Source organism: Moschus berezovskii, chromosome X, assembly GCF_049115385.1.
Source record: "Moschus berezovskii isolate FMDL1 chromosome X, NW_MosBer_1.0, whole genome shotgun sequence".
NCBI lineage: Eukaryota > Metazoa > Chordata > Mammalia > Artiodactyla > Moschidae > Moschus > Moschus berezovskii.
In genome coordinates, this window is record NC_142488.1 from 12,726,262 (window position 1) to 12,845,315 (window position 119,054).

The following is a 119,054-nucleotide window of genomic DNA, read 5'->3' on the forward strand; positions in this document are numbered from 1 at the left end:
GAAGCTGAGTGATGAGTAACTCAAAGGGATGGTTAGAACTTGGGCTTAAACATTTTATGAAAGAACAGTCCATTTGTAGAGAAGGACCAAGAAAGTGAAGTTGCTCAGTCGTGTCCGACTCTTTGCGACCCCATGGACATAGTCTGCCAGGCTCTTCTGTTGTCCATGGGATTTTCCAGGCAAGAGTACTGGAGTGGGTTGTCATTTCCTTCTCCAGGGGATCTTCCTGGCCCAAGGATCGAACCCCTGTCTCCCGCATTGTAGGCAGACGCTTTACCGTCTGAGCCATGAGAGCAGAGACAACAACTTTCAGTGAAATTCCAACTAATACCAAGGAAAATGGCTGTAGACTTTTAGGGGCAGCAGGCTGTGGGAAGGTCATTTAGCTGGGGAACTGATGAATGATATGGGTCGTCTAGTATGGTTTGTGTAGACTCCTCTCTGTGCCATGCTGCCTCTAATGATCGGGTGGTTATCCCCTGGTAGGGAATTTACAAGGGGAATTTTGGTTCTGCTTTCAGGCAGTTGGGGGAGGGCAGAGAGCTCAGCTGTGTTTCCTCTTTTTCGTGTGCTTTCAGTTCCAATGATCTTTCTACCCTTGTATTTTGAGGGTGGCACACTCCAAACCCCTTTAGGTCTGAAGTTCCGATGCTGCTTTTGTAAAAACTGGCGTTAAACTCTCAGAGGAAGTTCATTACCTCGGTCTTTGAATCTCCCAATGTTTGTCTCCTCAATGAAAAGGGAATCACTTCCGTGAGGCTTTTGTAAACAGTGTCAAACCAACCTGTATAATGTTGAAATACAACAGTCCTTCTGTGTGATTACAGCTGATTTTTTTTAGAAGTTCATCAGTTCAGTCGCTCAGTCATGTCCAACTCTTTGCGACCCCATGAATCACAGCACGCCAGGTCTCCCTGTCTATCACCAACTCCCGGAGTTCACTCAAACTCATGTCCATCGAGTCGGTGATGCCATCCAGCCATCTCATTCTCTGTTGTCCCCGTCTCCTTCCACCCCCAATCCCTCCCAGCATCAGAGTCTTTTCCAGTGAGTCAACTCTTCGCATGAGGTGGCCAAAGTATTGGAGTTTCAGCTTTAGCATCAGTCCTTCCAATGAACACTCAGGATTAATCTCCTTTAGAATGGACTGGTTGGATCTCCTTGAAGTCCAAGGGACTCTCAAGGGTCTACTCCAACACCACAGTTCAAAAGCATCAATTCTTCGGTGCTCAGCTTTCTTCACAGTCCAACTCTCACATCCATACATGACCACAGGAAAAACCATAGCCTTGACTAGACGGACCTTTGTTGGCAAAGTAATGTCTCTGCTTTTTAATATGCTATCTAGGTTGGTCATAACTTTCCTTCCAAGGAGTAAGCGTCTTTTAATTTCATGGCTGCAATCAGCATCCGCAGTGATTTTGGAGCCCAAAAAATTAAAGTCTGATACTGTTTCCACTGTTTCCCCATCTATTTCCCATGAAGTGATGGGACCAGATGCCATGATCTTTGTTTTCTGAATGTTGAGCTTCAAGCCAACCTTTTCACTCTCCTCTTTCACTTTCATCAAGAGGCTTTTTAGTTCCTCTTCACTTTCTTCCATAAGGGTGGTGTCATCTGCATATTTGAGGTTATTGATATTTCTCCCAGCAATCTTGATTCCAGCTTGTGCTTCTTCCAGCCCAGCGTTCCTCATGATGTACTCTGCATATAAGTTAAATAAGCAGGGTGACAATATACAGCCTTGATGCACTCCTTTTCCTATTTGGAACCAGTCTGTTGTTCCATGTCCAGTTCTAACTGTTGCTTCCTGACCTGCATACAGGTTTCTGGTATTCCCATCTCTTTCAGAATTTTCCACAGTTTATTGTGATCCACTCAGTCAAAGGCTTTGGCATAGTCAATGAAGCAGAAATAGATGTTTTTCTGGAACTCTCTTGCTTTCTCCATGATCCAGCGGATGTTGGCAATTTGATCTCTGGTGCCTCTGCCTTTTCTAAAACCTGCCTGAACATCTGGAAGTTCATGGTTCATGTATTGCTGAAGCCTGGCTTGGAGAGTTTTGAGCATGACTTTACTAGCGTGGTGGGCTTCCCTGGTGGCTTAGAGGTTAACGCCTCTGCCTGCAATGCGGGAGACCTGGGTTCAATCCCTGGGTCGGGAAGATCCCTTGGAGAAGGAAATGGCAACCCACTCCAGTATTCTTGCCTGGAGAATCCCATGGACGGAGGAGCCTGGTGGGCCACAGTCCACAGGTTCGCAAAGAGTCGGACACGACTGAGTGACTTCACTTCACTTACTAGCGTGTGAGATGAGTGCAATTGGGTGGTAGTTTGAGCATTCTTTGGCATTTCCTTTCTTTGGGATTGGAATGAAGACTGACCTTTTCCAGTCTTGTGGCCACTGCTGAGTTTTCCAAATTTGCTGGCATATTGAGTGCAGCATTTTCACAGCATCATCTTTCAGGATTTGAAATAGCTCAACTGGAATTCTATCACCTCCACTAGCTTTGTTCATAGTAATGCTTTCTAAGGCCTACTTGACTTCACATTCCAAGATGTCTGGCTCTAGGTGAGTGATCACGCCATCGTGGTTATCTAGAAGTTCATAGAATTTTACTTTTTATTGTTTTCACTATAGTGTGTAAGTTACCTCCAAACCTACATATTTTCACCAGTTCTTCTCTCTTTATTCTCCTAAGTCCCTTTGGCAGAGCTCTGCAGTCTTCATGGACTATACAGTTTACCTGCCTCATGACAGAATTCCCCCAAATGTTCAGAACACACAAAGCAAATATATTTGTGTATTCAAATGGCTTTAAAGAAAGCAGCTTGAGGCCCTCTGGGAGGAATTCTGTTTTGATATCTTTCTCCTGGAGGATTCCCAGCACTGCCTATTGTGATGTAACAGTCTTTTAAAGAAGAACTCTGCACAGCCAACTATAACTTCAAGTTTCACCAAGTGTGGTTTCATGTGACTTGCTTGGAGTGGTCTTAAAACCTATTCAGTGGTTAGAAAAGAGCACAGCACATGAAACCTGTGTGTGATTAGTTCATGTCAGGGTTTGTCCTTTGGTTTGGGGCTCTTGGGGTGAGTTTTAGGGGGTAGGATTTTGTTTGTTTTTTATTTTCGTGTTTTTTATTTGTACCAGAATTTTGCAAACTGAATGTGCAGATGAATAGAAGCACTTGAAATGGAAATTCCTTTATTCTCCAAGATCTAACAATCTGAGTTGTATTCCTCATTTTGCATCAACTTTGTCAGTGAGTTGCAACTATAGATAGAAATAGATAGTAATCTGTTTTCTTTTTTTTTTCTTAGTCAGTGAGAGAGCATTACATTTTCTAAGTTTATGGCCTTCCCTGGTGACTCAGACGGTAAAGAATCTGCCTGCAACACAGGAGACCCAGGTTTGATCCCTGGGTAGGGAAGATCCCCTGGAGAAGGGAATGGCAACCCACTCCAGTATTCTTGCCTGGAGAATCCCACAGATAGAGGGATAGAGGAGCCTGGAGGGCTACAGTCCATGGGGTCACAAAGAGTTTGACACAATGGAGCAACTGACCTATGTATATGTATGCATGTCTTCTTCATTTTGTATCAACTTTGTCAGTGACTTTTGCAACTATAGATAAGAAAATCCGTTCCGTTCCGTCGCTCAGTTGTGTCCGACTCTATGCGACCCTGTGGACTGTAGCCTACCAGGCTCCTCCATCCATGGGATTCTCCAGGCAAGAATACTGGAGTGGGTTATAGGAAAATAGTAATCTGTTTTTGTTTTCTTTTAGTCAATGAGAGAGCATTACATTTTCCAAGTATAGATAAGAATTCTTTTACATCCTATGCTTATCTCCTGAAAAGAAAGGGGTTTTCTTTTCAAGCACTCATGGCGTAAAGGAGCTCTCATTTCCATTATAATCATTTTTACAAGGATAGCAAGTCCAAAGGGCCCAGGATGGGAGGGTGTCTGACACAGACAAGACACAGGCAGAGTCTGTCAGAGCTGAGGCACAGTAGAAAGAAGGGGATGAAGGATCCAGGAGCCGTCAGGCTCATGAGGGCCCTGGTGAGTCATGATGAGGACTTTGGAATTTTTGTCAAGCTTGATGGGAAGCCATGGTAGCTGAGGGTGGGGAGTGATGCAATTGGAATGACCTCAGGCAGCATCTCTCTGGCTGCTGTGTGAAGGCAGATGAGGAGGGAAGCAAGGACAGAGGCAGGGGCACCAGTGTCATTTAACTGGTTTCTAGCAAGAGTGCACAGAGACTGCGCTCCTCGCATCCTTACAGTTGATGGAGTCCTCGGTGATGGCATTGAGGACATACTGGCACTTTGGCATACTGAATATTTTAAGCTGAAGGAATCAGAAATGGCAGGTGCAGGAAGGTCTCTGCCCTTCCCCCGAGGCAGGTCATAAGACCCTCAGGCTAGAGCTGCCCCTCACCCCCATACCCGAGGAGAGGAGCATTCCTTTCTCTGCAGATGGAGTGATGCTGGAGGGAATCTGAAGGAACTGTCCTTGCTGGGTCACCCCCAGTTGAAACTTGCCACGACTTTCCACCCTTCATCAGACCTTGTATAGAAACACTCAGGGGTAACCGTTTCTTTGAGTCTTCATTTCCTCCCAGATTGGATAAAATTTATATTACAGAAATGTATGTGCTTTCTTTTTTTTTTCCTTTAATTTTTATTGGAGTATAGTCAATTTACAATATTGTGTTAGTTTCAGGTGTACAGCAAAGTGGATCGATTATACATACACATATATCTACTCTTTTTTAGATTCTTTTCCCATTATAGGTCGTTACAAATGAGTAGAGTTCCCTGCAGTACACAGTAGGTCCTTGTTGGTTATCTATTTCATATACTGTGGTGTGTGTATGTCCATTCCAACGTCCCAAATGGGAGAAGGCAATGGCAAGCCACTCCAGTACTCTTGCCTAGAAAATCCCATGGATGGAGAAGGCTGCTAGGCTGCAGTCCGTGGGGTTGCTAAGGGTTGGACACGACTGAGCGACTTCACTTTCACTTTTCACTTTCACACATTGGAGAAGGAAATGGCAACCCACTCCAGTGTTCTTGCCTGGAGAGTCCCAGGGACGGGGGAGCCTGGTGGGCTTCCGTCAATGGGGTCACACAGAGTCGGACACGACTGAAGCGACTTAGCAGCAGCCACATCCCCTAACCACCTGGTAACCATAAGTTTGTTTTCTCCATCTGTAACTCAGTTTCTGTCTTGTAGATAAATTAATTTGTACCTTTTTAAAAGGTATTACCTTTTTAAAAAGGTATTCCACATAAAAGCAATATCATATATTTTTCTTTCCCTGTCTGACTCACTTCACTTAGTCTGACACTCTCTAGGTCCATCCATGTTGCTGCAAATGGTATTATTTCATTCTTTTTATGACTAATACTCCTTTGTATATGTGTAGCACATATACATTCTCTGCTGATGGGTATTTAAGTTGTTTCCATGTCTCGGCTATTGTAAATAGTGCTATGAGTATAGTGATTCATGTATCTTTTCAAATTATGGTTTTCTCTGGATATATGCCCAGGATTGCTGGATCATATGCTAGCTCTGTTTTTTAGTTTTTTAAGGAACCTCCACACTGTTTTCCATAGTGGCTGTCTGTACCAGTTTATATTCCCAGTAACAGTGTAGGAGGGTTCCATTTTCTCCACATTCTCTCCAGCATTTATTGTTTGTACATTTTTTTAATGGCGACCATTGATACCTCATTGTAGTTCGGATTTGCATTTCTGTAATAATTAGTGATATTGAGCATCTTTTCACGTGCCTCTTGGCCATCTGTATGTCTTGTTTGGAGAAATGTCTATGTAGATCTTCCGCCCATTTTTTGATTGAGTTGTTTTTCTTATTTTTGATATTGAGTTACATGAACTGTTTATATATTTTGGAGATTAAGCCCTTGTTGGTTGCTTCATTTGCAAATATTTTCTCCCATTCTGAGAGTTGTCTTTTCGTTTTATTTATGGTTTCCTTTGCTGTGCAAAACTTTTAAGTTTAATTACATCCCATGTGTTTATTTTTTTTAATTTTCGTTACTCTAGAAGATGGATCAAAAACAATCTTCCTGCTATTTATGGCAAAGTGTGTTCTGCCTATGTTTTCCTCTAATAAGAGTTTTTATAGTATCCAGCCTTACATTTAGGTCTTTAATCCATTTTGAATTTATTTTTGTGTATGGTGTTAGGGGGTGTTCTATTTTCATTCGTTTACATGTGTCTGTCCAGTTTTCCCAACCATGTGTACTTTCTTTTTATTAATCTCTCTTTTGTTTCAGAGCTCCAGCCAAGAACTAGATGGTTAGGAGAAAAAACGATTTTTTCCTTTCCTACATTGGCAGTTTTGGAAATGGATGTTTCATAAAATACCACAACCTTGAATTCCCAACCCATGACCTATAATAAAAAAAAATAACAAACAGCACAGAAATTCGGCACAAGTATAGCTTGGCTCCTGCTTGCCCTGGTTACGGGGAATACCCACACAGGACATAAATATCAGTGTTATACTTGACTGTAGTAGGGTGTCTTCATGGGATTTCACACATCGCTCTCCTTTTGTCCATGCTGCTTTTTTTTTTAAATTAAAAATTGGATACAATTGCAGCTCTGTCTCTTTGCTGAGCACTTCCTGTGATGAGACGTTCCTTTCATTCCAGATTACCATTTCTAAACACCAGTCAGGAAGCCTGCAGTCAGCAGAGCTCCACTGCCTTTAAAAGGACTGGGCCTTCATCTTTTAGGTCAGATTTGCTTTGTTATTTATAACTTCCCAGAAAATGGTAAATATTTTCCTAAAATATTTTTTCATCCTCAGAGTTATTTACTGTAAATACCTTGATTGTAAAAGGTGCCTTCTTGCTTTCAGAAGAACCCACAATCTGACAACTTCATATAGTCCCATTTCCATTATTGAAAACTTCCTATTGTCCCACTGATGAAAAACGTCATATAGTCCCATTTACAGTATGATAACTTCACATAGTCTAATTTACATTATTGTTTAAAATTAGGTTTCCAGAGATTTTACTAAGCTTACTAGAAATGCTATAAAGTGATGATTGCACATTGCTTTATACTCTGCCAGGTGTTGGGAGCGAAGAGATGAGCTAGACGCCATCCTAGGCCTCAGGATCAACACCGTGCAGGTGGTGAGGCCACAGTCATTTTCTATTTCAAGAACTGTAAGAGAGGCACAGGTGCAGGGGACCCAGCGAGTCAGGGAAGGCTTTAGGAGGCTGTGACCCCTAGGGTGAATCCTGAGAGGAAGTAAGCCAGGCAGAGGAAGCAAGGATGATGTTCTATTACTGGCCCTGCTAGATCCTGACACCTTATATATAGCAACTCATTTAAGCCTCACAACTAGCCAGCCAGCAACTTAGAGATGGGAAAACTGAGGCTGAGAGACGTTAAATTACTTGCCCAGGGTACACAGAGACAAAGCCAGGACTATTCATAAAAAACAGGTGGGTTTTTTTAAATTTTATTTTTGCATATCAGTTTGCTTCCAAAAACATCCAGGCATGCAAGGTACAGCTGTTTTTCAATTGTGGTTTGTTTTCCCAATGACAGGAGTGTGTAGTTTGCAGCCATCACCTCAGCTGCGAGTCCCTCTGTGGAGTGATCACCCAGGAATGCTTGGCAGTGGTTGCTGGTGTTCCTGACACAGGGGAACCTTCTTGAACCATCTTGTGACACCCAGGTGCCTTAATCTGATTTTCTGAAAAGTAAGTGATTTGTAAAATATTTAAACTTTTCAAAATGAATTTTTATTGAAGTATCATTGCTTTATAATGTTGTGTTAGTTTCTGCTGTACAGCAGAGTCAATCAGTTATACGTGTACATATTTGGCATCACTGACTCAATGGATATGAGTTTGAGCAAGCTCCGGGTGATGGTGAAGGACAGGGAAGCCTCGAATGCTGCAGTCCATGGGGTCACAAAGAGTTGGACACAACTGAGCAACTGAGCAACCCTCTTTTTTTGGGTTTCCTTCCCATTTAGGTCACCACAGAGCTGTGAGTAGAGTTCCCTGTGCTAAATAGTAGGTTCTCATTAGTTATGTATAAAATACTTACATTTTAGTAATAACATACAAAAACATGTAGTTTTAGGTGGCTCAGACAATGGAGAATCTGCCAGCAACGTGGGAGATCTGGGTTTGATCCCTCGGTTGGGAAGATCCCCTGGAGAAGGGAATGACAACTCACTCCAGTATTCTTGCCTGGAAAATCCCAGGGACAGAGGAGCATAGTGGGCTACAGTCCATGGGGTTGCAAACAGTTGTACATGAAGAGTCGGACACGACTGAGCGACTGAACTGAACTGAACTTAGTGACTAACACTTTAAAGGGACATGTCTTTTATGAGTTTGAAGACTATATAAATGCAGTTGCAAATACCATTTCCTATAAAATATAGTGGCCTTTACATTTTCATACTCTTTCTTTATGACCTAGGGAAACTATTAATATATGACACAGATAATCAGTTATGACAAGAGAGGCAAGCTATTTTACATCCTTTGTTAAATTATTACAGATGTGCATGCTAGACATTGAAAATAAATAGAATTAAAATACATTTGTCTTACATAGTCTTGCTTTCTTTTAAAATGCAAACAAGGTACAAATAGCAGTAGGTTCTAAGTAGTCATTAATCTTTTTCATATGATGACGTGCATTTAAAAAAAAATCTAAAACAGCCATGGAAAAGTTATACCTCTAATTAATAAGCAAATAAAAACAGGGTCTGTTTCATATTTTTGAAACTTCATATTTTTTGGAATATATTCAGTATATAAACAGAGAGAGCTCCCAGCAGTTGCTTTTAAATAATCAAAATAGGATCATAATTGGCTACTTTAACCTTTGTGGGTGGAAACAAAAACTTCAGACATTTCTAAGGGTTCCTGGGATGGTGTGAGTCAGCCTAAGTGACATTCACCTAAGTCCAACAGGAAAGAGCTCCTAGTGGATCATGTGTTGGCATCTCTGAGTCCACCAGGCCATGTGACCTGGTCTTTAGTGTCTTCTTAGACTGAGGACTTCCATCTCTGCAGAGTGTTTTCATGCAGCAGATGGACTTTTAACCTCCCCCGTGCCAAGCTTTGTGAAATCTCACAAATGACTGAGCAGAAAGTTTCCAAACATCATAGTGGATTTTGATATCATTTTTACACGAGCCAGTGACTCAAGGACTTGGGGGTTTCTTTGGAGGGGTGACGAATATGTTCAAAAATTGATTGTGGTGATGGTTTCCCAACTCCGCCAATATGCTGAACACCATTGGTTCCAAATAGGAAAAGGTGTACGTCAAGGTTGTATATTGTCACCCTGCTTATTTAACTTATATGCAGAGTACATCATGAGGAACGCTGGGCTGGAAGAAGCACAAGCTGGAATCAAGATTGCTGGGAGAAATATCAATAATCTCAGATATGCAGATGACACCACCCTTATGGCAGAAAGTGGAGAGGAACTCAAAAGCCTCTTGATGAAAGTGAAAGAGGAGAGTGAAAAGGTTGGCTTGAAGCTCAACATTCAGAAAACAAAGATCATGGCATCTGGTCCCATCACTTCATGGGAAATAGATGGGGAAACAGTGGAAACAGTGTCGGACTTTATTTTTGGGGGCTCCAAAATCACTGCAGATGCTGATTGCAGCCATGAAATTAAAAGACGCTTACTCCTTGGAAGGAAAGTTATGACCAACCTAGATAGCATATTAAAAAGCAGAGGCATTACTTTGCCAACCAAGGTCTGTCTAGTCAAGGCTATGGTTTTTCCAGTGGTCATGTATGGATGTGAGAGTTGGACTGTGAAGAAAGCTGAGCACCGAAGAATTGATGCTTTTGAACTGTGGTGCTGGAGAAGACTCTTGAGAGTCCCTTGGACTGCAAGGAGATCCAACCAGTCCATTCTAAAGGAGATCAATCCTGGGTGTTCATTGGAAGGACTGATGCTGAAGCTGAAACTCCAATACTTTGGCCACCTCATGCGAAGAGTTGACTCACTGGAAAAGACTCTGATGCTGGGAAGGATTGGGGGCGGGAGGAGACGGGGACGACAGAGAATGAGATGGCTGGATGGCATCACCGACTCGATGGACATGAGTTTGAGTGAACTCCGGGAGTTGGTGATGGACAGGGAGACCTGGCGTGCTGTGATTCATGGGGTCGCAAAGAGTTGGACACGACTGAGCGACTGAACTGAACTGATTGGATTGTACCCTTTATTTCATTTATGTTTGTTTTTTGGTCATGCCATGTGGCTTGTATGATCTTAGTTCCCTGACCAGTGATTGAACCTCCATCCCTTGAGTTGGAAGCGCAGAGTCTTAACCACTGGACCACTAGGGATGTCCCGTGAATTATCCCCTTTGAATGGGAGAATTCTATGGTCTGTGAATTATACCTCAATAAAAGTATTATTTTAAAAAGTCAAATGAGGGTGGAGTGAGGAAGGAAAGCAAAGACAGAATCTCTTTCGGATATTTATCTCAGTGAGTCATTCTGAACCTTTAGGATCCCAATTACACATATGGAGAAATACTGGCAGTCTTCCTCAAAGGGGCCTTCTGGGAGACATCCCACCAGCTCACTGACAGATAACAAGGAACCTCCCAGCAGGCAACCTTGGCCTGTCTGCAGGCCGAGTGCTGGGCCCTGGCCTCTGTATTTCTGCATAGACGGCCCCTCCCTCTTTCAGCCACATAACAAACAGGGCTAAAGCTTCCCTCCCCGATCACTGCCCCTTCCGTTTCTTCCCCATTTCTCAAGCCACACATTTGAGCTACGCCATCGATGACATCAAGCCCCTGGAACACAGAAAATCAGACAGAATCAACCCAGAGTGGGCTGACATTGATGTCTGTGGTTAGATCTGCACTTAGAAAAGAAGCTGCAGATAAAGTTCACCTCACACTCCTGCTCCTCACAGCGTGGCCCCAGGGGTAGGCAGTGCCAGCATCACCTGGGATCCAGTTCAGAAATGGGGGCCCCATCCGGGGCCTAATGAATCCAAATCTGTCTTTCTACAAAACTCTGACTGATTCCTATCTATGTTACCTCTTGTGAAATGCTGACTCGTCGTCCACAGGAACTGGGCCTATGAACTCTGCCTTCCTACATATACTTTTGGATGAAATGCCTGAGTTCCTAACCAGCACTGTGCTCTCCCCACCTATCTTGGTTACCAGCCGCCTGCACCCTCCATGTTGCTAAACTGAAGGGATAAGTCTCAGCCCGGAACCCTAACAGCAGCAGTTGACACACTAGCTTCCATCTTGAGGACACCTTTTCCAGGTGGCTTGCAGTAGGCTGTGCTTTCTTTGGCTTTCCCTCTTACTGGCCACCCTGTTTCAATATTATTTGCTGCTTCCTTGTTATTTTCCCAACTTATTAATTTTGGAAGGTTTAGAATTCAGTCCTTGGACACCTTGGATATCTGCACATATTCCTTTGTTGATTTATCTAGTTCCATGGCTTTCTGTACCATTTATGCTGATGACTTCCCTTCCTTATCTTCAGGCTTGCATCTCTCGTCTGCATTCCAGACCCAGAAGTCTAACAGCCTACTTGAAAAGTCTACTTGGATGTCTAATAAGCATCTCACCCTTAACATGTTTAAAATCAAGACTCTCTCAAGTTGTCTACTTAATGGCAACTCCGCACTTGCATGCTGCTGCTGCTAAGTCACTTCAGTCGTGTGCGACTCTGTGCGACCCCATAGACAGCAGCCCACCAGGCTCCTCTGTCCCTGAGATTCTCCAGGCAAGAATACTGGAGTGGGTTGCCATTTCCTTCCCCAATGCATGGATGCATGCTAAGTCACTTCAGTCATGTCCGACTCTGTCCAACCCCATGGACAGCAGCCCACCAGGCTCCTCTGTCCACGGAATTATCTAGGCAAGAATACTGGAATGGGTTGCCATTTCCTTCTCCACCCACTTTCACATCACTTGAGCTAAAAAACCTTGAATACATGATTGATACCTCTATTTCTCTCACATCAAACTTCCACGTAATCAACAAATCCCATTGGCTCTATTCCAAATATATATCCAGAAGCCCGACTTAAAAATGGGCAAAAGATTTGAACAGACACTTCACCAAAGAAGATGAAATTAGATACAGGGATGGCCAATGAGCATATGAAATGACGCCCCAAATCCTTAGTCTTTCAGTTCAGTTCAGTTCAGTCACTCAGTCGTGTCCAACTCTTTGCGACCCCATGAATCACAGCACGCCAGGCCTCCCTGTCCATCACCAACTCCCGGAGTTCACTCAAACTCATGTCCATCGAGTTGGTGATGCAATCCAGCTATCTCATTCTCTGTTGTCCCCTTCTCCTCCTGCCCCCAATCCCTCCCAGCATCAGAGTCTTTTCCAATGAGTCAACTCTTCGCATAGTCTTTAGGGAAATGCAAATCAAAACACGCACGAGATACCACTTCATACCCACTAGGGTGGCTATAATCAAAAACTTGGAAAATAACAAGTGTTGGAGAAAACATGGAGAAATTGGAACCCTCGTACAGTGCTGGTAGGAATGTAAAATGGTGCAGTCACTTTGGAAAATAGTTCGGTCATTTGTTAACAAGTTACGCAGCTACTTCCCTTATGGTCCAGTGGCTGAGACTCTGCGCTCCCAATGCAGGGGGCTTGAATTATATCCCTGGTCAGGGAACTAGATCCCACATGCCGCAACTAAGAGTTTGCATGCCACAGCAAAGACCTGGCACAGCCAAATAAATAAAAATAAATATTGAACAAAAGAAGTTACATAAAAAATCCCAACACTTCCTCCCCTTGGTACATATCCAAAAGAAATGAAAACAGACATACACACAAAGACTTGTATGTCATGTTCATAGCAGTATAATTCATAATAGTCAAAAAAGTAGAAGCATTCCAAATGTCCATCAGTTGGTGAATGGATAAACAAAATAAGGTCTTTTCAGTCAAAGAAATTCTGTTCAGTAACATACAGGACTAAAGTAGTGATATGTGCATTAGCAATGCTTCCCTGGTAGCTCAGTCGGTAAAGAATCTGCCTCATTGCAGGAGACCTGGGTTCCATCCCTGGGTTGGGAAGATCCCCTGGAGAAGGAAATGGCTACCCACTCCAGTATTCTTGCCTGGAGAATCCTATGGACAGAGGAGCCTGGAGGGCTACAGTGCATGGGGTTGCAAGAGTCGAACACGACTTAGCAACTAAACCACCACCACCACTGTGGAAACATTAGCTAAGTGAAAGAAGCCAGTCACAAAAGATCACATTTCCTTTGGGTCCCTTTATAGGAAATGTCCAGAATAGGCAAACCCAGAGACAGAAAGTAGATGAGCCTAGGGTTGGGAGTAGGACTGGAAAGTGACTGCCTTTGTGCACGAGGGATCCAACCAGGGTAATGGAGCCGCTCTGCAATTGGATTGTGATGGCTATACAAAGTCTAACAGTCATTCAACTGTATGCTTAAAATAGTGACTTTTATTGTATGTAAATTGTACTTCAGTAAAGCTGGTAAAAGTATCCAGACTCTGACTGCATCATGGTCTCTGCCACCATCCTGTATCTCAGCCAGCATCATCCCCCACCTGGGTGACCACAACACCTTGCTAAGTGGTTGCCTGACTTCCATTCTTGTCCCTTGGGTGTATTTCCAACACAATAGCCAGAGGGCTTCTAGGAGATATGCACATCAAATCATGTCACCCCTCTATTCAAAACTCTCTGTAAATTTCTGTCTCTGTGAGAAGAGCGAAGTTTTTACAGTGGTCTTTCTTTAAAGCTTTACCTGTCTGGCCCCTCTACTACTTTTCCTCGACTTTCTCCTGCCTTTCCCAACTCACTACCACTTCCCTTCTCCCTATGTCCTACACTCAGTCATGCTGGCCTCATGCTAGTCTTTGACTGTGCCAGGCACATGCCTACCCCAGGACCTTTGCATGGGCTGTTGCTTCTGCCTGGAATGCTTTTGCTACAGATTCCTAACAACTTAACTTACCTTTTTCAAGCCATACCTCAAATGTCATCTTGGGCAGTGAAGCTTTTATGGCTGTTTATTACATTTCCTAGCACCCTGTGGGTTTTTTTTTTTTTATGGAGCTTATTTGCTACTTAAATTCAATGCCTTACTTATATAGTTTATTGTCTGCTTCCTCCCTCCCCCAACTAAATTGTGAACTCCATGGCATCAGGGATGTTTGCCTTTTTGGTTCACAGCCCCTAGGACAGTTCCTGGCCCATAGAAAACCTTCAGTAAATATTTGTGGAAGTTCTGTACTTAAGAAAACCAGAAGAGCCAGGAATGTGACCTATTGATACATACATACATCTATATGAAGGATTAAAAGCAAGTTTAGAAGAATTTACAACAGTTAATTAAACAGTTTCAGAGTGGAGAGAATGGAGAACTGGAAAAGAGAGAACATACATTTTTTTTTCCGTAATATTTTTAAGCTTTTCTTCCCCATGTAGTGTCTTTGAGTGGGCATCAGATACACCTTCAAATATTATGCCACATGCTCAAACTAGTGTACAGACAGTTGTCCAGTTGTCTTATAACTTTACCTTTCTTTTGCATTTTGCATTTTCTATTTTCATGTTCAATAGCATTGTCACCAGAAATAAATAAGGAAAAGGAAATCAAAATTAAAATTCTACTTGTTCACTGTTTTACTTGTCAGAAGACCCTACAAATATTTGATAAGGAATAGAATTAAAAGAGCTGCTTGGTGATTTTCTTGTTGTTTTGACCTAATTATTTATGCATTACAGACTGTACTTGACTATAGATCAGTAATTCTAAAAGTGGGTCTTTTATATACCCTATTTGCAACTTAAGAGTTTTTTTAAGCTTTTGTGCATTTGTTTTTTGTTCCAATTCAGTGGTTTTTAGTGTATTTACAAAGTTGTATACCCATCACCATTACCCAATTTCAGAACATTTTCATCCCCAAAGAGAAACCCCGTTAGCAGTCCCTCCTCATTCCCCCGTCCCCCCAGCCCCTGGCAACTATTCATCTATCTTCTGTCTCCATGAACTTGCCTGTGCTGGGCATTTCCTATAAATGGAATCATGCAATATGTGGTCTATTGTGTCTGGCTTCTTTCACATGAGTGGTTTTTTGAAAACTCAAGAAGTAAGCCATCTTTTACTAAGCAAAAGAACTCTACTGACCTTTATTTAAAGTGCAGCTTTAACTGAATTTACGTAAATAATTTAATATTTACATCTGTCACAATTACACTTCTTCAAACTTTTGTGTCAGCAATTATTTTTGGTTAACCACATGCCAAATTTGACATTTTGAAAGCAAAAAAACCCCTTTTATTTGTAAGATAAAGGTCATAAATTCTGTTTTCTTTAAGAAAAAGGAAATTTGGATATTTCCCCCTAGTTTCTTAATTTAGTTGGCAAAGATGAGTTTAATCAAATGTCATCACTACAACAGTTGTAAGGACTAAAGTTAGAAATTCTTAGCAACATATTCAATCAATCTTCTGTTCTCTGCATGTCTCTGTCTAAAACACACATACCCTGTGGTGTAAAATTATTGTGCATTTGAATTGTATGGCTTGTTGTAAAGTAGTGCCTTCCTCATATACTTTTATCATATCTCTAGGCTGGAGGATTTCACACTTAGCTAATTGTTCTCATCCTATCTCTATTTTATCATTGCCTTATATTATTTGTGGACTTGTTTTTCCCCCTTGAATTGTCCACCAAGTTCCCTGTGCACATCTTAGTTGCATTTATCTCTCTCAAAGCCCTGAGGCTAACTCTGCTTAATGAGACTTTGTAAAATAGGTTTTCACTTAGAGTGGAATTTCAGTATGAGTTCCTATGTGTTTGTATTCTTCATATTCTATCTCTTACTTTAGAAGCCCGCATCCAACTTTAATAAACTAGATCAAATGTTACTGTTGTTCAGGTTTCAAAGCCAACCTCCAGAAAAAGAACTTCTTCAAAATAAATTTATTTCATTGCTGTTATGCACTGTAAAACTTATCAAATTAATAAAACAAAGCTCTGAGTGGTAAGAGCTCTGTTAGATTGTGTTACTGTTCAAATATTTGGTGACCCTCCCAGTGAACCAGTTGTAGAACACCACACCATTCAGATCAGATTTGCCATGAGATGTTCAGTGCCCCTCCCTTTAGAAGGAATGTGCGTCCCAGTGGGTGATGCACATGGGTGGAAACGGTGAATGTCACTTCTGGGTGGGAGCTCTAAGAGCTAGCAGGGATATTAGTTTGATCTTTTTTCTTTCAACCACTGAGACCTGCAATATATCAGACAGAGGCTGCTCCGCTAGCTCAGGTTCATCAGTTTGGGTCCAGCAGGATGACATGGGGCAGAGCCCCAGCTGACCCATAATGGGTGTGAAGGTGAGGAATACATCTTCGTTTTTGTAAGCCACGGAGATTTGGGGAGGGGTCATCTTTTTCTACCACTGCCGTGGCTAAGCCTAAGCAAGGCTGATCCAAAAATATCAAGAGAGGTATAATTCCATTTAGCTGCATTTATATGATGAATCAAAGTAAGTTGGCACTAGATAATCTATAAGATACAGTCTAACTCTGTACCATTCAGAGTTCCTAGTTGAAAATAAAGACATAAACTTAGAAAAGGAATTTCTTAAGGAGATACTGAATAGCTCTTAGAGGCAAGGATGGAGCATGGAGTTTGGACACTGGGTCCTTCCCAAGTGGCGCAGTGGTAAAGAATCCTCCTGCCAATGCAGGAGACACAGGAGATGCAAGTTTGATCCCTAGGTCAGGAAGATCCCCTGGAGGAAGAAATGGCTACCCACTCCAGTACTCTTGCCTGGAGAATCCCATGGACAGAGGAGCCTGGTGGGCAACAGTCCATAGGGTTGCACACACATGCACAAGTAAAACAGGAATCCAGATTGTGAATGACTTAATTAAGATGCTGTCTTTGTGAGGTACTAGATCCTGCCACTGGTATCATCACTACTGGCATTATCTGTGGTCACTGGATACCGGGGGCCATGACTTCCATTCCAGAATGAACTCTGAACTGCTCCAGCATCTCTGTGTTGCTTGCCCGAGACTCAGACCTTCAAAGAGAGTATGTGATTGGCCAGAGTATCACATTGGTGGCTAGGATTTCAACATATGCATTTTGAGGGGATACAAACTTTCAGTCTACAGTAAGACAACTTGTTAAACTCTTTGGTAAATTTTCTATAGTCTCCTTTGGATTTTGTCAGCATATCATCTGTGTTTAATACTGTTTTGTTTCTCCCTTTGCAGTCTTTATACTTGTTCTTTCTTTTACTACTGTGAGCTAGGACCTCCAGTGCAATATTAAAGAGACATACTTACCTTTTTCCTGCTTTAAAGCGCGAACTTACAGATTTTAACTATTAAGAATGAATGATATTCAGTATAGGTTTTCAACAGATATTCTTTGTGAGGTTAAGAAACTTGCCTTTTATTCCTGGTTTGCTGAGATTATCACAAATGGCTGTTAATTGAATGTACTGTTTTCTTCATCTATTGAATTGATTGTTTTTTCCTTCTTTTAAACTGTTAATGTTAAACCACCCTTGCATTCCTGTTCAGTTCAGTTCAGTCGCTCAGTCGTGTCCGACTCTTTGTGGCCCCATGGACTGCAGCACGCCAGGCTTCCCTGAGCATACATTCCTGAGATACATTTAAATTGTCATGACATACTCAATTTTATTGTTACTGCTGCTGTTTTAACTTTATTTATTATTTTTTGCTGTGCTGGGTCTTCGTTGCTGCACTCGGGCTTTCTCAAGTTGTGGTGAGCAGAGGCTATTCTCTAGTAGCGGTGCGAGGGCTTCTCATTGCGGTGGCTTCCCATGTTGCGGAGCACAGGCTCTAGGGCTTGCTGGTTTCAGTAGTTGTGGCGTGTGAGCTTAGTTGCTCCATGTGGCATGTGTGATCTTCCTGGACCAGGGATCGAACCAGCATCCCCTGCATTGCAGGGCACACTCTTAACCACTGGACCACTATGGAAGCCCCTGTTGTTTTGGTTTCTCTTGATTATGAGTCACTCTTTGCTGCTTCCTGGCATGGCGAGTTTTTTGTTGTTGTTGTGTGCTGGGCATTGTGCATAAATGAAAAATAAATGCTTTAGTTAATATCTTCCACTCCTGGGAGTTCCCTCTGTCCTCCAACAGGCAGATAGGCTGAGGGATTTATCACTTTAATGCAGTCAGGGATTGAGTTTTGGCTGAGTCTAACTACAGCTATGGCCAACCTGAACCAGCTTGGGTTCATGTGGATGACCTGAGAGGATATGCCTATGTGGATGACAATGACATGAGAGGAAAGAAATTGCTTATGTGAGCATGATAGTGGTCTCAGCTCTTACACCAAAAAGGTCAAGAAAGCTGCTGATGTGCATCGGGTACTCAGACATATGGCAGTTGGGAGGTAGGAGGACCACACTTTCCTGTTACTGTCCTGAGTTCTAGGAGCAGCTCAAAGTTTTAGATGTGTCCATGGATTTGGAAGGACTTCTATCTGAAGGAATGAGTTGCTAGGATAACTGGATTTTTGTCTGGCTCTTACCAGTGTAGCCTAAGGCAGAGATTACATTTGACGTCACAGCAAGTATTCCTAAAGGTTGCCTAATATTGCTTCAGCAAAAAATTTCCACCTATTGTTGTTGTTCAGTCACTGAGCCATGTCCGACTCTTTGCAACCTATTTTCACCTATTTCTACCTATTGCTCAAAAGCATATTATAATGTGGGATTCAAAATTTCAGTAAAAATTACCCAAAATTCTACTCTCGTAACAATTCAACTGTTTTGATTTTCCTACTTCCTTTCCACTCTTCTTCTTCTTTTTTTAAATACTGATATGTACAAAGACCCACACAAACACACACAAATGTATTTTTACATACCATGGTATGCCTTGGATTTTCCTTCTGCTGCCCTTAAAGGTGAAGTTCAGTTTGTGACTCACATTCATCAGAAAATCAGCAAAGGGATCAAATTCCCCACCTCATTCCTGAAGGTTAATGCCTGCTTCATTCTGCCCTCTGTAATTACCTGGGTTATGCTGTGTTTACAGTGTGGTAAAGAAAGAGCAGCCCTATTCAACACCTACTTGTTATTTTTAAGATAGCACATTAGATCTAGTTATGACTACAGAAACAAGTATAATTTCAGCTTTTCCACCAATTCTGAAGATGTTGTAATAGTTTGCGTCTTTATTTATAATTTTATTGGCTGCAGCAGTGTGCTAGGTTCTTGGTGAACTGCCGTCCCCTCAACTTGCACCAGCCCTGCCCACTGCCATCTTTGGGGCTCAGTTTGAATCACCTCCTCACTCACACCTTCTCTGGTCCCATCACCCTGTATTCCCACCAGCTGCACCTCATTTATTTCCTTCAAGGCCCTTCATCCAATTTATAACTGTACATCCATGTACTTACTTACTGAATGTCTCCTCCACTCTTCTGAGCTCTGTTAGGAAATAGACTGAATCTATTTCATTCAGCAAGGTAAGGTCATATGATATAATATAAACACAGATGGAGGATAGAAGCAAAAATGTGGGGGAGTATCTGGGGACACCCCTGAATTCCTCCAGTGTCTTTCTACCCTCTAGTCTCATTACTTGAGGGGCCACATTTCTGATTATTTTTGTTGTTGAGTCACTAAGTTGTGTCCAACACTTTTGTGACCCCATGGACTGTAGCCCGCCAGGCTCCTCTTCCCATGGGATTTCCCAGGTAAGAATCCTGAAGTGGGTTGTCATTTCTTTCTCCAGGGGATCTTCCCCACCCAGGGATCGAACCTGGGTCTCTTGCATCTCCTGTATTGGCAGGCAGATTCTTTACCACTGAGCCACCAGGGTCTGATTATTCAGATTTGTCTTTTAATGGTCAAACTGCCTACCATTGAGTTCTGTGTTTTTCCTTATATGTGAAAAGTATAATCAATTAAATTTTTTTGGCTCCTCCATGAGGCATGTGGGATCTTCATTCCCTGACCAGGGATCCAGCCCACACACCCCTTGCAGTGGCAGCACAGGGTCTTAACCACTGGACCTCCAGGGAAGTCCACAATCAATTTAATTATGTCAATATTTCTTATTGATTATAATATATGTATTTATTGATTACAATAAATATTATAATATTTACTTGTAGCTTTTCATCAGAGATACCAGAGGTGATCTCTTTCAGACTCTAGCTTTAAATGGAGTATTAACTCCCAGCACTCATAGTAATAAGTAGGTGTTACTTAAGGAAAGGCATGATTAATGCCCAGCAACCTTGACCTCTTTTTCTGCCTTGAGTGATGCAGTAGATGTTTACAGAATATAAAGGCAAAAACCCTAATTAGATGAAGGGAGCCAAACTAGGTCAGTTCTTCAATGTTTTTCATTAATAAACAAGTTCATGAAGCAAGAGCAATAGAGACCATATTTATCTAACTTGTGTCAGCTTGCCAAATATATACATCCACAGGAAAAATCCCCAAACTTGCCCTTCAGGGAAGAATCTTTCCACTCAGCCTACTCTCGCATTGTCATATCTACTAGGTAAAGAAGTGGATGGTGGAAGAGAACAGAATATACAAGTATGTTTAAGTGTCAGTTGGCTAGCATCCAAGTAAGAGTTATTTCAGAAAAAGTACCTTTCCATATTCTTTCTTTGGGGCTTCCCTCATAGATCAGTTGGTAAAGAATCTGCCTGCAATACAGGAGACCAGTTTGATTCCTGGGTCAGGAAGATCCCCTGGAGAAGGAAATGGCAAGCCACTCCAGTACTCTTGCTTAGGGAATCCCATGGACAGAGGAGCCTGGCAGGCTACAGTCCATGGTGTCGCAAGAGTTGGACGCAATTTAGTGACTAAACCACCACCACCATGTTCTTTCTTCAGGTGCTGACTATGGCTAAAATCAGATATGTTTATATGGCTCACTCACGTTTTGAAACAGCCTAAGAATCACTTGTAGGACCTTCTTAGGACCCTTTCTTGAAAATTCTTAGATTTCTCAAGGTTTTCTTTAACTCAAGATACAATAATTTCATAAGTGCACCTGTTAATAGCTGGTTGGTATTAGCGATTACAACGATAAACCCTTACTGCATCACTCCTTGTCTGTGATTATGACATAGATCTAGAATTTTTCAGATAGCATTTCTTCAGTGACCCGTGGATTCCTTGTTGCAATTTAGTCCATTGGATCTAACACTACCTATTTTGGTGTTCGTTTGAATAAGTTCTTACATGTTTTGTTGTGTAGTTTTAATTATGTGTTTTAAAATAAGATAATGAATCTCTTCATCCTCCCTATTATAGTAGATTTGTATCTTATAAACCTTTACTTATATTTGCTTGGGGAAATACCCTGCTTGGATATGATTTTTTTCTATGAAAGAAAAATTCATTTAAGCTTAAACTAGAATTCAGTCATATGCCTCACTTTCACAAGGATTCTAAAATTGCCTATTATGCTTGTGACAAACTCTCTCAAATGGAACCGTTCTAGTACTGAATAATTACATTAGATTCATTACCCAAAAATGACTTCCTAAAGAGCCAGAGGTTAATGATTGTGGGCCCAGGAAACAATAAAGGTGAGATCCTTTTCTTAGAAAATAAACAAACTAAATCTGCCCTACAAAATATATTTATAGAGGGACTAAAAATCCCTCTCTGGTCTCCAGTATCGACCTGCACTTAACTCCGTATTTCAAGTGAGGAATTAAGAGTTTCAATACTGCCTTTTCCCATTGATTCTTTATACCTTTTCCACTATTGCTTTATATTTAGAGAGGCGAGAGGCAGTAAAAACTTTAACAAGAGCAAGGAAATTAAAAAAAATTAATAAAAAAATCCTGTTATTTCACAATATCACAGCTGTTTTCATTTTTCAATCTATTCACTTGTCTATTTGCATATTCATTTCGCCGCGTTGTCACAGCATCGTGTGACAGTGCTTTTGCGGTCTCTTTATTCCCACTTTACGTCAGCTTTTAAAGGTAACTAGTATCCGTGTTGTCTTTTCCCGGGAACGCAACCAGAAGACTAGAGAAAAAGCGCACCCAAAGAAAACCCATGATTCAGCTAGAGGGGATCGGCAAGGAGTGGGTGGGGGCAGAGCGGAGGCGACCTCGAGGCCCCGCGCCCCAGGCCCCCAATCAGACCCCGCCCGGACTTCCCAGGGCTCCTGCCGACCAGGCCCCGCCCCACCTTCCCAGGGCTCCCGCCACCCCGGGCCCCGCCCCGCCGGCTAGGTCCCGCCCTCTTTCCCCAGGCCCCGCCCCGGCCCGTCGCCATGTTGTTCCCTCAGTGCAGGACAGGGGCAACCGCAGACTGACCCGCGCCGTGCCGCTGACGTCTCCTGCCCGCTGGCTCCTCGACCCTCTTCACTTTTTTTTCCCCTGCCCCCAGACGGACCGGTCCGGAGCTCCCGAACTTATTCCGTGTGGCCGTGAGGTGAGCGGGGCGCCGACTCCCCTCGGGGCCGGGCGGGGGTTGGGGCCGGCTGCGCGGGCGTCAGGGTCTGAGCGGAGCCCGCCGACGGCGAGTGCGGCCTGGCCTTCGGGCACTGGGGCGGGGGGCGCGCGCGGCCAGTGCGGTTCACTTTTCCGCCTCCCAACCAGCCCCGGGAGAAGGGACGACTTGTAGCCCCTTGCCTCCTACTGTGTCTGACGCAGATGGAAAGACGGGGTCCCACACCTACACACCCGGGGAGAGAGATACGCGCCCCAAGACAGACACCCAGAAGTCCTGGAGACACACTCGGGGAAAGAGAAACATTAGCAGCTGGGGACACACATACCCAAACACCCAGGGAGAGGGACACAGCCACACAAACCCCTGGGGCGGGGGGGAGAGGGCATATGCTACCCACAGGGAAACACACAAACACGGAGAAATCCCCCCAGGCACCCCAAAGCAGCCCACTCTGACGTGACTCACAGGAAGAAAGCACAGGCGCGCACGATTTGATTTTCTGACCTGCTTCCCAGATGAACGTTTGCTGAGGTGTTAGTACCACTCTGGAGACGAGGGGGGAAACTAATCCTAGGGGCTGGAGGCGGTTTGGGCCGTTGTCGGATGCAGACTCTGGCCAAGGTTTCCGAATCGTGTTCATTTCGCTCTTCCAACTTCGTTTTTTAAAGAGACAAGATGAAAATTTTAAGTGCCGATTTAATTACTTTAAGTCGAAGAGTATCAGTTGGGTTTTGGGTTGTTGTTTTTTTTTTAAATGATGATACATCCCGTGACCGGGGTTCTTTTGAGGAATGACTTTGGGTAGTTTCCAAATCGTCACGTGAACGCGCTCTTTATGTAGGATTTCGGTGGCCTCATAAAAATAGATTTTGGTTGCTTTTTTAGAAATTAATTAAAAATTCTTTTTCGTGCTTGTCTTTCTCTGCCATCATAATTGTAGTGGAAAATCCCTAAATTGCCTGTAATCTCAGAAACTTTTCAGTGGAACAAAACTCCAGACATGAAGGAAGCTCAGTACTCTTCTGCCACGGACCTTTAAGGAGACTGATTTTCGTTTCTCTTTTAGAACCTTGGGTTGAAGTTACCTTCACTGCATGTCTCAAACTCTGCATCTGATGTGGCCGTCTGGTGTCTTCAGTTTTTTTGTGTGGATGTTGTATTAATAGTAAATTCCTCTAGTTTATACTAAAAGGCTGCTGGCTTGCTGACTTATTTACTTTGGAGAGTTTTGTGAGTTGGAGAGATTTTTGGTTTGTCATTTGTAAGGTTAGAATAGACCGAAGAAAACTAAGTGGAATACTTTTGGCCTTGATTCCCAGCCGAGTTCTTGGAGACTAAGGAAATACTTCAGTGCTGTTCACTCTTGTCTGAGCTCTCCTCTTTCCATTTCTTTCTTCCTCAGCCACTTCCATCTAGACTGTGGTTCTCTGCAGGACTGAAGATAAGAGCCAGGATTCCGAGTAGGCCCCTGTGAATTTAGAGTGCTAGTGGGGGGTGGCACTTGACAACCTCGGCAGCCTTTTTGGTTCACACGTGTGAGAGAGTGCTGCAGGCATCTATTGAGTACAGACCAGGGGTGCTGCTCAACATCCTACAATGCACAGGACAGCTCCCCACAGAGAGTTGCCCAGCCCAGAATGTTGCTTGTACTGGGATTGAGAAATCCCGCTTGACGTCAGTCCATGTAACTCCAGAGCTCACGGTCAGTGCTTCTGTAAGTCCTTCAAATGTGCTGTTGGTTCCTGTTTAGGAAACCTCCTGGACTTGGGAACTTGAAGAGATTTCCCTTGACTAAGAGACATATTCATTCATTTGAAAGAATAAGAGTGACCAAAAAATTTCTGATAACAGAAATCTCCCCCCCTCCCCCTTTCTGTTTCGTCGGCAAAAGTGTTGAAAAGAACTCGAGGGGCATTTAGGGCCTTTGAAGCTGACTTGGGAAATTTGGTTTCGGTATTATTCCAATTGTCAGCAAACATTTTCTGAGTAGCTCTTCGGTTGCTGATAAAAAGGTGCTAGTGATCTCAAGGGCGGTAGGGAGCCCCCCTTCCCCGAAGCATGCAGTCTGATCACAGTCACGAGATCGGGTTCTCACTTTGTCCTCCCACAAAGTTCATTACCCAGCCTACTCAAGGTCATGGGCCAGGTGTTGTTAAACAAAACATTTGCAAACCAGCATGTAGGTACCTGTTTCATGGAATTTACTGTGACTTAGGTGAAGTGGGGAAAGGTTGATGTGTTTTTCTTTTTGTTTTCAGTTTTATTGGAGGAGGTCATGGCAACTCACTCTAGTATTCTTGCCTGGAGAATTCCATGGACAGAGGAGCCTGGCAGGCTACAGTCCATGGGGTCGCAGAGAGTCAGACATGACTGAGCAACTACCACATAGTTGGTTTACAATGTTGTGTTAGTTTCCAGTGTGTAGCATAGGGACTCAGTTATACATATTCATTCTTTTAAAGATTCATTTCCCATATGGGTTATTACAGAATATTGAGTAGAATCCTCTGTGCTACTCAGTTGGACCTTATTGATTATCTGTTTTATATATAGTAGTGTGTGTATGTTAATCCCAAGCTCTGGTTGATGTCGTTTTGATAGCTTTGTAAGTTGAACACTTGTGAATATTTACAAGAAACAAATCGAGAAGAAGCCATTCTAGTTGAGTATAAAATTCTTCCTTAAATTAGCTTCAGTGGACAATAGTTCTGCATGGATTTTATCAATGAATTCAAGAAATAAGCAATAAAAATTGTTAATTGATTTTTGCATTTTTTTCCTGACATTTTCCAACCTGGTTTCATCATGCCTAAAATTAGCCCCTTCAGTCCATGTACTGCTTCATTCTGGTGGCAGATTTAACTCCTAGGTGAACTTTGTGAGTGAGAAGAGTCCCAAAGGCTTGGCCCTGGAAGTTCCCTGGTGGCATAGTGATTAGGACTTGGGGCTTTCAATGCCATGGCCTGGGTTCAGTTGCTGGTTGGGGAAACTGAGATCCTGAAAGCTCTGCAGCGCGGCCAGGGGGAAAAAAAAAAGATTGGCTCTGTTTAGGAATTACTGTGAGAGTGTTATTCATTCGGTCAACATGGCATCTTTTGTGAGGAGCTTTGCTTTTTGTCTCGTGCTGATGGACACTGAGTGTGTTCATTGCCAATGAATACATTTCTCTGCCTTGTATCAGGAGTTGTCTGCCATGGGGTAGAGCGGGTGCTGAATTATACACCTAAAAATGATTGCTATCCAGTGCGGTCTACCAGAGGGATGTGCGCTCTGTTACTGCTGGAGGGGTTTTGTCCTGGGGAGTAGCAGGAGAAATTGGTGCAGGAGGAGCACCCCTGGCCTCTGGGGAGCCTTGCTCTGTGTGCACTTGGTTTGCTGCTCTGGCCAAGCTAGGTCACCACATTTCTTTCTTTGTAAAATTGAGCTGGTTGCACTTTGTAATGCCTGTGTGGATCTATGACGACAAGACATCAAATTATTGGCTTCCAAGTACAGATATACCTTGGAGATATTTTGGATTTGGTTTCAGACCAAAGGTTTTGGTTTTCCACCGTTTATGAAAGTTACAAGACATTTATACCATACCTGTGTGTTACGCCTAAAAAACCCAACATACACACTTTAATTAAAAAATACTTTGTGGCTGAAAATTGTTAGCCATCATCTGAGCCTTCGGTGAATTGTAATCTTTTTTCACTGCTGATATCACAGATCACTGTAACAAATATAATAATAATGAACAAGTTTAAAATAATGCAAGAATTATGAAAACGTAACGCAGAGACAAGCAGTGAGCAAGTAACTGTTGGAAAATGGTGCTCATAAACTTGCTTCATGCAGAATTTGCCAGAAACCTTCAGTTTGTAAAAAGCCCCTAATAACTGTGAAGCGCAGTAAAAGGAGGGCTGCCTGGAGTTCTGCCTCAGGCAAGCTGGTGAAGCAACAGAAGGAAATAAGCCAAATGGAAAAGTGTGTGTGTGTCTGTGTGTGTGAGAAACAGGTCTCACTTGAAAGGTAGCTCGGTAATAAATTTGTTAATCAAAACCAAGGAAAAGAAAATAGAGCCTGTGACTAAGTAGATCATCAACAGAACATGTATTAAGAATTTTTTGAGGGGAGTGGTGAACTCACCAAGGGCCCCAGGGCGTTTGGAGAGCTGTGATGCAGATGAAAGGTCACGGTTCCCATGGGAGGAGAGCTGGGGGACCCAGGTGTGTAGGTGGAGGGGGCCCAGCTGCCCTGGTTTGGGGAGGGGAGGCTGGAGCTTGCCAGGAAGCCTGGGGGTGCCTCTGCTCTGGAGAGAACTTTCCCAGCATGACTCTTGGCATTGCACATGTTGTGAAGTTGAGCTCCGGGTGTTTGCACATCCTGGGTTCATCCATTACCTTCTGTTAATTTTTGACCATGCGAGGTGCAGAGTAGGGCATGCTGGTGCTTATCACGAACATAGAGAGGATGATGAGCGGTGAGCGAATGTAGGTGAGGTCGCAGCTAGATCAGAGTGGGCTGGGGAGAGCCAGCCCCGTGTCTGGGAAGAAATACAGAACGGAGCGAGGCAGGCCGTGGAGGTTCACCACACCGGCTGCCCTCAACCTGCTCGTTTCAGTGCAAGAACTCAGAACACAGGCCCCACTTGTGTCCACGGCCTGATGCCTTCCCAGTGTCTGCTGTTGTTAGAGGGGGATGGAGAAACAGTGTGGAACAGCTGGCTACATTCATCCCGTGGCCACATTCATTATCCAGGAGTGAAGGAGAGCAGAGCACGGCAGCCAATGAACTGACTGCTGGGTCAGTGTGGGCTGAACCGTTTTCATCCCAGGTTCTTGTGAACTGGGTTAGGTTTTGGGGGAACAGAGGCTAAGGTCGTTTCCAGAAAGCTCGCTCTTGTGAGAGGGGCTGTATTTGTCAGTGTTGGAGAAGTCAGAAAAGCACCTTACAGATTTCTCTTTCTGGCACTTACTCTGTAGAAGCATATCACAGATAACAGAGGGTTTGACTGATTTAACAGGTTCGCAGATATCAGAACTCCCTGGAGTGCGGCATGTGGCTAGGCGACCGCTCTCGTGGGCACAGTCTCGCGCTGGGGTGTGTAATCAGAGCAGTGACCAGGTGGACACACCTAAACATACATCTGCAGTTTCGTTGGAAGTCAGAACAGAAGAGCTGCTGAAAGGCCACACGTTGGTGAATACAAAGCATTTCTAGAATGAGTTCCAGTACTCTTCAGTAAAATTTCAGAATGTTTGGGAACAAACAGCTGCTACCCTCACACCCTGTTCCGCATTAATATTTGTGCAGCACCTGATTTTTATCATACTAGCCCCAGGGAACCCCGCCTCCCAAAGATACGATGTCATAGAAAGGAATGTGGTGTGATCTACCATGAACTCATGAACTCCCTTTTGAGCGCGTGGGTTGTGAAGCATTCTGCGGACCGCCAGCACCTCTGTGATGCCCTCTGAAATGTCATATAACCTGCCCTGCCCAGTTCCCTGCACACGCTGTTGCTTGCTGTCCCCTCCCTCATCATCTGGAGAGTTCCATCCCCTACTCCTTCTGCGAACAGTTTATTAGGAAGTAGGTCTGCTGGTTGGGAGGGGCCCCTGGGTGCTGAGCGGGTGTCATGGGGTCTCCTCTTGTGCTTTCTACCCAGCCAGCCTGTCTCCCATCTGTGCTGAGAAGCGCCCCATGCCCTTGGGGGCCCATTTCTCCTTGACAGCTGTTTCTCCCGAGGTAGGTTTCCTGGCTCTTCAGTTTGTCACTGCTGGCCCATTTACTTTCCATCTTCCTGGTTTTGTTGCTGTCTCTCACCTACAGTTGTTCTCTTGTCCTTTTTGGCTTTGTATATTTTTTTGACTTTTCTTTTGATGGGAGTGAAGGTCACACATGTTTGACCTGCCCTGTTCAATTATACCAGGGGGAAGGTATTCAATCTTTATGAACTTGGTTTATTGATCTATAAAGCACAGGTGATAGCGTCTGAGTTGCAGGTGACTTCAAGGTGCTCTGCGCCAGGTACCTAGTAGACACTCAGGGAACAGCGGCGGCTGATGTTATTGTAGTCATAGCATTTGTTATTTGAGCAAGCAAGACAGTGGCAGTAGGTAGGGAGTGAACTGGACACATTTCTTGTGTGGGTGAAGTGGGTAAGACAGAAGAAAGAGATTTTGAAAATGGGGAAAATAGGTTGGTTTTTAGATCTGTTGAATTTGAACTTCCATCTGAATACATCAGATGACTGTATTATAAAAGGGGTTGGAATTCTTATCTGGCGCCCAAGGGGCAGAAGGGTGGAGATGGACTTTGGGAATCACTAGGTGTTATATCCCAGGAAGATATGGTTTGGGAAGAGGTAAAGGCATCATTGACACAACAGACATGAGTGAGCAAACTCTGGGAGAGAGGGAAGGACAGGGAAGCCTGGCAGGCTGCGGTCCTTGGGTCGCAGAGTTGGACGTGACTTAGTGACTGAACGACAGCAAGGGCATCAACCTGGTGCTATATATGCTCTAAGAGCGTGCTGGAAAAGGGAGCCATTTGGGTTGCAGAAAGCTAATGGGTGAGGGCCAGAGAGGCAGGGTAGCTTTATGGACGATGAAGTAGGAAGCAGTTTCAAGGTCATTGCCAGGCCGTTAGCCCTAACGGAGACAGTACTGGTGACTGAGTCCTGGCTAAGACTTGAAGGTCCCACTGATGCCTCTAGTTAGAGGTGTGGTATTTGCAAGACCCTTTCTCATTGGGCCTCCATTGTCTTACGTGTTTAAAAACAAAATGCCCTCAGAAGGGTGCTCCTCTGAGATTTGATGTCAGGTAATACATTCAGACAAATTGTTCCATCTTAGAATTCACTATCTACTGGGTGGGCCTCTGGTGAAGACACTGGTTAACCATGAGGGTGTGTTTGTAGAAGTGTACACAGGGAAGTCCTCAGAGGGGCACTTTTTTCTTCAATCGCTTTCAGGCTGCGTGCGCCTTAGGGGTTTTAGATGAGAACTGAGGAGAAGCCCTTAGATTGGCCTTTGGGAAGTCTCCCATGACTTCTGCTGACGCTCGGGAGGATAAAGCGGTTGAGAAGCTCCATTCAGTGAGCAGGTGCAAAGTTGATCAGGCACAGAGCGAAATGTGTCATGATGGCGGAGTAAGTCTGGGCTCGGGAAGGTTTTTGTAAGCCAAGTCAGCTTCGGTACCTTGGTGGGGACAAACTGCAGTATCAGCGATGGAGACATGTGATGAAGTGAACTTGCCATAAGGCTCCCTGCAGCGCTCTGACGTTTCTTCTCATTTTGACCTGGTGACGGTTTCCCAGCAGAATGGGAGTCTCTAATCTAGTTCAGTCCTATATGCCGGATATACAGCTGTTCTCTTGAAATAGACCTTCTTGGGAAATTCCACCCCTCTTACTTAATTTCTCTAACAGCCAAGAAGTTCTACCTTGCTGTGGCCTCATGCCTTGTGGGCAGTGTTGCTATACTGACTCTTCCCTGAGCTTACATAGAAGTTTCTCCAGCCCTCACCCCTTTCTGCTTCAAATTAAAGATAGCAAGCAGGTTGCTTATCTAACTTGAAGAGATGAGTCAGAACCAGGGTTCCCTGAAGTTACAGCAGATCATCACAGATCATGTTCAGTTTGTGTTTTGTTGCTCTTAATATATTTTTCTAACATGCACATTCACATTCATTTCTTTCACAACGCAGTCTTCTTCCTGAAATACCCTGCTCTACTTCCTAGTGTAGTATTCCTATTTTGTGACTTTTATTCATTTCTTTGCATTTTAATTATGTCCCCCAAAGTGCAGCCTTATCCTATCCCCACTCTTTTCTGTCAAGCATTTCAAGTGCCTTTTTCAGGTGTCTTCATTACAGGTAAATTTATGCTTTTCCTTTTGAGGACTTCATTAAATAAAAGGAAGAACAAAATGTTTTCCTCACAGGATTAACAGTTTCCTGTGAATAAGTCTCTTGATTGAACTGTCACAGTTCATGGTCCAAGTATAATATTAATGAAGTCTTATGGGTAAGGGAGAGAACCTCGAAACAGTAATGGCAAGTAAAGGTAAAAGTCTTGAGGGTCTTATGAACTACACAAATTAATCACACGAAATATACAAATGTTGCAGACGCGTATTGATCGTTTCTTTTTTAAAAAATATTTTTAATTGATCATTTCTTGAGGTGTATACTCCATTAAGAATCTGATGAAACCTTTTTGACTCTTTCCAGAGGAAGGCTCAAGCACAGTTCTATCCATTCACTCACCCTTGTCTCACCTATGATTCTGGAAGGTGCATTTTCCCCCTGAAGCTCTTGCATGGACTCTCAGTTAAGCACACTCCATATCTGTACTTTCCAATGCAGTTCTCATGTAGCAACTTAAATGCAACCAAATTGAAATGAGATTAACACTTCAATTCCTCAGTTGGACCAGCCACATTTCAAGTGCTCAGTAGCCGCATGTGGTTTGTGACTACTATATTGGATGTAAGAACATTTCCTTCATCACAGAAAGTTGTGTTGGAGCACACTGCTCTCTACTTTCAGGATAATTTAAGAAAATTGAGTTCCTTAACCAAATCTATTTTTTTCTCCTCTCTTCTCCTTACCCACTCACTCCACCACTGTTAATGATTAATTAGTATATCTAACTACAAAGGTGCCTTGTGTTAAGCAAAACTGAGAGTTTATATTTCTTAACAGTTCAGTTAGATGCCTATCTTCATAAAAGAGCACTCACAGAACGACTTCTTTAAGTAGGATGAGCTGCTTTGACTTCGTGATATAGCATGGTTTGACTTGTAGTTTTTTCCTTCTCTAGCTATCTCTGAGGCTCTGAGGCAATGCTCAGTGGTCACCTAGATAACGTGTTTTCATCTGGCAAGTTGTGCCTCCCAAGTTGGTCTGTGCCTGTGCTATTTGCTTAATTCGTTTTGTTATGCTCCAGTTCTTGCTGTAGAGATAGTGCCCATTATTATACTTAATGACTTCCTTAACAGGCCTTGTTCAGCAAGACAACCAGGAAGACTGGAAATAAAAGAGTGGAGCTAAGAGGCTGTTAAGCAAGACACACCTGTATTAAGAGATAAGGAAATAAATACAGCTTAGGTGAAAATAGAAACGATGGAGGGATTAACCATGCTTTTGTGGCCTTGGTTAGTTTCTTTGAGCCTCAGTTTCTCAATCTGTGATATGAAATAAAGTGGCGTGCCTCGAACTGGGACATTTAAGAGTGAGTGCAAAAGAAACATGTGATTTTGAAAAGAAGAAGAAGAAAAAGATCTGTTCCTAAATTTAAATCAGGAGTGATAAATTCAGTTTAAATTTTTGGAAATGAGAGTTAGTCAAGGGGTTTCAGATGTGAAAACCTGAAAATTTGAGGAAGCCATTTATAAACCTAGCATCCCTTCGGCAGCTTGTTAATAGGAATGTGGGTCTTTGGCGTTTCCTGTTGCATCCCAGAGTACTTATTTTAAAGTGGTTTCCTCATTTGAGTTTCAAGTAAGAATTTTTTTTTGTCCTTTCCCACGTATTTTAATAGACCTCAGAAACAGAATGGGGGAAGAACTGATTGAATAGAGAAACAAAAACTGTAAGTACGGAAAGTACAAATAGAAAAAGAAGAATAGAATAGCAGGAATGAAGGAGGTAGTTTACTCATTGTTCTCAATTTAGCATTCACTTGGTACCTCAGCATGTGGAAAGCTTTGTACTAGATGTTGCAAACCCAAAAAAGGACCAGTGAACAGGTGGCATTAGGTGTTGTGTGTCCCTACCAGGGAGTTGACAGTGTACTTAGGAAACTATCAGTGAATGAGAGCTGTAATAGAAGTGGAATGATTATGAAAATGAAGAGAAAGATTAGGTTGTGAGGGACGTGGCAAAAGTGGGCCTTTAGATAACTAGGACTTTCATAGCTGTCCAGATGTGGGGAGGGAACTCCTAGTGCAAGATAAGGGCCTGAGCAAAGGCTGGACAGTAAATGCCTGATAGGTTTGGGGGTGGTGACCTGTAGGGTTATAATTGGATATGTGAGGTTGGAGAGCTCTTTGAATGCCGTGCTCAAAATCCTATATAATAGAAGTAATAAAGAAATGGGTTTTGTTATGTGTAAGAATGGAGGCAGTTAGGTCCATGACCAATAAAAAGGGTCTATCTTTAATCCATGCAAACGTTTCTGTTTGATATATATATTCTCCATGCTTGGATCTGACTCCCCCTTGGTTTATTGTAATAATCAGCTTTGGAAGCCAGCATGGAGATAGAGACCAGAGAAAAGGCTCCTAATGATACACTATCTGTAAACAATTGATAGTGCAGGATAAAAGTGCACGATTGAAAAGTTGGAAAATAGTGTTATAAAAAGGAAAGGGCTGGCATTCAATGCTTTCTTTTTATCTTTAGTTTTGAGGTATCTGTTGAAAACATAGTTCATTTTCTTTCCTGCCAGTAACCTACTTAACCAGCTTCCCGTCCAGATTAGTGTGCACCATATTTAACATTTAACTGCTGCCAGCACATGATCTTGTCATCTTAATGGAGTATTTATTGTGTGTGTAACTGGCTTATTGAAATGGATACTGCCGAAGGGACAAGGAGATCATTTGTGGCACGTATAAATCTAATTTTAGGGTCTTATTGCTAATTCTCAGGCCGAGAGAGTGTGTGTGTGTCAATAAAAATATGTCTAGATTATTTAGTTATAATTCACATACAATAAAGCTCACCTTTTTAATGTGTACAGTTCAGTTGTGTTTAGTATAGACACTAAATCATGCAATCATCACCACTAATTCTGGAGTATTTTTGTCATTACCTTCTCCGCACACATACACACAAAAAAGAAACCTGTACCCATTAGCAGTCACTCCCCATTCCCTGGAACACAAATTTACTTTCTGTCTCTGTGGATTTGTCTATTTTGAACATTTCATATAAATGGTATAATATATGGCCTTTTGTGTGTGGCTTCCTTAAATTATCATCCATGTAGTTGCATGTATCAGAACTTCATTCTTTTCTGTGACTGATTGATCTTCCATTGTATGGAGAGGCCACATTTTTATTAGTTATTCATCAGTTGATGCACATTGTGCTGTTTCCATGTGTTGGCTATTCTGATTAATACTATGCTGTTCATGTACAAGTTTTTGTGTGGATGTGTTTTTATTTCTTTTGAGTACATACCTAGGAGAGTACTGCAGTCCATGGGGTCAAAAGAGTCGGACACGACGGCAACTGAACTGAACTGATGGTAACTCTGTGTTTACCTTTCCGGGGAACCGCAGGTTGTTTTCCTTATCATTGCACCATTTTGCCTTCCCAACAGCAGTGTATGACAGGTCTAGTTTTCTCACATCTTCAGCAACACTTGTTATGGTTTGCCTTTTGGGTGTGAAGTGGTATCTCATTATAGTTTTCCTTTGCATTTCATTAGTGGCTTTTTGCCCATTTTTAAGTTGCTTTTTAAATTATTATTTTAAATTATTATTTTCAGAGTTCCTGGATGCAGGTCCTTTTCTGGTATATGATTTGCAAATATTTTCCCCCATCCTGTGGACTGTCTTTTCACTTTCTTGATAGTCCCCTTGAAGCACAAAAGCTTTAGATTGTGATGAAGTTCATTTGACCTATTTTGTCTTGTGTTGCTTGTGTTTTGGGTTTCATGTTGAGTTATTTTTAATATAATCTGAGTTATGGAAAAATTTAGGAAGCCGTTGTCCTTAAGGTCTGGTGGATAGCAGTATTTGAAGAAAATTTAAAAGAAAATTATTTCTATTTCAATTACAGCAGTCAAGCTAGGCTTTAATGAAAATGAAGTTTTAAAAAATGCTTCTGAGTTTGCCAACCCCTGCCCAAATTGCAGATTCAAGAGCAAAATAAGTGTTGTTGCTTTAAAAGAATACTTTTGATATTTGAAAAAGCAGTATGAGTGTGAAATCAAGTCAGGACTTTAAAGATTTGGTGTTGATTGTTCGAGATTTTCTTGCAGACTTTCATGTTAACCTGTGAACTTTTTACGTGGTGTCATCACGGTGTACACATTCTTTGGGTTTATTACTTAAAGCATTTCTACAGACCCGTGTCTCCAGTCTTCTCAAGGGCTGCAGAGCATCCCCAATTATGCATTTAGGTCATTTCCATTTGCCCCACTGGGAACATTTTTGCAAATTTTTTCCCCCTTGCTTTTTTTTGAGGGCGAGTAGTTTTAGAATGGTATGGGGATGTATTTTTGGTGTAGAGTCTAGAAAATGGACGGCTCAGGGGAAAATCTGGGCATTTTTATCATGGTATAAGACATTTCCCTTAACTGAATCTTTTTCGAGATCTTGCCTCTTTACAAACGTGAAGTTGCCCTGGGAGGCATGCAGGAGCGTGGGGGCAGGGTTTCTGGGGAGCTGAGGTCTAGCCGCCTGGGCAAGGGTGAGCAGGAGGAGGGGTTTGGGGTGAGTAGCTTACTGCAGTCTCTAGTAGGAGGCCAGCCACCCCAGAGCCTGCTGACACCGTCGGTAGTTGGAGAGGGATGGTGAGTGAGCCATCGCCGCTCTGCCCCAGGCCTCCCTTCCGCCCTCCCCACAGCCTGCTCTTGTGATCGCAGAAAGCTACTTTTCTGGACCCCGCATCTGCTCAGGAATGCAGGTAGGCTCACTCCGAGGGCGCTGGCAGAAATCCTTTGGTGGCCTGCCCCTGAAGTCCCGTGGCCGCACAGCTTGTTCCTCGCTCCACCCTCCCATGGTCCCCCCCACCGCCGGCTCTAGGTGCTCTGCCCACCCTGGGCTCTCTCTGGCCACGTGGGTGCCTTCGCACCTCGGTCCCGCTTCCTGGTTCCAGTCATACCCCACCCCAGTTCCTTCCTCCTCCAGCTGGAGCTGTGCAGTGGTCAGAGCCACCTGTCCGGGTCAGAGGCCCCTGGGGTGGACACTTGCACCCCTTTCCTAGCTGTGTGACTACCAGCAAGGAATGTCACCTCTCTGAATCAGAGTCCTCATCCCTAGGGCAGCTGGTGGTGAGTGGATGCAGAGATGCAAAGTCAGTGGCCTGAAGGGCTCTCATTGTGAGGGTGGTGGTGGTTTTGTCCTTAACTCCCAAATGTCAAGATTTTGAAGGGTATCATGTTTTTCATTGATTGAATTTATAAGTTGAAGGCTGATTCATGTAAGTCCTGCAGAAATGCCCTTTGTTTTTAAAAAAGGGAGGGAGAGGAGTTTGGAACTGTAGGTTTAGACGGAAAGAGGTTAGTGCTTTAGCACAGCCTAGTTGGCCCAGGAAACCTCCACACTGAATTTGGTTTGTGGGACTAGGCTCCTTTGGCTTCCTAATGGTGGCCTGCATTGCCCTCTCATTTGTTCTGCATGTGACTCTTCCAGAAATTTGGCTGAAGAAATGGCCATAAAAGAAATCTGTCTGGTTTCCATGAAACTATCAGTAAAGGCTTCTTCATGTGTTTGTTCCGCAGAAGCTGTCTGCACTCCTGTCATGAGCCTGGCACAGTGGTGAGCCGCTTTCCCTGGTGTCCGTGTCTCAGTGAATCTTTCCTCAGCCCTCTGGTAGGTCCTGCTGTTGCCAGAGTCCCCAGACTGCAGGGTGTCTAAGAGCTTGGCCACAGGTATGGGCTCTTGGCCTTTGGCACAGGGAGCCAGTTCTCCTTTCTACCAGTGGCTTCTGTTAACTCACAAAGTTTCTCCTCTGCTCTGGCTACCCAGAAAGAAGCTTCAGGATATTCTTTGCGGCCTTAGCCCAAATTTTCCTGTGTCACATTGGGTGCCTCTCCCTTGAGTGGTCCTTCTTTTATCCTTGTTAGTATTGTTCAGTTGCTCAGCCGACTTTGCGACCCTGTGGGCTGGAGCACGCAGGTTTCCCTGTCCTTCACTGTCTCCCGGAGATTGCTCAAACTCATGTCCATTGATGATGCCTTGATTTTATTCTCTGGAATATGATTATTCTAAATCACTCAAAATTTGGGCAGAATTTGAACAATGAATGAACTGTTTTACATTTCATCTTAACCAGATTTTATATTTGTCTGAATGGGATACTTAGAAAAGTAGGGTGGATGGGGACATGTGAAAAACTTCTTAAAAAAAAAACAATAGTTAAAGTGTAGTATTTGATGCTAGGGCTACTTTTAGGCTGAGAAAGGTCATGGACAGCTTGCAGGTGCAGTTTTCCTTTTTATTTTTTAATTGAAGGATAATTGCTTTGCAGAATTATGTTGTTTTTCTGTCAAACCTCAACATGAAACAGTCATAAACTAAGAATCTAGCTACTAATATAAGTCACACATTTCTTTTACTTTTAATTCTTGTGTTTACTCTTAAAATTATGAAAACAGATTGAATGTATATTGCTAAGGTGAGCTTTCAAAATTTTTCTTTACAGAAAATGATGATGTTTGAACTGAACAATTAAGGTAAGATTTATGGCCTGTGTGTTATGCTTTTCTTATTTAGATTTCTTTATAGTGTTTAGCTGATTGCTAAAGTCATATTTTAGCTTGGATGAAGATTATTGCCTTTGGGCAATCCTAAACTGAAGTATGAAAGTGAAAGTGAAGTTGCTCAGTCGTGTCTGACTCTTTGCGACCCAATGGTCTGTAGCCTACCAGGCTCCTCAGTCCATGGGATTTTCCAGGCAAGAATACTTGAGTGGAATGCCATTTCCTTCTCCAGGGGATCTTCCCGACCCAGGGATTGAACCCGGGTCTCCCGCATTGCAGGCAGACGCTTTACCCTCTGAGCCACCAGGGAAGCCCCAAACTGAAGTATAAAAGGCTTCATATTACATTTTAAGGTAAGTCTTAAAAAGAACATAGCAGGATACTTTATTCATTCAGCTTATACTAAAAAGGCTTCAAAGGATTTTTCTGTTTTTAGAGAAGAAAAAGGGAAAAATTTTAATGTTCATAAGCTAATTATGTTAATGATAGATTGCATCAAGCTAACTTTTGTTAGATGTCATCGGGAAATAAGATAGTTTGTATAATGATCTTTATCATATGTGTGTCTGTATTCAGTGCTGCAGCTAGACTGAGAGAGTTGTGTATGTCTATATTAGTTTGAGCAAATGCCAACATACTCCCAAATAGGATATCTGGGAGGCCCCAAATTATATATGGGAAGTGTAAAAAATGTACCTATTTCCTGGTGTGTGAGTCTGCTGCTGCTACTGCTAAGTCACTTCAATCGTGTCCGACTCTGTGCGACCCCATAAACGGCAGCCCACCAGGCTCCCCCGTCCTTGAGATTCTCCAGGCAAGAACACTGGAGTGGGTTGCCATTTCCTTCTCCAATGCAAGAAAGTGAGTAAAAGTGAAGTCGCTCAGTCATGTCCGACTCTTAGCGACCCCATGGACTGCAGCCTACCAGGCTCCTCCATCCGTGGGATTTTCCAGGCATGTGAGTCTAGCATACCCCAAATCCCACATTATTATGCAAGAAGAAAAGAACTATCAAAGTATCTTGATAAAAGTTATGATTACAAATCTCAAGGAATTTCTAAGACTTCATTCGGTAGATATGTAACCTCTCATTTGGGTGGAGGTCGTTAGATTGCACAGTCTGATTTATAATGTGATGTAAAGACACTAACAAGTTGATGCTGTGCAGTGGAAGTTTGTGTCTAGCAAGACAGTTGAAGACTTTAACTAGAGTCCTGGGGTAAATGATAGACTAGAATTGAGCACGTCTTTTACACCCTTACAACACAACACGAAACGTCCGTGTTTATGTATCTTGAAAACCCTGGGAAAGGAACAGTCCTCGAATGAGGGCTCCTGGGGGAAGTTTACAGTGATAGGGTTGACAGCGTTCTGAGGGCCAACAGTTAACTTAGGTTCAGTGGGTGGGGTCGCCAGCAGGGGGAGCAGCATGGGCCAGGGTCAAGGTGAGTATGTGGGCTGAGCCCCTGGATCTGAATTTCACTTCCACTTGACAGTGCATTTCTGAATGGCTGATGCCGAGAATGGGGAACAGGACCAGGTATCTTGCCTTAGAAGTTGGACTTAGACCTGAGTCTGGAAGACCACTAAAGAATGTTAAGGAGGGGGCATTAGCAGATGCTTCTCCATTAGCTCAGCGGTAAAGAATCTGTCTGGAACCCGCCTGAAATGCAGGAGTGGAAGGAGACGCGGGTTTGATCTCTGGGCTGGAAAGATCCCCTGGAGGAGGAAATGGCAACCCATGCCTGGAGAATCCCATGGACAGAGGAGCCTGGTGGGATATGGTCCTTGGGGTTGCAAACAGTTGAACAGGACTGAGTGACTAGTACTTTCACATTCCCTATGTAAGAATAGTTGGTGTGCATTTTTGGTTTTGCTACTCTCTTTTTCTGGGTTGAAGTCATGTAAGCAAGATTCCAAAGAATTCAACAAAGGAACCGATTTAGTGCACTGTTACTGTGTCAGGAAATGAAGGGGTTTGAGATAGTTTCAGTTTCCTTTCTGACAGTAATTTAGCCTGGGCAGTGGGCAGAGCCATGTGCTAAGGTTGGAAAGTCTCCAGGTAGTATGCTCCCTGATTGCCTTGCCAATATAAACTGTATAGTAGTAATTAATGTAGTAAGTAATTTCAGAGAGCCAACAAGAGGGGCAAGTTGCCACATGTTTGTAAGAATAGTGTGGCATGTAGTAGGAGATGAATTCTTGCTGGTTATGGGAAGTGTTCAATTATGTTATACTTGGTCATGCTTATGTATGCCAGGAGATTGCCAGATAATGTTTGTTTACTGCAGTGCTTTATTTTTTCTTTTGGGTGACGTGGCTCAGCATGTGGAATCTTATTAGATCCCCAACCAGGGATCAAACCTGGGCCCCTTGCAGTGAAAACATGGAGTCTTAACCACTGGACCGCCAGGGAGGTCCCTTTTGCAGTGAATCATCCTAGTCAATATAACAATTATTGTTCATGCCTTTACTCCCTTCCCATTGAGGGATTCACATTATCTACTTTCATGTGAAAGTTAATTGCCATTTTTGCTGTAGGGCTGTGCTATCCAGTACAGCTGTTTGCTCTTTAAATGTGACTATTCAAATTAGTTAAGACTATATAAAATTTAAAATTCATTTTCTTTCTCCCACCAGGCACAAGTTCAGTGCCCAATAGCCACGTGTGGCTAGTGGCTGTCATATCAGAGAGTCCACATGGAGGATGTCTCCTTTGTTGCAGAAAGTACTATTAGATGGTACTACTATAAAGATTGCTTTTACAAATTTTAATATCTTAAAAGCCATTTTGTACTGAAATATTTACAGACTAAATGCTGTAATTTGATTCAGAATAATTTGGGAGAAGGGAAAACAGGACACTATGGAGGAAACAGGATTTGCTATAAGTTGATAATTGGCAAAACTAGGTTTAGGGTCTGTGCAGGATCATTATATTATTCTCATTATTCCGAAATTGTGTATGTTTTGACATTTTCCATAATAAAAGAGTTAAAATAGAAGCCTTAAATAGGAACAGCACTCCCACCAGGCTGTAAATGGGTGTCTAAATCTCCATATGCCACCCCACCCGACCCTTACCCTCCTCACTTCCCCAGGCTGGTGCAAAGGGCAGTCTAGTCCTTCCCCAGGGATTCCCCTTAAAGCATGAGCACCATACCACGTTTGGTTTAAGGTTCATTGCACTCCCCCTCGAAATACAAGTAACAAACAGCCCAGGCTCGCATTTGTTCAGGAGTGTTGGAGCTGCCCAAATGAATTTTGTGGGTAGAATGTGCTAGGTTACTATATTATGATAAAAATTCCATTGGTGCTGACATTAATGTTAGCCAGTGCAAAAAAGTGTCCCCAGTGAAGAGAACAGAGTCCTTTACTCAAGTGGTTGGCTTTGGTCTGTTCACAGCCAGATCAGTGAACTCTGTCTCTTGTTCCCTGCTTGCCAGCTCCTATGGTGATAGTGTTGGGAGAGAGACAGAGGGGATTTTCTAGAAGCCCCCTGGCCTGAGAGGACAGCCATCAGTGACCACGGTCACCATGCCACCAGAGGACGGTTTGCAGTTGCTCTAGAAATGTGCCCACTTCGGTCTCCTGCTGCCTCTCTAACAAATGGTGGCAGGGCTTGTTGTGAGCTGAGAGAACGGTTTGGGGGTTAGACTTGGCTTTGAGTGCCAGCCTCAGTCAAGGGTGACCAGAGGAAGGGGAAGAACGAGCCCTCAGCAGTGGTCGTCGGGAGTGACGCAGATGGTGCCTGGCGCGGGGTGCAGAGCTCAGTAGGTGACATCTCTTGCTGTCACGTATTCCCTGTGTTTTCTTTCCCTTAGCACTGATGTTCAGAGAGGCACGTGAAACTAGGTACAGGTTTAAAGGAATGTAATGGTACTCTTCTGTTTTACAGGGTTCCACAGTCAGAGATCTTGAGATTAATAATGGCAGGAAAATCATCACTTTTCAAAGTCATTCTGCTTGGAGATGGTGGTGTTGGGAAGAGTTCTCTAATGAACAGATACGTGACTAATAAGTTTGATGCCCAGCTCTTCCATACAATAGGTGTGGAGTTTTTAAATAAAGATTTGGAGGTGGATGGACACTTTGTCACCATGCAGATCTGGGACACAGCCGGTCAAGAACGCTTCAGAAGCCTGAGGACGCCGTTCTACAGAGGTTCTGACTGTTGCCTGCTTACCTTTAGTGTCGATGATTCTCAGAGCTTCCAGAACTTGAGTAACTGGAAGAAAGAATTCATATATTACGCAGATGTGAAAGAGCCCGAAAGCTTTCCTTTTGTGATTCTGGGCAACAAGGTTGACATCAGCGAGCGGCAGGTGTCTGCAGAAGAAGCCCAAGCCTGGTGCCGGGACAACGGCGACTATCCCTATTTTGAAACGAGCGCGAAAGATGCCACGAATGTCGCAGCAGCCTTTGAGGAAGCAGTTCGAAGAGTGCTCGCTACCGAGGATAGGTCGGATCCCTTGATTCAGACAGACACAGTCCGTCTGCACCGAAAGCCCAAGCCCAGCTCGTCTTGCTGTGGAAGTTAGAGAGGTAGCCAGTGCAACCTAACCAGCTCACCTACATGCGCAGATCGGCACTGGGCAGAGAAGAGGATAAGCATGTGCAGCGATGCATCACATACTCAAAAATTCAACTAACCGTATTGCTGCCTCGTTGGTGGGAGAAGCGACACATCCCCTCACGGGAGAATCCATTTACTCAGTAATGGCACCTTACACGTACCCATTGTAACGGTTGTCTAATAATGTTTAATTTAAATATGTTACAGAGCTAATAAATGAAATGACCAAGACTTTATAATTAAAACACTTGAGTATTCTAGAAGTTACTGTCTTTTCCCTGGGAATATGGAGAACTACTTTTTCTATGTGTATATTTTTATGTAATTAGCATTCTGTTCCTGGTTCAGGGAAAGCATGTCCTAAAGCAATAATGTTAGATATTAAAGATTAAAATTGAATGCATTTGCACTGTGATTATTTGATTTGATTACTACTTCTTTCTCCTTATGTTCATTTTTTCACTCTGCATATCAGAATTGATCTCACTAGTAATCACTTGTCATTTGTGTGCCACACGTGAGCCACACCCCCTTCAACACAGAAGCCAGCTTTTATCACTTTTGGAGGAAATCCTACTTCTGGCTGGTACTTTGTGTGAGGGTAAACGAAGACCTCTTTATTTGGGCATGTATTTATCCAGTGTCACTGAACTGTGTGGTGATTTGGTCGCAAGGAGACCTTTTGTCAACTCTGCTTCAATGACCAGACTTATTGATAAAGCAAATCATGGTCTTTTGTGGGTGCTGCGCCCTTCATTCTGATCCTGCCCTTCAGAGGCTGCACCCTTCATGCTGAACCAGCCCTGCAGAGGCTGTGCCCTTCATGCTGATCCTGTCCTGCAGAGGCACACTGATGCCTGGACTGCATGTGAGTGAGGACAGCAACCAGGGCTGTAGAGCAGTGGGTGATCAAGGGACATGCTTTTTGGGGGGTGGTCCTGTGGCAGGGGAGTATGTTTTGGAACAGCTAGCTTGAGATACTTCTCTCCCTGGCCCCATAGCTTGGGAACCACTGACAAAGAATATCATTACAGTAAGCTAAGATTTTGAAAGTCTTTAACTTCCTAACATAGCAGACAGTTTGGCTGTAAGCAAAACATTTTCACATTTTAAATTTGGGGAGATTAAATCTCTTTATGTTCTCAGGTTGATGGAGAGCTCTAGTTTTTATTATTTATAATCAATTCTGCTTCTCCAAACTAATCCTCCACTCAAAAAATAGGCATCCACTGTTAAGAAATTAGTGTATATTATATATTGCCTTTCTTTTTTCCTCTAGGAGACTTGCTCTGTTATTTTAAACCAAGCGTGCCCATTGCTCTGTGACGTGCCCTTTTCGCTTCATCTGTCTGGATGTGTTTCCATTATAGTAGACCCACCTCATTTCTTTGCTGCGTGGATGTCTCACAGTCAAGCCGTTCTTAACTGCTAGCTAGCTGCCAGTAGGATATTAACATTTCCTATACCTTGGGCACCAACGGATATTAGGAGTACATTTTTTGTTGTTTATTATTTGAATAGATGATAGAGTCACATGGTTGAAAAGTAGAAGGCATAAGGAACCAGTGTCTCCATTTCCTGCCTGTGCAGTCAAGCATGTATCAGTCTCTTGGCTATCAATGTAGATTTTTAGTGCATAAGGAAAGCATATTGTGTTTGCCAGGGCTGCCATAACATGTGGACTGGGTGGTTTAAACAATGGGGATTTCTTTTCTTACAGTTCTGGAGGCTAGAAGTCCACAATCAAGGTGTTGACAGGTTTAGTTTTTCCAGAGTCCTCGCATCATGGCTTGTAGAGGACCTTTCCTCTGCATACAACTCTTTCCCTACCTCCCCAACCCCATCTCTGTGTCCAGATTTCTTCCTCTTAGAATACTACTAGTGAGATTGGATTTCCCTGTATTATACAGTAGGACCTTGTTTATTTTACATATAAGGAGCTTATTTTAACTTGAATTACCTTTTAAAAGGCCCCGTCTCCAAATATAGTCATATTCTGAGGGACTGGGGGCTAGGCTTGTTGAATATGAATTTTGGGAGGGGCACAGTTCAGCCCCTTACACACAACGTGTGTGTAGGTATTTACAAAATATATAATTTTGATACTTGTATAGATTTAACTAATAGCTTAGTGATTTTCCCAAACTTTGAAGCATCTTTTCAGTAACCTTTTTCCAGTTGAAGATTAGTTGGCATTTCAGAGGTCTAGAGCTGGGCAGCAAAAAGTTTTGCTCAAAGGACCATATTTTCATGTGTCTAAAGACAGGCTTATGGAAGGGGGAGTAATCTAGCTTCACAGTGTGACTCAAAAGACCTGGTGAACAGAGGCTCCCTGAGCAAAGCCAGTAACTGAAATAGGACAAGAAGGGGAGGAACGAGACCTAACTGAGGAGCTCTGGCCGCCACAGCAACAACTCATGATGGAAGAGCTCTTCATGCTGCAGCAAAAGGTAGCTGAAAAGCTGATTCTTTTAAGAAAAGTAAAAGGCACTCGGATTGGTGTTGCACAAAGATGAGAAACGGAGAAAGTGATGTTGAGGAGCAAAGCAGCCGACTGCAGTGGCAGGATGGGTGCAAGCAGTTGCAGAGCCCCAAGGGAGCAGGCAGGAGGAGCGAACTGGGGCATGCTGTCCCTGTCTGGACCAGGGACCCCAGGGTTACAGGTCTGATGGGAGCTTTTGTGCTGTCTTTGGATATAAAGCCTTTGAGACAGGGCAAGGTTAAGGAAAAGGCAAACTACTAAACTTGGGAGGACGGACAGATGTACATTTGACAGTTGATGTAGCAGTTACAGTGTGCTGCATGGAAGATGGCAAAGTGCATATTTGTTCGTGAATACTTAACTGTTTTTGTCTCCTTCTTCCCTCTTGGGAAAAACTCCCCCCCCCCCACAGTTGAAGTTAAAATATCGAAGATGGTCCACATGTTAAAACCTGGCGTGTCATGTTTCTGTGAAACCTTGTATAAGCTTTCACAGTGCCAGCAGCTTGGGGTGGTGGGGCAGGGAAGCAGTAGGTAGGAAGAAGGCTCGATGTAGTCCGTGGATTCTGAGAAATTACCACCGCGGACTGTCAACCAGGAAGTGCTGTCCTGACCATAGAGGGAATGGATGTGGGTGTAGCAGGGCGGAGGAGAGACCCATGGTCCCTACTTAACGTGGAGAACGTGGGCACCACTGAAGCATCTTACGTAGTGAAAGAGGAGTGAAGCGGGCTTGTGCATTTTATTTGGATCACTGGGAGTGCTAGTGTAGATGTCAGGCTTAACGCTGACTTGTGTGTGCTCGGTGGGCGTGAAGCCCAGGGTGCTACTGATATCCCCCAATTCGTCTTTTGTTCCAGAACTTTTAAGTGACAGCACTTAGCTCTTTCTTGCAAGCTCACTAGCCTTTTTTTTGCTTTCTTCTGTTTTCCTAATGACCAGTCCCTGATATTCCCCTTACAAGAGTCGGTTCCATCCTTTCAGCTGTCCTATTTCAGCAGGATTTCCCAGCACAGCCCATCTCTGAGATCCTGCCCACTCCTATGCCCATCACTGGAACTGCCTTCACGCTCTGACAGAGGCAGGCATATGTGAAATCCGATCCTTAGCCACAGAGATCTGCTCCCACAGGGCCTGTGTTCTCATTCCCATCTCACTGTCAAGAGTGCTGACAAGGCTGTTTGCAGGGAACTGTTGTCCTGTGGATGAGCAGGGATGGGAACCATCTCCACTCTACAACTTCCTGTTGAAACACCACACGGCTCAGCTCCTGACTGGGACATTGCCTCCCCTCTGCCTTATATGCTCCTGGAGGGTTCAGTTCAGTTCAGTCGCTCAGTTGTGTCCGACTCTTTGCGACCCCATGAATGGCAGCACACCAGGCCTCCCTGTCCATCACTAACTCCTGGAGTTTACCCAAACTCATGTCCATCGAGTCAGTGATGCCATCCAGCCATCTCATCCTCCGTCGTCCCCTTCTCCTCCTGCCCTCAATCCCTCCCAGCATCAGGGTCTTTTTCAATGAGTCAACTCTTCGCATGGGTGGCCAAAGTATTGGAGTTTCAGTTTTAGCATCAGTCCTTCCAATGAACACCCAGGACTGATCTTTAGGATGGACTGATTGGATCTCCTTGCAGTCCAGCGGACTCTCAAGAGCACCACAGTTCAAAAGCATCAATTCTTCGGCGCTCAGCTTTCTTCACAGTCCAACTCTCACATCCGTACATGACCACTGGAAAAACCATAGCCTTAACTAGACGGACCTTTGTTGGCAAAGTAATGTCTCTGCTTCTTAACATGCTATCTAGGTTGGTCATAACTTTCCTTCCAAGGAGTAAGCGTCTTTTAATTTCATGACTGCAATCACCATCTTCAGTGATTTCGGAGCCCAAAAAAATAAAGTCTGACACTGTTTCCACTGTTTCCCCATCTATTTATTGTGAAGTGATGGGACCAGATGCCATGATCTTAGTTTTCTGAGTGTTGAGCTTTAAGCCAACTTTTTCACTCTCCTCTTTCACTTTCATCAAGAGGCTTTTGAGTTCCTCTTCACTTTCTGCCATAAGGGTGGTGTCATCTGCATATCTGAGGTTATTGATATTTCTCCCGGCAATCTGGATTCCCGCTTGTGCTTCTTCTAGCCCAGCGTTTCTCATGATGTACTCTGCATATAAGTTAAATAAGCAGGGTGACAATATATCGGCTTGACGTACTCCTTTTCCTATTTGGAACCAGTCTGCTGTTCCGTGTCCAGTTCTAACTGTTGCTTCCTCATCTGCATACAGGTTTCTCAAGAGACAGGTGGTTTGGTATTCCCATCTCTGTCAGAATTTTCCACAGTTTCTTGTGATCCACACAGTCAAAGGCTTTGGCATAGTCAATAAAGCAGAAATAGATGTTTTTCTGGAACTCTCTTGCTTTCTCCGTGATCCAGCGGATGTTGGCAATTTGGTCTCTGGTTCCTCTGCCTTTTCTAAAACCAGCTTGAACATCTGGAAGTTCACAGTTCACATATTACTAAAGTCTGGGTAGAGCAAACTATATAAGTACATGTGTGGGTCTCTCCAGTGAGCATGGCTGAGTTACTCCTGGATTTCTGAGTATCTTTTTCTGCTCCCAAAGTTCTGGCACCCAGTTTGAGGAGATCTGAATTCTGTAAAATGAGTTACAATGTATGTTTACAGACTTTCATTAGCGAAGATAGGACTAAAATGGTTGAGGTGGTGGGGAGAGCAGCACCTAAGAAATCAACATTGGGAATTCCCTGGCCATTGAATGGTTAGGGCTTGGTGCTTTCGACTGTTGAGGGTCCGGGTTCAATCCCTGGTCAGGAAACTAAGATATCACAAGCTGTACAGCGCAGCTAAAAAACAAAAATCGATACTAAGCTTCCATAGTCTTGGACAAACATCTTTATTTAGGAAATCAAATAAATAGGGTAAAAAACTGTGGTAGCAGCTTCGCACAAAGATACGAGACCAAACTGAGAATTCCTTGCTCAGGTCATTCAGAATGGAACAAAATTCTCAAGTGCTCACAGCACAGAAAATACCTGGTTTTCAATGAACATTTACTTGCTTTTCAATGGACATTTACTGGTTTACAATTAAGATCCCAGAGTGTTATAGTAAAAAAAGAGACCACGCCCACCCGCTCGGGTATACAGGTATACAGCCTGAAAAGCCTAGAGTACAAGTGCTAATGTGATACAAGCTGTTCTTTGTTTACAATCCTAAAACTGCCTTACAACTTTCTACTAGTACATCTATCAACAGGTTCACTTAATCTTTAGTTTATTGTCTGAGGGAAAGGAAACAAGAACATAACCTGTCACTGTAGTCCTGGCCTCCCACTATACAAACCTGGCCTCAGGAGTCTCGAATTACGGTAGAATCAGTTTCTAGTCTCTGATAGGGGCAGGCCTGTGGCATTTGGCACTGCAACACGGTCTGCTCTGGCTTCTTGGGCAGAGCTATGTATACTGCCTATGTATTTTCATAATATCTCTGGATCTATAGATGAGCCCATGTATGTGCTATCAACTTCATTCCCTACTGCAGAAGCTTTTAGTTTTAAATCTGCCTACCAAATCTTGACAATGATATTTGGTTCTGGAGTGCTTCATCAAGATCAACTATCTGAAGGAGGAAAGTCAAAAGCTTATTCTCAATTTTTTAAAGATATTTCAAGATTACCAATAAAAAGCTCTTTATAAATAACAGTGTTCACAAGCAAATAGCAATCTGTTCATAGCTGTAAGAAACTGAATGTACTATTTTTAAATATAGAAGCAATTTCATTAGGTTTAGATACACAGACTACCAGTGAAACTTTACCATGTTATTTAATCGTTACTTACAATGTACACATTCCTGAATATATCCCATTGTAGTGACATTGTGTACTTCTGAATTTTTTTGCATTCAGCTTAAAAGGTGTTTCTTCCCAAGAAACTGAACTTTTCTGTCAAATGCGCTGGATCGAATAGGAGAATTGGGTTCATAAAATGGATTCATCGCAAACTAGGAGAGAAGAATATACTCAGGTGAGCTTGTCAAAGTAAAAAAGGCTGATAAATTATAGGTCTCTAAAAGGAAGATATTTTAAAGTTTTAAATTAAGTCATCAGAGACATTCAAAACAAAAGTCTAAAGACCACATTTTTAAGTTTCAGTGAAGATGTTCCATTCTCAAATGTTAATGTCCCATTAAGGAAATTTCTGTCTTCGTGTTTCAGGGTAGTACCTGTGGCAAAACCCACAGTGACACATATCTGAGCACTACCTATGTAAGCAAAACCAACTCCTGGGATCCACCCTGCGTGTGAAATACAATTACACTCACGTTCAACTATCAAGATGGTGATTCATGTGGAAGGCCTCTGGCTATATAAAACACACTAAAAATCTGCCATATGCTCTGACTGAAGGAAAAAGTTATACCACACTACTTTTAAAAGTGCGGTAACTTTTAACAATCAGATTTTTAATACTCTGCTTTAACACAAGATAGTGATCAGTTTCTCAGATGATATAATGAGTAAACCATAATATATGTGAGGGAAAATTAGTACCGGATGGAATCACAAGTGAGGGAAGGAGTTACCAACTTTTATACCTTAATTGGTTGGTGGTGTCCATCTTTATAAGAGGGCTAAATATTCTCTGCTACTTCTGACTAGGAATATTGATTGTTAACTATGTGATATGCAAAAAATCTTGTGCAAATAAAGAACACTTAAATTATTAATATACTGTTAGCACTGCAGTTTAACCACTCACATCTTACTACTATTTCAGTTTTCCTAATAAGTATCAAGAAATGCAAGTGGCCCCTTTCTCCTTGAGTGACTTTGATAATACATGAATCACTTCCTACTGGTTTATGATCTACATTTATTGCACTGTTAACTTGTTAATTAGTAGATGGGAAACAGTCTGGAATAAAATCATAAAGCAACTTCCCTTATATAGACTGCTTCTGTGTCTCTAGTTAGGGTTCCCTCATAAAATCAACTATGTGCACCAAAAGGGAAAGAATGAAACTGATCTAAAAATGACTACGCGTTGTCCTGCATGTGTGTTAAGCTGCTGATAGAGACCTGCCTGGTGAAGGAGCTGCGAGGAACAGTCCTGCTAGGGGGAAGCTAGGCAAGGAAGAGAACTGGGCATCTAAGGGGGCTCCCTCTACAGGCCAGTGTCCTGCCATAGTTGACATGGCTTTTATAATCAGATTTTACAAGGTACAGAACATACCATACCTTTATGTATAAATCATAGACATCAGTAAAGAAGTTCTTGATTCCGTCTTCTTGCCTGACATCATGCAGCATAATAAATCTCATATGTGAAATAATTAAGGTATAATCTTTAGAAATGAAAACTGAGAAGTTGATCAGTTGATACAATATTCTTTGAGTCACATGCAGTGTATTGTGCGATGGAATAGATAAACCCATAAACTGGGTTCAGAGTTTTATCTTGAAGAGAACATAGTCTTTTTAAGTTAGAAAGTAACTACAAAATAAAATCACCCTTGATATGGTTCAGATAAACCTTAATTTTTTTTAAGTCTATTTATTTTATACACTGTAAATGGGAGAATTGTATGATGCATGAATTGTATCTCAATCAGATAAACCTTAATTTTATGAGATTGGGCTTTAAAATTATCTGTTAAACAAAAGATGTTTTCCCCCCTAAAAAAAAAAAATAAAGCACTATCAATGGCCATTTTTTACCTAACACTTTGCAGTCCACAGACTCAGAACCTGGATCTCATGTTAGTCTTGTTTGTCACCCCAACCCTTCATTAGAGCTCTTTATTAAACAGTTAAGGATATGACCTGCAGTGACGAATGCCGAGACAAACCATTCATTGAATTTGTCCACCGTCTTCAAGTACATATTGTTCGACAGCCACATGTTCTCATCTACGAGGTCGAGGGCAGCATGAGCTATGAACTGGTTCAGATGGCGGTGATCGTCCTAGGTGACAGTGAGTGACACCAGATTAACAGGGAAGTCTAGACACAGCTTGGTCATGGGGGGCGGGGGGAAGCTTTCTGCTATAAGAGGTCTTCAGTGTTTTCACACTGTTTTCTAATCTGGTATCTAAAACTCAAATAGAAACAGCCAATTACTTATGAAATGTGTTCAAGAAATTATAAAGATTTTAAAAATTTGGCAAGAAAGAAGTTATCAGATTGCATGAGTATTTAAGCATGGGGGAAAAAAAGGATACTTCCTTTCAAAAAAGAAGAGTAGATCCTGCTTTCAATTTTTATCCCCTTCCTCTCCCCTCCGCTCAGATCCTGCTTTCAAGAAATACACATCTTTTGAGGAGGAAGACAGGAAAATACAAGGTAGGCCAGGGAGGTGGCGAGGAAAGCTGCGGGCACCAGCCTCGGGTGGGGGCGGGGCCGGGGCTTGGTGCGCAGGGGAGACAGCCTGGCACTGGCTACCCTGAGGTGCAGGGAGATCCCAGGGCTGCCAACCCGGCTCGGCGCCAACTGTGTGCAGTCACCTGTGCTGACAGAACAAGGTGATCCTGTCAAGCCGGAGACGTCCTTCTCATGGGCTTAAAAGGCCTAACTGAAGAAGGCGGGGCTGTCCCCCCGAATGTGGAGAGGGAATTCACAACCTGGAATGCAGCCTCATGCACATGAGATGGTTACTTTCAAAGTGCCTTTTTCAAAGAACCCCTCAGTTCAGTAGCTCAGTCGTGTCCGACTCTCCACGACCCCATGAATCACAGCACGCCAGGCCTCCCTGTCCATCACCAACTCCCAGAGTTCACTCAAACTCATGTCCACAGAGTCGGTGATGCCATCCAGCCATCTCATTCTCTGTCATCCCCTTCTCCCACCCCCAACCTTTCCCAGCATCAGAGTCTTTTCCAGTGAGTCAACTCGTCGCATGAGGTGGCCAAAGTATTGGAGTTTCAGCTTTAGCATCAGTCCTTCCAATGAACACCCAGGACTGATCTCCTTTAGAATAGACTGGTTAGATCTCCTTGCAGTCCAAGGGACTCTCAAGAGTCTTCTCCAACACCACAGTTCAAAAGCATCAATTCTTCAGCGATCAGCTTTCTTCACAGTCCAACTCTCACATCTATACATACACAGGACTGGAAAAGGTCAGTCTTCATTCCAATCCCAAAGAAAGGCAATGCCAAAGAATGCTCAAACTACTGCACAATTGCACTCATCTCACAAAGAACCCCTAGGTTCCCCCAATTCCTGTGCTGCAGTCCTAACCCTCAGAATGTGGCCGTGTTTGGAAAGAGGGTTGTTATAGATGTCATCAGTTACCATGAGGTCATGCTAGCAGCAAGTGGGTCCCTAATCCAGTGACTGACGTATTTATAAAAGGGGGGAAATCTGGAGACAGGCTCGCATGCAGGGAGAAAGCCACGGGAGACTGCAGTTCTGCCACAAGGCACGAACTGCCAGCAGCTGGGAGAAAGGCCTGGAAAAGGCCTTCCCTAGCACCTTTGGATGGGGCTGGCCCTGCTGACAGCTTGATCTCAGACTTCTGGGCTTGCCAACCATGAGACAATCTGGATCTGCTCTTCTCAGGCAGCCAGTGTCTGGTACTATGACTGCAGCCTTGGAAAATGAAAGGAGCTTCCTGGCTGAGGAGGCTGTGCCTGGACTGGAGGAAGGTGGTCAGGTGCCCTGGAATCCCTCACATAAGTAAAGCACGTTTATACTTCAGTCCCGGCATGTGGACAAAACTTAATTTATTTCTCAGAGAAATGGATGTGTTTTGTGTCTGGCTTATGGCAGTCTTTCCCTTTGCACCTATGAGCAAACTTGATAGATAAGAAGAAAACTGTAGGAGTGGTTTACAAAGGTGAGTGGTAGCAGGTGAAAGAACTAAGATCAAGTAACGCGACAGTTTATAGGCACTGCTTTGCTTACCACAAGGCCAGTGGAATGAGAGAAAAACTGTAAGTAGCTGCATACCACACAAAGCAACTACTGCTGCAGCGATGCCTCCCATCCAGGTTTCAAACAGCAATGTGCTCCTGGGAATGTGGGCAAATGATGGAGCAACAACACCTGCTCACATAATACCTTGGATTTCTATCATATTTCAGTGGCAAGGTCTGAACAGTTGAAAAGCGTCCTACATTGGACATTACACATCATGACTAATTTCAAACATCAGTTCCTGTCTTAAAGGACATTAAAGCCTATTTTTGGAGGCTGGGAGAAACAAAGCACAATGGTCAGCAATTTACTTGGAATATGGCTTTGTACAGGGAGATGGAGGGACCAGCTCTCCTCATCCCAAGACCCTACAGCTCTGTCTACTCCTGAGTGGCACCATGTTCTTGAAGCAAGCTGGTTTTTTTGGAACCACTCTTGACAACAAGAAAGTTGGGTGCTGTCGCCAGGGAGGAGAGCATGAGGGCCCCACGTGGCCAGTGGATGCTGTGGGAAGTCGATGACAACAGCCACCATCCCGGGGTTGGCAGGAGGACATGGGAGTCGATGTCTCTCTCAACCCTTTAGCCTGTCTGTCCTGCTGAGAAAGGTGATTCGAGGGCACAGAAGGTGCTTTCTTGGCATTTCAGGGCTGGAGCACCTGCCCCTGCAGACCCAGTATGATCACCGCCTTTGGCGGGTGATCTAGGGACTGACAACCAGGTAGAGGAGACCCAGGGCATCCTGTGAGCCTGTGCCAAGTGTGTGCTGAACTAGAGCACGAACACACAACGCAGAGGACGCTCCCGGCTGGCTCCTCTCAACCTGCAGGACTGTAGAGTGAGCCACTTGTAGTTGTGCTGGGTCTGCAGTGACCCCATCTGTCCAGAACCCTTCTAGTTCCACAGTCACATCACACCAGTATCATTACAGCAACACAACAAGTGCTGCGGGCTTCTTTAAGGTTTCATACGCACTTTGGATTCTGCTTTTCCAGCTGGCAAAAACTCCATTTCAAAAACTGGATTATCATGGTGACCAACGATGACAAAGTAGAAGCTTCCAGACATCGTCTTCAATATAGCTCCTAATTAAATGAAAATAATGTGTATTTTTAGTACTCAATACCGAAGCCCAGGAAGTGAAGAACTCCATTTTTAACTTAAATTGTAGAGGAGGTGGCTCCTAAAGTGGCATGCTTTCCATGCCAAGATTGATAGATACCAAGTAATAGATACCACGCCAAGATGATACCAGAGTGCTGCAAATCTCGCGGACAGTAAGGCATGTCAGAACCCAGGGCTCATCAAGCCTCACCGGAACTTCCATGCAATGAAATCTGAAGACAAAGGCAGGGATGATACCAAAGCTCTGCAAAACTAGAAGTGGCAATGATCCTCAAGCTCAAGTGAGGGGAAGAGGGTGGAAGCCTGCAATTTTCACAGAGCAAACAATGACATCATTCCCTCTTGCTGGAAAAGGTTTCATAGGTGGAGTTTGCCAAGGGAAGGGCTTGCTTTCTTCAGCACAAACATTTAAGCAGCAGCAGGGAAAAAAATACTAAAGGAAGATCCTTCTCCCTCTGCACACGTGTTAAGCAGCAGCAGGAGACACTATAAGGAAAATGACCCTTCTTTGGCCCCCAAACCCACTCAGCCCCATGTGGAGACCTGTGTGGGGGAGAAAAGCATATCCTAGGAAGAGCATGAGGATAAACAAGAAACTGCAAGAAAGAAAGGGGCGGTCACAAACCCGTCAGCTACATAGAACGTACTCACGTGATTTCACACAGGACTGAAGAAAGGATGCAGAGAAGCTGAGAGGTGTAGTGGAAGGAAAGGAAGCGGCAAGAGCACATAACCACCTTGTCCCAGGAAGGCATCGTCTACAACCATTTAATACGTGGGGCCTCCTTGGCTTTGGTGGTGAGCAGAGCTGAGACTTGCTCTAGAATTCTGTGCTGTCTGATGGATGGAACTTTCTGTGAGGAGGGAGATGATCTCCATCTACGCAGTCTTTGTGTCACCTGAAATAGGGGCCCCTTCGAGTGTCTCCAAGGTCTCAAGGTGTGGAGGTGTTACACAGAGCTTGGCAGTGGGTGAAACTGGGGAACTGCAGGAAGAATTCAGGATGTTGCCAAATGTCTGGCTGAGGGGGTCAAGCAGAATATCAAGGTGATGAAGCTATAAAGGAAATCAGAAAGGGAAGGAAGAGGGATGAAAATGAACAGGTCAATTCTGCACATGTGGTGGCAGCCAGAATAAGCTCCCCTGGCCCCCACCAAGATGCCCACATCCTAAACTTGGGAAACTGAAAATTAATCTAGGTGGCAAAGGGCATTAAGGCTATAGATGCAACTAAGGCCACCCATCAGCTGATCTTCAGGTAGGACAAGGATCCCAGCTACTCAGGTGGGTCCAATGTAATCACCAGAGTCTTTAAAAGTGGAAGAGAGTGGACCCCCAGGGAAGAGTCGGGGATTGCTGGGGGGTGGGCATGGCAGTGGGTGGATCACTACAGAGACAAAACCTTGCTGGTTTCAAGATGGAGGAAAGAGTCATGAACCAAGGAATGTGGGTGGCCCCTAGAAGCTGGAAAGGATGACAAAACAGACTCTTCCAGGGAGCTTCCAGAAGGGATTTACTCTCAGTGAGACCCGCGTTGGCCTTCTACCCTACAAAATAGTAAGATGATAAGTTTGTGTTGTTTTTAAGCCAGTAAACTTGTGGTAATGCATTATGGCCGCAGTAGGAAACCAACAACACGTCAAAGCTGAAAAAACCTGCAGGCTTAAGAAAAAAGGAGGTAGAAGAGAGTGGGGACAGAGTGAGCTTATTTTCCATGGGTCACAGGTTTCAGAGCCCTGGGGAAATGGGGGGTGGGGGGCCACTGGTGCATCAAGGTAGAGCGACTCGGAGCAGTACAGGGACGAGAGTGGAAGAGAACAGCGGCTGGGTTTTCCAGCTAGGGTCTCACACCCCTAACACAGCCTCGAACAGGGAAACTGCTCAGTGCTTGCGGGACAGACCTGCAGGGAGCGGGGGGGGCATGCTGTTGTGTACTCAGTCGTGTCCAACTCTTTGCGACCCCATGGACTGTAGCCTGCCAGGCTTCTCTGCATGGGATTTTTCCAGGCAGGAATACTGGAGTGGGTTGCCATTCCCTCCTCCAGGGGGAGGGCACTGTGCTGGAATATAAGAAAGGGAAGGCAGGAAGGAGGTGGGGGAGGCAGGATTAACTAGCCTCAACAAGGACAGGAACCTTCTGAAAGTTCTACTGCTGAGGCCCTCCAGGGCCTTGACTAACGAAGCCTGTGTCAGGTGACGAACAGCACGTTTGTGAGAAGCTGCCACAGTTGTTAAAACAAGATGAAGAAACCCTCCTGTACAAGGGCAGGACTTGTTGGCTGAACAGAGGGGAGCCAGGACTTCGTCTGTGCTGAGAACAGCTGACTGGTGGTTAAAATGTCTTAAACTGCTTTTGAGAGAGAGAACTGAAGAAATCAACAAGGAGCTCTGGACTTCTTGAAGAGACCGTGTACAAGATGTGAGAAGTAGGGCACTAGCTAGTAATGGCCATAAAGTGGGACCAGAAAGCCAGGAGTCTTGAGTCAGAAGGGCAAAAGCCCCACACGAACTGAAATGTGTGCTATATGTTAAGAAAAACAAGAGATGTGCAGGCTACTATCAGGAAAAAGCAAGGGAGAATGGTCAATGATTTGAGGCACCTGGTGCGTAAACAACATGGGACACAGGTGTGTTGATTTTTCTCGAAGAATGGTTTTCACACAGCAAGTGTGGAAGACATGAGGTTAGGCAGGCTATGAACCCCAAGACAGGCATGTTAAAGAAACAGTTGGGTTAACAACTCTGATGGTGTGACTACTGACCAGGGACACTGAGAAATCACAGGAATAGAAAGAGCCAGGCTTTCAGAGGTTAGTAACTGTTAACGCCAACTTTCAGGAAACAAAAAGACTTATCTTGAAGTCTGAGTACTGCTGAAGAGATTAAAACACCAACAGAAACAGGTATGAAATGCCTGTCTTCGGTCAGACAGTATGCTGGGAACTTCTGTGATAAAACTAAGTCCTTTAACGTGTATCCTCAGAAAGAATGGGTTACCACTCAGAAGAACAAATCATTCCAGACCTACACTCCCTGTTGTGGAAGGGAACTAGGGAGATGGTGAGTCACCTTCTAAAGTCATGTGGTTCTCCACCTAAGAACTCATGGGAGACCAGTAGCCTGGGTGACAGCCTGTGGTAACCCCAGAGCAAGAGCAGTGCTGGGGACCCAGGATGCGCACGTTCTCTGCTGAAGGAAGGACAGCAGGGGACTGACTGGAACATTCACATGCTCCAAGTTACTGGACAGCATGGGGTCTCTAGGGAGCCTTGGAGGTTGACCTTAACCTAGAGCAGCTCAAGGGGTTTGCATCAGTAACTGAGATGAAGCCAACTTATCACACCCAAAGATAATATGCTGCTGCTGCTAAGTCGCTTCAGTCATGTCCAACTCTGTGCGACCCCATGGACGGCAGCCCACCAGGCTCCCCCATCCCTGGGATTCTCCAGGCAAGAACACTGGAGTGGGTTGCCATTTCCTTCTCCAATTTATTAGAAGGCTAAAGTTAGAATTCAAAAGACCTCCATGACTAGGAGAAATAGGTGACATGATCAGGACAGAATTTAAAGAATTCAAAATGAAGTCCTATACTTGGGCTGAAAAATCAACAGCACAACAAGGGGATGAGGGAAACCTAGTGTTAGAGTAGCTCATCTGTGGGGACTGCTTCTCATTTACTGCCAGCTCAGTCAGAGGCAGCAATCCAATACACTGGCCAGAAAAGCGAATGCAGTTCCAGGCTGCATTAAGAAAAGATGATGTCCTCATGACTAATAATACCATCTCTGGGGAAGATACTCAGTTCTGGGAATCACAGTTTTAAAATTCATTAACTCTGAACTGTGTGTGTTGGGAGGAGGGAAGCATTTAGGCTAAGGAACCCCCTGGGAACAAGACAAAAGCTACTGAAGGAGCTGAGGATGTTTAAAGTGGAGTCAGGGTAAGACCTTTTGTTGGGGGGGGAGGCAGTGGAATAGGGGCAGTCTTTATAAATGTGATTCTGTCTATGGGAAGGGATTTGACTAGGGATGCCAATTGGTTTTCCCCCATGAGCTTGTTCTAATCAGCTGGTAGTGATAGCCAGGAACTAGTGCTGAAAAAGATTCTGAGACTAAGGGTGGTCGGGGGAAAGATTACTGTGATCAGTTACCACATCTGCTATGGGTTTGGGAAAGGGCAGTGACTATGCGAGTGCCAAGTATTTGCTAAATCTGAACTAGACAGATTTATTCCAAACTGTTCCAGAGGCCAAGCCTAGGGCTGCTCCTTTGAAGTTACCTGGAAAGACATTTGGGTGAATACAATTGAGAACTTAGTAACCAAGAACTATCAGGTTGCCTTGTGAAATGACTCCATGCTAACATCTCAGAACATTCATCAGCTCACTATTCTGCTCAAAAGCCTTAGTGCTTCTCATCTAACTAAGTACCAGTATCCAAAACCTAGTCCCACGTTGTTCTACCTCAGCTACAGTGGATTGGTATACTTATTTTTTCCCTCTCCAGCTGATTGTGTCCAGTCCAGACTTATTTCTCTCTTCATGCCTGGAATACTCTAATTCTGTATGTTTACTTTACCCATCTTTCAAAGTCTACCCAAATCCTTCTTTCTCCAAGTATTTCCCAACCCAACCTACATGGTCTTTACCTCCTATTTAAGTCCTGTCACTCTTGATGCCTATTAAATCGTTTAAGTCTTTCATAGCTAGGGGTGAAAATTCACTGTACTCTTCATTGCTGCTCACAAAGCTAACACTGGCCCAATTTTGTCCTTGTAGGTAGGCCTTAGATACCTTATACCCACAGCATGGGGCTCTGGAGTCAGGCCAGATGCCTCACTACTCTTGAAAGGGTCCTAATTTTTTTATTCCTTTCAGAATTTTCACCCTTCCTCCTTTGCTTTTTGTCCACCATCCAAATACTAACTAACAATGCCCTGATGAAGTCAGTTTTCAGAGATGGGCCCACTCATGTCCACCCCCAACCACTTTTTCTAAAATCTTTACTCAGTCTACAATGCATCTCTGGCTCAGATGGTAAAGAATCCACCTGCAATGTAGGAGACCTTGGTTCGATTCCTGGGTTGGGAAGATCCCCTGGAGAAGGGAGTGGCAACCCCCTCCAGTATTCTTGCCTGGAGAATTCCATGGACACAGGAGTCTGGTAGGCTACAGTCTATGGGATCGCAAAAGGTCGGACACAATTAAGCGAGTAACACTTTCACAGTGCATCTTAGTTCTTAGCCAATTCTCTGGCTATGTTTGCAGCATTGCTTCTCGAGAGACTTTTCTAATTAGATTTAAGCATCTTGGGGACCCTGCTCACCTATCTTCTTCACAGCACGCACCAAGTGTAGCTCACTGGTTTTTAACCAGGGGCGACTTTGCCTCCCAGGGAGAGGTGGCAATGTCAGGAGGTTGTCAGAACTGGGAGGGAGGTGCTACTGGCATCGATTGGGTGGAAACCAAGGATGCTGCTCAGCATCTTACAGTGCACAGGACAGCACCACGATGGAGCATTTTCCGACTCCAAACAGCAATAGTGCCGCAGTTAAGAAAGCCAGGGTGGGTTGAATAACCCAACCCACTGAAAGGTATTACAAGAAGCAAAGCGCCTAAACAGGCGGACATTTGCAGATTGAATCTCGGTGTGGAATGGCCGATCGGGCTGTTGATGAGCTCAGCCGGCCAGGGACACATGGGAGAGAAAGGGCCAACACTCGGTTCCCGTGGGACAGGACACATCCCCCAGAGTCCACAAGCGCCAACCGTCCACTCGCTCCATCCCCCTACCTGCGGCGAGACGCCGGCAACCGAAACGCCCCGTCAGATGCCGCGGAACGGAACCTCGCTCCTCAACTTCCGTAGGGACGCCGGAAGCAGCCCTCGCGAGACTCCGCGGTACCGCCCTCGCGTAATGGGCGGAGCTTCCGGCCGCAGCCCTACGCAGCTTGGCGCTTGCGCCGTAGTGCCCTAGAGTAAGGCGGCTGTGCTTGCTGGCCTGCGGGGAGGGCTGGGATCGGCTCTGGGCAGCGCGAATTCCGGCCGATGCTGCACTTTCTCTAGCCTTCAGTCTTCCGGTCTCCGCCCGTTAGAGTCGCGCGTGGGCCACAGCCACGCCCACCTATCAGAACTTCCAAGACGTGCGCGTCTCTGTCCGAGTTCCTAGTTCGCAGTGCGAAGCGGAAGGTTCACCTTGTTCCTCCTGGTACTCTGGGGTGAGGCAGGGGTTACCCTAGGTCAGGGCCTGCATCCCAGGTTCGGACTCAAACGTGGGGCACTGTGGGGCGGGCTCGGGAGGAAGCCGACACCTGATGGCTCAGGTAGATACACCTGCCGCCTTCTGGAGGAGGGCGGAAGTGAAGCCTTTGGTTCCGTTAAAACGCCTTTCTCCCCTGGGCTTGTGAGGGCTTCCTTGGAGACCACTGGTCTGTGTGCAGAATTTAACATCCGCTCTGCCCGCCAGGTAAACCATAACCGATTCTCTTTTGGTCCATCATGTTCCCCAAATCCGATGTGTTGAGTCAAGATGATCTGCGCAAAAAGCTGTATCAGACGTTTAAGGATCGGGGTGTACTGGACACACTCAAGGTATCAGTTTTAGGCATATCTGTTAACGTAGATTTTGCAAGTGTAACTTGTGACACGTGGTACATGTAAATATATCCATGTCTTGGGTATCACGCAACTAGTGTGATAGAGATTGTGTTGGTGAGTTACGTTGCTCTGTTCCCGTGTAACTCTTTAATCGTTAAATAAACACATTTTAGTAACGTTTGTTTTAGAAATCTTAGATGTTCCTGAGTTACTAAGTGGTTTTGTAATACTCATATTTGAATGGAGGATATTGACACCATATAGGAAACATTAAGGGACTACTTACTGTAGAAAAGTTTGGGGAATGAGAAATTTCTTCTTTAAAATATATTGAAAGGTATAAATATTTGAGCAGCAAATATTTCTTAGGACACTTCATGTATGAATTAACAGCAGGAAGTAGGATTAGCTCAAATGTGTTTTTTATATATATTTCATAAATGTATTTTACACTTAAAGTAGGAAATTGAAGGAAAACTTTTTCTTCTGGTTGTTTCATTATTTTTGTACCTTAAAAATACTTCAAACTCATCGGAAATATACAAAAACATACAGGAGAGACGTCATCTCTAACACAACCACTAGTTGGCATACTGTTTTGTCTATTTGTGTATCTTCTTTAATACATGGTGATCATTTTCCTGTGTGTGGTTTTTGAGAAGAACATTTTATTTATGGCTGCGCTGAATCTTCCTTTCTGCATGTGGGCTTTCTCTAGTTGTGGTGGGTGGGGGCTACTCTTCCTTGAGGTGCTCTGGCTTCTCATTGAGGTGGCTTCTTTTGCTGTAGAGCACAGCAGGCTTGAGGTGTGCGAGATTCGGTAGTTGTGCACAGGCTTAGTTGCTCTGCAGCATGTGGGATCTTCCCATTTCAGGGATCCAGCCTGTGTCTCCTGCGTTGACTGGTGGTTTCTTAGCCACTGCGCCACCAGGGAAGCCCTTCCTTTGTTTTTAAATGTTTCTTGAAATTCTAATTTTCATTGTCCAAAGCTGAGCCTGGTGCCGTATGTGTAATTATGCAGCATTCCTCTGTTATTGAATATTTAAGTTATACTGAGGTTTACACACTCCTGCAATTGCACCTCTCACTTTTTGATTTGGATAGATGAAGTGCATTAATGAATTGAAAGGTGTGAGCCATTTTAAGGCTCTTGGTTTATGTGTCTATTTCTAGAAAGATTGTAATCTATTGACCTTTGAACAACACATGTTTGAACAGCTCAGGTCCACTTATACGTGGGGTTTGTTCTTGTGGGCCTTTTTCTTCTCCTGTGTGTCCTGCCTATAGAAGTTCCTTTAACATTTTTGTTGTAAAGCTGATTTGGTGGTGCTAAATTCTCTTAGCTTTCGCTGGTCTGTAAAGTTTTTGGTTTGTCCATTGAATCTGAGTGAGATCCTTACTGGATAGAGTAATGTTGGTTTTATACTCTGTCAATTTCTGAGAGATGTGCTGAGGGTCCATAATTTTCATCTCTCCCACTTCCCCTCCACCCCCCACAACATTTGTGGGGTTTTTTTTGTTTTTGTTTTGTTTTTTGAGCAGAGAAAGGTTTATTGCAGGGCCAAGTAAGGAGAACAGGTGGCTCATGCTCAAAATCCCAAACTCACCAGTGCTTTTGGGGGAGAAATTTTTAATAGGCAAATTTTCTGGTGAGGGTTCTGTCCTTATTTCTGTCTTAGGGACATTACAGGCTTGAATTCTGAAAATAGATTTCCTGCTTTGCACTGGCTTTTGGAAAGCCCCCAGTCACTTTTTGGATTCCTTCTAGCAAGTGCTAGAGGGTGTGCTTTTTGTGTTTGTCTAGATGGAAATTTGTCTGTAATGTCATTCCACTGTTTGATACTCTTCTTTTCGTTTAACCCTACTTATATCCCTAACTTAATTCCTACCCATTTCAGTACTTGTTTGCAAGACACTTTAAATCCTTTTAATTAGGCTGTATATGAATATATTTCTTCTTCCCTATGCTTCAAATTAAATTAAACCATTACATTTTACTGGTGGGGAAGGCTATAGTTTTCTCTTTTCAGTTACTTAACTGCATCAGATGAGGCAAAGCATGTATATTAGTTTGGTGTAAAAGTGTTGTTTACTATAGGATTTTAGATATACATATAATAAATTCTGTTCTACACTACTAAGTATGTACTTTCTACTCTTTAGCTAAAGGATAGAAGAAAGAGATGTAACGAGATCTCCATTTGTTTCTTGTTTGTATTCTATTAATAACAATTTCTTACATGTTATTTACTGCTGAACTGCCATGAGTCTAGGCAGTGTACTCTTAAACTCAGACCAATTGTATGTTTCCAGATTATGTGCAAAATAGTTAAAATAAATATCCATTAGTTCAAGTACCTAGGAGATTTTCTTAAAACCCAAATGAATAATGATGCTCGTGTTATAACCTTGAGAAAATTAGCCACCTTGAACCTTAATTTTCTCCTTTGTAAGATAGAAGAAAATTATTACATTTTACAGTATCTAGAATTATAAATATTCCACATGAAAGTGAATCTTAATAAGTGTTTTTGGATTTACTGATTTCTCTCTTGTATATATTATTTCCCTTTTGGGAACCTTATTTTACTTTGATTAATATACTTTAACATATTTAACCAGATATTTTCATCTCCTCCAATAATCTGCAGAGAAGTGAGGGAGTAGCCGAATTTTCTCCTATATTTGAAACCCCAATGAAAAGTTCCTGAACTGGAAAGTGAAGTGAGCCTCACCACGTTGTGGCTCACCCCCAGTCAAGCTGCTCTTTCCAGAACCCACTGGGCTGTTTGTCTCACAGGGTAAGACAGAGTGTGGAGGAGAAGGTTCCTAACTTGTGGCCATGAATCTTGAACCATTCTGGAAATAAAAGGAAGGATTCTAATTCATGTGACAAATCCGTGTACCTCCAGTGGAAAAAAGTCCTGCTGAAATTGTTTTCTCTTTTGTTTCATTTTTGTATTTGTTCTAGACGCAACTGAGAAACCAGCTAATTCATGAATTGATGCACCCTGTTCTAAATGGTAAAGTGCAGTCCCCATCCATCTCAGTGGAAGAGAGCGCCCTCTTAATAGGAGCTTCCAACTCTCTAGTGGCCGATCACTTACAGAGATGTGGCTACGAGTATTCGCTTTCTGTTTTCTTTCCGGAAAGTGGTTTGGCAAAAGAAAAGGTAACATCTTTGATTTTCTTGTCTTTGTGTTAGTAGCTTCTTTCTCAGATAATAGTTAATTGCTCCCTGGATAGCTGGGTCTGTTTCTTTTTTGTCTCTGAAATTACATCATGTATTTGTTAATAATGTGACAAAGGAATATGAAATCTTTAACATTGTTACCAGTTCCTTGGGCTTGGTTTGTCTTTATAAATTGTGATGTTTTGGAGCTAGAATTGACCTGACACTCCATGTACTCTGAGACCCTAAACTGCCATTTATCTTGAACATCTGTTGTGAGATTAGCAAATAGTAGATGGATTAGAGGTGAGGATCTAGCCTCTGGAGAGGTGAGATGATTTACTCAAACTGACATGATTTGTAAGTGGCAACCAGGGCATTAATCTACATCTACAATGTACTTTCTTGACTCTGCTACAGTCTCTTCAGATACTTGTCCTGTTTGTGATTAAGTAAGAGAAGAATAACTACCTTGTAAAAACCTGTGGAGTTCTTAAATAGCGAAACAGCTTTTTCCTAATTATTTTAACTGTCTCTCCATCAACCATTGAACATAGTAGTTACACTGTTATTTTAAAGGTAGATATAGCCAACTTCCTGGGTTTTTTTGTTAGACTTAATTTTTTTATAGCAGTTTAGGTTCACAGCAAAAATGAACACAAAGGGAGATGGCCCATCTGCTCCCGGACCCCGCACAAGCATAGCCCCCCTGCAACCCCAGCATTTTCTACTATGTACATTTTTACATTCAGTGAACCTACATTGGCACGTCATTATCCCCTGAAGTCTGTAGTTTTCATCAGGGTTCAGTCTTGGGGTTGTCCCTGTGTTTTTGCTGTTTATCTTGGCCATAACTGCCTAAAAATGGGATACTTAGAAGTTGTAAGAGAACAATAGTGTTGTTATTGGAAAAACTTAAAATTTAAGTATCCTGTATAGGGACTTCCCTGGTGGCTCAGTGCCTAAGACTCCACACTCCCAATGCAGGGGCTCTGGGTTCAATCCTCAGCCAGGGAACTAGATCTCACATGCCACAGCTAAGACCCAGCCCAGCCAAATAAAGAAATACTTAAGTAAATAAATAATGAATAGATACAGTATATTTAAACAACCAAATTTTACCAGCCTTAGAAATTCTTTTTTGATCCTTCCATCTGTATTTCTCACATTTCACAATTTTGCCACTCGAACGAGTAATAGTCAATCACATAGTTATAGCACTGATATAGTTCACACACTTAAAGGTTTCTGTACTATAAAATATTTTCTTTAAAGGAAAACCAGCTGAAGATTAAATCAGTGTCCTCAGGGTAGACATAATAAACAATACACATGGTAGTAGAAATACATGTTAAAAATATTTACTCAAGGGACTTCCCTGGTGGTGGAGTGGCTAATAATCCACCTACCAATGCAGGGGACACGGGTTCGATTCCCTGGCCTGGGAAAATCCCATGTGCTGCAGAGCAAATTAGCCCCCAAGCCCTAGGGCTTATGCTCTGTAATAAGAAAAGCCACTGCAGTGAGAAGTCTGAAAACTGCAGTGAAGAGTAGCCCCCACTGGCCACAACTAGAGAAAGCCCATGCACAGCAACGAAGACCCAGTGCAGCCAGAGTAAATAAAATTAAAAAAAATTACTCAAAATGTTTGACCACAGGTATATCTAAAATAGCTTTAAAAATTCATAGTTTCAAAGAGAGTAAAAACTTAGTTTATTTCCATTTTGAAGCAATAGTAATTTTAAAACTTCATTGTCATTGAGAGACCCTGGAATACACTCACATGTTTATGGGTGAACTCAGATATTTGAGTGTCAGCTGTAAGCCATTAGCCATTTCTGTTATTTCTGTCAGGCATGTCATTTTTTAAAAGATATTTAACAACATTTTTAAATTTATTTTAGACTGTGCTGGGTTTTCGTTGCTGCATGTGCTTTTCTCTAGTTGTGGCAAGTGGGGCTCCTTTTTGTTTTAGCATGAGGCTTCTCTTTGCCAGGGCTTCTCTTCTTGTGGAGTACGGGCTCTCTGGCCCGTGGGCTTCAGTAATTGTGGCATGTGAGCTATAGAGTTTCCTGCTGCAACTCGAGATGAGGCCTGATTCCCCTGCAGCAACTCGAGAGCAATCCTAAGTACCCCCTTGCAACCCGAAAGGAGGCCTGACTCCCCTGAGGCAACACGAGAGGTTCCCTCAGGCCCCCATTGCAACTTGAGAGGAACCCCGAGCTTTCCACCGCAGCTCGAGAAAAACCACGCGATTCCCCCCTCTACGTGAGATAACTCTCGGTTCCCCTGCAGCGACTCAAGAGCAATTGAGAGTTTCCCCCCTCACAACTTGAAAGGAGGCCTGACTCCCCTGAGGCAACACGAGAGGCCCTGAGGTCCCCATCAACTGGGGACGTCAAAGTTTAGTGTGATTTAAATAAACAGCCACAATTTAAATAAAATAATTGTGGTGCACAGGCTTACCTGCTCCGTGGCATGTGGGATCTTCCCGGACCAGGGATCAAACTCATGTCTCCTATATTGGCAAGCAGATTCTTCACCACTGAGTCACTAGGGAAGCCCCAAGTATATCATCTTTGATGTAAATTATTTGGAGGTTAATTACATGATCAAGAGAAATTTTATCCTTTTGACTTCAAAGTTTAGTGTAATTTATTTAATAGTATGAGAAAGCTTACCTTTTACATTATTAGCATGTATTTATAATCTTATTTAGTCTGAACCACGATTTTTAGTCTTATATTCAGAAATATTCTAAATCATCACTTAATCGTTGATGTTAAAATATGGGTACTTTTTCTTTTTTAAGGTATTTACTATGCAGAATCTATTGCATCTTTTTAAAATCAGTCCTGAATCCAGTCTCTACAAATCACTGGTAGGATTGTTTAGTTTTTAATAATCTGCTTTGGTTTGTTAATAATAACTGAATAGTTGAATAAAAGTAAACTGTTTTCTTTTAACAGATTTCAGGATTTGATAAAGAAAACCAAAAAGGTAGGAGACTTCATCTTTGTAGAGAACTGGGACATTTTTGTTATGTGTTATTTTGTATAAAAGTATGAAGCTAATAATTTTTAAGTGGAAGAATAGGGAATTTAAATTGAATCATTTAAGGGAATTTAAATTCTTTTCCTTGCTGGCAGTTCATTTTAAAATAGAACCGTTCATCTGTTGTGACAAATTTGGATCCTTTTCCCCCAATTTTCAACCTTTTTAGATAGCTCTTACTCAAATAAGAAAGCTAGAGATAGCATCAAAAGCCCTGCAAACAGGTTGAAAGCTAGTTTTTTTTTAAAGATACCCACTGTATGAAACATTTCCAAAACAAAGAGAACAATATTTAGGCATCTGTCTTTGTACCCTAGATATCCCCCAAATGCAGTACATCGAGTATTGTATTCGTATTTCCTTGAAGAACGAACTGTATGTTGTATGTTATTTTTGTAATCGTGTTTATATAGATCTGATGCTGTCACTTCAGTCATGTCTCACTCTTCGCGACCTAATGGATTGTAGCCCTCCAGACTCCTCTGTCCATGGGTTTTTCTGGGCAAGAATACTGGAGTGGGTTGCCATTTCCTTCTCTAGGGAATCTTCCTGACCCAGGGATTGAACCCTCGTCTCTTAAGTCTCCTGCATTGGCAGGTGGGTTCTTTACCACTAGCGCCACCTGGGAAGCCCAACTACTCTGAGATAATGGAAAAACTATATATTGATCTCTACCCCCAAGTCCCAGCACACAGCTCCCCAAACCCATGTAATTTCCTAAGAACACATGGAGCAGCTCTTGTTCTGGTGTTGGTCTTTGACCTCAGTTCTTGACACAGGGCTCCAGAAACCCTTGTAGTTTCTGGGTGTCTCTTGTTTGAATGAGCCAACACTGGGTGTGCTCCTGGATAGGGGCTGGTCATCAGAAGGACCAAACCATGATTAGAAGCTTGGGATTTTCAGCCCTGCCCCCCATTCTGTTGAAGGGAGAAGGACTAAAAATGGTGTTAATAATCAATCACACATGGGTGATGAAGTCTTTGTAAATCCCAGAAGTATGGGGTTCAGAGAGCTTCCAGGTCAGTGAACAGGTGGAGGTGCTGGGGGAGTGGCATGCCTGGAGAGGGCATGGAACTCCAGGCTCCTGCTCAGCTCCTGTGCAGTTCTCCTATTCAGCTGTTTTTTTGTATCCTTTATCATGTCCTTTAATAAACTGCCAAGTCTAAGTGCTTCACTGAGTTCTGTGATCTGTCGGACACATTCAACAAGCCCAAGGAGGAGGATGGCATCTCCTATCAATAGCCATTGCTCAGAAGCACAGGTGACAAGCTGGGCTTGGGGCTGGCATCTGAAGGATGTGTTAATATATCTGTGAGAGGTGGGGGATCAGTGTTGTGGGAATGAGGCCATTCACCTGTGGGATCAGTTCCTAGCTCCAAGTGGACAGTGTCAGAATTGAGTTAAATTGTAGGACACGCAGCTGTCCTCATAAGAGTATGACTTGGTGTGGGGAGAAACCCCCACACTCTGGGTGAGCAGGGGTGCCAGGAGTGAAGTATGGTGCCTTGTTCTGTGTAAAAGCCGAGGAGGCTGACAGGAAGTGGAGAGGTGAAAGAGGTGGATTTTTGCCTACACAGAAGGAGCGAAGCTGAGGTTCTTTCTCCCTTTACAGCTGCTGTGGGTGCCAGGCCACAGGCTAGACTTGATGGACTTGGCACTATGAACGTAAGCCAGTAACCCTGTGTTGCATAGCTGTTATTTAGAGCTTTTCAAAAAATCTGTAACATAATGTAATGGCCCTTTCACGTTGGTGTGCTCCTGGATTTTGTCTGTTGCCAACATTGCTACCATCCTCATTAGGACATTTATTAATTACCATTCGGCAGACACTTGAGTACCTAGTTTCTGCCAGTCGTTCATCTGTCACTTAACTGCTTGGCCTCCTGGGCATAATGTTAGCAGAGGATAAGTGAATCACACGACATTCTATTTTTGTTTTATTTTACTGCATTGTTGGGCTTCCCTTGTGGCTCAGCTGGTAAAGAATCCACCTGCAATGTGGGAGACCTGGGTTGGGAAGATCCCTTGGAGAAGGGAAAGGCTACCCACTCCTGTATTCTGGCCTGGAGAATTCCAGTCCATGGGGTCGCAAAGAGTCAGACACAACTGAGCGACTTTCACTTCACTTCATTGTATTATTGGAGTATAGTTGACTTACAGTATTGATTTTGGCTATACAGAAAAGTGTTTCAGTTATACATACATATACATTCTTTTTCATATTCTTTCCCACATATCCAGTATCATAGGATAGTGAACATAGTTCCCTGTGCTGTACAGTAGGATCTTGTTGCTTGTCCATGCTGTATATAATATTTGGATCACAAGATACTCTAGACCACTTGCAGAGTAGCTCATCCTTACTGAAGCTGAGGGTAATAGGTGATCCGGGGTTGTAGATTCTCAGGCAGTGGTGTCTAGTGTAACTCTGTGATGATGGAAATGTCTGAATCTGTGTTTTCTGATATGGTAGCCACTAGCCATGTGGGCGGAGAAGGCAATGGCAAGCCACTCCAGTACTATTGCCTAGAAAATCCCATGGATGGAGGAGCCTGGTAGGCTGCAGTCCGTGGGGTTGCTATGCGTCGGACACGACTGAGCAACTTCACTTTCACTTTTCACTTTCCACTTTCACACATTGGAGAAGGAAATGGCAACCCACTCCAGTGTTCTTGCCTGGAGACTCCCAGGGACGGGGGAGCCTGGTGGGCTTCCGTCTATGGGGTCACACAGAGTCGGACACGACTGAAGTGACTTAGCAGCAGCAGCAGCAGCAGCCATGTGGGGTTATTGAGCACTTCAAATGTGGTTGGTGTGAGGAACTGCGATTATAATTTAAATAGCTACATGATTTTTGGCTACTGGTTGTCATATTGGACAGCACAGGTCTAAGTGAATAGCTGCTGTCTGTAGTGTAACTATTTCAGGAAGGAATTAGGGGCTGTAAGGGGTTTTTAAATAATCCACTTATTTCTAGGTATGTATATTATTAAAAATAGCTTTTTGCTTTTAAACTCGTTCTTTGAATCTTTCTAGTTCAGAAAGACTTCTGGTCAACATCTCATACCAGCTTCACCCAGCCTCCTAGTAAAATCCCTGAAAGTAAGAAAAACTGAGTTGCAGGCACGTCATGTATCCTAGTGGCATGATTTGGATAAAACTCTTGGCTAACAGGAAAACAGTTACTGTTACAATGAAATTATTTTAAAATTGGTGACTTCCAGTTAAGAAATTGCTGTTATTGTTCAGTCACTAAGTTGTGTCCAATGCTTTGAGACCCTATGGACTGCAACACGCCAGGCTCACCTGTCCTCTATCTCCCAAAGTTGGCTCAGATTCATGTCCATTGAATCAATGATGCCATCCAACCATCTCATCCTCTGTCACTCTCTTCTCCTTTTGCCTTCAGTCTTTCCCAGCATCAGGGTCTTTTCCAGTGAGTTGGCTCTTCACATCAGGTGACCAAAGTACTGGAGCTTCAGCATCAAGAAATTGAGACCATCAAAAAACCTGTAGGAAGATGTTTTGGATCTGACTGTTGTGTATTTCCTGACAGAGATCTTTGGTCTTATCTAACTGTGTTTATACTTTGAGGATGCTGATCTGTTGGATGGTTTTGGTACTTTCCCCTAGATTCCACTCACACATCCTTCCCACACCTAATTTTTCCTTTCAGAGATAAATGGTACCCAGAAAACAGCTGGGTGGAAAATTTGGACACTGGCTCTTCTTTCTGGAAGTTAAAATTTTTACCTGTGATTGACAAAAGAATAGATCAGGGGGACAGAATAGAGAACCTAAAAATAGGTCTATACAAACACAGTCGACTAGTTTTTGACAAAGGAAAAAGCAGTTTAGTGGAGGAAACTTAGACGTTTCAACAAGTGATGCTTTAGCACTTGGACATGCATATACACAAAAATGAATGGACACAGACTTTACACCTTACAGAAAAATTAACTGAAAATGAATCATATATCTAAATGTAAAACATAAAACGATATAACTTCTGGAAGAAAACATTAGGAGAAAATCTTTGTGACCTGGGATTTGGTGATGAGATATAAACATCAAAAGCATGATTAAATGAAAGAAAAAAGTAGACTAGTTAGATTTTGTTAAAATTTAAAAACGCCTTTCTGTGAGAGTGAGAAGACAAATTACAGACTGGGGGAGGGTGTTAGCAAAAGACATTCAATAAAGAACTTGTATCAAAAATATACAAAGAACTCTGAAAACTCAACAGTAAAGACACAAGTCAGTTGAAAAATGAGCAAAGGGTCTGAACAGGTAGCTCTCCAAAGAAGATTTGCAGATGGCAAGTAAGCATATCAAAAGATGCTCCATGTTATTTGTTATTAGATATGGAAGTTAAAACAGAAATGAGATAACACTTCCCACGTATTGGGATGGCTAAGATCCAGCTCAGCTATGACACTAAATGCTGGAAGGATGTGGAGTAACAGATGCTCTCACTCATTGCTGGTGGAAATACAAAATGGTATAGCCGCTTGCGGGGGGGAGTAGTCATGGTCCTAGGTATTTACCCAAGTGACTTAAACTGTATGTAAGTGTTTGTAGCACCGTTATTTACCAGTTGCCAGAAATTGGGAACAAACAAGATGTCTTTTGGTGGGTGAATGGATAAACAGGCTGTGGTACATCCCAACAGGGAAATACTATTCAGCTAAAAGGAATGAGCTATCAAGCTTCATGGCTTGATATCAAACAGAGAGAGAAATGAATCACAACTCTGTGTTGTTAATGTAAGAAGCCCCTCTGAAAAGGCTACATGGTCTATGATTCCATATATGTGACATCCTGGGAAAGGCAAAGCTATAGAGGTGGTCAGCACACCTGACCACCTTGTTGCTAGGTGGTTGCTAGGGATGTGGAGGGAAGGGGTAGCAGGTTGAAGAGGGGAAGCATAGGATGTTTCTTAGGGTGGTGAAAGGGTTCTTAAATTACAGTAATGGTAGAATACATGGCACTAGACATTTGTCAAATCCTGTAGAGGTTTACACAGAGTGAGCCTTTATGTATGCAAGGGTAGGAGGTCAGGTGACCTCAGGATTAAATGCTGATTGTGACAAAACAATGTAACCATAGTAACCTCACTGAAGGGGATGGGGAAAAATATGCCTACCTATCTAACTCTGGAGACGGATAAAGACTGCGACTGAAGGTAGAAGAAACTATACATAGGCTATGTAGTCAAGGTGAGTTACTTCTCATGGGGGTGCTGGTTGACAGTTTTGAAACCGTTATATGTGTGGGCTGGAGTTGAACAATACAGTAAGGGAATAGTAGATGGTGGGAGCCAGTTGGGAACTTAGAGATAAACAGGGGGAGGCTAAGATTCATATGGTAATGGTGGTGTTAGAGACATCTGTATGAACTCATGTTTACCTTAACATAGATATAGATGAGATATAGAGATATTTATAAATAAGTATGTTTACATAGTTTGGAGAAGGCAGTGGTGACCCACTCCAGTACTCTCGGCCTGGAAAATCCCATGGATGGAGGAGCCTGGTAGGCTGCAGTCCATGGGGTCGGGAAGTTGGACACGACTGAGTGACTTCACTTGCACTTTTCACTTTCATGCATTGGAGAAGGAAATGGCAACCCACTCCAGTGTTCTTGCCTGGAGAATCCCAGGGATGGGGGAGCCTGGTGGGCTGCCGTCTATGGGGTCGCAGAGTCAGACACAACTGAAGCGACTTAGCAGCAGCAGCAGCATGTGTACGTAGGTTAGTGTACATTCATATTTCATTACTCTGCAGGCTGAGGGGCTAAAAGCAGTGACACCCCAGTCGCAATGAGTACACCTCAAGCCCAGTTTGCAGTGCTAAGATTCAGTTTCTAAAACCATTCCATAATAATTGGAACTAGGGCTCCTTGGAGCAGTAGTTGATTCCCGGAATGGAGCAGAGACTAGCCAGGATAATGAGCCTGGAGCCCCTTACAGTGCCAGGACCTAAGGAAGTACTTAAGAAAAAAACTGACGATGAAAATGTTCCCAAAAGTGAAAACTAGAACAGTTGGAGCCACACAATAAAAGATTGGATTATATATATGAGTTACAGAATTACCTATGAATTATAATTACCAAAATATAAAGTAGGGGATTCATACTCATATAAAGAAATGAGTAGATAGAGGAGGAGATTAACCATATCCTTCTTGGGACGGAGTTGTGGAGGAGGGAGGGGGGAAGTGGAACTAAGTAGGGGACTAGGGGCCCGTGGAAAGCCCTGCAGAACTGACAGTGGTAGAAATGCTGAGATGGAAGAGCTCATGTCTGGAGATGACCTGCTGCAGGATCTTAAAGGTTTCTGCCAAATGTTGACCTTTTTCCATTGAGAGGGCCAAGATCTGGCCCCAGTGTGACAGGTGAGGGATGAGGTGAGAACAGGCTCACAGGAAATGGTCAGAAGAGGGTGGATGAGAGAGAAGAGTTACAAGGCACTGAACATGAAAGAAAAGTTTATATGTCCAGTGGGGGAAGTAAAAAACAATACATTGTGTGACATCACTTATGTGAAATCTAAAATATGTCACAATTGAACCTATCTGTGGAACAGAAACAGCCTCACAGACACAGAGAACAGACTTGTGATTGCCAAGGGGGAGGACGTTGGGGTTAGCAGAGGTAAGCCTTACATACAGAATGGATAAGCAACAAGGTCCTACTGTATAGCACAGAGAACCATATTCAGTATCCTATGATAAATCACAATGGAAAAGAATATTCTTTAAGAAGTGCATATATGTAAAACTGAATCACTTTGCTGTACAGAGGAAAGTAACATTGTCAATCAACCACAGTTAAAAAGATCTAGTATATTGTAATATCTTAAGTAGTAAAGAAAAAAAGGCCCTTGGCTGATGCAGAAATCCAGTCATCTGTTCTAAGAAAGTGAAAACTTATAAAATTTATACTCAATGACTTAAAAAAAAAAAACAAGTTTCAGGAAATTTCTTGGTGGTTCATTGGTTAGGACTCCATCCTTCCTTTGCTGGGGACCTGGGTTCAATCTCTGGTTAGGAACCTAAGATCCTACAAGCCACGTGGCACAGTCAAAAAGAAAAAAAAAGTTTCAAACTATTCAGAAAGGTATAAAGTAAAAGAAAAATAGAAACTTTTGTTCATATTCTCTAATTTTACTTTCTGCTTATAACTAGAATGAAGAGTGTCTTGTGTATCCTACAAGCATTTAGTTTATGGGGGTCAAACTCTATATGTAATTAAAGCCACATATGTTCATAAATGGGATCGTATTATACTGTTGTGCAATTTGCTTCCTTTATCCAGCAATATATTTTTATCAGTGTACTTAGACTAATTATGTTTAAAGAATGTATTTAATTATCCCCATGTTGATGAAGATTTTACTATTTGGCATTTGCCATTAGAAGCATGTGGTGTGCGATGCTACACCCTTTTGAGAAAGTGTAGTTCTATAAATTCAGAGAGGTAGAATGACTGGGTTAAAGGGCACTTGGATTTTGAATATCCATAAACACTGACCAGTTTCCTTCCCAAGTGAAACAGCATGCCTGCTTCCCTGCTCCCTTGCCAACACTTAGAGTGCTAAAGATTAAAACTTTGATAATATGTGTATTGGGAAAATATAATCTTTCTTTTGTAGTATTAATTTGCATTTACTTTTATTTTGTTCGTGTTTATTTAACACTGAAAATTTTTTCTGTAAACTTTGTCCATGTCTTGCCCTATTTTTCTGTTTTCTTACTGATTTTTAAAAGCTCTTTATACTATGAAAATTAGTCCTGTCTCCATATTATGGCAAATACTTGTTTCCAGTGTATCATTTGTCTTTTGACTTTGTTATTTCATGCCTTATATAAGTTCTTAATTTTCATGTTTGATGTCATATTTGGAAAGGCCTTTCCTCAGAAATTATTCTTAAAAGATACATGATGTGAAAAAGATAATGCTATAAAACCAAGATTGCATAAACAGTGATTGAGCAATGGTTGAATGAAAGAAAGTTGTGAAATAAAACTGTATACATTGTGTCTTTCAGGCTTTCTTATACAATTTCTGAAAGAATTGGCAGAATATCATCAGAATAAAGAAAGTTGCAATATGGAAACTCAGACAAGTTCAACATTTCCCGTCAAAGACTCTCTTGGTAATTGTGATCCTCTTCCATAATTATACTTCTTCCATTTTCTTTTTTCAGTGAAGGCGATGGCCTGATGTACTGTATTATGTATTTGTTGCTTCACTAAGAGGGATGCAGGCTGCTGGTGGCATGTTTTCTGGAATTGCTGCTCATTTTTTCTCAGAAGGACCAGGAACTGCTCTCCAGGGCTGCTCCTTCCTTCCTGACCACCAGGGCTATGCTTTCCACCTCTCACAGGGATCCAGAGGCTCACTTCCTTCCTTGTTTGTTGGGTTGAAGCTCTGTTGACTGGGAGGTTCTTCCCTGTGTCTCTTCTGACTTTATGTTATAGCCACTAAAGTGGGAAGATCTAAGACTACTTGCATTGCAGGGAACTAGACAAGTCAGCGGGCCATCCTTTCATTTGACAGTTGACAAAATTAAGATCACTTGAGGAAGAACAACTAGACAATGCCCTGTCTGGGTCAGAACTGATAGCAGAGTCCAGGTTTTCTGGTCCGTGACCTGGAGCCTTTTCTGCTGTACAGGCTTCTGTAGAAGACAGAAAAGTAGGTGGAAAACCATACCTAACATTTTGCCAATCAGAGACATCACTGCCAATATTTTACTCCCTGATGACTCAAGCAGTCAAGAATCCTCCTGAAGTACGAAGACCTGGGTTCAGTCCCTCGGTTGGGAAGATCCCCTGGAGAAGGAAATGGCAACCCACTCCAGCATTCTTGTCTGGAGAAGCCCATGGACAGAGGAGCCTGGCACGCCCTAGTCCATGAGTCGGATACAAATGAGCCCATATATTTTAGTCTGCTTGTGCCAGCCCTTTTTTCCTCTGCCTGCTTTTTGTTGATATTGGTGTCACACATGATTAAGACTGTTTGAGAGGGCAGGTTTGCAGTGTGCTTCATGGTTGGCTTCACATCCACAGTTGGTTTGAGGGCTGGGAGTCTCCTGGAAAGACTGCTGGAATGTGAGACAATCACAGACCTGGCCTTAGCCCCACTGATGCCATTGTGTAGCTGGTTAGCCCTCTGGAAGTCCCTTCAACTGGATGGGCAGCAGTTTCCTCCTCTGTGAAGTGGAGGAAGTGAAACACGTGATCTTTGATTCCTCTTAGGGTTAACGTTTTGAAAGTATGAGTCAGCTCTAACGAAAATGCAGTGAAAGAGCCCTCTGCCCTGGACGTAGACACTAGAAAGGGATGCCACTGTTTTCTGACTTAAAGTATACTTTTTGTTTTCTTTTCCCCTGACATTTTATATTTTAGATAGGATTCTCAAATTTTCAGAACAGTTGAAAGCTTTATAGCGAACACTTATACACCTTGAGTCTGCCATCAAATTTGTTATACTTCCTTAATCAACTACCTGTCTGTCCATTAAGCTCTCTCACTTTTTGGATACATTTGTATTAATAAGTAAATGGCAGACATCCTTGACACTTTCTCCTAAGTATACGCTGTGTTTGAACAGAGCTCTGGCCATTTGCTTACCTGCCCATGTCTCTCTGACCTCATTTTCTGTGTTATTTTTTTGGTAGCAGAGAAGCTTCAGCTTATTGACAATGAGTTTACAGGTTCCTGCCCTCAACAGTCAAAGTTAGAATCCTTAGAAATCAAGTTAAACGAATATAAGAGGGAAATAGAACAGCAGCTACGGGAAGAAATGAATCAGAAGGTAAGATTTATCTTGTTATCATTAACAGTGATGTTTTTGCTTGTCTTAATGTCTTCACCTTCGGTATATAGGGAAATCACTACAGTCTTTACTAATGAATATGATACTGTACTGTTGTGCGTACTGTTTCTCTTGCCAGATGATGTCAGTTCTTTATGACTTGAATACACCCTGTAAGTGTAGTGAATGAGATGAAACATGAAGATGAATGAAACTAAATATATTTAGATAGTGTTAATGTTAAAGCTAACAGTGAAGAGAGAATTTGTTACTGTTTCTTTACTATAGTTATTGGTATTTACAATTTTTTGTCATCAATTGGCAGTTGAAACACTTTAAAGATACTGAAATAGTGAAAATTAAAATGGAAGAAAAAAAGAAATGTGAGACGGAGTTTGCTGAGTTCCGGAACAAATTTGAGAGAACTTGTCAAGCAAAATCTGAAGCCCTGATGTCTCAGGAAAAGATGACCCTTGAGAGAATTCAAAAGCACCAGGAGGTAATATTCTAAAATCATTTACTGGGGGGGCCATTTCTGGGCTATCTCTTGAGTCGGGCCCGGGGTCAAGAGCACAAGGGAAAGCACAGGACTTGGAAAGGATGTGCAGGCGTCCTTCGTCCGAGACGGCTGGAGGGAATGGACTGCAAACGGGCTGGTCCACGCTCGGAGTGGGAGAAACTTGCACCAAAGAAGCAGAAGCTGTGAGGTTTGGTTAACAGCAGGGAGGAGAGGATCAGAGGTGTGAAGTAGCTGCCATCACTAAAGGAAACGAAGCCCTGGAAAGCAGACAGGGTTGCTGAGCTGTGTCAAGGGCTCAGCCAAGGTGGGCAGCCTGGACTGGCGGCAGTAGACCAAGTCCAGGGCTTCCAGGTGATGGCCCCAGTGCAGCTCTCAGGAGGGTGTGTAGTGTGGGCAAGGCTGGAGGGATGGAGTTGCTCAGAGAGATGAGCTTGAGAGAGCTGAATCTCCTTGGCTTCAGAAAAGCAGCCCATTTCATGGAAGACACTGGGGTTGGGCAGGGTGGGGAACAGAGCTCAAGGTGGCTCAACAGGGGCAGTGACATGGCTGCCTGAAAGACACTGAGAAGCAGGTCTGGGGATTCTGATGGGTGAAAGAAGAAGATGGGTCCAGAGGACAGAGTTGCAGGTAGGGGTTTGAAGTCAAGAATAGAAACAAAATGCAACATGCTGCTGTGGGAACAGAGGTGAGGTCCCCGGGGTGGAGGCATCCAAGGCTGCCACATGGCTGTGTGATCCTGTCCACCAGAATGGTGGCTGGACAGGAGGTGGAGAGGTTGCCCAGTGGCAGGAGTGGGTGTAGGGAGAGATTGGATCCATTGCTTTAGGAAAAGCAGGTTCCTTTGTTAAGGTCATGTCTTAGACCAGACTGGATCTAGGGCCCTACTTCCTGTGGACAGCTGGGGCTTCTGTCAGGAAGTTGTGTCGAAAGTAAGAGACTTCCTCCCAGCATCCGCCCTTGCTTGGAGCATCTCAAAAAGACCCAGTTGTTGAATGGTAATTGTACCCCCTCTACAAGTTTTGTATAAGCAGTTCTGAGAATTGGGCTCACTTAGAATGGGAAAGACTTGGAGAAGGCAATGGCAAGCCACTCCAGTACTCTTGCGTAGAAAATCCCATGACAGAGGAGCCTGGTAGGCTGCAGTCCATGGGGTCGCCAAGAGTCAGACACGACTGAGCGACTTCACTTTCACTTTTCACTTTCATGCATTGGAGAAGAAAATGGCAACCCACTCCAGTGTTGTTGCCTGGAGGATCCCAGGGACGGGGGAGCCTGGTGGGCTGCCGTCTATGGGGTCACAGAGAGTCGGACATGACTGAAGTGACTTAGCAGCAGTAGCAGCAGCAGAATGGGAAAGACTAGAGATCTCTTCAAGAAAATTGGAGATACCAAGGGAACATTTCATGCAGAGGTGGGCACAATAAAGACAGAAACAGCAAGAACCTAACAGAAGCGGAAGAGGTGGCAAGAATACACAGAAGAACTGTACAAAAAAGGTCTTAATGACCCAAATACCCATGATAGTGTGATCACTCACCTAGAGCCAGACATTCTGGAGTGTGAAGTCAAGTGGGACTTAGGAAGCATTACTACAAACAGGCCTAGTGGAAGTAATGGAATTCCAGCTGAGCTATTTCAGATCCTAAAGGATGATGTTAAAATACTGCACTCAATATGCCAGCAAATCTGGAAAACACAGCAATGGCCGCAGGGCTGGAAGAGGTCAGTTTTCATTCCAGTCACAAAGAAAGGTAGTGCCAAAGAACATTTAAGCTACCGTACAATTGTGCTCTTTTCACATGCTAGCAAGGTAATGCTCAAAATCCTTCAAGCTAAGCTTCAGCAGAACGTGAACTGAGAACTTTCAGATGTACAAGCTGTATTTAGAAAAGGCAGAGGAACCAGAAAATCAAAATTGCCAACATCTGTTGGATCATAGAAAAAGCAAGGGAATTCCAGAAAAACATCTATTTCTGCTTCACTGACTATGCCGAAGCCTTTGACTGTGTGGATCACAACAAACTGGAAGATTCTTCAAGAGATGGGAATACCAGACCACCTGACCTGCCTCCTGAGAAACCTGTATGCAGATCAAGAAGCAACAGTTAGACCTGGACATGGAACAACGGACTGGTTGCAAATTGGGAAAGGAGTACAACAAGGCTATATACATTGTCACCCTGCTTATTTAGCTTCTGTGCAAAGTACATCATGCGAAATATTGGACTAGATGAATCACAAACTGGAATCAGGATTGCTGGGAGGAATACCAATAACCTCAGATATGCAGATGACACCACCCTTATGGCAGAAAGTGAAGAGGAACTAAAGAGCCTCTTGATGAAAGTGACAGAGGGGAGTGAAAAAGCTGACTTAAAACTTAACATTCTGAAAACGAAGATCATGGCATCTGGTCTCATCACTTCATGGCAAATAGATGGGGAAAAAGTGAAAGCAGTGACAGAAACTATTTTCTTAGGCTCCAAAATCACTGGACAGTGACTGCAGCCATGAAATTAAAAGACACTTGCTCCTTGAAAGAAAAGTTATGACAAACCTAGACAGTGTATTAAAAAGCAGAAACATCACTTTGTTGACAAAGGTCCCTTTAGTCAAAGCTATGTTTTTCCAGTAGTCATGTATGGATGTGAGAATTGGACCATAAAGAAGACTGAGTGCTGAAGAGTTGATGCTTTGGAACTATGGTGTTAAAGAAGACTCTTGAGAGTCCCTTGGACAGCAAGGAGATCAAACCAGTCATTCGTAAAGGAGATCAACCCTGAACATTCATTGGAAGGACTGGTGCTGAAGCTGAAGCTGCAGTACTTTGGCCACCTGATGGGAAGAGCCGACTCATTGGAAAAGACCCTGATGCTGGGAAAGATTGAGGACAGAAGGAAAGGGGCAAGACAGAGGATGAGATGGTTTGATGTCATCACTGATTCAATGGACATGAGTTTGAGCAAGCTCTAGGAGATAGTAAAGGACAGTGAAGCCTGGTGTGCTGCAGTCCATGGGATTCACAAAGATTCAGACATGATGTAGTGACTGAACAACAAGCTGTAAAATAAATGTTGGAGGCACAGGTGTTTGTGAGGCTTGGATTGTGTTTATACTAACAATATCCTCTATTTTTCTTAAAACAATTTTTATTACAGGAAGGTTTTCACACAATTGGATATTTCTCTACTCTGTACACAATTATTCTTACTCTCCATAGAAAAACTGCTTCTTAACTTCTCACTGGGTGATGGCAAACACTAAAATCCTGATTTTAACAGCATTGTAGTAAAAATGCCTCAGTGATTTAAGTTGAAAGCAATATATTGGTACATGGCTCTTGTGCTCATTTATCAAGAACGTACAAATGTCTTTATTCAAAAATACAAAATAAATTATCTGTAGGCATGGACAGTGGCAGCAATAAACCATTCTGTTGTGAGCTGAAACCAGTAGCTGCTGGTTTTAGTTATTTTCTTAAACAACAAGCCAGCCTTTTCTTCGGTCATCGTCAACTTACCTCACCTGGAGTTACTGGTGAGGAACACTGCCTTGAGCTGCTTCTCACAGTTCATTAATAATGGCAAGGCACTATCCTAGGAAGAATATGGACCACTGCACGAATTTGCCTGTCATCCTTGCGCAGGGGCCATGCTAATCTCTGTATCATTCTACTTTTAGTATATGTGCTGCCAAAGCGAGCACCAGCAGTGGCATCTTGAAGACAGGTGACAGTGTCAGAAAGATAAATATACAGTTCAGTTCAGTCCCTCAGTCATGTCCGACTCTTTATGACCCCATGGGCTGCGGCATGGCAGACCTCCCTGTTCATCACCAACTCCCGGAATTTACTCAAACTCATGTCCATCGAGTCGGTGGTGCCATCCAGCCATCTCATCCTCTGTTGTCCCCTTCTCTTCCTGCCTTCATTCTTTCCCAGCATCAGGGTCTTTTCCATTGAGTCAGTTCTTCACATCAGGTGGCCAAAGTATTGGAGTTTCAGCTTCAGCATCAGTCCTTCCAATGAATATTCAGGACTGATTTCCTTTACAATGGACTGGTTGGATCTCCTTGCAGTCCACGGGACTCTGAAAAGTCTTCAACACAACAGTCCAAACACATCAATTCTTCAGTGCTCAGCCTTGTTTATAGTCCAACTCTCACATCCATAACATGACTACTGGAGAAACTATAGTTTTTGACTAGACGGACTTTTGTTGGCAAAGTAGTGTCTCTGCTTCTTAATATGCTGTCTAGGTTGGTCATAATTTTTCTTCAAGGAGCAAGTGTCTTTTAATTTCATGGCTGCAGTCACTATCTGCAGTGATTTTGGAACCCCAAAATAAAGTCTCTCACTGTTTCCATAGTTTCCCCATCTATTTGCCATGAAGTGATGGGACCAGATGCCATGATCTTAGTTTTCTGAATGTTGAGTTTTAAGACAACTTTTTCACTCTCCTCTTTCACTTTCATCAAGAGGCTCTTTAGTTCATCTTCACTTTCTGCCATAAGGGTGGTGTCATCTGCGTATCTGAGGTTATTGATATTTCTCCTGGCAATCTTGATTCCAGCTTGTGCTTCATCTAGCCCAGCATTCCTCATGATGTACTCTGCATATAAGTTAAATAAGCAGGGTGACAGTATACAGCCTTGACATACTCCTTTCCCTATTTGGAACCAGTCTGTTGTTCCATGTCCAGTTCTAACTGTTGCTTCCTGACCTGCATACAGGTTTCTCAGGAGGCAGGTCAGGTGGTCTGGTATTCCCATCTCTTTCAGACTTTTTCAGTTTGTTGTGATCCACACAAAGGCTTTGGTGTAATCAATAAGCAGAAGTAGCTGTTTTTTTGGAACTCTCTTGCTTTTTCGATGATCCCGATGGATGTTGGCAATTTGATCTCTGGTTCCTCTGCCTTTTCTAAATCTAGTTTGAACATCTGGAAGTTCATGGTTCACATATTGCTGAAGCCTGGCTTGGAGAATTTTGAGCAGTACTAGTGTGTTAGATGAGTGCAATTGTGCAGTAGTTTGAACATTCTTTGGCATTGGAATGAAAACTGACCTTTTCCAGTCTTGTGGCCACTGCTGAGTTGTCCAAATTCAGAAAGACAAATGTACCATATGATATGACTTAAGTGAGGAACCTTAAATATGAGATAAATGGACATGTCTGTGAAACACGCTTACAGACACAGAGAACAGACTTGTTGCCATGGGGGAATAATGTGGAGGAGGGAGGGATTGTGAGTTTGGGATTAGCAGATGCGGACTGTTATATATAGGATGGATAAACAACAAGGTCCTACAGCATGGGACAGGGAACCATATTCAGTAACCTGTGATAAACCATAATGGAAAAGAATATAAAAAAGATATATTTGTATAACTGGGTTACTACTGTACAGCAGAAAATAACATAGCATTGTAAGTCAACTATACTTTAAGAACATTAAAAAAAATAGACGACTGACTAGATCAACCAGTTCACAGACTCGAACCCTGGTTTATTCAACTGATCTCTGAAGGCTCTTGAGAAGGTTGCCGTTTGTGAAGAGTACCATGCCTTTATTCCACCACCTGGAATGCCCTTCCCCTTCCTGGCCTGATAAAACCATCCAGTCCTTCAAAATCCAGCTGGAATGTCAGGTCCTCGTGATGTATCTCCTGACCCCTCACTGATGGACTCCTCTAGGCATTGTTCATCCCATGGAGTCTAGATGCACTTTGTGAAATCATCACGCTGTAGTATAACTCTTGGTTTGTCTCTCTCCCTGAATAAACTGAGGTGTTTTTTTTTTTTTAAAGTGGGACTGACCTGTATCTGTCTATCTTTGTGTACTCAGCACCCAGTGTGGCCTTTAACACGTGATAGGTATTCAGGGAACACATACATGGAAGTGTGGCCATTCATTCGGGCCATCATCTTTTAAGTTTTATTTTATTGCTGAATGAACATTTTGTTTCATTTTTTTCTTGCTGTAGAACTTAACGAAGTTTTTTTAAGTGTCTGAGAGATGTTAATGACGTAACAAAGTAATTATACACAAGGGATGCTGGAAATACAGGGTGATTACAGGGTGATGTAACTTAACAGTCCTTGAGGGAGGAGGGGAATAAATTTTTGTGAGGATAAAAAGGCAAAACATACACCTTGCATTGGAACCTCTTGAAAATTGTTCTTCTAAATGTCCATCCTTTGTTTTCTAGAATTTAGGAAGCAATGTATTAGTTCAAATCTCCTTTGTCTTCTTTAGCTTGCTTGGTAAAAATTAATGCTTTCTTCTACAGAATGAGACAAAAGAAATCTATGCTCAAAGGCAGCTGCTACTAAAAGACATCGATTTGCTGAGAGGCAGAGAAGCTGAGCTGAAGCAAAGAATTGAAGCCTTTGAATTGTAAGTAATATGTGTCCATTTTGGACTTTCAGAATGAACGAGATGAAAAAGAACTACTAAATATGTCTACATATTCTAATACTACAGAATAGAGTTCTTGGTTGTAAAGGTGATATCACTTAGCTTCAAAGGCATACTTCAGGAGAAATGAGGATGAGTATTTTTTGAAATATTAGACACTGGGATTAAAGCGGAAGGAAATGCCATCATCAGGCTACAGTGGGACCAGACAAATTTGGGGAAACAAATAATGCTTTAACAGATCATACGTTTCCCATTTATGTCAACTATTCAGATCTCACAGTTTCACGTGCATGTAGTAACTGAGTTCCAGACAGCCAGACCTGCCAGATTGACCTGCTCTGCTGGCAAAAAAGGGCAACACGGTGGCTCTGAGTTGACTTGTACTGGGAAAAATTGTTGCTTGTTATGTGTGTGTTGCTCTTTTCTAAACATTCACCAGTCTTTCATTCTTCACATCTTACCTAGGATACATAGCAAGCTCAGCATTGTATAGTTTATGGAATAAGCCTTCTTCCCCATTAATCTGCCAGTAATTGGCACTCACAGATACTCCTGGAATCTTCTTTCCTTAAAAGATGTGTCTTCATTTTCATGAATATTGTTTTCTCATTTATGTAGGCTAGGTTCATTTGATGTCTTCTCTCTGCCAACCTTACTCTTTTTGGCAGTATTGAAGAGGTAAATTGACCATAAGAGAGAAAAGGAAACCAATTTGGGCATTGAGAGTTAATGATTATGTAATCACTTATTTACCTCCATTTTACCCCCTCCTCCTTTGTAAGCATACTGAAAGTGAACATATTAAGTCGTCAGTTGTGTCCGACTCTTTGTGACCCCATGGACTGTAGCCCACCAGGCTCCCCTGTCCATGGAATTCTCCAGGCAAGGATACTGGAGTGAGTTTCCATTTCCTTCTCCAAGGGATCTTCGCAACCAGGGATTGAATCCAGGTCTCCTGCATCACAGGCAGATTGTTTACCTTCTGAGCCATCAGGGAAGCATATCATATAAGCTAAATACTCCTCCTTTGCTTTACAGATTAACCAGCAGAGGGCGCTAACACAGAGACGTTTTATCCTTTGCTTGGAATAGTCTGTTGCCTAGCACTTGTGTTTTTAGCTTGATCTGAGTCCCTGTGAACCCAGTTCCCTGGCTCTGGAATTGATTTTGTGCTTGACTTGAGGTTTCACTATCAAGACCATTCCTTTCTTCGGTGTTGGGACGTTCTGATTGAGCCATCTATCTTTTGCTCTCTTTTCAGTATTTTCTCTTCAGTATTGATTTAGTTCACTGATTTTGAACTAGTAGATTATGAAAGGCCAGAACAAACTTTATGTCTTTAATAGCCCTGGGCTAGTCAGTTAGAAACAGTATTATTTTATTTTATTTTTTTATTGGAGGCTAATTAGTTTACAATATTATATTGGTTGGTTTTGCCATACATTGACATGAATCTTCCCCGGGTGTACATGTGTTCCCCCTCTTGAAACCCCCTCCCACCTCCCTCCTCCCCAATCCTCCCTCTGGGTCATCCCTGTGCACCATTCCCGAGCATCCTGTATCATGTGTTGAACCTGGACTGGTGATACGTTTCACATATGATAATATACATGTTTCAGTGCCATTCTCCCACATCATCCCATCCTCACCCTCTCCCACAGAGTCCCAAAGACTGTTCTATACACCTGTGTCTCTTTTGCTGTTTCGTATACAGGGTTAAGGTTACCATCTTTCTAAATTGCATATATATGTGTTAGTATAATGTATTGGTGTTTTTCTTTCTGGCTTACTTCACTCTGTATAATTGGCTCCAATTTCATCCACCTCATTAGAGCTGATTCAAATGTTTTCTTTTTAATGGCTGAATAATACTCCATTGTGTATATGTACCAAAGCTTTCTTATCCATTCATCTGCAGATGGACATCTAGGTTGCTTCCATGTCCTGGCTATTATATACAGTGCTGCAATGAACATTGGAGTACATGTGTCTCTTTCAATTCTGATTTCCTTGGTGTATATGCCCAGGAGTGCAATTGCTGGATCATATGGCAGTTCTATTTCCAGTTTTTTGAGGAATCTCCACTCTATTCTCCATAGTGGCTGTACTAGTTTGCATACCCACCAACAGTGTAAGAGGGTTCCCTTTTCTCCACACCCTCTCCAGCATTTATTGCATGTAGACTTTTGGATAGCAGCCATTGTGACTGGTGTGAAATGGTATCTCATTGTGGTTTTGATTTGCATTTCTCTGATTATGAGGGATGTTGAGCATTTTTTCATGTGTTTGTTAGCCATCTTTATGTCTTCTTTGGAGAAATATCTGTTTAGTTCTTTGGCCCATTTTTTGATTGGGTCGTTTATTTTTCTGGAATTGAGCTGCAGGAACTGCTTGTATATTTTTGAGATTAATTCTTTGTCAGTTGTTTCATTTGCTGTTATTTTCTCGCATTCTGAAGGCTGTCTTTTCATCGTTGGTAGCTTGATAGGGATTGCATTGAATGTGTAAATTACTTTGGGTAGTATACTCATTTTCACAATATTTATTCTTCCAATCCACGAACACAGTATATTTCTCCATCTATCAGTGTCCTCTTTGATTACTTTCACCAGTGTTTTATAGTTTTCTTTGTACAAGTCTTTTGTTTCTTTAGGTAGATATATTCCTAAGTATTTAATTCTTTCCGTTGCAACAGTGAATGGAATAGTTTCCTTAATTTCTCTTTCTATTTTCTCATTATTAGTGTATAGGAATGCAAGGGATTTCTGTGTGTTGATTTTATATCCCGCAACTTTACTGTATTCATTGATTAGCTCTAGTAGTTTTCTGGTAGAGTCTTTAGGGTTTTCTGTGTAGAGGATCATGTTATCAGCGAACAGTGAAAGTTTTACTTCTTTTCCAATTTGTATTCCTTTTATGTCTTTTTCTGCTCTGATTGCTGTGACCAAAACTTGCAGAACTATGTTGAATAGTAGTGATGAGAGTGGGCACTCTTGTCTTGCTCCTGACTTTAGGGGAAATGCTTTCAGTTTTTCACCGTTGAGGATAATGTTTGCTGTGGGTTTGTCATATATAGCTTTTATTATGTTGAGGTATGTCCCTTCTATTCCCACTTTCTGGAGGGTTTTTATCATAAATGGATGTTGAATTTTGTCGAAGGCTTTCTCTGCATCTATTGAGATAATCATATGATTTTTATTTTTCAATTTGTTAATGTGATTACATTGATTGATTTGCGGATATTGAAGAATCCTTGCATTCCTGGGATAAAGCCCACTTGGTCATGATGTATGATCTTCTTAATGTGTTGTTGGATTCTGATTGCTAGAATTTTGTTAAGGATTTTTGCATCTATGTTCATCAGTGATATTGACTTGTAGGTTTTTTTTTTTTGTGTGGGATCTTTACCAGGTTTTGGGATTAGGGTGATGGTGGCCTCATAGAATGAGTTTGGAAGTTTCCCTTCCTCAGCAATTTTCTGGAAGAGTTTGAGTAGAATAGGTGTTAGCTCTTCTCTAAATTTTTGGTAGAATTCAGCTGTGAAGCCGTCTGGACCTGGGCTTTTGTTCGCTGGAAGATTTCTGATTACAGCTTCTATTTCCGTACTTGTGATGGGTCTGTTCAGATGTTCTATTTCTTCCTGGTTCAGTTTTGGAAAGTTGTACTTTTCTAAGAATTTGTCCATTTCTTCCAAGTTGTCCAATTTATTGCCATATAATTGCTGATAGTATTCTCTAATAATCCTTTATATTTCTGTGTTGTTGGTTGTGATCTCTCCATTTTCATTTCTAATTTTATTGATTTGGTTCTTCTCCCTTTGTTTCTTGATGAGTCTGGCTAGTGGTTTGTCAATTTTATTTACCTTCTCAAAGAACCAGCTTTTGACTTTGTTGATTTTTGCTATGGTCTCTTTTGAGAAACAGTATTATTAAAGAAACAAGCATTGAGTATGCTAACTGAAGTTTGTGTGTAGCTTTGTAACTTAAAACATTAATCTTTTACCCCTGAATTGATTATGGCCACTTACCACTTGTGCCCATTTTTATTTTTTTTTTAAGTGTGAACCATCTCCTGGAGACACCATTTTGGTTTTGGCATTTTCTCACTCGCCCCAGCCAGAGAACTATTGAGTTCTGTCTGTAGTTCAGATCCATCATCACTAGATCAGCTGCTAAAATCGTGGGACACTTCTGGCCCTTTGTTTTTACTCCCTAGCCATGGCAGTCACAGAACAGTTTGAGTCTGCGGGGCTAAAAGCACATGGTGCCTCTTCCCCAATATTAATATTTTTCAGTTTTGCCTTATCTGTTTTTGCTAATTTCAGGGCCCAGAGGCTTCAAGAAGAAAAAAATAAAAGCGTGACTGATGGACTGCGGAGGCGGGAGTTGAATATAAAGAGTATTGAGGACACCTATGACCAAAAGCTCAAGAACGAACTTCTAAAGTAATTGTTTGGCATCTTAAAAAAAAAGTATCATGTTTGAATTAAGTTGATGGAAACACAGCTACAGTAATAAACTAGATGAGACTAGTATTTTATGTCAAAATCAGTGTTAAAAAAACTGTGCATGTTCATTGACAGTCAAGCTTTTCCTGTGAATATTCTAGTTAGGATGGTTTTAAAAAGATACAGTACAGGAAATAGCATCCTCTGCTTGCTCTTATCACTTCTGGAGTATTTACTGAGGGCCTATGATTTGCTTGAATTTCTTAGGGCACCTTGTAACTTGCTGAGAAGCTTTCAAATGGGAATTATAGTCACGTTTTATGTTTTCCTCTATCCCATTCATACTGCCATTCAGATGCAATATCTAATGATCTGTAAATTATTCTGCTAATTTGTTATAGTATTTGTTGATCTGTATTCCTTCAAGATTCTGCAAAGCCAGAATCAAAAGGAACAAACTAGAATTAACTGTATAAAGCAAACAATGATAGAGGGAAAGGAAGCTATGTACAGCTCTGGTGCCATGGCTTTCCTCTAGTCTGAGTTTTGTTGTGTTCTAGTGGACGGTATCTTAGTGCAGAGGCATTAAGTGCATATGTGGTAAGTTTTCTCCAGTGCTCAGTGCAATGTCTGGCACACAGTAAGTGTTCACTTAATGTTTATTGGTGCAGTGAAGTCAGAGTGAAGTGATGACTCAACACAGCAGCTCTCGATGTTTCTTCATCATCGGCCTCTCTCTACTGCTTTGTCCATAATTTGTCATTGATAGTCCGTGATATAGTACCTTCACAGGTTTTGGGAGGTTAGTCTATAAAATAATTCTAATAAAAAATATAGCACTTTTCTGTGGATCAGTTTTGACATGGTAGATTTTTATCCACATATTTTATGGATTTATCTACATATTTTAGAGATAAGCACTATAAAGAATCTATAGTTGTTAAAGTTTTAGGAATAAGTGAATAAAAGTGTGTATGTTAGCTTGATATAGCTGTGGAATGGACTGTCAGGTATCTTTGTCTGTCGGTGGGTGTCCTCATATGACTTTGGCAGGTGTTGAGGTTCTGAGGATATTCACCACAGGAGTACTTCTTTCTTTAATCTTTGAACCAGAAAGGCAGCTGCCAACATCTGGTGGAGGTGGTAAAATTCCATGAAAATGTGACTCTGGTATCACCAGTCCGAATATATTTGCTGTTGACAGTAGCTCTTGGTACTACCTCAACTCCTTAGGGTGAAAGGTCTTATCCTGCTTGAGGGTGGGAAGGTGGGACAGGTGGACTGGAAGTGACTGACTTATTATCCTTTGGGACTTAGAGTCTGCTGTATACAGTATAAAGTAAGTAAATTTACTTTTTTTGTGTCACTGGATGCCAACTGAGAAACAGTGCCCTCTATAGCCTCAATAACATGACCCTTCATTTTGTGCTTGAGTTTTGGGACCCAGTTTATAGAACTGCAGCAAGACTTTAGTGGACTTTTTATGGCCAGAATTTGGACCCCTGGCCTTAGCACTGAGTGCTCCTGAGTTTAGTACCCTTCAGTGCCCTGATGCCATAGATAAGCTCATTGTTGATAGCAGTCTGTCTAGGGAAGTGACCGGAACTCATTTTCCATCCTTCTGATTCTCAGGTATCAACTTGAACTGAAGGAGGACTATATCACTAGAACCAACAGACTGATCGAAGATGAAAGAAAAAATAAAGGTGATTTGGGGGGCAGGGCAGGAAGCTGTATTTTTCAGTTTCAACACAGGTTATTAGCTTCTTAAGTTGGGTCTGTTCTTTAATCCAAAAAATATGTACCTTCCACTTCATTGTTACTATTAACTGACATGGTTTTTGTCCTTTTAATTTTACAGAGTGAAAAAAATAATCACTGTCTTTCAGTGCTTTTGCAAACCTTCTTGTTTAACTTTTTGTATATTCACAAAGATCAGTGATTTATAGGTAGAATTTTATTCAACTGTATTTCAGTATATCTTGATGAATAAATCTGTGATGTCAAAAAGGTGGCAACAACTTACTGCTGTTGGTTAATACTACTCTAAACCATGAGAGGTGTTATTTTTTACTTAGGGGAAATTTTATTTTAACTTCTCTGTACCTCATGACCTGGTTTCTTATTTTTCTTAACTTCTAACACATATTTATGCTTCATGATATTTTATTTTCACATATAGCCTCCTAAACTCTTGTATATATTACCCCGAGATGAGGAAAGTTGGGTAATTTATTGATCTTTCAGATATTTTTACATTGCAGTGTATTTCTAGGAACTATCCTATGACAAGAGTTTTGGGTGGATATTTCAAATGGATTGCAAGGAGTCAACCAGGGCTGGATACCTGGTCCTTATCAGAAGGTCACCAGGTGTGTGTGGCTGCTCCTTTGCACCTGTCGTGCTCCAACTAATATTGATACTTCTGTAGGAATTGGTATTGCCATGTAGTTAGCATGTGACTTTTTGATGATACATCTATATAGCCTTATGTTAGATGAAGTGATAATGACGAAATAATAACTATGAAATCTTACCAGAGCAGTCTTTGTCTTTAAGGAAATTCAGAGCTGCTGGCATGAGATCCCCACATTCCACACAGGTGGTGTAGCTCTGGTGACTTGTGTGTAGCAGGAAGTTTACCATATATATGATCATTACAGCTGACTTCACATCACCTATTGAGTAACAGGACTTACTTGCCTGCAAATTTTTTTTTACCCAGTATCTGCTGTTTTATATCTTTTTTTTTTTTTTGGCTATGCCACAGGTCTTATGAGATCTTAATTTCCTGATCAATGATCGAACCTGCACTCTGGGCAGTGAAAGCATGGTATTAATGACTGGGCCACCAGGGAATTCCCTCTGCTATTTTAGATAATGAAATAATGGTCATTAGGTCTCACATACTGGCTGTAAATGATTAAATGACTTGTGTTCACTGAGAAACCTTTATGATATTTAGTTGCTTGGCTTTGTCTTTCAGAGAAAGCTATACATTTGCAAGAGGAACTTGCAGCTCTTAATTGTAAAAAGGAAGAACTTGATCGTTCTATAAACCGTGTGAAAGAACTCGAGGTAACTGTTATTCATATTGATTTTTTGAAATAGATGTTAGACAACACAGGAAATTTTAACTTCAGTCACACATAATTTATCTCAAGTAATCCTCTTTCTATGTTTAGACTGTTTATTATATGATGCAGAGGGTGGTGGCTGAACTTAATTGAGTAGTTCTTCATTTCAATCTTTGTCTCCTAGAGAAGCATAGAAAGAGCATGTCCTTTAGGGCCCAGAGTTGTCCTTGAATCCTGTCTCCCTCACTGTTTGTGTGCCTGTGGGCAAGATCTATGACCTCAGATCCCTTATCTGTAAACTCTGGAATATTGCCCACATCCCATGGTTTGCTAAGGGACTTCAGCTGGTTTCTGTGCCATTCCATAGCAGGTGGCTGTCATGTACTAGTATCTACTCAGTTTCTTTTCTCTTCCCCTCAGCACCAAGTAAAAGTTCCTATCACTACATCAAGATCTCACAGATAAAAGCAAAATGAAAGGCATTTTTCACATGATACTGTTACTTTTTTTTCTGTTCATTTCTGTGCTTGCTATCCAAAGCCCAGAACTGGATCTTCAGATACTTAAAATATATTCTGTATATAAGATTTGTTTTTGCAACTGTGATGAATTACTTGAGAACTTTATAGGCTCCTGTCTTCAAATGAGACATATCAGACTGAGGGAAGGAGAGCACCTCCCAGCACCTTAGTAGTATCTATCTCACCTTTTCATATTAAAAAACAAACACATTATTAAATCTGTGATGGCTTTTGGGTCCTTAGTTGCATCTGGAAAGTTGGGTGAAAATCTGAAGGACTTGCTATGTAGGACAGGGTTCTGCATAAATTGAGTTGTATGAACTTGCCCCAGCTCCAAGACAGAAGTTGTAGTTAGAGTTGTCTTGTTACAGAGAAGCAGACCAGCGAACTGACCATAATTAAATTATGCCACAAAGCTGAGAGCAGACTGTTAGCATTTACCTACTCAGTCCTGTAAAGTTGCTGTTCAAATATAAGTTTTCCTTTTCCAATTCCAGCTTGAGTTGGAGTCTGTCAGAACTCAATGTTTGGCATTAACAAAGCAAAACCACATGCTAAACGAGAAGGTTAAAGAGATGAGTGACTATTCTCTACTGAAAGAAGGAAAACTGGAGCTTCAGGCAGAAAATAAACTACTTAAACAACAAGTGGAAGACATGAAAAGTGAAAACATGCATCTCCTAAACCGTAAGTCTTTTTTTAAAAATGATTTGTTATTCATGTTAGGTTCATTATAGGAAATTGCTTTTTTTTTTCTTTTTGGCTACACCATGAGAATGTGGGATCTTAGTTCCCCAACCAGGGATCAAACCTGTGCCCCCTGCAGTGAAAGTGCAGAGCCCTAACTACTGGACCATCAGGGAAGTCCCAAGAAACTGCTCTAGGGGAGGCTTCAGTTGGGAAGGTTTTATAAAATTTAAATTCTCAGATTGAAATTCCTTCTTTTTTGCTTGCTATTCCGTAATTCATAGTGTCTGTAAGAATAACCATTTTTAGATTTAATTGTTATTTTAGATTATAGTTGATTTACAGTGTTATGTTTCAGGTGTAGAGCAAAGGGATTCTGTTATACATATACACATATCCATTCTTTCTCAGCTTCTTTTCCCATGTAGGTCATTACAGGTTATTGAGTCAAGTTCCCTGTGCTGTCCTTATTATCTGTTTCATATATGGTAGTGTGTGTCTGTTAATCCAAAACTCCTAATTTTATCCTTCCCCCTGCCTTTCCCCTATGCTAACCATAAACTTGTTTTTGAAGTCTGTGTAGTCTTGTGTTTTGTAAATAAGTTCATTTGTATGACTTTTTAGGTTCCCCAAATAAGTGATATTGTAAGATATTTGTCTTTTTCTGTGACTTGGCCTCACTTAGCATGGTGTTCTCTAGTTGCATACTTGTTGCTGCAAATGGCATTATTTCTTTTTTGTGGCTGAGCAGTATTCCATTGTGTATATGTACCATATCTTCTTTATCCATTCATTTGTCCATGGACATTTGGTTGCTTCTCTGTCTTGGCTATTGTAAATAGTGCTGCAGTGAACATTGGGGTACGTGTATCTTTTCAAATTATGGTTTTCTCCAGATATGTGCCTATTAGTGGGATTGCTGGATCACGTGGTAGTTCTGTTTTTATTTTTTTGAGAAGCCTCCATACTGTTCTCCATAGTGGTTGTACCAATTTACGTTTCCACCATCAGTGAAGGAGGATTCCCCTTTCTCCATGCCTTCTCCAGCATTTATTGTTTATAGACTTTGATGAGGGCCATTCTGATTGGTGTGAGGTTGTATCTTATTGTAGCTTTGAATTTCATTTCTCTAATAATTAGTCATGTTAAGCATCTTTTCATGTGCTTTTTGACCATCTGTATGTCTTTTTTGGAGAAGTGTCTTATTTAAATCTTTTGCCCACTTTTTGACTGGGTTATTTGAACTGCATGACCTGTTTGTATATTTTGGAGATTAATCCCTTGTTGGTTGATTCATTTGTAAATGTTTTCTCCCATTCTGTGGGTGGTCTTTTCGTTTTGTTTATGGTGTCCTTTGCTGTGCAAAAGCTTTGAAGTTTTATTAGGTCCCGTTTGTTTATTTTTATTTTCATTACTCTAGGAGGTGGATCCAAAAAGATATGGCTGCAATTTATATCAGTGTTCTGCCTGTGTTTTCCTCTAAGTATTTTATAATATCTGAGCTTACCCAGTGGCTCAGTGGTAAAGAATCACCTGTAATGCAAGAGACACGGGTTCTATCCCTGGGTTGAGAAGATCCCCTGGAGGAGGGCATGGAAATCCACACCAGTACACTTGCCTGGAGAATTCCTTGGACAGAGGAGCCTGGTGGGTTATAGTCCATGGGTTCGCAAAGAGTTGGACACAACTGAGCATACATGCATGGGCTTACATTTAGGCCCTTTAATCCATTTGGGGTTTATTTTTGTGTATTGTGTTAGAGAATGTTCTAATTTCATTCTTTTGCATGTAGCTGTCCAGTTTTCCCAGCACCATTTGAAGAGACTGTCTTTTCAACATTGTATATTCTTGCCTTCTTTGTCATAGATGAATTGACCATAGGTGTGTGGGTTTATTTCTGGACTTTCTGTTCTGTCCCATTGATCTATATTTCTGTTTTTGTGCCAGTCCCATACTGTCTTGATTACTTTGAAGTAATAGTCTAGTCTATAAAGTCAGGGACCCTGATTCCTCCAGCTTCATTCTTCTTTCTCAAGCTTGCTTTGGCTGTTCGAGGTCTTTTGTGTCTCCATACAAATAGTGAAATTGTTTGTTCTAATTCTGTGAAAAATGCCATTGGTAATTTGATAGGGTTTGCACTGTATCTGGAGATTGCCTTGGGTTGTTGTTCAGTCGCTCAGTCATATCTGTTTGTGACCCCATGGACTGCAGCACGCCAGGTTCCTCTGACCTTCACCATCACCCGGAGCTTGCTCAAACTCATGTCCATCATGTTGGTGATGCCATCCAACCATCTCGTCCTCTGTCATCATCTTCTCCTCCTGCCTTCAATCTTGCCCAGCATTGGGGTGTTTTCTAATGAGTCAGCTCTTCGCGTCAGGTGGCAAAGTACTGGAGCTTCAACTTCAGCATCAGTCTTTCCAGTGAATAGTCAGGATTGATTTCCTTTAGGATTGACTGGTTTGATCTCCTTGCAGTCCACGGGACTCTCAAGAGTCTTCTCCAACACCATAGTTCAAAAGCATCATTTCTTTGGCGCTCAGCCTTCTTTATGGTCCCAACTCTCATGTCCATACATGACTACTGGAAAAATCATAGCTTTGACTCGACGGACCTTTGTTGGCAAAGTAATGTCTCTGCTTTTTAATACACTAAGTTTGTCATAGCTTTTCTTCCAAGGAGCAAGTGTCTTTTCATGGCTGTAGTCACCATCTGCAGTGATTTTGGAGCACGGGAAAGTAAAGTCTGTTACTGTTTCCACTGTTTCCCCATCTATTTGCCATGAAATGATGGGACCAGAAGCCATAATCTTAGTTTTTTGAATGTTGAGTTTTAAGCCAGCTCTTTCACTCTCCTCTTTCACAGAGGCTCTTTAGTTCCGCTTTGCTTTCTGCCATAAGGGTGGTGTCATCTGCATATCTGAGGTTATTGATCTTTTTCCTGACAGTCTTGACTCCAGCTTGTGCTTCATCCAGCCTGGCATTTCAAATGATGTACTCTGCATATAAGTTAAATAAGCAGGGTGACAATATACAGCCTTGATATATTCCTTTCCCAGTTTGGAACCAGTCTGTGGTTCTGTGTCCAGTTCTAACTGTTGCTTCTTGACCTGCATACAGATTTCTCAGGAGGCAGGTAAGGTTATCTGGTGTTCCCATCCCTTTCAGAATTTTCCGCAGTTTCTTGTGATCCAGACAGTCAAAGACTTTGGCATAGTCAATAAAACAGAAATAGATGTTTTTCTGGAATTCCCTTGCTTTTTCAATGATCCAGTGGATGTTGGCAATTTGATCTTTGGTTCCTCTGCCTTTTCTAAAACCTGCTTGAACATCTGGAAGCTCACAGTTAATGTAGTGTTGAAGCCTGGCTTGGAGAATTTTGAGCATTACTTTGCTGGTCATTTTCATAGTATTGGATCTTCCAATCCAAGAACGTGGTAAATCTCTTTGTGTTGTCTGATTTCTTTCATCAGCATCTTATAGTTTTCTGCATACAGATAGATTTATTCCTAGGTATTTTATTCTTTTTGTTGCAATGGTGAATGGGATTGTTTCCTTAATTACTCTTTCTGATCTTTCATTGTAGGTGTATAGAAATCCAAGTGATTTCCGTGGACCGATTTTGTATCCTGCAGCTTTACCAAATTGATTGATGAGTTCTAGTTTCTGGTAGCATCTTTAGGGTTTTCTCTGTATAGTCTCATGTCATCTGCAAACATGACAGTTTTACTTCATCTTTTCCAATTTGGATTCCTTTCATCTCTTTTTCTTCTCTGATTGCCATGGCTAGAACTTAAGCTCGCTCTCCCCATTTCTGGGAGTTCCTCTCTCCTAGGCCCTTCAGGCCCGAGGGCTGGTAGCAAACAGCCTGGCCCCATTAGCAGTCTAGGGAACTACACCATCCTTTGTGGCTAGGGACCAGCCTGAGTCAGTCTTCGTTGAAGGCTTCTCCGATGACCTGAATTGAAGATGCCATCTGCTTTCTGCCTGGACCCTGAGAGCTGTTAACAGATGCACAGATCGAATTGGACCACAGGGCAGTCATGGATAGGTTTTGCTAGAGCGTTCCTTCTCTACCTCTGTGCTTGGTAGAGGGGAGAGTCAGGCTTTCAAATTAATTTAAGGATTTGAAAGAAGTCTATTACATGGAGAAGGCCTCAAGAATAGTAAAATTTGCATTTATGTGCATTAAATTGTTTTGAAATTCCTGTGGCAGAATTGCTCGTTGTCCATTTGATGGAGCTGTTAGAAAATTGTGTGCGTGCCCAAAAAGGAAGAACAATTTGAAACTTCTCTAGCTGCTTTTAAAAGTAAAGCTCAATGAAAAAACTTAAGGTTGATAACAATCACGCTCTGCTACTTTCCTAGGCATAGCTCAGCCGTCTCCCGAATTGCTGATTTTTCAGAAAGAATTAAAGAAAGCAGAAAATGCTATTGCATTTGAGCATAAGGAGTTCGAAACCCACAAGCAAGCTCTACAAAAACAGCTTCAAAGCGAAGTGAGTATTGCTCCTTGTGCAGCTAGGGGTTGAGCCAGTCTGCTGCATAGATATGTGAACTTGGCACACACCACACCAGCGTAAATGGGGTTTGCTTCAACATCAGAGCTCCCCCAAGGTGCTAAAGTGTGTGCTTTCTCATCTGAGAGAACTCTCCAGTGATCATGTGAGTTTATATTCCTAATTGTCACAAAATCCAGAGGCAAGCGGACTCACTTAAACACACAATTTTTCAAGTCCTGGTGGTGCCCACAGTGGCAGTGTCTTGATTCGCACCCTGTGACTTGGAAATACTGCTGCCATCTCTCTTGTGTCTGCCCTGGAGTAGCTGCTCTAACTTGCATGTGACAAGAGGTGGAAACTTGTTTTATCTTTCGTCATCTTGTAGGGACCCTGTGCATTAAGGGTGTAACGCTGCTCAGAGTTGGCAAAAGGGCAAAAAAGAATTAAGCCCAGTGAGAGAATAACTCCCTTTGAAGTGAGCTGTGATTTCTTTTATGTTCATTTCTTTTCTTCTCTAATTCTCTGCAGATTGAGCACTCCGTCCAGCTGAAGGCCCAGGTGTTAGAATATGATGCTTCTGTCAAGAGGTTAAATGCGCAGGTTTCAATTTTAAAATCTCAACTAAAACAAACTCAGACAGGTTAGAGACATTTTTAACCTCTCTGTGTGTGTGTGTGTGTGTGTGTGTGTGTGTGTGAGTGTAAAACTTCTGACATTTGTGAAAATGTGATTGTTACTCATTGAATTCTTAGTCATTCTCATAGTAGGGGAAAGCTTCCCAGGTGGTCAGTGGTAAAGAACCCTCCTGCCAATGCAGGAGATGTGGGAAATATGTGTTCGATCCTTGGGTCGGGAAGATCCCCTGAAGAAGGGAGTGGCAACCCACTCAAGTATTCTTGCCTGGAGAATCCCATGGACAGGTGGCCTATAGTCCATGGAGCCACAGATTTGGACACAGCTGAGCACACAGCACCTCGTAGGGAAAATTCATAGAGAAATGTGTCAGCTCAGAAGTCAATCTCCCTGTTCATTTCAGGGATACCAGCCAGGTGATCAGCCAACATGACTTGTTTTCACAGGTGCCCCATGCTTGGGGGAACCTCATACCGCAGATAGGTGTGATAGTAACACAGAAGGCCCCAAATTCATCCTGGACCTAGGCTTTCCTTTTTTATTTGCTGTCTGGTGGTTCAGACAGTGAAGAATCCGCCTGCAATGCAGGAGACCTGGGTTTGATCCCTGGGTTAGGAAGATCACCTGGAGAAGGGAATGGCAACCCACTCCAGTGTTCCTGCCTGGAAAAACCCATGGACGGAAGAGCCTGGTTGCAAAGAGTCGGACATGACTGAGCGACTAACATACATCCTGATAATAAGACCAGTCGACTCTTGAGTGATTTTATACATTCCCTGACAGAGTTTATGTGAGTGGGAGAGGCAGTGTGGCCTGGCCGAAAGAGCACTGCTAGTGAAATCAGAAAACTGGATTTGTATCCGTTTTTCTGTTAGTTGTTTGGTTTTGGGTACATTTCTTTCAACTTCCGTGGGCCTCAATTCCCCTCTTTGTAATGAGGATAATACCTTCTGTGCCGTGGAGGATGAAGGGGGTATGTGGTCGGCTCCAGTGCAGTGCCTGGGGCACATAAAACACTTGGGGAAACGGCCACTGCTGTCATTTTACTACTGTGTCTTCCTGTGGATGCATGACATCTGCCCCTCTTTCATAAGAAGTGGCAAATTTGACACTTTCTTGAGCTGCTTTCAAGCCCAGCAGAAGTTCATGAGACTTTGTGATTCTGAGCCTTCCTCAGTTCCTATTTGCACTTCTACCCCTTGGGCCCTTGGCCCCTTCTCCCCACCCTGCTTTTATTTCTGTCTCTTCACTCATCTGTACTCTTTCCTGTTGCTCGTTTTTTCTCCACAACTCTGCCTTTGCCAAACTTCCCACTGCTATAACTGTCCCGAGCTCAGATCATTAGACATAGTTCATTGAGGATGGAAGCTTCACGAGCACGGGCCTCCCAAGCATCTGTCCCTGGCATCGTCAAGGTGGCCTTGCAGGAGAGGAGCGGTCACGTGGTGACTTTGCATTAGGCCAGCCCAGCAACTTGGTACTTTGCTATTGGGTGATTCAGCTATAGTCTCCTGTCCATGACGTGGGAGCAGTGAGAGTTTTGGGCCCACGGTGGTGGCCTGACCACACGCCCTTCTTCCCCTCTCTGAGACTCAGGCTGTATGCAGTAGAGTTTGCTGCAGTCCTGGGAGTTCAGGGCTGGCATCCTGTAATGAGACACATTCATTATTTTGAAGTCAAGTGTGTGAATGTTCAGTTCAGTTCAGTCGCTCAGTCGCGTCCGACTCTGTGCGACCCCGTGAATCACAGCACGCCAGGCCTCCCTGTCCATCACCAACTCCCGGAGTTCACTCAAACTCATGTCCATCGAGTCGGTGATGCCATCCAGCCATCTCATTCTCTGTCGTCCCCATTTCCTCCCACCCCCAATCCCTCCTAGCATCAGAGTCTTTTCCAGTGAGTCAACTTGTCGCATGAGGTGGCCAAAGTATTGGAGTCTCAGCTTCAGCATCAGTCCTTCCAATGAACACCCAGGACTGATCTCCTTTAGAATGGACTGGTTGGATCTCCTTGCAGTCCAAGGGACTCTCAAGAGTCTTCTCCAGCACCACAGTTCAAAAGCATCAATTCTTCAGCGATCAGCTTTCTTCACAGGCCAACTCTCACATCCATACATGACCACGGGAAAAACCATAGCCTTGACTAGACGGACCTTGGTTGGCAAAGTAATGTCTCTGCTTTTTAATATGCTATCTAGGTTGGTCATAACTTTCCTTCCAAGGTGTAAGCGTCTTTTAATTTCATGGCTGCAATCAGCATCTGCAGTGATTTTGGAGCCCAAAAGCATAAAGTCTATTAAATAAAGATTATAAATGGGTTTATATCAGATCAGGTCAGGTTTTTCAACCACATGAGTTCAAGTCCGGTTAGGCTTTGTCACCTAATACATTGTGAATGCCTTTTCAGTTCTCAGAGCTTTATGGATTTCAAGGTCGTACATAATGGATTGTGAAATAATAGCATGCATTACAAAAGAAGGCATTTGAAGCAATAGTTGGTACACATAAGCTCTCAAATGTTAATAATTGCTATTTTGACTGTGGTTTTACAGACTTTGTTGAAGTATAGTTGATTTACCCTATTGTGTTGATTTCTGCTGTGAAAGTGAAAGTGTTAGTCACTCAGTTATGTCCAGCTCTTGTGCGACCCCAAGGACTGTAGCTCGCCAGGCTCCTCCATCCATGGGATTCTCCAGGCAAGAGTACTGGAGTGGGTTGACATTCCCTTCTCCAGGGGAACTTCCCCACCCAGTGATCGAACCCAGGTCTCCTGAATTGCAGGCAAATTCTTTACCCTCTGAGCCACCAGGTATAACTTTGGTTTTACAGACTATTTTTTTTTATTGAAGTATAGTTGATTTACCCTGTTGTGTTGATTCTGCTGTACAGCAAAGTGATTCACTTGCGCACACATGCACACACACACTCACACACACACACAGATAGATTGCTTTTGGTACTGTTTTCCATTACAGTTTATCACAGGATACTGAATATAGTTCTCTGTGCTCTACAGTAGAACTTTGTTGCTTATCCCTTCCATACATAGTAGCTTACATATGCTAACCCCAGCCTCCCACTCCATCCCTCCCCCAACTCCCTCCCCCTTGGCAACCATAAGTCTGTTCTCAATGTCTACAAGTCTGTTTCTGTATCATAGATAACGCTCATTTGTGTCATATGTTAGATTCCACATATAAGTGATTTCCACATGGTATTTGTTTTTCTCTTTCTGACTTACTTCACCTAGTATGGTATTCTCTAGTTGCATCCATGTTGCTGCAAATGGCATTGTTTTGTTATTTTTTATGACTGGGTAATATTCCAGTATGTGTGTGTGTCTGTCTGTCTGTCTGTACACACCACATCTTTATCCACTCATCTGTTGATGAAGGTTTAGGTTGTTTCCATGTCTCGGCTATTGTGAATAGTGCTGCTGTCAACATACTGGTGCATATATCTTTTTGGATTAGAGCTTTGTCTGTATATATGCCCAGGAGTGGAATCGCTAGATCATATGGTAATTTATTTTTACTTTTCTGAGGAACCTCCATACTCTTTCCCATTTTTCAATTGAGTTGTTTGGTTTTTTTGCCACTGAGTGTATGTACTTTGGAAATTAAGCCCTTGTTGGTAGCATAGTTAGTAAATATTTTGTCCCATTGTGTAGGTTGTCTTTTTGTTTATGGTTTCTTTGGCTGTGCAAAGGCTTGTACGTTTGATTAGGTCTCATTTGTTTATTTTTGTTTTTATTTCCATTGCCTTGGGAGACTGATCTAAGAAAACATTGCTGTAATTTATGTCAGAGATATTTTCTTACGATCTCTTGTAGGAGTTTTATAGTATCACGTCTTATGTTTAAGTCTTTAAGCTATTTTGAGTTTATTTTTGTGTATGGTGAGAGGGTGTGTTCTGATTTTGTTGATTCACATGCAGCTCTTCAGCTTTCCCAACACCACTTGTTGAACAGACTATGTTTTTCCCATTGTATATTATTGCCTCCTTTGTTGAAGATTAATTGACTTAGATGTGTGGGTTTATTTATGGGCTCTCTGTGCTATTCCATTAATGCATATGTCTGTGTTTGTGTCAGTACGATGATGTTTTGATTACAGTAGCTTTGTAGTATTGTCTGAAGTCTGGAAGGGTTATGCCTTCCGGCTTGTATTTTTTTTTCCTCAGGATTACTTTGGCAATTCTGGGTCTTTTATGGTTCCATATAAATTTTAGGATTGATTATTCTAGTTCTTTGAAGAAATATAATGGGTAATTTGATAGAGATCACATTAAATCTATAGATTTCTTTGGGTAGTATTGCCATTTTAACAGTATTGTTCCAGTCCAAGAGCATGAGATATCTTTCCATTTCTTTGAATCCTCTTTAATTTCCTTTATTAATATTTGATGGGCTTCCCTAGTAACTCAGCTGGTAAAGATTCCACGTGCAATTCAGGAGACGCCAGTTCAATTCCTGGGTCTGGAAGATCCACTGGAGAAGGGATAGGCTACCCACTCCTGTATCTTGGGCTTCTCTGGTGGCTCAGCTGGTAAAGAATCCTATTTTATAGTTCTCAATGTATAAATCTTTCACCTCGGTCAAGTTTATTTTTCATTTTTTTTGGGGGGGGAGTAATTTTAAAAGGTACTGTTTTTTTTTACATTCCCTTTCTAATATTTCATTGTTAGTGTAAAGAAATGCAGCTGGTTTCTGAAGGTTAATCTTGTATCCTGCTACTTTGCTGAATTCATTTATTAGAAATAGTAGTTTTTGTGTAGAGTCCTTTGGATTTTCTATATATGTAATTTCATGTCATCTGCATATAGTGGCAATTTTACCTCTTCCCTTCCAATTTGGATACCTATTATTTCTTTTTCTTGTCTTATTGTTGTGGCTAGAGCTTTCAGTACTGTATAGAATAGAAGAGGTTAGAGTGGGCATCCTTGTCTTGTTCTAAATTTTCCTAGAAAGGCTTTTGGCTTTTCACCATTGAGTATTACATTGGCTGTGGGTTTGTCGTAAATGGTTATTATTGTGTTGAGACATGTTCCCTCTATACCCACCTTAGTAAGAATTTTGTCTTGACTGGATGTTGAGTTTTATCAAATGGTTTTTCTGCATCTATTGAGATGATCGTGTGGTTTTTGTCTTTTGTTTATGTGGTGTTTCACATTGATTTGTGTACGTTGAACCATTCTTGTGAGCTTGGGATGAATCTCATGTGGGTTGTAGTATATGATCTTTTGTATATATTGTTCGATTCAGTTTGCTAATAGTTTGCTGAGGGATTTTTCATCTATATTCATCAAAGATACTGATCTGTAATTTTCTTTTTTGGTGGTGTCTTTGTCTGGTTTTGGTATCAAGGTGATGGTGGTTTCATAGAAGATCTTTGTGAGTGTTCCTACCTCCTCAAGTTTTTGTAAGAGTTTGAGATGGATCTGTATAAGTTCTTCTTTGTATGTTTGGAAGAATTCACCTGTGAAGACATCTGGTCCTGTACTTTGTATGGAGTTTTTTGTTTGTTTGTTTCTTTTAATTACAGATTCTCTTTCACTTCTAGTGATCAGTCTGTTCAAATTATTTCTTCTTGATTCAGTTTTGGTGAGCTCTATATATCTACAAAGTTGTCCATTTCTTCTAAGTTGTTGAATTTATTGGCATATAATTGTTCTTAGTATTCCCTTAGGGTTTTTTTTTTTTGGTATTTCTGTAGTATTGGCTGTTGTATCTCTTTTTTAATTTATTATTTTGTTTATTTGGGTTGTCTGTTTTCTTGGTGAGCCTGGCCAGAGGTTTATCAATTTTGTTTACTCTTTCAAAGACCCAGCTCTTGGTTTTATTGACTTTTCCCATTTTTTAATTGCTACTTTATTTTCTATCTTTATTCCTTCTTTCTGCTGACTTTAGGTTTTGTTTGTTCTTCTTTTTTTGATTCTTTTAGGTGGTATATTACGTTGTTTATTTGAGATTTTTCTTGTTTGTTTGAGGAAGGCCTGTATTACTGTGAACTTCTAAGAACTGCTTTTGCTATGTCCCTGAGATTTTGTATGTTTCTGTTTTCATTGTCATTTGTCTTAAGGTATTTTTAAATTTCCACTTTGGTTTCCTTGTTGATCCATTGGTTTTCCAGTAGCATATTGTTTAGTCTGCATGCAGTCATTTTTTCCCCATTTCTTTTTCTGTGGTTAATTTCTAGTTTCATGCCTTTGTAGTCAGAAAAGATGTGTAAGATAATTTCTGTACCCTTACATATGTTGAGGCTTGTTTTGTGCTCCAGCATGTGGTCAGTTGTAGAGACTGTTCCATGTGCAGTTGAAAGGAATGTGTATTGGTTTTTTGTTCTTGGATATAATGTCGTGAAAATATAAATTAGGTCTAACTGCTCTATTGTACTATTTAGAATCTCTGTTGTTTTATTATTATTTTGCATAGAAGATCTGTCCGTTGATGGGAGTGGGGTGTTAAAGTCTCCTACCATTATCATATTCTTGTGAATTTATCTCTTTATATCTGTTTGTATTTGTTTTATGTGTTTGGGTGCTTCTATGTTAGGTGCATATATTTTAGGTTAACACATGTAAAATCTTCTTGTATTGACCCTTTTATCATTATAAAGTGTCCTTCATTATCTTTCTTTATGACCTTTGTGTTAAAGGCTGTTTTGTCTGATTAAAGTATTGTGACCCCTGCTTTCTTTTCATTTGTTTGGTTGAAATATCTTTTTATATCTCCTTACTTTCAGTCTGTGTCCTTTGCCCTAAGCTCTTGTTTTTTTTTAATCCTGTCAATCACTCTGTCTTTCGATTGGTGCATTCAGTCATTTACATTTAAGGTGATAATTGTTAGATGTACATTTATTGCCATTTTAAGGCTTGTTTTCCCATTGATTTTTTATTTGTCCATTTTTTTTTCATTGTGTGATTTGATGATTTTCTTTTGTATTATACTTATCTTCTCTTCTTTTTGGTTTTTGTGAATCTGTTGTATGTTTTTGATTTGTAGTTACCCTGTTTTTCAAGTATGTTAACTCCATCCTTTATCTACTTGCCTTAGACTGGTAGCCATATAGGCTCTAACATATTCTATGAAGTGGGGGGGGGGGGGAAATCTACGTTTTCTTACTCTCTTTCTCTTGCTACCTTTAGAATCCTCTCTTTAACTTTTGCCATTTTTTATTAGAATATGCCTTGGTGTAGGTCTCTTTGAGTTTACCTTATGTGGAACCCTGTCTCTTCCTGTACTGGATATCTGTTTACATCTTCAGGTTTGGGAAGTTTTCAGCCGTAATTTCTTCAAATACATTTTTGAGCTTTTCTCTTTCTTCCCCTTCTGGAATCCCTATTATGTATAGATTGGCATGCTTTTTATTGTCCCATAGGTCTCTAGCTCAATTGGTGAAGAATCCACCTGCAATGCAGGAGACCCCAGTTCAATTCCTGGGTTGGGAAGATCCACTGGAGAAGGGATAGGCTACCCACTTCAGTATTCTTGGGCTTCCCTTGTGGCTCAGCTGGTAAAGAATCTGCCCACAATGCGGGAGACTTGGGTTCGATCCCTGGGTTGGGAAGATCCCCTGGAGAAGATAAAGGCTACCCTCTCTGGTATTCTGGCCTGGAGAATTCCATGGGCTGTATAGTCCATGGGGTCACAAAGAGCTGGACACGACTGAGCGACTTTCACTTTCACTACTTTCAGGTCTCTTGTTTCGGTTTCTTTGTTTTTTTTCATTTGGTTTTCTGTCTGCTGTCCTGAATGGGTGATTTACATTATTCTGTTTTCTGGGTCACTTATTCATTCTTCAGCGTTATTGGTTTTGTTTTGTTTCAGCCATGCTGCATGGCTTGCAGGATCTTGTACCCTTACCAGGGATTGAACCCACACCCTCAGTAGTCAAAGTGTGGAGTCCTAACCACCGCACCACCAGGGAATTGCCTGTTTTTCTACATTATTCATTGCCTTTAGTTCAGTTTTCGTCTCAGCAAACAAGTTCTGTAATTTTCTTGCTTTCTCTTTATCGTTTGTAGTCCCTTTTTACAGTACTCTGCATTTTTACTGATAACTTTTCCTTAATCCTTTTTGTATTTTCATTATCTTTTTTGAAATCAGTGTCTGTTAAACTGAAGAGGTCTGTTTCATTGTTTGTTCTTTCAGGGGAATTATCTTGGTCTTTTAACTGGGAGTGGTTCCTCTGCTTCATTTTACTTAATTTTCTCTCCCAAACTTACAGAAGAGAAATATATCTATTGTGGTCTTGGGGGACTATTTATATGTGGAAGTGTCCCTGTGTAGCTTCTGTGGATTTAGTGTTTGTTTGGCATGAGGGCTGTTTTTGGTATGGATGCCTGTGACCTCTTTTGCTCAGTGTGTGCTGGCCATGGTCATTATCCCCTTATAATCGGGGTGTGCAGATGCAGTGACTGGTGCCTAGTCCTGAGGGTCTCAGCATTGGTGGAGGATCTCACAGGCTCCCAGAGCACATGATGGGGATTGTTGGTGGCTTGAGACCACTCCTGGAGCCCAGAAGGGTGGCAGTGGTGGCCATTCAAGACTGCTTCTGTAGCCTGAGGTGGGGAGTAAGTCACAGCAGAGGCTCAGAACTGATCCTGAAGCCTGTGGCATGCAGGTGGCGGTTGCTGCAGCTCGTGACCCCTCTTAGAGCTCCTGTAGGCCGTGTCATGCCACCTGCAAGCATGCACAGCGGAAGAGGCTGCAGTGGTGTGTCCCACCACTCCCCTCACACACCCCAACCATCAATAGCACCTGGCCTCTAAGGCGGCCCAAGCTTCCTCCATGTACACCCTCAGGAGTGACTGCTCCAGACTCCAGCCCCTTCAGGCTGTTTCCGCACAGCCCACCCTAGCCCTCTCCCTGGGTCTGATTTCCGAAGTGTGAGCTTCAGCACCCAGAGGCTGCGTTCTACTAGGGGCTCTGGATCTCAACTCCATCTTGGCTGATCTCATGGGGTGCAGGAACCTTACCTCTTTTATAGCACCCTCCTGAGGATACAGATCTTGTCCCAACTTCTTCCTTGCTTTTTTTTCCCTCCTTTTGTCCTGCCTGGTTCCATGGAGATTTTCTTGCCCTTTCGGAGGTCTGAGGTCTTCTGGCAGTGTTCAGTAGATATTCTGTGAGAATCACGCCACACATAGATGTATTGTTGATGTATTGTGGGCAGAGGTGTGCTTCACATCTAACTACTCCACCATCTTGATCACACGCCACAAACTGTTTAATGTGCTAGTTGATTCTTCAACAAAAAAGTTGCTGAAACATTTCAGTTCGGTTCTCCACCTCTTCCCTTCCTGTCTCACACTCTCTGTTTGTGACCTGCAGCGCTAGAGAACGAAGTGTACCACAACCCGAGGCAGTCTCTGCTGAATCGCTTCATCAGCGGGTTAATGAGCACCAGGGTGGGGCCTCGTGATGGCGACATCAGTGGGAATTTCTTGAAAAATCCTCTGAGACAAGAGGAGGCGACAACAGGCCCAGTTACACCACAGATCCCCAAATACCCAAATGCCAGCGCAGAGGGAAGTTCCCCTGATTCCGACCTCGAGTTTGTAGCCAGTACCAAGGTAAGGGTGAGAGAGCTGGAGCAGGAGGCAGAGCGCCTGGAAAAAGCTTTCCAGAACTACCATCAAAGGGCTAGTCGGTACCCTGCCAAGAGCCGCTTGGCAGCCAGGAGCCCACCCTCGCTGCGTCTGCTGGGGACTCTCAAGAACATCCCTGCAGCTGCTCCCGAGAGGTGTGTTTTTGTGGACGCCAGAGTCACCTCTCAGCAGCCTCCAGTGAGCACACGTGGAGCAGATGAGAGCGAGGTGTCCGAGGTGCCCAGCAGCATGTCCTCAAGGTCACACAATAGCGCAGCCTCAAGACGGCTCTCCTCCACGCCACTCTCCAAAGCGAGAAGCCTCAATAGTGAAATGTACCTGGAAGGTGAGCTATGGACACAGGCCTGTGGATGCTCTGGACGGGGGTCGGTTGCTCCTCATCCTCCCTCTCCTCTGGGTAACAGTGCAGCTGGAGGCTGATAAACTGGGAACCCCGACTCCCCCACCCCAGGTTACAGGTGGTGTGGAGGCTGTAGGATGGAGGGTCAAGTGCCAGCATTTTGCTCGGCACGTGGAGGTTTTCAGAGTGACTGTGGCTTTTCCTTGGCTGCTGGTTAGTTTCATGTGTTGTCCTGTTATCACTAAAGTTTCATATTCATGCCTGAATTGTTAGTTCTGTGGATGATACCCCACTGCTTGCAAAGATGATCGAATTCATTTTCAAAGTGGTAGAAATCTCTAGAAGCTGCACTGCCATCTTCTCCACGCAATCTGTAACGTGCTTGTCCTGGTTCCTCCTGCCCCGTAGGTCTGGGCCGGTCTGCTGTCACCGCCACCTGTCCCGACAGAAAGCCACAGCCTTCGCCTGCCGAGTCCAGACACAACCTTTCCATGCACTCGCTCTCCAGCCCTCTGGAGCAAAAGGCCGGGTAAGTACCTCGTTCTCTGCCTGGCCTCTGCTAAGGCTGGTTAGCTTCCTGTGGTCTCAGCCAGGACTGGCTCCAGTTTTTTAGGTGATGTTAAAGACCGTGTGGCAGGATAGAATTTGCAATCAGATTATAAAGATGCATGATCTCTGAGAATCATTTGAATTATTGCCTGGAGGAAAACAAATTCTGCTTGTTTGCTAAACTTGATGTATAGTGTATGTGTGAAAGTTGCTCAGTCGTGTCTGACTCTTTGTGACTGGATTATATACTCCATGGAATTCTCCAGGCCAGAATACCGGAGAGGGTAGCCTTTCCCTTCTCCAGTGGATCTTCCCAAGCCAGGAATCGAACCAGGGTCTCCTGCATTGCAGGTGGATTCTTTACCAACTGAGCTACCGGGGAATCCCTATAGTGTATATACTTGGGTATTAATAAGCATCTTCATAGTTCTGTGAATAGACTTGGTTTATAAAGATAAAACAGACATAAAGAATTTGCAAATGCAAACCAATTCACTGTAAACATTAAATAGTTTTGTACATCATTAAAAAGTCACTTACAAATATTTAGGCTTTTAAATATAAGCAAATAAGGTTCCACAGTGGCAATCACTGAAATCAAAAGTGGTAGTGAGTCCTAGGGTACACGGGCTGAAGCAGAATGCGGTGGGTGTGTTGAGAAGCTTGGGGGCGGGGGTGGGCAGCAGGCTGAGATTCAAGTCAAGGGTGGGCCTTCTCCCTGTGCCCGGTCTCCACGGTGGGAGATTCTGACTCTTCCTCTCTCAGCTCAGGCCTGGGCATCTGTGTGTTGATGCTCATCTACTGTACAAAGTTGAAAACTACCACAGGTGCTTGTCTGGTCCTAAAGTAGGTAATTTTTTTTTCCATATCGGTCCTTCTGTGTTAAAGCCAAGAAGAGAGGCAGGACACATGTGGGCCGAGTTAGGGCACTGTGATGCTTGGCATCTTCAGCTGGCTCATGCTAATAGTGTAAAGAGCTTTTTGAAAAAATTTTCAAGTTCTTTAAATAAAAATTCCTCCTCAGAACAGCTTTGAGAGTGCCAGGATATTCTTTATTAACAATGGTAGTACCCAATTCATGGCATGAGGCAGTGTGGAAGAGTGACTGAGTTAATGCATAGTAATGGTTTGGGAAAGGTTGGGGGCGGGAGGAGAAGGGGACGACAGAGAATGAGATGGCTGGATGGCATCACCAACTCTGTGGACATAAGCTTGAGTGAACTCCGGGAGTTGGTGATGGACAGGGAGGCTTGGCGTGCTGTGATTCATGGGGTCACGGAGAGTCGGACACGACTGAGCGACTGAACTGAACTGAATGGTTTGGAATGATGTCTGGTGCATGGAGAGCGCCCAGTGCAGAGTAGCTGCTATTCACTATGTGTCCACGAAAAATTAATTTTCTAAAGCATTTTCTCAAATCACAAAAGGCTTTTCATCACCCTCTGCTCTTGTGTCTTACATTATTAAAGCTTCACATTCTTGAATTTTATTCTTCCCATCCAGTCTTTATCAAAGACATACAGAACTTCAAGACAAAAGTGAATTTTCAAATCCGGACAAGCTAGTTTTTAAGGATAACGAGGGATTTGAAGCATCTTTTGAATGTAAGTTTAAATATTAATATTAATATGTAAATTGCTTTTATATGTAGAACTTTTGCTTGCTTTTATATGTAGAACTTGTTTCAAAATGTAAAATGTTTTGGCAAAACATACCAATTGTTACAAAATGCAAAACAGTTACAAAGTAACACATTTTTATTTTCTGATAAAATCAGTGATACGGATATAGTACCATGCTTTTGTATCACGAAGATTTTTAGGTTCTCAGTTCCATTTTTTAAAAATTTCAGGATAACTAAATTGCAAAGTTAGGGAAAGACTGAGGGCAAGAAGATAAGTGTGTGGCAGAGGATGACATGGTTGGATGACATCACCCACTCAGTGGACATGAGTTGAGCACACTCCAGGAGATAGTGAAGGACAGGGAAGCCTGGTGTGCTACAGTCCACGGGGTCACAAAGAGTCAGACGTGAGTTAGGGACTGAACAACAATTGCAAATCAGAGCTAAGCCTGTCAGTTCCATCGCTCAGTTGTGTGTGACTCTTTGACCCCATGGACTGCAGCACGCCAGGCTTCCCTGTCCATCACCAACTTCTGGAGCTGGCTCAAAAACTGTTGTCCATTCACTCAGTGATGCCATCCAACCATCTGATCCTCTGTTGTTCCCTTTTCTTCGGGCCTTCAATCTTTCCCAGCATCAGGGTCTTTTCAAATGAGTCAGTTCTTTGCATCAGGTGGGCAAAGTATTGGAACTTCACCTTCAGAATCAGTTCATCCAATGAATATTGGGATTGATTTCCTTTAGGATTGACTGGTTTGATCTCCTTGCAGTCCAAGGGACTCTCAAGAGTCTTCTCCAACACCACAGTTCAAGAGCATCAGTTCTTCAGCACTCAGCTTTCTTTATAGTCCAACTCTCATATGCATATGTGATTACTGGAAAAACCATAGCTTTCACTAGATGGTCCTTTGTTGGCAAAGTAATGTCTCTGCTTCTTAATATGCTGTCTAGGTTGGTCATAACTTTTCTTCCAAGGAGGAAGTGTCTTTTAATTTCATGACCGCAGACACCATCTGCAGTGATTTTGGAGCCCCCAAAATTAAAGTCTTCCTGTTTCCATAGTTTCCCCATCTATTTGCCATGAAGTGATGGGACTAGAAGCCATGATCTTAGTTTTTTAAATGTTGAATTTTAAGCCAGCTTTTTCACTCTCTTTCACTTTCAAGAGGCTCTTTAGTTCCTCTTTGCTTTCTGCCATAAGGGTGGTGTCATCTGCATATCTGAGGTTATTGATATTTTTCCTGACAGTCTTGACTCCAGCTTGTGCTTCTTCCAGCCCAGCATTTCTCATGAATTACTCTGCATGTAAGTTAAATAAGCAGAGTGACAATATACAGCCTTGATGTATTCCTTTCCCAGTTTGGAACCAGTCTGTGTTTCTATATCCGGTTCTAACTGTTGCTTCTTGACCTGCATACAGATTTCTCAGGAGGCAGGTAAGGTGGTCTGGTATTCCCATCTCTTGAAGAATTTTCCGCAGTTTCTTGTGATCCACACAGTCAAAGGCTTTGGCATAGTCAATAAAGCAGAAGTAGATATTTTTTTGGAATTCCTTTGCTTTTTCAGTGATCCAGTGGACGTTGGCAATTTGATCTCTGGTTCCTCTGCCTTTTCTAAATCCATCTTGAACATCTGGAAGCTCACAGTTAACATAGTGTTGAAGCCTGGCTTGGAGAATTTTGAGCATACTTTGCTAACGTGTGAGATGAGTACAACTGTGCAATAGTTTGAGCATTCTTTGGCATTGCCTTTCTTTGGGATTGCAGTGAAAACTGACCTTTTCCAGTCTTGTGGCCACTGCTGAGTTTTCCAAATTTGCTGGCATATTGAGTGCAGGACTTTCACAGCATTATCTTTTATGATTTGAAATAGCTCAACTGGAATTCCATCACCCCCACTAGCTTTGTTCCTAGTGATGCTTCCTAAGGTCCACTTGACTTCGCATTCCAGGATGTCTGGCTCTAGGTGAGTGATCATACCATTGTGGTTATCTGGGTCATGAAGATCTTTTTTGTATAGTTCTTCTGTGTATTCTTGCCACCTTTTCTTAATATCTTCTGCTTCTGTTAGGTCCATACCATTTCTGTCCTTTATTGTTGCCATCTTTGCATTAAATTTTCCCTTGGTGTCTCTGATTTTCTTGATGAGATCTCTAGTCTTTCCCATTCTATTGTTTTCCTCTATTTCTTTGCATTGATAACTGAGGAAGGCTTTCTTCTCTCTCCTTGCTCTTCTTTGGAACTCTGCATTCAAATGGATATATCTTTCCTTTTCTCCTTTGCCTTTAGCTTCTTTTCTTTTCTCAGCTATTTGTAAGGCCTCCTCAGACAACCATTTTGCATTTCTTTTTCTTGGGGATAGTCTTGATCATTGCCTCCTGTACAACATCATGAACCTCCGTCCATAGTTCTTCAGGTTCTCTGTTTATCAGATCTAATCCCTTGAATCTGTTTGTCATTTCCACTGTATAATTCTAAGGGATTTGACTTAGGTCATGCCTGAATGGTCTAGTGGTTTTCCCTACTTTCTTCAATTTAAGTCTGAATTTGGCAATAAGGAGTTCATGATCTGAGCCACAGTCAGCTCCCAGTCGTTTTTTTGCTGACTGTATAGAGCTTCTCTATCTTTGGCTGCAAAGAATATAACCAATCTGATTTCGGTATTGACCATCTGTTGATGTCCATATATAGAGTCTTCTCTTGTGTTGTTGGAAGAGGGTATTTGCTATGATAACCAGTGCGTTCTGTTGGCAAAACTCTATTAGCCTTTGCCCTGCTTCATTTTTGTACTCCAAGGCCAAATTTGCCTGTTACTCCAGGTATCTCTTGACTTCCTACTTTTGCATTCTAGTCCCCTATAATGAAGAGGACATCTTTTTGGGGTGTTAGTTCTAGAAGGTGTTGTATGTCTTCATAGAACCGTTCGACTTCAGCTTCTTCAGCGTTACTGGTTGGGGCATAAACTTGGATTACCACGATATTGAATGGTTTGCCTTGGAAACGAGCAGAGATCATTCTGTCATTTTTGGGATTGCATCCAAGTACAGCATTTCAGACTCTTGTCGACTATGATGGCTACTCCATTTCTTTTAAGGGATTCTTGCCCAAAGTAGTAGATATAATGGTCATCTGAGTTAAATTTGCCCATTCCAGTCCATTTTAGTTCACTGATTCCTAAAATGTCAATGTTCACTCTTGCCATCTCCTGTTTGACCACTTCCAATTTGCCTTGATTCATGGACCTAACATTCCAGGTTCCTATGCAATATTGCTCTTTACAGCATCAGACTTTACTTCCATCACCAGTCATGTGCACAATTTGGTGTTGTTTTTGCTTTGACCCTGTCACTTCATTCTTTCTAGAGTTATTTCTCCATTCTTCTCCAGTAGCATATTGGGCTCCATGACCTACCGACCTGGGGAATTCATCTTTCAGTGTCATATCTTTTTGCCTTTTCATAATGTTCATGGGGTAAATGAAGCCTGTAAATGAATCCTTATTTTGTGAGGGTTAGGATTGCCTCAGATTTAAAATAAGTCACTTCTTAAAATTTGCTTCCCCCTGCCTTTTATGGAATGTGACCATGTTAAGTGAGTTTTCTTTGAATTATAATGATTCCATCAATTGCCTCAGATTTAGAAAAACCTTCCTTAGTTACAGAATGGAGATTAAAGAGTATTAGCTTAAGAGACTAGAAATTGTTGTCCTGGCTTTGGTCCTGCCTTAGATTGTTCGACCTCGGAGCTACTACGTCACTAAACAACAGGAATGTAGTATCAGCCAGCTCTGAGGCTCTTTCTGGCTTACCAAGTCTTTTTTTTTTGACTGTAGAAGCTTTATTCATAATAGCCAGAAACGTGAGACATCCTCAGTATCCGTCTGTTGTTGTTCAGTCACTAAGTCACTGTTTGTGACCCCGTGATCAACCTGGCTGCTCCAGGCTTCTTGCCGTACTCCCTTGGTTGTGGCGCACCACACTCTAGCCCCTCAGGCTGTCTCCCAGGTTCTGACCTCTGAAGGCTGAGCCTCAGCTCACAGAGTGTGGAAACCTTTCCTTTTTCACAGCTCCCTCGCTCGGGTGCAGGTCCCCTCCCAATTCCTTCCTTTTTTTTTCTTTCATCCTACTCAGTTACCTAGAGTTTTTCTTGTTTGTGGGAGAAGGTGAGCTCCACGACCTACTCCTCCATCTTGATCCCATCCCCCAGAAAGTCTTTATATTTGTGTGTTAACCTATTGTTTTGCCTTGAGAGCTTCATCCTCAAGTCTGAATGTCTAGTACTTTGAACAGGGAAATGAAAGGGCTTCGTATATTTTATGAACTCTTTGAACCAACTTCAGTAACTTTGTTAAATCACTGCTATTGAAATAGAATTCAGATGTTTTTTACCAAGCCAGATGATTTCTGCTGTCACTAGACTGATTTCCCTGCTGGGTAACAAGTCAAATTTGTAAATGAATCTCCTAAGAACGCTTTGAGAAGCAGATACATTGGAGAATGGCTCCAGTAAGTTCCTGGAACCCTATAAGGAAAGGGCTGGCCCAGTTGCTTTGTCTGAAACTTCAGTGCTCAGCAGGCAGTTATCCCCACCCTCTCTTCTCTTGCTGCTGCTGAGGGCTAAGGGAGACTCACTTGCACTTCTTATAGGTGGACGGAGTGTGCCAAGGCAGTTCGAGAGAGAGGGCCTCCATCATGCTGGCGACATGCCTCAAGTGGACAGCGCTGCAGCCCCTGTGCCCACCAGGCCCATCTCCTTTCAGTACCCGGGTGAGTTTTCCTCTGTTCTAACTAACGAGGTATGTCAATAATAACATTTAATATTGTTTTCTTTCTATCTGTTTGCTTCCTTAATACCTTAAAAAATTAGGGTGGTTAACCTGTTACATTTCAGTCTTCAAAACAGTGATGACATTGAAGGAAAAGTGGTCATTATATCCCTCCCTCCTGTCTGGCCCACTTTCTGTCCCTATCTCTTCTGCAGGCTCCCCCTTCCCTCACCAGCGTGTGGAAGTGGTTCTGGCCTTGGCCAGTGGACAGGTCCTTTCCTCTCCTTGGACCAAAGTGTTAAAGCCTCGTATACACCCTTCCTCAAGTAAAACCACCTACTAGTAAAACCGTCCTCCCCCAAAGCTGTGTAAAGCCTCTCGTAGGCAGTGTGAAGTCACCATACTCGGAAACAGGAGGAATTGCTGACAGAAGAAAGATTGTGAGAGGGTTGATTTTGCTGAGTCCAGCATAAATCATTGTGGAAAACATCCATTCAGGATGGCTTGCTGAAGAGCTTTTTCTGTGCCAGGCACTTTCCTGGGGGCTGGGCATCCTGCAGTCAAGCAGCTCCTGCTTTGTGGAGCTTCTCAGGGTTGGGGGGTGGTGGTTGTGGAGGAGGGGATGGTCAGCAAGCCATCACCAAGGAGCCGCAGTCAGATGGGTACTGAGTAGCGATGGTGGCAGCCATCTGGAGGAGATAGTAATAAAAATAACAGAGTAAGAGAAACCAGCTGAGGAGATAGGTGTTCTGCCTCTGACAGGTACTAGATGGTATAATAAGGTCTTCTAAAATGAGTATTCAAAAGTGTGGCTGCACCATTCAGGAGTGACCCTCCTCCCCCAGGAACGACCAGAAGATTAGATTGCCTTTCTGCCCATGGAAATGAGTACTGGCTGCCTCCAGTAGTCAGGTTCACGGCCAGGGTCAAGGGCCAGACAAGCCTGTGTTGTCTCTCTCCGGTTGGTGACGTGGAACCAGGGCCCGGCACAGAGAGTCAGAGTCCTCTGGTGAACTAGAGAATTTGTCTGTTTCTCCACACTGTTGGGGAGGGTGGGTCAGAGATGAGGTTTTTCAGCCAGGGCTGGAGGAGAAAGGTCAGCATAACCATCAGTGGGGATTGGAATGTAATTCAACCATGAGGTACAGGGACTTGTGCTGTGGGCTCTCAGGAGTTAGCAATGAAGCCTGGGCCATGCCCAGAAGGAGCAGAAAGTAAATACATACCATTTTGGACAAGGCTGGCACTGGAGAGGTTCCCTGCCCCTGTGGGGGTACCAGGGGGCACCAGGGTGGGAGCTCACCTGGTAGGAGGGGGGTTTCCGCGGAGAGATGGGGAGGGAGCACGTCAAGTTGGGGAGACTGTGGGAGCAAAGGCGGGGGCAGCGAAGATCAGCTGGAGTCAGGTGACAGTGAACATGCTGGGAGGGGGTTTGTGGGGGTCGAATGTGCAAAAGTGATGGTGATGGTGGAGGAAGTCAGTCCGATAGGAAAAGACCAGTTGTCGGGGCCTCGGCTGCCGTAGTCTGGACTCTACCAGAGCAGAGACAGCGCTCAGTGCATCCCTCCCTTCTCTTTGGGGCGTGACTGGTGCTAAGGAAGCATACTGACTTGAAGGCTGAGAGACTGGTGTCAGGGAATGCAGAGACTGTGGTGTTGGCGCTCTCGGTGAAGGGTGGTCAGGACCCTCACTGCAGCAGCAGGACGAGGAGAGGTGGGAGCCCGAAGCCCTGGCGGTTGGTGGACAGAACCAGGGAGGGATCCGCCTGGAGGGAATGGAGTGATGGCCAGGCGGCCTGAGTGGGGAGGGGAGGGTGGCTGGTGGTTTTGTCTTGCTCTGGGCAGGAGACTCTTGCACCCCTGTGGAAGTGTAGGGTTGGGGTAGTGACCAGAATGCTGTGGGAATAAATGGGGACGAATGATCGGCTCAGAATGCTAAGCATCCGGCGGGCTCAGAACCAGATGCAGAGGCAGAAATACAGGGCTCCCCTCAGTGAGGAAGGAGGAGGTGGGGACACCGTTGAGAGGTGGGTGGGGCGCGCTGCCAGGTTTGGGGCTGAGGGCTTGGAGGCCAGCAGAGGCAGCTGACAATCGCACCGTCTCCCTGGGGCTTGGCAAGACCCTTGCGTATCCATCCTGTGTTTGTCTGAAAAAATCTGCTGCCGGAAGCTATTCGTTCTTTATTTTCTGTACCATTAGGTGTCAACCAGAAATCACTCGCAGAACAGAAGGAAGAAGAAAAACTCCAAGAACAGCAGGCGAGGGAACGAAGGCAGGAAGAAGAGCAGAGGCGGAGGAAGTGGCAGGAAACTCTGCAGAGGGAGCGGCGAGAACTCGAAAAGCTGGAACAGGAAAGGGTAATGATGCTGGTGGGAGAGGGAGGCCCCTGTGTCTCCAAGTCCTAGGAGGAGCAGGGAAGTGAACCAGCCTTGGGCGGCCTGAAGACAGCTGTGGAGCACACAGGCCTTCTGGTTCAGGGTAGCAGGGCCAGCCCAGTCCTGTGCATCCTCATCTGGTCCTGAAAACAGGCTCATGAATGAGGAGGACCTTGTTTTGCAGTTGATTTTCTCATTGTAAATGAGGTTACAAAAAGAGTCTCTTGCTTCAGGGCTCCCCTGTCCTCTTTTCTTTGATGTGCTCCTGGCCCTTATTCTGGTCCCAGATAGATTACTCAGGCCACTTCACTTGTGCCCCTTTGATGGTAGCAGTGACTTCAATTAAAAAACAATTCTCTGGCATGCGGGTTGTAGGTAAAGGATAAGGATTACATTACTGTGTGTTTTTCAACCCTTAGAACTTCTAAAAGATATATAGTTCCTATTCTGGTACCCATCTATTTCAGAGGCTAATTGAAGAATCATTGAAGTTGAACGTGGACAAAGAATACGAATCAAGTGTTCAGGAAATGAAAGACAAATCTAAATCTGTTTGTGGTGAAAATCCTCTAGAGAAATACATGAAAATCCTACAACAGAATCCAGACCAGGACGCCACGGATAAGGTGCTGATGTTGTGGACAGGCGTCTGTTGGTGGGGAGTGTTGAGGGCTTATGTGGTTTACTTGAAAACCTTGTGATAAAGATCTGCTGTCTCCACTGGAGACAAAGGGAAAAGCATAGAAAATCTGAAAGTTACATAGAGCTCCAGCCTTCTCAATATCTGACACTCCTGACAAATCATGGCTTTTGTTTGAGTAAAAGATTGAAGAAGTTTTGATTTGTCAAAGTTTGTAAAAGTTGGGATATCTTATTATTTTCAGAACAAGAAATAAATAAAATGAAAGCTCTATGATTGAATAATAAATGAGTTAGTACTGAGACAGTAATATTTTATCTAAGTCTAATGTACTGTGTTGAGAATACCTTCCAGGTAGCTTATTCTGATGTGCTTGCTGAATGTCATGTTTAAAAGGCATAGCTTTTGTAGACTCAATTACTTATATATTTCAAAAACAGTTCTTAAAGAAATCATAAAGTTTTAAATAAAATGAATATACATCTAATTGCAAAATTCCTCTCCCCTCCTTGTTGTGTCAGAGTTCCAAAAAGGTGGTCAGAGAGAGCTCACAATTGGACACGCTGCCATCTAGTGACAAAGACGAAAGGTATGGTGTCCCCAGCATTGTGTTCTTATGCAAACCATTTATTATATTGCTGGTTCATTCTCAGCCAGGGATGTGTTCAGATATTTGAGTCTGCCTATAACTGAATCAGTCAAAATGACTGACTTCAAAAAAAAAATCTATTGCATTTTATTAACCTGTCAAATTACTGATAAAAATTGTGAGCAAGGGCAGAAACCCCACAGGAAAGGAATGAGAACATGATAGAGATCACAGAATAAACTTGACAAGAATATAACAGATTTAAAAAATTTTTGTCTTTCCCTAATTTAGTTTTGCGGCCTTTTCTCATGAGGAACCAGATGACATTTGGTAACCGTGTTGGCTGCCCAGCTTCTTACTCCAATATCATAACTAACGGCCTGTGAGTTCTCTGTAGTGAGACAAACTGATCAATAAAAATCATGTGCAATCCAGTGTGATTTTTTTTCCTGGTTCTATTTGCTATTGTAGTGTATAAATGAAAAATAATCTAGTCAAGTGACACCTCTTAAGGGTTTCTCATTCTTAGGCCTTTCATTACACTGAAATGAGCTGCTATTTTTTTTCTCCATTTGTGTCTTAGGTTATATCTTCTTGAGAACTTATCATTTGTGTCTTAGGTTATATCTTCTTGAGAACTTATCTTATTGGTCAAGTTCTAGGCCTCCCTTTTTGAACTTTCAGTTGTGTCCCTTCCTCTTAAGTGTTGGGCTCCCACCTGTCAAACAGGAGGCCATCTTCCCTGGCATTCTCCCTATGGTTTATCCCTGAAAATACAAACACATGTTTTTCTAGAGTTTCAGTGCTAACCAGTGGTCACCCAGAGCATAACACAGGCAGGGTCTGTCTACTCTGTCTTTCCAGTGAAACCCTAGAGGATTCCTTCTTTACATATTCAGATTGGGCTAGTTGTCTTTGCTGGTGATACTTGTTTGGCCATTAAGTTCCATACTAAAACGGGAAGGAGATTTGAGGGTGTTTATTATTCCTTAGGCTTCTAATGATCAAACTACTGCATAATTGCACTCATTTCACATGCTAGCAAGGTCATGCTCAAAATCCTCCCAGCTAGGCTTCAACAGTACGTGATCGAGAACTTCCAGATGTGCAACCTGGATTTAGAAAAGGCAGAAGAACCAGAGATTAAATTGCCCCAGCATCCACTGGATCACAGAAAAAGCAAGAGAATTACAGAAAAACATCTGCTTCATCTCCTTCTACTTCAGCCTTTGACTGTGTGGATCATAACAAACTGTGGAAAATTCTTAAAGAGATGGGAATACCAGAATACCTTACCTGCCTCCTGAGAACTCTGTATGCAGGTCAGGAAGCAACAGTCAGAACTGTACATAGAACAACAGACTGGTTCCAAATAGGGAAAGGAGTACGTCAAGGCTGTATATTGTCACCCTGCTTATTTAACTTATGTGCAGAGTACATCACGCGAAATGCCAGGATGGATGAACAAGATGGAATCAGATTGTGAGGAGAAATATCAGTAACCTCTGATGTGCAGATGATACCACTCTTATGGCTTAGAAAGCAAAGAGGAACTAAAGAGACTCTTAATGAAGGTGAAAGAGGAGAGTGAAAAGCTGGCTGGAAACTCAACATTCAGAAGACTAAGATCATGGCATCCGGTCCCATCACTTCATGGCAAATAGATGGGGAGATAATGGAAACAGTGGAAGACTTTATTTTCTTGGGCTCCAAAATCACTGCAGATGGTGACTGACTGCAGCCATGAAATTAAAAGAGGCTTGCTCCTTGGAAGAAAAGCTATGACCAACCTAGACAGCATATTAAAAAGCAGAGACATTAACTTTGCCAACAAAGTCCGTCTAGTCAAAGCTATGGTTTTTCCAGTAGTCATGTATGGATGTGAGAGTTGGAGTTGTTGGATTGAGTTATTGGAGTTCTTTATATATTTTGAATATTATCCCCTTATCAGAAACATGATTTGTAAATATTTCTTCCATTATATAGATTACCATTTCATTTTGTTGGTTATTTTCTTTGCTGTGCAAAAGGTTTTTGATTTCTCACTT

At 42.7% G+C, this 119,054-nt stretch overlaps 3 protein-coding genes and 1 non-coding gene across 28 annotated transcripts; 2 read left to right on the plus strand and 2 right to left on the minus strand.

The window, feature by feature from the left end:
• Nucleotides 1-7,651: 7,651 nt before the first annotated feature.
• On the plus strand, nt 7,652-41,929 carry RAB9A (RAB9A, member RAS oncogene family). 19 transcript variants are annotated; one of them, XR_016036827.1, is made up of 6 exons: nt 21,484-22,501; nt 35,069-35,152; nt 35,970-36,006; nt 36,893-36,923; nt 37,111-37,303; nt 40,849-40,876. XR_016036827.1 is itself a non-coding variant. In XM_055438745.2 (6 exons), the coding sequence occupies exon 6, from the start codon at nt 40,880-40,882 to the stop codon at nt 41,489-41,491; it is 612 nt and encodes a 203-aa protein (XP_055294720.1). In that variant the 5' UTR covers nt 22,319-22,501; nt 35,093-35,152; nt 35,970-36,060; nt 36,893-36,923; nt 37,183-37,303; nt 40,849-40,879; the 3' UTR covers nt 41,492-41,929. The 19 variants fall into 19 exon arrangements, 13 of the variants coding, with proteins under 13 accessions (XP_088689748.1, XP_088689750.1, XP_055294722.1 ...); XR_016036824.1 differs by having other exon boundaries at nt 37,183-37,303; XR_016036825.1 differs by having other exon boundaries at nt 21,486-22,501; nt 35,970-36,060.
• A 6,000-nt stretch (nt 41,930-47,929) lies between these two features.
• Nucleotides 47,930-58,954, minus strand: TRAPPC2 (trafficking protein particle complex subunit 2). The gene is made up of 5 exons (XM_055438758.2): nt 58,858-58,954; nt 52,917-53,026; nt 49,845-49,993; nt 49,267-49,348; nt 47,930-48,029 (listed from the first exon to the last, which is right to left on the minus strand). The coding sequence occupies exons 2-5, from the start codon at nt 53,007-53,009 to the stop codon at nt 47,931-47,933; spliced, it is 423 nt and encodes a 140-aa protein (XP_055294733.1). The 5' UTR covers nt 53,010-53,026; nt 58,858-58,954; the 3' UTR covers nt 47,930.
• Nucleotides 58,955-59,020: 66 nt separating this feature from the next.
• On the plus strand, nt 59,021-117,440 carry OFD1 (OFD1 centriole and centriolar satellite protein). 7 transcript variants are annotated; one of them, XM_055438732.2, is made up of 23 exons: nt 59,021-59,655; nt 62,313-62,462; nt 62,633-62,833; nt 65,646-65,714; nt 65,803-65,833; nt 73,939-74,046; nt 75,574-75,710; nt 76,036-76,209; nt 82,519-82,625; nt 86,974-87,093; nt 88,729-88,802; nt 90,083-90,174; nt 91,192-91,381; nt 95,749-95,879; nt 96,411-96,522; nt 105,849-106,451; nt 106,875-106,995; nt 108,519-108,619; nt 113,285-113,404; nt 115,602-115,759; nt 116,245-116,403; nt 116,939-117,006; nt 117,298-117,440. In XM_055438732.2, the coding sequence occupies exons 3-23, from the start codon at nt 62,666-62,668 to the stop codon at nt 117,338-117,340; spliced, it is 2,886 nt and encodes a 961-aa protein (XP_055294707.2). In that variant the 5' UTR covers nt 59,021-59,655; nt 62,313-62,462; nt 62,633-62,665; the 3' UTR covers nt 117,341-117,440. The 7 variants fall into 7 exon arrangements, with proteins under 7 accessions (XP_055294707.2, XP_055294701.2, XP_055294703.2 ...); XM_055438726.2 differs by lacking the exon at nt 62,313-62,462 and having other exon boundaries at nt 59,021-59,282; nt 59,531-59,655; XM_055438728.2 differs by lacking the exon at nt 62,313-62,462 and having other exon boundaries at nt 59,021-59,272; nt 59,531-59,655.
• On the minus strand, nt 79,832-79,935 carry LOC129535291 (U6 spliceosomal RNA). Its single transcript, XR_008681568.1, has one exon. It is a non-coding gene; the product is annotated as a U6 spliceosomal RNA (small nuclear RNA).
• Nucleotides 117,441-119,054: the final 1,614 nt, after the last annotated feature.

What these genes read in the sequence shown, in the direction of transcription:
- RAB9A (XM_088833622.1), top strand. Translation starts at nt 40,880, where the DNA reads ATGGCAGGAAAATCATCACTTTTCAAAGTCATTCTGCTTGGAGATGGT.
- TRAPPC2 (XM_055438758.2), bottom strand. Translation starts at nt 53,009, where the DNA reads ATGTCTGGAAGCTTCTACTTTGTCATCGTTGGTCACCATGATAATCCA. An exon ending in CTGGAAAAGCAGAATCCAAA is followed by an intron (nt 49,994 to 52,916) that starts GTGCGTATGAAA and finishes ACTGTCACCTAG; the next exon opens with GACGATCACCGCCATCTGAA. An exon ending in TCTATGATTTATACATAAAG is followed by an intron (nt 48,030 to 49,266) that starts GTATGGTATGTT and finishes CTTCTCTCCTAG; the next exon opens with TTTGCGATGAATCCATTTTA.
- OFD1 (XM_088833617.1), top strand. Translation starts at nt 59,563, where the DNA reads ATGTTCCCCAAATCCGATGTGTTGAGTCAAGATGATCTGCGCAAAAAG. An exon ending in TGATAAAGAAAACCAAAAAG is followed by an intron (nt 65,834 to 73,938) that starts GTAGGAGACTTC and finishes TGTGTCTTTCAG; the next exon opens with GCTTTCTTATACAATTTCTG. An exon ending in TCTAGTGACAAAGACGAAAG is followed by an intron (nt 117,007 to 117,297) that starts GTATGGTGTCCC and finishes TCCCTAATTTAG; the next exon opens with TTTTGCGGCCTTTTCTCATG.